The following is a 144,179-nucleotide window of genomic DNA, read 5'->3' as shown; positions in this document are numbered from 1 at the left end:
CTCTCTCTCTCTCTCTCAATAATAAAATGTAGAAAACCCCCTTTAAGCTCACCGCCAAACACAGGAATTCCAGTCAAGACTTACCAGGCTTTGTACTGAGCCGGACTATGGTTTCTCTCAGTCATAAAAACCGTGATTTCGTTCTTATAAAATGAGTATTAGCCTTGTCTGTGCCAGTAATAGCAGGAGATCACACTAACAGAAAGTTCCACCAAAGGGTTAACCTGCTCTTAGAGTGTTAGAGATGTAATAGCAGGGGCCACCCAGGGTGCAGAACTAATCAGCTTCCCTGAATACATGCAGAGAACATTGCCTACCTACTAGTAAGGTGGAGACAAAGAGCTTTCTGCTACTTTAACCAGGGCTTTTTCTTGTACAGAAAAAGTTCAGTTCTAGGGTGTCGGTGTGCTGGAGTGTGCTTTTCACAACTAAGTAAAGTTTGCTTTGTCAAGCCTTCACTTTGTGGACTCAGTTATTCAGCCACTCTTGCTAACACTGATCGCATGGCATCCTGTCCCTTTTGTCATCACAGGTGTCATTCTGGGGTTTCAGAGGCCAACACATGGCATGGTTGGGCAAATGATGGGGCCCATGCCACTTATGAGGCCTGTGGCAGGGGCACTGCTGTGTGCGCCCTTTGCTCTGCAGACACTATCATTATTTTCCAGAAAATGCAGTGTGCCAGAACTTCCTCTTCACTGGTATATTTTGAATGAAAAACATTGTCACCACCACCACAAAAAAATGGCTGCTAGGAACCGGAACTGATGCATTGCATTTGGGGAAAATAAAGATGGTGGCAGCAGCCATGACAACAAAGTTTTAATTTTTGTGAACCGCCCAGAGAGCTTCAGCTATTGGGCAGTATAGAAATAAACAAATAAATAAATAAATAAAATAAGTGAACTGCGCCTGCCCAGATGTCTGTTTAGGAGGTGTCCAGCATGACACCTTACTGAGCCCCCCCCCCCCCCAAGCCAGCCATGTTCGGAGCATTTTGGTTGTAAATATAATGTTAGGACTTGTGTGCACTGCAACCTGGAAAGACTGTGATATGTTAATCCAGCTGTTTTGTCACAACGGTTAGGGATTTCAGCATGTACCATGGTCAACAAGCAAAGTGCTCAACGACCTTTTTGCAGGTGTGCCCAGGCACAATATAAGAATATACTACTCACTCCATGTGAACAGAGATTGCAAAACTCTGAAGTGTTTTGCAACCTGAACCAAGAATTAGGTTCTTGGCACATAACTGAGAGCGTTTTCACGCAGTTTCATGCTATTCTCTTCCTTGAGCAGTAGGAAGTTCTGTGAACAGCAGGGTCAGTTCCTTTTTGAGCAAAGAGTTCCAGAGATTTTACATACATTTTGTAACTATTTATAACTGTACAGGTTGAACATTAGGGGGAGGAAGCATGCAAAGCCAGAGGTAGTGCTCAGTCCTAAAATAGCATCAGCCCCTAAAAGCAATAGCACACATCACCCTAGATTGCTTCTTGCCAACCAGCTGCAGAAACATCAGACTTCTTTCTCTAGCCAGATTTAAGCTGCCAACTTTTCCCCTTCAACTCCCACTGAGGTGTGATACAAACTCCTGTGGCTTGGAGTAGCCACTTGCCATAAAAGGTCATTAAATAAGCATCCTTGGCTACTGAGCTCTACAAAAAACCTAGAGAGCAATGTCCATTGTACATAACCAAAGAGCACTTATATCACTAGAGATATTGCAAAAGGTCATCATTCCTTGGCTCGGAATATGAATCTTGGTAATTTGTAGAGTCCACCCAAAGAAGAGGTGGGAATATGACCTCCTGAATGCTTTGCTGGCATGGATTGAAGTGGGCTTGCAGGAGAGTGGGAGATGGTTGGAGTTTCGTAGGGAAGACTTGGGAAAGCGATTTGACCCCAATTTGAGGTACAACTAAGTTTGATTTAATTCAGATTGGCTCAGAATACACCAGACTGTTTATGGATATTTTGGGGAGAGAGAATAAATAATTTTATACTGAGCCAATCTAAGGAGAAAGCAGACAGGTGTCTTCCTACTTACAACAATGTATTTCAGAAATTGGTCAAGGATTTTCCTAACTGATGCTAGCTCCATTTCAGTCATGGAGCTGCACATAACATGGATGATGAGTGTATTCAGGACAGAGAAATGGCAGGCTTTGGGTGGTGGGTGGGTGGGCATACAATAATAAATGTTGTACCAATGGAGAAAGCTCTTCCAATCAGGATCTGGGTTTCTTTGTGCTGGGACAAACGGGAAAAATCCTGCTATTGAAAGAATGGCATGATAAATAATCTTGTAGCACCACCAAGTGATGAAAATGACAGAAAACAAATGTGGTATCATTTAGAGGGGATGCTTGAGGATTTCTTTCAGTCTGCAAATTTCAATGTGGACTGACCTGATCTGGACCTCCTGGGCTCATCATCGTTAACATTTCTACCACCCCAAAGCTGAAGCTCTCTGGGCAGTTTACAGAAGTTAAAACATTAAAATACAATATACAAAGTTGAAAAGCCATTTACATAAAAGCACACAGACAATGCACAAACAACATATAAATAAAAACAACTTTGAACTGTCAGTCATAACTAAAGACACATCCAGGACTGATTAAAAACTCATTATGTGCTGCCAAATGTCTGGGAAAAGAGATAGGTCTTAACCTGGTGCCGAAAAGATAATAATGTTGGTGCCAGGCAGACCTCATTGGGGACCTTGTTCCACAGATGTGGGGGCACCACTGAGAAGGCCCTCTTCCTCGTTTCCACCTTCTGAGCTTCCCTTGGAGGAGGCACTCAGAGGAGGACCTTAGATGTTGAGTGTAGCGTACGGGTTTGTTCATTTAGGGAGAGGTGTGCCATCATGTATTGCGGTCCCAAGCCATGTAGGTTAAAACCAGCAAATTGAATTGAGCTTGGAAGCATATAGCCAGGCAGTGCAAGTGGACCAGAGTTAGTCTTATATGTGCGGACCTTCTGGTCCCTGTTTGAGTCTGGCTGCTGCATTTTGCACAAGCTGCAGCTTCTGAACTGTCTTCAAAGGCAGCCCTATGTAGAGGGCATTGCAGTAGAGCATAGACAACTGAAGCCAGGTTATCCTTGTCCAGATAAGGGCATAGCTGAGCCACTAACCAAAGTTGATCCTCAGCTGACAAAGATGGTTCCAGGAGGACCCCAAAGCTGTGGACCTGCTCCTTTGGGGGAACTGCAACCCCATCCAGAACAGGTGGAGCATCCTCCATCCAGTCAGAAGAACCACCCACCAACAGCATCTCAGTCTTCTCTGGATTGAGTTTCAGTTTATTAGCCCTCATCCAGTCCATTGTCACAGCCAGTCACTGATTCAGCACATCCACAGCCTCCTGAAGAAGATGAAAAGGAGAAATAGAGGTGTGTGTTATCAGCGTACTGATGACAACACACTCCAAAATGCCGGATGAGCACACTCATTGGTTTCATGTATATGTTGAACAGCATGAGGGATAAAACTGATCCCTGTGGAACCTCCTATTGGAGAATCCATGGGGCCGAGCAATGTTCCCCAAGCACCACCTCCTGAAGCCAACCCTCCAAGTAGGAGTGAAACCACTGCAATTCAGTGCCTCCCACACCCAACTCAAACAGTTGTCCCAGAAGGATACCATGGTCAATGGTAACAAAAGCTTGAGAGATCAAGGAGAATCAACAAGGTCACCCCCCCCCCCCCGTCTTTCTTCCAACATAGGTCATTGTACAGGGCGACCAAGGCTGCCTGTTTCAATGCCAAAACCAGGCCTGAACTCGGACTGAAATGGATCCAGATAATCAGTCTCATCCAAGAGTGTCTGGAGCTGGTTGGCAACCACCCACTCAAGGACCTTTCCCAGGAAAGGTACATTTGTAACCTGCCTATAGTTATTAAGGTTTTGCAGGTCTAGGGAGGATTTCTTCAGGAGTGGTCCCCTCAGGTCCCCCCAATTGGCCCAATATCATCCATACCAGGCACATACAGGCCACCAGAAAGCCAGGAAGGCTCCTGCAGGGCTCACAGCTAGATGGTCTCTGGCACCTCCAGCAGCAGAAGCAGCCTTTATAGCTGGAGTCAGGTTGGGGCCCTGCCCTCCCAGGCCAGGTGGAGAAGAGCCAGGCAGAGGAACAGGGTCCAGGTCCTGCAGGGTTCACAGCTTAGATGGAACACTGCTTTTTGAACTTCTGTGAATTTTGTGATGCACTTCTTGGCTTGAAACAATATACCAACATATGTATCAAAATGTGTATTTTTAGGATGAAATGCATTTAGAAATGCATCTTTCATGAGGAAATGCATTCAAAACACATACTTGAATACGATTTTTTGGTGCGGATCATTTAAAATAGACAAATTTCATGGATTGAAGCAGAAGCTCAGAGGGATTTAATGCCAGAGCTCAGTGGGATTTACCAAGTAAATAAACAGCAATTCATTTTAATTGCTCCTTTAACGCATTTTGTACACTGCACTGTGATTGGATGATGAAGGGCGGTATATAAATATTTTCAATAACTAAAATAAATAATAAATATGCAGGTTGGGTTGCTGGCTTTCTGGACGGCATATTCTGAAATAATGGGAGAAACTGTCATTACATAAGCAATACTTGGGGCTGCAAATAGACAAAGAGTTTCAGATTGCAGCTCTGTGACACAAGCAATAGATTCAGCAAACTGGTTATGGATTTTATAGCTCCTGACAGGTTTTTGTTGTTGTTGCGATTGTTAAGATTCCTTGCTTGGGGATGGTGCAGGTGCAGCTTGCTGGAGGGGCCACCCTTTTTGTGCGATGAGTCATCTTCCCTGATCTGTGTGCTTCCTTGAAGCAAAAGCCTGACAGCAGTGCTTGCTTGTAGGGACGTTTTTGCGAGGGGAAAATGGTTACATTGCGGCAATTGCCACATTACCTGAGAAGCCTCGTATGCAATCTGCTGCTGGGCAAAGAGTTGCCTTTCTCTCCTTCCGCTCTAGTAGTCGCTCTGGTATTCTGAGCAAGTTTATGACATGATCAAACAAAAGAGTATGATTCTGATCATTCAGGGTAGTTGAACACACCTGCTGATTTTCATCGAGCTCTTAATTAATTTGCAAGCTACCTGCAAACCCATTAACAACCATCAAGGTGTGCAGTCATCAACCCCGCCTCCACGATGCCTCTGTGATTCCTATTGATTTGATGACAGGCTACCATGTCTGGTCTGATTGCTCCCGTGTCCTTGTGCTTTTATCCCAACAGAGCTTTCTCATTTCTGTGATTGCGCTCTCTCTCTCTCTCTCTCTCTCTCTCTTCAACAGAGCAAATGCCATTTCCAACCCTTTTTGTAGCATTCCAGGCGAATGATAAGCTATTTTTTTTAAATTGTGCCTCCCCCACCCCCTGCCACTCTGAAATTGCTCCCTTCTGTAAAGTGGTTAAATCAAGCATGTTGCATGCAATTCCCATCCCCACTCCCACCACCTTAAAGCAAAGTGGTTTGCATGAGTGAGTCCAGAAAAGACAAGGAAACAAAAATAAATCAATGTTATTTTTCCACAAATGGATCTTTACTTCTGTTGACAACATGTTCCACATATCTCTGATCCTGTTGCTGTTTTGGACCCACTGTTTGTTCCTCCAGACATTTATGCATAGCATAGTTAGAGATGGCTATGTGGACTCTGCCTGGAATGTGTGTATCAAGGTAATGCACATTTTATGTTTGTACTTGGTATGCCCTTTATCCTGTTTCCTACATAGAAACATAGGAAGCTGCCTTATACTGAATAAAACCCTTGATCCATCTAGCCCAGTATTGTTGACACTGACTGGCAGCGGCTCTCCAGGGTTTCAGGCAAGATTTTTTCCAGCCCTACCTGGAGATACTGGGGACTGAAACTGGAACCCTCCACATGCAAAGCAGGTGCTCTTCCACTGAACCATGGCCATCTCCTCCCTCCTCCTCCTCCTCCTCTTCTTGTTTTTTAAACAGCAATTCAGATTTTGTGACCTATTTTAGTTACACATATATGTTTTGGGGTGCTTCCAGATGGATGGCCCCTAACTCTACCACTATGAAAGCCATTGTGCAGCTATTCTGTCTTTCCCCCCTTCACTGATTTTCACTGTTAAGAGAAAAGATGGAAGAAGCAGTGGGAAAACATGGGAGGATTATGAGTGGAAGATGATGTCATCTAGACCCCCCCCCAATAAAATTCTGTGAATGAGGCAGGGCAATGGTGAGACAACAGCCTTATCTGGAAGCACCCTTAGTCTGGGCTGGCCCAAGACATTTTGCTGCCTGATGTGAAGGACAAGCTCCCCCCCCCCTCGCCACCAACAGAATCCAACCAGACAGGCAGATGAAACTTATTTCAGCACTGCTGATGGGATAGCATCATCCACCTCACCTGAAGTGCCTTCTCCACATCACCTAGAATTTGCTGCCTGAGGCAACTCCCTCACTCTACCTCATGGTAGGGTTGGCCCTGTCATACAGACAAACAGACACACACACACACACACACACACATACACTCCCATTTCTGTGGTCAAGGCAAGAACAACAACCTCCCTACTCACTACTCTGCTGTTGCTGAAACTTCATTTGACTACTGGCAATCTTATTCAAAAACTCTTTTGAGCGCCACCCAGCATTGCCCTCATACTTGCAAATATATCTTGATGAGTATTAGAAACTTTTTTAAAAATAGAGTGAAATAGAAGTGGAAGTTTCAGGCAGATGAATAACGTGGCCACTTCTCTGGACTTCAGCAGCACTGCAGCGGACATACAGTCATAAGGACATAAGAACATAAGAAGAGCCCTGCTGGATCAGACCAAGGGTCCTTCTAGTCCAGCATTCTGTTCACACAGTGGCCAACCAGCTGTTGACCAGGAACCCACAAGCAGGGCATGAGTGCAACAGCACCCTCCCACCCATGTTGCCCAGCAAATGGTGTACATAGGTTCACTGACTCTGGTACCAGAAGTGGCACATAGCCATCAGGACTAGTAGCCATTGATAGGCTTTTCCTCCATGCATTTCTCCAATCTCCTTTTAAAGCCATCCAGATTGATGGGCGATCAGCGAGTTCCATAGTTTAACTATGTGCTGCGTGAAGAAGTACTTCCTTTTATCTGTCCCGAATCTCCCACCAATCAGCTTCATAGGATGACCCTGGGTTCTAGTATTTTGAGAGAAGGAGAAAAATGTATGATAGTGGCAGTTTTATTCTCAATTCCTTTTCTCATTATGCCTAACATGGAGTTTGCCTTTTTTACAGTGGCCACACACTGGGTTGACATCTTCATTGAACTGTCCACCACAACCTCAAGATCTCTTTCCTGGTTGGTCACTGCTAGCTCAGATCCCATCAGGTTAATCTTGAAGTTGGGATTTTTGCCCCAGCATGCATCACTTGACACTTATTTACACTGAGCTGCATTCGCCATTTGGATGCCCATTCTCCCAGTTTGGAGAGAACCTTTGGAGCTCCTCACAATCCCTTTTTATTTTAATCTCCCTAAATAATTCGGTGTCACCGGCAAACTTGGCCACTTCACTGCTCACTCCTAATTCAAGATCATTTATGAATAAATAGAAAAGCACTGGTCCTAATACAGATAGGGATGTATGGATTGTGTAATATCCACTCCATCTGAGTTCCACAGATTGTCAGGCACCTTTCATTCCATCATCCACCCATCTACGGAATCAGATATTTTTGTTTCTGAATTTGTGCAAATGTGCAGTTGTGCAAATTTGCATGTGAGAAAATGCGAAAATCCCCCCCCCCCGTGTATTTTCATGCTTTAGCCTATGGGAGAAATGCACATTTTTCACCTGGGGTTGTGTGTGTGTGTGTGTATTTTTCTACAATAAAAATTCAGGAAAGTTAGAAAAAACAAGTCTGCAGAATCTGCCTGACAGGGATGGGCAGATTACTCACCTGGTTCCGGTCTGGGGCATCCATGATGGGAGGGAGGCAATCTGTCCCTCCCACCGGAATCCTCCCCAGCCAGCTCCACTCCATGGCAAGGCTATGGAGCCGCCGGCCGGGGCTGGCCGCAGCTGGACTTCCGGCCACTGCCAGGCTGCTGCGGCCACAAATGGCAGCTGTCATAGTGGCCGCAATTTGCATCCTTTCATTAGGCCATGATAGGCTATGTAAGTATTTACGTAGCCTATCATGGCAAAGAGCAGGGGCGCAAATGGTGTAGCAGCCACCATTTGCACCCCTGCTCTTTGCCGTGATAGGCTACGTAAGTATTTATGTAGCCTATCATGGCCTAATGCAGGCATGCAAACGGCGGCCACTACGATGGCCGTCATTTGCGGCTTCAGCAGCCTGGTGGTGGCCAGAAGATGAGCCGGAGCCGCTGCCTCATCCGCCGCATCCACCACCGCATCCACCTCTGCCACCGCATCCGCCGCCGCTGCATCTGCCGGCAGGTAGGTCCATCCCGGGGGGATTTTGGGGGGTGGCAGTGGTGGGGAAGACCGTTCCGCCACGGACTCTGGGGGGGCTGGATTCCAAAGAATCCGGCCTCACTAGAGTCCATGGCGGATTTCTCCAACATCCCTACCTGACAGACGAAAAGCCAGTCCACTGAGGAATCCACCAGTCTGATTCACGAAAATCCAAACTCATTTCGTTCCATTGTGGATTTCTCCAACATCCCTATTCCCAATACAGATCCCTGTGAGACCCCATTATTTACTTCTCTCCATTGAGAGAATTTACCATTTATTCCTACTCCCTGGTGTCTGTTCTTTAACCAGTTACTGATCCATAAGAGGACCTGTCTTCTTATTCCATGACTGCTAAGTTTGCTCAGGAGCCTTCGGTGAGAGACTTTGTCAAAAGCCTTTTGGAAGTCCAAGTAAACGATGTCTACCGGATCACCCTGTCTACATGTTTATTGACACTCTCAAAGAATTCTAAAAGGTTAGTGAGACAGGACTTACCTTTGTGGAAGCCATGTTGATTATTTTTCAGCAGAGCTTGTCCTTCTATACGCTTACTAATTTTATCTATAATAATGCTTCCAACCAATCCCTTGGTACAACGTTATTGAATCAACTTATTCCAGTCAAAGACATACAACAACAAAGCCCAAAGTGAACAGAAACAAAGATGTGAATGGGTTGACTTGTTTTATTTCAGAGTTTTCAAACCAATTCTACAATTGTATCCAAGAACCTTAAATATGGGGTTCAAGGAGAAAAAAACGGACTGAATGCATGTTGGTCTTTATTGAAATGAGGTTCAAAATTCAGGATAGGTTTTTCAGAAGGATTAACCAATTTTAGATGTTTTTGCTTTAAATGTAGGACTTCAGATATGGGTCCTTGGCCTTATTTGGACATTGGTCATTAGAACAGGGGTCCCATCCCAGAATTATAACCAGCTGTCAGCACATACAGTAGGGAGGGATCTGTCACTGAATTGGGTTAGAATGCCCTGATTTCCATGAGAGACCTGGAAATAGTGTTCTGTCAATCCAGGCAGCCCTGTGTACCTTTATATTGTGAGACCATGTTTCCTTACAACAAGGATCTCCCTTCAAAAGGATATTTGAATGTTTTGTCTGTTTCTGGAATTTGGCTTGGCCTGGAGCAGATTCACACAGCCATCTTAGGTGGCAAGACCAAGATGTGAGCTGACCACCGTTCCTCTTTTGGAATGTTGAAATGATCATTATTATGATCAGTAGTTTAATTTTACACTACCCTTTCACCAAGGAGTCATTGATCCTCAGCCCATTTTATACTCACAACAAACCTGTGCAGTCAGTTAGGCTGAGGGACAGTGACTTGTGAGAAAACTGGGTGAGGATATGAACCCATGTCTCTGTAATAAGGATGCTGGAGGAATTCATCCGGGGGGTGGAACTCATTAGCTCGGCCCCCCAGACTTTGTCTTGTTTCCCTGCAAGCTGGCCCAATTCGATCCGCATCGAGTCAGGCCAGCGTGCGGATTTTCCATCCCCCCTTAGATAGAAATTTGAGCAAACTGCAGTTGCAGTTTGCATAATTTGTGCAAATTACACAAATCATGACCACAATTTGCACAAATTATGCAAATAACTCGCAAATGCAAGCTGAGCAGGGGGTGCTGCGGAAATCCAGCGAGCCCCCAAATGGCCAGATTTCCCGGCGACAGACATCCCTACTCTGCAATCCTAGGCTGACACTTAAAGCACTATGCCACACTGCCTCTCAGTGATGGTTACATTGTCCCTCCTTTTTCTTTTCCTCTTGTTCATGTATTTTTGTATTAGAAGCCTTTGAACAGGGACTTGTTTGCTTGCATGTTTTTGTACAACGCAGCTCATTGTAACTGCTGCCAAATATAAAATGATAATTTTTCACCAGGCAGCACCATTTCACTATACTCCCAAACAACCCACTTAAAATGCCACCACAAAACTTGGGAAAATTAGGCCCCAGGGGTTTAGTGCAGCAATCACATAACAGCTACATCACATCCCAAAGGAAGAAAAACTCAACTGCATTCACTCAACTCCAGTCTTGCCACCTAAAATGGTCATGTGAATTCACTTTTGCAGGCAACAGACCTTGTTCCCTTGGAAACGGTTCTGATAGATTGTGTTTACATAGTCTGAGTCAGAGAAGAGACTTATGTCCAGTAAACTGTTTACAAGCTGTAGCAGAGATAATATATCAAGAACACCTCGTTCTGCATACAGAAATGGAGCATTTTGCTGGCATATGATATGATATGCCAGCTCCATATACAAAGCTGCCTCTCACCCACTTTACAAATGCACTTAAAGGTTTGCTTCGCTGTCTTCAGAGGTTCTCCCTGCTGCATTCTTCTGTATTTTCCTTTCATGTAACGTACTGTATCTTTTGTTTCTCTTTAAATAGTCTAGCTTCTTCTTTGCACAAGGTGCTGCAGCTGCAGAATTTTAACTCCATAGCCTGCTTCTAGTCTTGAAGATGTGTATCCAGTGCTCGAGTAATGCGGGAATAACAAATTGAATAAATTCTATTTTTAATAAAAATCCACAAACCATGCCTCCTCATATTCTCAATTTTAGCCCATTCATACCCCCGTCCTTTGGAATATTCTAAAAATAGTAGCTAAGGGGAATGCCATGATGAAAGGTAAGAGGTAGGGTGGAGTGGGGTCTCCATGTAATTTGAGCACTGTTTTGAGTCAGACATTGAGGGACATGTCACCTAGGATAACAGTCCCAATTTGCTGTTACTTTTAAGAAGAGGCTTCCATCTATAATAATAAAATGTGTCCCTGTCTGTCCATCAGCACCATAGCACCAAGACTGTGAAACCTAGACGCTATAAACTTGGCATGCATATAAAAGGGACCTTAGGGGTGCCCACCTTGGGGTTATTTTGTTTTTTAAATGCATTAGTTTTAATTTATTTAAATGTGTCTGTGTGGTTGAAGCCTGCAGGAACACTTTCAGCCAGTAGGGGCAGACTTCGCTGGCCAGCATATAGTTTTGCAGTCTATACAGTTTGAAGCCAGGGGAGTTTATAGGTTGAGGTACACTGTTCTCTGTTGTGGGGCAGCCCCCTCTCAGGGGAATGGAGTGGACTGGCCCTTAGCTGTGCCATGGCAAAGGCCATGCCTGTGTGTACCAGCAGGCGTGCCTTCACTCAGAGGTGGCAGGCACAGTGTGTACGACTCTGACAGGTGCCTAAGTTTGCTTGAAGCCTTTGCTGTATTAAACGAAGTGCTCTTCCAGCTCGTGCAAATCTGGGTCCATTTGCTAGTTATCCATATAAGGAACTAAAAGGACTCCACATCCTTATTAATGGGCAAAAATTCAACACTGATAGGAATGGCACATGTAAGGATGGGCAAACATGATGCTAGCAAAGCTCCCTCAGTTCTGGGGATCCAGTCTTCACCCCCCCCACCCCCAATGCTGGCCCCAGAGGCAGCAGGAGACATAATAACTTGACTGGAGCACAAGCCTCAAAAGTACAATGCAGCCCCTTTAACTGAGGACTGATCTTCTGGAACATGCATCTCCAGTAGCAGGAGTCTTCAATTTTCACTAGTTCGCAGACAAACACTGGAGAAACAGTCCAGGTCAGCTTTCCCCAACCTGGTGCCCTCCAGATGTTTTGGACTTCAACTCCTATCAGCTCCAGCTGAAATGGGAGAGAATGCTGGGAGTTGTCATCCCAAACAACTGGAGGGCACCAAGTGGGGGGAAGGCTGCTCCATGGTATCTGCTCTTGGCCTAGTCCCTGCAGCTTAGGCCTTGTCTTGTCTCCAGCTCTCACTGTGTACTATCCCCTCATGTTCTGATGTTGGACTAAGAGCACATGCTCTTCTTCATCACTAGCCTGCCAAACTCTGGAACTAAGCTATGGCCGGGCCTCTGGGTTACAAGGTGGCCGCGTGTCCTCTTCTACAGAGGCCAGACCTGTTTTTGAAGGCATCCTCTATTTGAAGGGCTGTCTGGTCCACAACCAGTTTAAAGATAAAGAACCATCAGAAGGGAGAGCAGGGAGGGGCCGTGAAGTGGCCCATCAGCTGTTAGCACCTGGACAGCAGACTGAGCAAGCACACAGGTCAGCTGGTCACAGCCTTCCACACTATGGTGGGATATACTGCATTTCTATTTAAAGCAGAAAAATTATTTCTAAATTTGCATCTAGACTTATAAACTAGTATATGCAAATTTTAAGCAAAATGTTTTTTGGTGATACATTTCTTCTTTTTTGGCAATATGCAAGTGGCCACCATACAGGTTCTCCAGAATATCATGCAGATGCCACTGGGAAGAACCAATTATTACACCCTTGCCACAGAACAGAAATGTGGGGTAGTAAGGTCATGGCAAGGCTTGCCTTAAGCTGTTTCTTTGCCACAGACAATTGGATGTCTATGTGGTTGTAGCTGCTCCTAGGCAAGTCTTCGGTAGCGATAGTAACAGAATCCACCTCAACCAGATTTCACCCTGGATTTTGTAGTTCCGCACTTCTGGAATATTTACCAGATTGGAAATGGGTATGGTGGAATCCAATTGGATTCCAGACAAGTGTTCTGGCATTTTGTTTGGAGGTGTGGGCAGGGAAGCTGAACTATTAGAATTTTGAAAGAATCATTTAGTTTTTTCTTTTGTTTCTGTGCAAAACTGAGCAGTGGTGTAGTAATAAAATAGTGCGATACAATCATTTCATCGCTATTTTCTTTACAAATAGGAAATACAAGTGACCTGGGAGAAAGGGGGCAAAAAAAGAGAGAATGGACAGAACAAAGCAAAGCAGGTAGAGTTGGAGGGTCAATATGCCTGCTGTTGGCATAAGCTCTAAAATTAGCCAAATCATTAGATGGACGAGTACAGGTCCACCCATAATTATCTTACCGCACAATCCTATGTAGATTTACTCAAAAGTAAACCTCACCAAGTTCACTGAGGCTTACTCCCAAGTACATATGCATAGTATTGCAGTCTTAATGGTTAAAGCTGATTTTAAGAAGATCCTTGTATTTTAAAAACCCACCAAAAAACCCTGTGGTACCTCCTGACATAAGAACTTAGCTGTGCCTTAAATTGACACTGGTATAATATAACACCTATATATTCAAGTATTGGATTGGCATTTTTCTTTATTATGAAGTAAATCACACTACTGTTATTACATAAAGAATCATTCATTTTTCATATTTAAGGAATAATGTTTCATCAGCAACCTCCCTGATCTACATTATTCTTGAATCTTTAGGGATTTTGTAGTAAAATCTTCCCTGTGAATGAGAAAATTATTTCAGTTTTCCCGGGGTGGGGGTGGGGAGATGTGTGGTATAGTGGTTAGAATGTTGCACTGGGACTCAGGAGACCTGGATTCTAGTCCCCATTCGGTCATGAAGCTCACTGGGTGACTTTGGGCCAGTCACTGACTCTCAGCCTAACCTACCTCACAGGGCTGCTGTGGGAATAATATGGAGAGAAGGATGATCATGTAAGCTGCCTTGGGCTCCTTGCGAGAGGAAAAGAGATAGGATATAAATGTAATAATATATAATTCATAAATGTAGGAGAGGCAGGAAATACTTTTAAATTAAAGATGTTCAATATATATAAGCATCTGAAGAAATTCGTGCTATCATATATGCATTCCCCCCACCCCCGTTGTGCACTTCCTGCCAGCGCTGTAACAAGCCTCCCCAGCTAACAGACAAAATTTCTTTTGTTGCGGTAAAACCTTTGTGCATGATTCCATTTTCATAGAAAAAGCTTTCTGCCAAAACTGTGTTCCTAAGACCATTCCCTATATTCTCCACCACAATCCAAATTCCCTTTCCCTGAGGGCCATCCTTGTCCCTGGATCCAAAGAAAGGAATGCAATCTCAAAGACTTTTGTTGAAAAGTAATTGATGGTGGAATCATTCTTGTGTAACGCTTACCAGGTCCTTTGGATTCACCTAATGCAGTTTCACACTGTTAAAGTCCTTGGAATTAAACATCGATTGAAGCAACATATATATGTATATACATACAGGAGAGGGAGAGGGAGAGACAGATGGGATTTTCAAGCAACCTTCAAGCTACTTGACAACCATTCTGGCATGTTTTCCAGGGATTTGTGTAAGTGCCACTTTATTGTTGCACAGCAGCCTCTGCTGTATTCTGCCTGCATTTCTATTTGCCTTCCAGTTTGCTACACTCTTCTCCTTTTTGTACAAGGTATGTCCCGAGAAGAATTTAATAAGGTTACTGGTGTGGGTTCTGTTTGTTTTTAATGAAAAACTTCTAAAAATGATCAGTTTGAATAGACAGCTGCCTGAGGTCAAAGGCTGAGTGGCCAAACTAAGCTGTTGCTTGGATCCTGAAATGCATATAAAAATACTTCTCACCCTTTAGCAACCCCCTTGAAAATGCTGATCTGCTTTTCTGGCAGTTATCTATGTCAGTATGTCTAGACACATAAGCCCTATTAGGGTGCCCAGTTCCCCAACATGATCAGGGGATGTGGTAGCAGGCCTCGCCCACTGTCACCATGCAGAGTTCTAAATCATGTGGGGAGCCTACGCAGGTATTCAACCTCCAACACATGGAGGGCAGTGTGGCTGGACACAGGGATGCAGTGCAGGAATTGGGCTAGCAGGTGCATGCTATTGTGGCCATGTGTCCTATTTTACAGAGGACAGTCCTCTATTCGAAGCGTTGCCAGAGGACTGTCCTCTGTTTTGAAGGTATCTTCTATATGAAGGGTTCTCCAGCCCAAGTCTGGTTTAAAGAGGAAGAACCCTCAGAAGGAAGAGGTGGGCCTTCGAGCTGCCCATCAACAGCACCTGGACAGCAGACTGAGCAAGGCACACAGGCCACCTGGCCACAGCCTTAAAGAACTATGGTGAGGTGTACTGTACTTAGCATTTAAATTATAATAATTATTTCCAAATTTGCATCTATACATATAAATTAACATATGCACATTTTATGCAGATTGGTGTCCTCTCTCTTGTCCCTTTTTTTGGGTGATGCATGTCCTTTTTGGGGGTGATTCATAAGTGGCCACCCCAAGCACAGCTCCACTCTTTCTCATGGTATTTTAATTCTGAGGGAGAACTGAATGCCCGCATAGGGCTATGGCACTTGTGCCAACAATTCTGTGTTTAATATCCCAATGAATAATTGAGGGCCAAAAACAGACATTACCAGGGGAGGCTGGTGGCTCTGATTGTGGTGGGGCTGTGATCCATTCCAGGTTTCAATCAGAACTAGCCAGAACTCTAAAGGAGCTATCCAAGATGCTGAACCTGTCAGGGTGGACACTGAGCCCATAGAATCCCAGAGTAGTTCTGATTCGGAGGAAGAGCAGTCGCTCCTGGGAGAGGAGCGTGCCCCTTTTTCCCAGGGCCCGCAGCTGACAGAGATTCCTCCCACCCACATTCCTAGATTAGAAAGCAGTCCAGGGAGTGACCCAGCACTGATAGCAGACTGGGTGGATGCGCAGCGCAGACACAGAGAGCGGCGCCAAATGGAGAGCGTGGAAAGGAGGCGTAGCGGCCGGTTGGCGCTCAAAGAACAGTTGCGCCCAGAGGATCCAAGGGAAAAAGGGAGGGATTCTCCCTAGTCCTTATATTCAGGGGTCTGCCAGTAATTGCCTTTCAAACGGGGACCAACTGTTCCAACTTAGGGCTAGGGATGCTGCTGCTCAGATCTAGTTGCTACCTGTAGAGTTGTAAGTTGTAAAAGAAGAATAAAGCTTTGAAAAGAATCCCTTTGTCTGCGTCTGGACTTGGCTACTGGATTAGACTGAGAGAGCCCTCCAAGGAGCCCTTGACAGCTTGGTCCCTGTTCCTCTTTTTTTTCCCTCTCCTCTCTCCCTCTTTTCTCCTACTGCCTTATGGAGGGTGCCGGGAACCCAACGGTGCAAGCTCTGGAGCAAGAGAACCAGATGCTCCGTGATCAGATGGCTCAACTGATGGCTGCCATGCAGAATCTACAGGCAACGTTTCAACCCCCCCCACCTCCGATTCCCCCACACCGCAAGTGCCCGGTGGCATTGCCAGAGATGTTTTCTGGTGAGAGAGGACTTTTTCAGATTTTCAGGGCCCAGTCAGAGCTGTACATGCGTCTTAGACCTGAGGATTTCCAGATGGAACAGGTTCGTGTGGGTTTTGTTATTAACCTGCTGTCGGGCATGGCTGCTAAATGGGCTCCGGGACTTCTTCTCACTAATGACCCCCTGCTCGGGGACTATCAAGGTTTCATGACAGCCATGGCACGTTTTTTCGGTGACCGACTGAGCACGCAGATGGCTTCTCGGGAGATTCGCCGCCTCCGGCAGGGCAAGGACTCAGTTTCCAGCTACGCGACAACCTTTCGCTTGCTGATGCAGGATTTACAATGGAATGATGCCGCGCTAGTGGCTCAGTTTTTGGATGGTTTGAACGACGAGATCTTAGATGAGTTGGCGCCCACGCTCTGCCCGCCTACTTTGGAGGAGCTTATCCAGACCTGCCTTCAGATAGATAGTCGGCTGGAGGGGCGCCGCCAGACCAGGCGGGGCGCCGGGAACCGTGATCTCCCTCCTCCCATTCCCCCACGTTTCCTGCCTCCTTCCCCACCCCCCGCTCCGGTGCTGGGGGTGGAGGAGACCCCGATGCAGCTGGGGGCTACTCGAGCCTCACTGCCGCCAGAGGAGCTTCAGCGCCGGCGAGTTGAGCGCCGATGTTTTCGATGTGGAAGTCTGGGACATTTCGCCAAGACCTGCCCAGTTAAATCCACGGCTCTGCTGCCTCCTCCTCCTCTCCTTCCCCCTCCCCCTCCTCCTCTTCCTCGTCCCCAGGCTTGACTAGACTGCCCCCAAGCTTGTTGGGGGCCTCCAGTGTGGGTGTCAGCTCCCCACCGGCTGGGTGCCTTCCCCAACCCCCCCCACCCTCCCATCTGCGGTTGCATGTTCACCTCCTCTCCCCTCAGCGGGGTGGGGTGGAGGCCCTGGCTTTAGTGGACTCGGGGGCTACGACCAGTTTCATGGATGAGACCTTCACCCTCTTACATGGGATTCCTACCCTGCCCCTTCCTGCCCCCTTCGCAGTGCAGACCACTGATGGGCGTCCTCTCTCTTCGGGCGAGGTGACCCGTATTACAGTTCCGCTCACTCTGCGCACCCAGTCCCACGTTGAGCAGATTCAATTTCACTTAGCCAAGGTTCCCTTATACCCAGTCGTGCTGGGTTTTTCCTGGCTCTCTAAGCACAACCCTCAGATTCCTTGGGGGTTTCGGCATATGGAGTTTGCATCTCCCTACTGCCGGGAGCATTGCCTCAAGGAGGAGGCGCCAGTCCCTGCCCAGGATTTCACCCTTTCCCCGTCCCCTTCTCTGCTTCTGGCAGTCCTTCAGCTACCGTCATCCTCCCAGAGAAGTATGCAGCTTTTTGGCATGTGTTTGACAAGAAGGAGACCGACCAGCTTCCTGCCCAAGGCCTGGCGGCAGCTGTGGTGCCTCACTCTTGGGAAGAGCTCCTTCACTCTGCACAGGCTCAGGATGATTTTGTTCGCACAAAGGTGCAGGAATTGGGGCTAGCCTCTGCCCCCCCACTCTACCCCCTTTTCTTTGCGAGGTGGCCTGCTTTACCATTCCGGCCGGGTCTATGTGCCTTCTAGACCCCTCCGTGAGAGGCTCCTCCATCAGTGCCACGACTCCCCCACAGCGGGGCATTTTGGCGTTGCCAAGACCCTGCATGGAGTGACGAGGGATTTTTGGTGGCCTCGTGTGTGTCAGGATGTCAAGTCCTATGTCGCCTCCTGCCCAACCTGCCAGCGAGTGAAGGCCCCCTCAGGCAAGCCCACAGGCTTGCTTCACCCCCTGCCTACCCCCTCAGGACCTTGGAAACTGCTCTCCCTTGACTTCATCACTGACTTGCCTCGCTCACACGGTAAGACCACTATTCTGGTGGTGGTGGATTTGTTTTCTAAGATGGCCCATTTCATCCCCTGCTCGGGGTTGCCCACAGCCAGGGAGATGGCAGAGCTGTTCGTGACGCATGTTTTCCGCCTCCATGGATGGCCCGAGGGCCTCATTTCCAATAGGGGGCCCCAATTCACTGCCCATTTCTGGAGGGAGCTACTGGCGTTGCTCCATGTGACGCTCCGTCTTTCCTCCGCCCACCATCCACAGACAGACGGTCAGACCGAGCGCACCAATGCTACTCTGGAACAATATCTGTGCTGTTATGTCAATAACCAGCAAGATGACTGGGTTTCCTTGCTGCCTCTCGCAGAATTTGCTTATAACAATGCCTGCCATGCTTCCACCCACCAAACTCCATTTTTTGCCAATTTTGGTTACCACCCCAAGGCCTTCCCGTCCACCCTAGCTCCCTCTTCGGTGCCAGCGGCCCAGGACTTTTTAGAGGAGTTGCGAGCGGTACACCACCTCTTACGGGACTCCCTCGAGCAAGCCAAGACAGCCTACAAGGCCTCGGCAGACCTGCAGCGCCAGCTGGGTCTGTCTCTGCAACCGGGGGACTGGGTTTGGTTGTCCACCCAATACCTCCCCTCTCACTCGCCCACACAGAAGCTTGCGCCTCGCCGCACGGGGCCTTTCCAGGTTACGGCCCAGATTAACCCTGTTGCTTTTCGCCTGGCTCTCTCTCCCTCCATGAAAATCCATCCTGTTTTTCACTGGTCCTTGCTGTACCCCCTGGTTTCTGGCGATCCTCATCGCTCAGTCAGCTCCCCCCCATGGCCAGTGCTGGTGGAGGGGGAGGAGGAGTTTGAGATCGCAGAGATTCTGGACTCCCACCTTTCTCGTGGCCGCTTGCAATATCTGGTTGACTGGAAGGGGTACGGGCCTGATGAGCAATCCTGCGAACCCGCAGAAAATGTGCATGCTCCGTTGCTGCTGAGGCACTTCCACCAGCTGTACCTCCACAAGCCTGGGGCCCCAGGGGAGGAGCAGGAGGGGGGGCCTCATGGGAGTGGGGATGATGTCAGGGTGGACACTGAGCCCATAGAATCCCAGAGTAGTTCTGATTCGGAGGAAGAGCAGTCGCTCCTGGGAGAGGAGTGCGCCCCTTTTTCCCAGGGCCCGCAGCTGACAGAGGTTCCTCCCACCCACATTCCTAGATTAGAAAGCAGTCCAGGGAGTGACCCAGCACCGATAGCAGACTGGGTGGATGCGCGGCGCAGACGCAGAGAGCGGCGCCAAATGGAGAGCGCGGAAAGGAGGCGTAGCGCCCGGTTGGCGCTCAAAGAACGGTTGCGCCCAGAGGATCCAAGGGAAAAAGGGAGGGATTCTCCCTAGTCCTTATATTCAGGGGTCTGCCAGTAAATGCCCTTCAAATGGGGACCAACTGTTCCAACTTAGGGCATAGGGATGCTGCTGCTCAGATCTAGTTGCTACCTGTAGAGTTGTAAGTTGTAAAAGAAGAATAAAGCTTTGAAAAGAATCCCTTTGTCTGCGTCTGGACTTGGCTACTGGATTAGACTGAGAGTGCCCTCCAAGGAGCCCTTGACAGAACCCTATCCCCCAAATAGGCTCAGCACCTTGGACAGCTCCTTTAGAGTTCTACCTGGTTCTACCTGAAACCTGGAATGGTTTCAGCCCCACTGAAATGGGATCCACCAGCCTCCACTGGATATTACTTTAAATCTGTATGTAGCAGCTATGTCTTAAAAAAAAATACTCTAGAGTAGGCACATTGGGACCCTAGTGTGGTGGGTAGATGGTCCTTAAAGATCTGGATTGGGGGCCCTGTACCTACTCTAGAATATAAATAATTTAAAAAAGACATAGCTGCTAGATATGGAATTAAAGTAACGTCTGCTTTGGCCTTCGCTGTTCATGTGGTACAGTTCAGAGTTTAGTTCTCCCCCCAGTGAGATTTTGATATGGGGTTTCCATCCCTTTGGTGGGCCACTGTAGCTAGACCTTTAACAGCAGCTTGATAGGCAAACATTAGCTTGTGGTCATTTTTCCTTTTATTCTTTGAGAAAGCTCCACTTGTCAATGTTTGCAAGTCGAAGTGCTGCAAATGGTCCAAGAACAAGTGGGGCTAGTTTTGTTTCTGCTCCCTCGGCAGCCTTGTTAAGACATCACACTGGAGGAAAGAGCTCCTTCCTTTATTAAGGAAACAGATTTCCTTAATTGAGTGTCGTCAGCCACTTGTCTGCCGATTCGTGGTTTCCGTGGACACCAGTGGCATGTGCATGGTTTCTCTTCCTGTGCAAATGTATTTTTCAACAGTGTCTGCATTTGTTTCAAAAGAAAAGTCTATTGCCTACAAATAAATAAATAAATAAATACCTGGATTACAGCCTCCATCATCCCTGATGATTCAACATGCTGAATGGGAAAGTTGGAAATTGTAGTCCAAAATAAGTGAAGGACATCAGTTTGGGAAAGGCTGCTCTAAGCTTATGGCAACAATGGTTTTCCTTCAGTGCATGGCAAGGTCTGAGATGCCAAATTCTGAAGCTGGCTCTCAGGTGGTATTGGGAAGAACCAAAAGTGCCCTTCACTTTGCAGCATGTCATCCCCACATTTTTTTTTAATTAAAAAAAATAAAGAAATATATTAAAAACCAGAAGAGGCAGTGCCATGGTGCCTATGCTGGAGACCCCATCTTAAGCTATTCCATATGCTAGATAAAAAATAAATAGCAAAAAGCATTTGAGACTGGATTTTACTTCTGTTTTTCTTCAGTTATTTTTACTCTGTATTAGCTTTTTGCTTTTCCTTATGGTTTCATAAACTCTTGCTTTACCTTGTGAAAGGGAGTTAATGAAAAGTTGTGGGAGAAAATCATGGTCCTGCTCCCTTCTGGTAGCTATGGTCATCTCAAAATGTTGATTTTGAATTACTTACATTGACAGATTCATGTTACTGTGCATATACTGTGGTGTATGCAAGAACCAGTATGAAACAGCAAACTAGGCTTCGATATTTGGAATACCCTTCTACAATGGATTCATGGATGGCCTTGGGGAAATCATTGCCTTTTAGCTCCAATGCTTTTTTTTATTTTTAGCAGAAAAGGATTATAAAGCATTTTGTGAATAAAAACTGCTACATAAACAACAACAAAAGGAGTAGCATAACTGATACCCTGCTGATATGTCTTCAGATCCAAGTGCAAAACTCAGATTCCTTTGTAATAAGTCAAATGAATGGGACTGAGTCTCTAGTTTATCCTATTTACAGCTTGGTTAAAACATTATAAAAAACCCACCGCTATTTGCTATGAATCTGGAACCTGACACCACAAGATTCACTAATTTGTGTTTTATTAAATCATGTCAAAATACAATTTATAGCTAACGCCTATGACAGTCCCAGGGATCTAAATTGGGAAACTTTCGTGGGTGGCATCTGACATGCTACTCTTGGTTTGATGGCAACAATGTTGAATCTGCATAAGAATAAGGACTTTGATTTCAACTAATTGATATGTGACTGTAACAGGCATGGCAGTCTTTTTCTGTGGCAGAGCAGATGTACTAGGTATACAGGGTGGATGTTAGCATCCCCCCCCCCCTACAAATAAAGGATTTGTCATGTGTATTAAGTGCTTTAAATTCAAGAGTTTCCCATCCCCTGTTTAAAGCCCATATATTCATATTATTCCCTAGCAATGGATGCTGGTGCTACTCTTTCCAGGCTGTACAATTTACAGTAAAGACCCCCCCCCCCTAAATAAAATTGAGAAAGTTGCATTACTTGGGAGGAGTACAAAGGATTCATAAGCAGATCACCTATACAGAATTCACCAAATGGTGGTCTGATTTTCATTGTCCTGAGCACTGGTTTTCTTATCAACTATAACACTTAGAAGTTTTCCACATGTAATTTCATAGCAACTAGTTTTTGAAAAGGATGATCTTGCTAAGCACTGTAAGAAGCCAATTAAAAGCAATCTCTTCGTTTCAGAATCTTTTTGATCACTCTTCAGTCACGACCTGTTTCTAAAACCCCCAGCTGTTTTCTGCTACAGACGGAATACCGCGTTGGGTGTGTTCCCAGCTTTGATATCGCCTCAATGCAAATGCTAGTATTACACTTTATCTTGTCATGGCAGAATTCCCCTACTTCCCACTGCAAATCATCAGAAACATGGGAGAAGTAGAATCTCTTAGTTCTTTCTGTGATTATTATGGGTTGGGGTGGGGGGTTAGATCATAGGTTCAGCTGTTGGATCTTGATTGCAGGAAACCATGCCATTTTCCCATTCAGACTGATACAATGATCGAGGTCTCTTTTTGTTTGCTTTATTTGATAGTATAGACTCAGTTGGCACATCATGGCAGTAATTGCCAGGGACAAGCAGAGCACACAAGTCATGCGCAAGCCATTTCTGATTAACAACCCAGGAAAGCCCCCATTTCTGGGTTGTTTTGTGACCTGCAGTGCCAGAAACTCTGGGCTGTTTATGGGTTAAACAACCCAGGGTTAACCCAACAATTCCCCCCTGTAGAATCTTGCCCTCCAACACAAACAGATGAGGTTGTTGAGCGATAGGAATGCAGTGGAGGCGGCAGGGACAATAAGCACAGTCCTGCTGTCCTCCTCACATAATTCTAACTATGTGTGGGGTGGGGTGGGGTGGGGTGGGGGAATGCCTGAACAAGGCTATAGAATCAAGGACTTCTTAAAACACAGCAGTGGATTAATGATGTTTAAAAATTAAGTGTGCAGTCTTAGACATGAAGATATACAATGATGTCATTTCAGCAGTTTAATGTAAAAAGAAACTCACAACTATGGCTTACACGTCCCTTTTAAATAGTGTTTTATTCCCTCTGGTGGTCAATCTTCCTATATTAGTTTACACTTCCAGACCAGCTGTGTAAAAATTTGGACAAGCCAAGCTGTGGAGACATGGGGGCACCAAATCTGGCACAGCTGCTGACAGGTTTTGTAGCTAGAATGCTTCTTGCTTTCTCCTAAAGCCATTATTGAAGCAAACGATACACGAGCGGCACCTGGTGATATTTTATCCTTATACCCCTCCTTTGAAACAGGTCACACACAGAAATAGTAGCTCCCCAAGGGTGCTCACAGTGAAATTCATTTCTGAGGAGATTCTTGAATACAGTTCCCCACCCAGGTGTTGTCAGAGTGCGTTCTCCCATTTCCTTAGTTATCGCTGATACAAACAGCTCTGTAGCGGCACCTAGTGACTGAAAACAAGCATTGCAAAGCAGCACATTTAGAACACCAGTACCAACTAAAAAATGTAACTGGAGAATGCATGCTTAAACAGAACAGGCAGTATTATCCAAAACTGCTGCTGAGCCTCCATTCTTTCTCTTGCACCTGCAGGACCCACAGTGGGTACAACAGGGAGCTAGTGCTTTCTAAAATAATTATGGAAATGAGCTGAAAAGATCAGGTTAGCAGAGCTCCCTTCTCCGACCTCACTTCATTCGGGAAATGAGCATTTCGGCTTGTTTCTACTGGTTTTTGAACCACTAGTTTCCCATTGAACTAGTGGGGAATCCTGCTCATGCATGGGCAGTGTTGGATACAACCCAAGGTAACTAATTACTGGTCATAATCACAGGTATTGAAATAAAACTTGCCCTCAAAGTCCAGAAGATCCTAGCTTTCATAGGACTTGGAAACAGGATATCCATTCACTTGTCAGAGGCCTTCATTTATTTGTTGAGTTTCTCTTTCCATTTACCTCATTTACCAGTATAAATCATGGACGGAGGCAAATAGAGAGCATCCAAAATAGTGCAGCAGATAACTGACTCAACAGAGTTTGGTCAGTCGCAGATTTTAGTTGATAAAGTTGAGGGGCTTAAGTCAAAGTTGTTCTGCATTTTGTAAGTAGGTGCAGCATTTTAAAGGTCATCCCTTTCTCCCTGTGTGAGTACAGCAAATAAATTGAAGTTAATGGATATGGATACTGAGGAATAGGACACTAGCATGTATAAGAATAATGGATGTTGCTCTTTCCAAAGTTCGCCCATGCGCCCCCCCCCCACAATTTTATTGACTTATTCCTGATGTTATAAAGTGTCAACCAGTGCTTTTATACTAAACACTCATTTTATTCTCTCTAAGGCTGACATATGTACTTTGATGCCTCTTCTCCCTTCCTTCTCCCTTTGGAACATTTCCTCAAGGCCTTCAACAATCTGGAAGTGGGCTTTTGCCTACCCAGAAGTGAAAATTTCTGGTCCATGTCAGTTTTGCATTCTGTCTCATTTCCACATCAGTCTGCTTTATTTTCTTTTTTTAAAGAACACCACATGAGCATTCACATTCGCTTTTGTATGGAATTTTCACCAACATATGGATTTTGTATGCAACTTTCCCTAATACACACATTTTTGTCCACAATTTTTGAACTGAGAACTGCATTGCAACATTTGGAGAAGTGTGTAATCCAAAGGATAACCGTGTTCCAATCTGAATAGTGTCTGGGAAGTGCAGAATAAGTTGGTTCACTTAAAAATGTGGACCAAACAAAATTCTCCTCCATCCCTACACTGGAGAAGAAGTGGGCACTTCTGTGACCCAAATGTGGGGTATGTTTTGCTTTAACACATTATTTATTATATGCTCTTTCTCCAAGGAGTCCAGAATAGCATGCAAGAGATTGCACATTTCATTTTCACAACAAGCCCACAAGTTACATTAGGCTGAGAGAAGGTGGTTTGTCCAAAACCACCCACAGGGAAAGTCATTGCTGAGTAGTGACTTAAAACACATGGGCAGTATCCTACACTGCCACTGCATCTCCACTAGTTCTCTTGCATCAGTGGAATGAACTGCTAGTGCAACAGTGGTTCCTGAAATACGCATGGTAATGAGCAGAAGTACTCATTTCCAGAACAGGGAGGTCAGGAGAGCTTCCCTATGTGAGCTCTGCTAACCTGCAGAATTCCAGAAAAGAGTGTTGCCACTTGTTTCCAGTTGTTTCAGGAATTGCTAATTCCTGTTATGCTAGCAGTCCTACTTTCTCTTCAGCCTAGCTCTCCATCCCCTATACTATATTGCCCCCCTGCCCCCAGTATCCCAAGGATTTCAGTAAAGCCCCTATTTAAAGCCATAAAGGAAAACTTGACAGGATTCTACCCTTAAAGGAAGCCTATAAATAATTTTAAATAAATAAATAAATAAATAAATAGTAAACATATCACTCATTTCAGCAACACGAATGCCTTGGGTGTTGAGAATAATCTTTAATGGATACGGTCTCATGTATATAAAGTTAAAAGTACATCACTGAAAGCCTGAGGTATGAACTTGTCCTGCTCTTTGAAACTCTGCGGGTTTTTTTTCCACCCCGGTATTTACTCTCAAGACTGTTTTTCCTGAGAGAAAGAAAGGAAGAAAATAAATACATCAATTGCAGACTAATCCTCCTACAGCAACACTATATTTGGGCAATACTAGATGATTCATCTTTCCTAGAACTACTACAGTGAGCTCTCCCAGTGAGCTCCCCTTCCTTCTACAAGGAGATTTCATCTCCTTTGCTATATGGAGGGTTTGTTCCAAAAAGTCCCTCTTATGTGTCACCAATTACTGGACAGGCAGTAATGTAAGTGTATAAGATGCTTCCTTCCTTGAAACAATTTGGTTGGGATGTATATGATGGAACCTTGTGGCATTCAACACCTAATTCCACTTTCTTTTCCTCCCTCCCACTGGTGACTACCATTTTCCCCTCCCAGAAACCTCCATCAGAATGATGCTCCATCATCATGTAGAGTTACTCCAGAGTGCTTTGGGGGAAAGAAAAATGGTGGCCATCAGCTGGAGGCTGCTGGGAGGAACATTTGGCTCAGCCTTTGTTTGTATAGGTGGTCATGAATTTTGCCTTGCTTTGATGGGCAACCAGAATATTGTGGTCACTACTATTCTGCCCCTCTCCCAAGGGTAGTGGTCTTTAGGGATGTGTGAATCAGCAAAATATGAGCTTGTTGAAGTTCTCCAAATGCCACCTCAAAGCTAGCATTTTCAAATTCCACCTGCAGTGGGGAAGATTCGTGGCTCAGAGGTAGAGCACCTGCTTTGCATGCAGAAGGTCCCAAGTTCAATTCCTGGCATGTCCAGGTAGAACTAGAAAAATTCCTGCCTAAGACCCTTGAGGGCTGCTGCCAGTCAGTGTCAGCAATACTGGGCTAGATGGACCATGGTCTGACTCAGTATAAGGCAGCTTCCTGTGTTCCTTGTTCCATCTCATATATGGATAAGATTGTGAGCATTGTTATTTTTCTTTTCACATGAAAATTTGGGCATATTTTTGTGTGTATTTTCCAAAATGTATGCATCAGTTGGTACATCTTTTAAATGTATACGTATCTCCCTATTTGATTAAAGCATGTTTATGTCATTTTCTAAAAGTATGCATTTCTTCATCACTTTTTCCAAAAATATACACATTTTATGCATATTTTTCAAATGTACACATGCTGTTGAACACATTTTGGGGGTTTGTGAATCACATTGCCAAACACATTGTCTGTGCTTGATCTCGGAGGAGCAAACTGGGTAAATCCTAATAAAAAAAAAAATTGAAACTAATTTGTCATACAACCCCTGTATGAGAAATTACCCTGTAAATGGTCTTGTCCCTGGCTTCACAGTGTCACTGATTCCCATCTAGGGATGCTGGAGAAATTTGTGACAGACTAAAATAAGCTCAGATTTCTAAGAGTCCAACCTGCAGAATCCTCTGTGGCCCAGCCCCCTCAAGCCATGCGAAGCCCATGTACTTTTGGACTTTTTTTTTTTTAACTTTCCCAAAATTTATGCGCATTTATTTGTAGGCAAATATACAAGTTTCTACTGAGACTGGCAAATATAATTGGGGAACAGTTGAATGGAATGGGGGACAGTAAGCTAAATGTTAAGTACTAATGTATTTAATGTAATGTACTCTCTTCTCCCAGGCATTCAGCAGTATATGATAATTGTTTAACCAATCCTGGAATGTCTTATGGTTATAGTTGTTTGTTTTTGAGGTAGTTTGTTTGAAGTTGTTTTAGATATATATTTCTTTTGTGTATATTGTATGTTCATGTGTTTTTACATAAATTGTTTTTAATCTCTGTATATTGTATTTTTAATGTTTTTAATCTCTGTAAACTGCCCAGAGATCTCCAGCTTTTGGGCAGTATAGAAATGTAAATAACAACAACAACAACAACAACATTGTAAATTATATAAATTGTTGCAAAGCTTTTTTAAAAAAATACTTTTTATTTATTTTTGTCTTTATAAATGAAATAAACAATACCAACAACCTCATCAATAACTACAATTTCCCAACAATACAATATTCTTAAGAGGACACAACAATAACGGAAAGGAGAAGAGAGGAAAAGAAAAAAGAAAGAAAAGGATTTTTTTTCTTTTTCTTTTTTAAAGGGTTAAATTTAAACTCCAATACACATGGGCTTCAGATCCCATTCTATTTTAAAAACTATACCTATAACATTAGCAATATTACAATTTAATAATCAACTGTATATTTCAATATCATATTATCAGTCTTATAGCAAGGAAGCAGGCCTACAATTCATTCCCAGTAACCATATGTTGCCCTTAAGTAAAAACATAATAGTAATAATAAAGCTTAACAGTTTAACCAACCAAAAATCTTACTAAGTAGTCTTATAGTAATGATGATGAAATTATAATGTTATATAATAATAAAGCTTGGAAGCAACCTTTCAACAATCAGTGATATATTTTATACTAGATATATAAATGAGTGTGCACAATACACCCTCAAACAATATATTTGAATACAGCATATCGTATCCATTTTAGAGAATGAGAATTTAAAGAAAAATAAAAAAGAGAAGAAAAATGAAAGAAAACAAATGAATATATGTATAATCAGTTATCTTCTGGCTTAGCCTGAATCATGCAGACTAAACATAGACAGTTAACAAACCTTGTTTAACGATTCCAGTTCATGGGGCTGGAACAGAAATCTCATGCATTTTTACATTCAGCCATGCCGCCGCCATTTCATGATTCAGAAACTTCTTCATCTGACCTTCAGAAACAATGCAAAATGTAGCATGATATTTTAAGTGATATTGTAAGTTCATTTGTTTTGCCATATTTTTCGTCTTGATGAATTGCCTTCTTTTATCAGCCACCTCTTTGATGTAATCTGGAAATAACATAACTTTATCTTGTTTCCAAAAAAGACTTCCACCCTCTCTTGCCAAACGCAGGATATAATTCTTTGTGGAGATTCTTTCAAATTGTACTATAATCATATAGTCAATCCCTTTAACATTTTGCACACAAAATGCCTGCTCAGTATCAAGTAAATAATCAGATGGCACAGGGAGTATCTCATGCAAAAGCTTGTCTACAAAGGTAGGCAAATTTACATCACTAGGCAAATTTTTAATACTAATAATATGTACACTGGATCTGCGCATGAAGGCCTCCAGCTGGGAAATTCTGACAGAGACATTTTGAAAAAAGCTTGTGTTGTGTAGTTTCATTTGTTGTCAGCCTATCTTGTAGCTTGTTAACCTTTGCCTCCATTTTTTGCCAAGAAGTGTTAATTAAATCCACAGTCCCTTGCAGGGTGGTGATGGAATTTTGAATTGAATCCAAGCTCTTGGCTTGCTCTGCAAATTGCGAAGATAAAGTTTTTATCAGAGTAAATAATTCCCCTATATCTTCTGTTTGTTCTGTTTGTTTCCCGCCTCCCAGTCTGTTTCCCGCCTCCCAGCTGAGCAGAGCAGAGCAGAGCAGAGCAAGCTGCTCCAGCTGGTCCAGGGACTACAGAAGCAGGCAAGCTCCCAGAGAGCGAGCGAACAGAGCGAGCGAACAGGGGGAGCAAACAGGAGTTGGCCAGGGGAGTTGCAGTGGTTGAAGAGACAAAGGAGACAAAGGAGACAGAGGCTAAGAGGTAAGTGGGTTGCAGGAAGCCCAGGGCGCTGCCCTTTATCCTTCTGACTGGCTGTGAGCTCACCAGGAGCTTCTGAGAGCTCCAACTGAATTGGAGGGGTGTGGCCTGAGTACTCCCAGCAGCTGACTGGGCGGGAAGCTTCAGTCTGTTTCCCGCCTCCCAGCTGAGCAGAGCAGAGCAGAGTAGAGCAAGCTGCTCCAGCTGGTCCAGGGACTACAGAAGCAGGCAAGCTCCCAGAGAGCGAGCGAACAGAGCGAGCGAACAGGGGGAGCAATCAGGAGTTGGCCAGGGGAGTTGCAGTGGTTGAAGAGACAAAGGAGACAAAGGAGACAGAGGCTAAGAGGTAAGTGGGTTGCAGGAAGCCCAGGGCGCTGCCCTTTATCCTTCTGACTGGCTGTGAGCTCACCAGGAGCTTCTGAGAGCTCCAACTGAATTGGAGGGGTGTGGCCTGAGTACTCCCAGCAGCTGACTGGGCGGGAAGCTTCAGTCTGTTTCCCGCCTCCCAGCTGAGCAGAGCAGAGCAGAGCAGAGCAAGCTGCTCCAGCTGGTCCAGGGACTACAGAAGCAGGCAAGCTCCCAGAGAGCGAGCGAACAGAGCGAGCGAACAGGGGGAGCAAACAGGAGTTGGCCAGGGGAGTTGCAGTGGTTGAAGAGACAAAGGAGACAAAGGAGACAGAGGCTAAGAGGTAAGTGGGTTGCAGGAAGCCCAGGGCGCTGCCCTTTATCCTTCTGACTGGCTGTGAGCTCACCAGGAGCTTCTGAGAGCTCCAACTGAATTGGAGGGGTGTGGCCTGAGTACTCCCAGCAGCTGACTGGGCGGGAAGCTTCAGTCTGTTTCCCGCCTCCCAGCTGAGCAGAGCAGAGCAGAGCAAGCTGCTCCAGCTGGTCCAGGGACTACAGAAGCAGGCAAGCTCCCAGAGAGCGAGCGAACAGAGCGAGCGAACAGGGGGAGCAAACAGGAGTTGGCCAGGGGAGTTGCAGTGGTTGAAGAGACAAAGGAGACAAAGGAGACAGAGGCTAAGAGGTAAGTGGGTTGCAGGAAGCCCAGGGCGCTGCCCTTTATCCTTCTGACTGGCTGTGAGCTCACCAGGAGCTTCTGAGAGCTCCAACTGAATTGGAGGGGTGTGGCCTGAGTACTCCCAGCAGCTGACTGGGCGGGAAGCTTCAGTCTGTTTCCCGCCTCCCAGCTGAGCAGAGCAGAGCAGAGCAGAGCAAGCTGCTCCAGCTGGTCCAGGGACTACAGAAGCAGGCAAGCTCCCAGAGAGCGAGCGAACAGAGCGAGCGAACAGGGGGAGCAAACAGGAGTTGGCCAGGGGAGTTGCAGTGGTTGAAGAGACAAAGGAGACAAAGGAGACAGAGGCTAAGAGGTAAGTGGGTTGCAGGAAGCCCAGGGCGCTGCCCTTTATCCTTCTGACTGGCTGTGAGCTCACCAGGAGCTTCTGAGAGCTCCAACTGAATTGGAGGGGTGTGGCCTGAGTACTCCCAGCAGCTGACTGGGCGGGAAGCTTCAGTCTGTTTCCCGCCTCCCAGCTGAGCAGAGCAGAGCAGAGCAGAGCAAGCTGCTCCAGCTGGTCCAGGGACTACAGAAGCAGGCAAGCTCCCAGAGAGCGAGCGAACAGAGCGAGCGAACAGGGGGAGCAAACAGGAGTTGGCCAGGGGAGTTGCAGTGGTTGAAGAGACAAAGGAGACAAAGGAGACAGAGGCTAAGAGGTAAGTGGGTTGCAGGAAGCCCAGGGCGCTGCCCTTTATCCTTCTGACTGGCTGTGAGCTCACCAGGAGCTTCTGAGAGCTCCAACTGAATTGGAGGGGTGTGGCCTGAGTACTCCCAGCAGCTGACTGGGCGGGAAGCTTCAGTCTGTTTCCCGCCTCCCAGCTGAGCAGAGCAGAGCAGAGTAGAGCAAGCTGCTCCAGCTGGTCCAGGGACTACAGAAGCAGGCAAGCTCCCAGAGAGCGAGCGAACAGAGCGAGCGAACAGGGGGAGCAATCAGGAGTTGGCCAGGGGAGTTGCAGTGGTTGAAGAGACAAAGGAGACAAAGGAGACAGAGGCTAAGAGGTAAGTGGGTTGCAGGAAGCCCAGGGCGCTGCCCTTTATCCTTCTGACTGGCTGTGAGCTCACCAGGAGCTTCTGAGAGCTCCAACTGAATTGGAGGGGTGTGGCCTGAGTACTCCCAGCAGCTGACTGGGCGGGAAGCTTCAGTCTGTTTCCCGCCTCCCAGCTGAGCAGAGCAGAGCAGAGCAGAGCAAGCTGCTCCAGCTGGTCCAGGGACTACAGAAGCAGGCAAGCTCCCAGAGAGCGAGCGAACAGAGCGAGCGAACAGGGGGAGCAAACAGGAGTTGGCCAGGGGAGTTGCAGTGGTTGAAGAGACAAAGGAGACAAAGGAGACAGAGGCTAAGAGGTAAGTGGGTTGCAGGAAGCCCAGGGCGCTGCCCTTTATCCTTCTGACTGGCTGTGAGCTCACCAGGAGCTTCTGAGAGCTCCAACTGAATTGGAGGGGTGTGGCCTGAGTACTCCCAGCAGCTGACTGGGCGGGAAGCTTCAGTCTGTTTCCCGCCTCCCAGCTGAGCAGAGCAGAGCAGAGCAGAGCAAGCTGCTCCAGCTGGTCCAGGGACTACAGAAGCAGGCAAGCTCCCAGAGAGCGAGCGAACAGAGCGAGCGAACAGGGGGAGCAAACAGGAGTTGGCCAGGGGAGTTGCAGTGGTTGAAGAGACAAAGGAGACAAAGGAGACAGAGGCTAAGAGGTAAGTGGGTTGCAGGAAGCCCAGGGCGCTGCCCTTTATCCTTCTGACTGGCTGTGAGCTCACCAGGAGCTTCTGAGAGCTCCAACTGAATTGGAGGGGTGTGGCCTGAGTACTCCCAGCAGCTGACTGGGCGGGAAGCTTCAGTCTGTTTCCCGCCTCCCAGCTGAGCAGAGCAGAGCAGAGCAGAGCAAGCTGCTCCAGCTGGTCCAGGGACTACAGAAGCAGGCAAGCTCCCAGAGAGCGAGCGAACAGAGCGAGCGAACAGGGGGAGCAAACAGGAGTTGGCCAGGGGAGTTGCAGTGGTTGAAGAGACAAAGGAGACAAAGGAGACAGAGGCTAAGAGGTAAGTGGGTTGCAGGAAGCCCAGGGCGCTGCCCTTTATCCTTCTGACTGGCTGTGAGCTCACCAGGAGCTTCTGAGAGCTCCAACTGAATTGGAGGGGTGTGGCCTGAGTACTCCCAGCAGCTGACTGGGCGGGAAGCTTCAGTCTGTTTCCCGCCTCCCAGCTGAGCAGAGCAGAGCAGAGCAGAGCAAGCTGCTCCAGCTGGTCCAGGGACTACAGAAGCAGGCAAGCTCCCAGAGAGCGAGCGAACAGAGCGAGCGGTCAGGGGGAGCAAACAGGAGTTGGCCAGGGGAGTTCGGCAGGGGAGGTCAAGGGGGAGGCCCCTAACATTTTTTTTTTTATTTTTCTTTACTAACTTTTTTCCATTTATTTGTCTTGTAACACACACTTCCACACCAGTGGGACTCTGCTTTTAACCTCTACTGAGTAGAGGAGCAGGCACAGGCTAGTCTAGAACAATCACAAAGCTAGACACAAAAAGGGAAAAGAGGCAATGGAAGGACAAGACTCTCCAGTGGTGGTGACCTGCAAGGTGTGTGCAATGTTTGTTTTCTTGCCTGAGAACAACATGGCCTACACCTGCAACAAGTGCAAGTTGATCACGCTGCTGGAGGAAAAAGTAAGTGGACTGGAGCGGCGACTGTCAACCCTCCGGGGAATAAGAGAACACGAAGAGTTCTTGAACAGAATGGGGGAACTACAGCAGCAAAGGGCAGACCAGAAGCTTGAAGAGCAACAGCAAGATGAGGCAGTGGGAAATGCTGAGGTGAAGAAAAATGGAGTAGAGGATACTCCTTGGAAAACGGTGACAGTTAGGAGAAGAAGAACTAGACGCCACTCTGCACCAGTGGAAGCGGTGGAGCTGTGGAACCGATTCCAGGTACTTGCAGATGAGACTGGAGGACAGCCTGCAGAGGAAGAATCACAGGGGAACCTGCATGAGAGTGAGCAAGAGGCTAAAGGTCAGTCAAACAGAGGCGATGAAACCCAGGCCTACAAGAAGAAGAAGAGAAGAGTGGTAGTAGTGGGAGACTCCTTGCTGCGTGGGATCGAGACCCAAGTATGTCGCGAAGACCCATGGACTCGCCAGGTATGTTGTCTCCCGGGAGGACAGATTAGAGACGTGACTGAAAGGTTGCCTGCACTCATAAAGCCCACTGACAGGTATCCCTTTCTTCTCATCCATGTGGGAACAAATGATACCGCCAAGCGGAGCTACGAAGAGATCACGTCAGACTTTGAAGCTTTGGGAAGGAAACTCAAGAACTTTGGGGCCCAGATAGTTTTCTCATCCATCCTTCCAGTAGTTAGAAGAGGGATAGAAAGGGAACGAAAAATACTCCGGGTGAATGACTGGCTACGAAGGTGGTGCCGACAAGAGAGATTTGGATTCTGGGACCACGGGCTATACTTCCTGGAAGATGGGCTGTTGGCTAGGGATGGGTTGCACCTCACAAAGGCTGGGAAGAACGTGTTTGGCCACAGCATGAAGAACTTCATCAGGAGGGCTTTAAACTGAATCCTACGGGGAAGGGAGATGTAATGTTGGGGGTAACAATGGACGTAGGCGCATGCACTGCAATGGAGAGAACAGCGCTGATAGCGCCCAATAATAGTCTTCAGACACATGTAGGAAGAAAGCCAGACTATGAAGCACATAGTCTTCGATGTCTATATACTAATGCCCAGAGTATGGGAAACAAACAGAACGAACTTGAACTCTTAATACAGGAGGGAAATTATGACTTGATAGGTATAACTGAGACTTGGTGGGATGACTCTCATGACTGGAATACAGCAGTTGAAGGATATAACTTGTTCAAAAAGAACAGGAGGAACAGAAAGGGAGGCGGGGTTGCACTGTATGTGAAAAATACATATCTCTGCACAGAAATACAGGAGGAGGAGCTTGGTAGCCCCATCGAGAGCATCTGGGTTGAAATAAATGGAGCAAAGAATAAAAGGAACCTGGTGGTCGGAGTCTACTACCGGCCACCCAATCAAGGAGAAGCCAAGGATGAAACTTTTGAAAAGCAAATAGCCAATGTTTTAAGGAAGCATGATGTAGTAGTAATGGGGGACTTCAATTTCCCCGATATTTGTTGGGAGACAAATTCTGCAAAACATGGCCCCTCCAGGAAATTCCTGACTTGTGTGGCGGATAACTTCCTCCTACAGAAAGTAGAGGAAGGAACTAGAGGATCGGCTATCCTTGACTTGATCCTAACCAACAGAGATGACTTAGTGGATAAAGTAGCAGTTACAGGAACTCTGGGGGAAAGCGACCATGTTGTACTTGAGTTCTTGGTTCTAAGGGAAGCAAAAGCCGAGTGTACTCAAACGCGTACCCTGGATTTTAGGAAAGCTGATTTTAATAAACTCAGAACAATGATCAGTAAGGTCCCATGGCAAGCAATGCTAGCGAGAAAAGGAGTCCAAGATGGGTGGGAACTTTTAAAAAAGGAAATTCTCAAGGCACAATCACAAACAATTCCAACAAGAAGAAAAGGTGGAAGACAACAGAAGAAGCCAATGTGGCTTCACAAAAAGCTTAGGGATGACCTGAAAACAAAAAAGGACACATATAGGAAGTGGAAAGAAGGCCAAGTAACAAAGGAAGAGTACAGGCAGGTAGCACAGAATTGCAGGGATGGCGTCAGGAAGGCTAAAGCGGAGAACGAGGTGAGGTTAGCGAGGGATGCTAAAAACAACAAAAAGGCTTTCTTCAGCTACGTGCATAGTAAAAGGCAGAGGAAAGAAATGGTTGTTCAGCTATTAAATAAGGATGGCAAAATGATAACAGAGGACATAGAAAAGGCAGAGGTGCTCAATTCCTACTTTGGCTCAGTCTTCTCCCAAAAGAGGGTCTATGACCCCCCTGGCAAAGGCGAAGTACAGGCTGAAGGGGCAGGATTGCAGCTTGAGATCGACAGGCATATGGTCAAGGAACACCTCATTACTTTGAATGAGTTCAAATCTCCAGGGCCAGATGAACTGCATCCTAGAGTCATAAAGGAACTGGCAGAAGAGCTCTCAGAACCGCTGTCTATTCTCTTTGAGAAATCATGGAGGACCGGGGAAGTGCCAGATGACTGGAGGAGGGCTAACGTTGTCCCTATCTTCAAAAAGGGTAAAAAGGAGGAACCTGGGAACTACAGACCAGTCAGTCTGACATCAATCCCTGGGAAAATTCTGGAGCAGATCATAAAGCAATCCATCTGGAAGCACCTTGACAACAATGCAGTGATTACTCGAAGCCAACATGGATTTGTCAAAAACAAGTCCTGCCAGACAAATCTGATCTCATTTTTTGATCAAGTCACCTCCCTTGTAGACCGTGGGAATGCTGTAGACATCATATACCTCGACTTCAGCAAAGCTTTCGACAAAGTGCCCCATGATATCCTGATGAGCAAACTAGCTCGAAGTGGGCTAGATGAAACAACGATCCAGTGGATCCACAGTTGGCTACAGAATCGGACTCAAAGAGTGCTTATCAATGGGACCTTCTCAAGCTGGGGAGAGGTAACGAGTGGGGTACCGCAGGGCTCAGTCCTGGGCCCAGTGCTCTTCAATATTTTTATTAATGACTTGGAGGAGGAGGTGCAGGGAATGCTGATCAAATTTGCAGATGACACAAAATTGGGAGGGATAGCTAATACTTTGGAAGACAGAAACAAAATTCAAAGTGATCTGGATAGACTGGAGTGCTGGGCAGAAAACAACAGAATGGCATTTAATAGGGACAAATGCCAAGTTCTGCACCTAGGAAAAAGAAACCAAATGCACAGTTACAAGATGGGGGATACGTGGCTCAACCACACTACGAGCGAGAAGGATCTTGGAATTGTCGTCGATCACAAGCTGAATATGAGCCAACAATGTGATGTGGCTGCAAAAAAGGCAAATGCTATTTTGGGCTGCATTCATAGAAGCATCGCTTCCAAATCCCGGGAAGTACTAGTTCCCCTCTACTCAGCACTGGTTAGGCCTCATCTGGAGTACTGTGTCCAGTTCTGGGCACCACACTTTAAGAAGGATGCAGACAAGCTGGAGAGGGTTCAAAGGAGGGCAACAAAGATGATCAGGGGACTGGAAACAAAGCCCTATGAAGAGAGACTGAAAGAACTGGGCATGTTTAGCCTTGAGAAGAGAAGACTGAGGGGAGATATGATAGCGCTCTTCAAGTACTTGAAAGGTTGTCACAGAGAAGAAGGCCAGGATCTCTTCTTGATCATCCCAGAGTGCAGGACACGGAATAATGGGCTCAAGTTACAGGAAGCCAGATTCCGACTGAACATCAGGAAAAACTTCCTGAGTGTCAGAGCAATACGGCAATGGAACCAATTACCTGGGGAGGTGGTGGGCTCTCCCACACTGGAGGCCTTCAAGACGAGGCTGGACAGCCATTTGTCAGGGATGCTCTGACTTGGATTCCTGCATTGAGCAGGGGGTTGGACTCGATGGCCTTGTAGGCCCCTTCCAACCCTACTATTCTATTCTATGATTCTATGATTCTGTTCTCGGAGCTTTTGCCAAGGGATATACAGGGGGAGTGTGCGGTGATGCAATTCCTTTCTTTCTCCTCACTGTAGCCATGGTTCTCTTCAAACAAATCTTGCAGGTCCTCAAATATTCTCAAATATTGTTGATATTTCTTAATCCATATATTACAATGGAACACATCAGCCCTGTTTTCTCCTATTAGATAGGAGTTTCAAAACAGCTTTTTGCGATGTTTAAGCTCTGGGAGCTTAAACATCTTGGAATCCAGCCCCCCTGCTGCCTCGTGGAGAGTACTTTTCTCCAAGATCTTATCCAGATGCTGCCTTGCCCCCCTTTTAATTCCAGGGAGGAGATGAAAAGGTTTTCGAACCTTTTAAAAAGCTGTTTGAGCTAGTGTCCCGTGGAGGCTCTGTGGAATGCTACAAGGGCGACATTGGTTCCAGCCGGAAGTCCAAATTGTTGCAAAGCTTCTTAAGGAATTATTTGCGTATTTTTCCACATAACTAAAAAAAGAAAAGAAATGAATCCATCTGTGAATGGACGCCAGAACAAATGACACCATAGAATCCATGATGGGATGGATAGAGAGCCAGTGTGGTGTAGTGGCAAGAGTGTTGGACTAGGAGCTGGGAGATCCAGGTTCTAGTCCCCACTCGGCCATGGAAGCTCACTGGGTGACTTTGGGCCAGTCACACACTCTCAGCCCAACCCACCTCACAGGGTTGTTGTTGTGAGGATAAAATGAAGAGGAGGAGGATAATGTAAGCCGCCTTGGGTTCCTTGCAAGAGGAAAAAAGGCGGGGTATAAATGCAATAAATAAATAAATAAATAAATAAATAAATTTCACAAAATCCAGACATCCCTATTCCCACCCCAGGTTCAACCTCCCCTTCCCAGCACCTCAGATGTCAGTGTAAAAACAAACCCCAGCCTACCTCTCCAACACAGAGCTGGAGAGGGAGGGAAGGAATTAGGGATGGACGAAAGTCCCTTACCTGATCCCGAAGCTTGCTTCGCGGTGGGGGGGAGGCACTCCATCCCTCCCCCTGAAATTCTGGCCGGGGGGGAGGCGCCCCGTCCCTCCCCGCCGAAATTCTGGCCGGGGGGGAGGCGCCCCGTTCCTCCGGCCGCGAAACCTTGTCTCCTGCCGAGACGCAAATGGCGGCGGTCGTAGCCGCCGCCATTTGCGTCCCTGCAGTCAGCCGTGATAGGCTATGTAAATGTTTACGTAGCCTATCACGGCTGACTTAAAAAAAAAAAAGTGTACGCAAATGACGGCGCCTATGGGCGCCGCCATTTGCGTTCCTTATTTTGGCACGTGTAGTCTACGTAAACATTTACGTAGACTACGGCGAAAATAAGGGCAATGCTCTTTGCGTTCTCCTTATTTTCACCATAGTCTATGTAAATGTTTACGTAGACTACACGTGCCAAAATAAGGAATGCAAATGGCAGCGCCCATGGATGCCACCATTTGCGTACACGCTTCCCCCCCCCCCATAGTCAGCCATGATAGGCTATGTAAACATTTACGTAGCCTATCACAGTGTTTTTTAAAAATCTAGCTGTGATAGGCTACGTAAATCTTTACGTAGCCTATCACGTTTGTTTGTTTGTTCGTTTTGTTTTACTTCATGTCGGAACACCAGCCGCCGCCGCTGAACTGCCACCAGAGCCAGCGCCGCCAGGGACATTCGAGCAAGGTAAGTCCCGTCCCGGAGGGTGGCGGGGGGGTGGCAGACCGTTTCTCCACCAATTTCAGGGGGCTGAATGCGTTGGCATTCGGCCTCCCCGAGATTCGTGGAGAAATTCTCTGACATCCCTAGCAGGAATCATCCTAGCTGTTTTGCTTCCATTGGGAGGTGACTGTAAAGCCTCAGGTTGCAGGTGCAATCCCTGCCCTCCTCTCCAGGTCCAAAGTAGGAGGGAGGCTGAGGCATAATTTTTGTTGTTGCTATAGCAATGGCTATGTATTGCTGTAGATGACAGAGATTTCCCCCTTCTGCCCCCATGTACATAGCTTTATTAGGGAAAAAATAACTTTAAAAATGGGGCTTGGGAAACAGGCCATATTATGACATCATTTATTTATTTATTTACTTATTTCATTTTTATACCATGCAATATCCGAAGTTGTCTGTGTGGTTCACAACAATTACAACCATAAAATACAAGACAATAAAATGCGGACTCTGAAATACAATTTAAAAGTTTAAAACTACAACATAAAAATAAAAATAACCAACCAGAATCTAGGAGCAGTGCAAAACTTTAAAATACAATATCAGATAAAAAAACAATCTGAAAAACTAAAATGCCTGACAGAATAAAAGGGTCTTCACTTGGCACCAGAATGAGCACAATGTAGGTGTTAGGCGAACCTCTCTGGGAAGCTCATTCCACAATCCGGCTGCCGTAGCAGAAAATACCTTCTTCTTAGTAACCACTTACCTCACTTCCTTTGACAGGGGCTCCCAGAGAAGGGCTGCTGAAGCTGATCTTCATGTCCTGACAGGTGTATATGGGAGGAGACAATCCAGCATGAAGCATTTGGATAGAAAAATGACGTTGATTTGCAGTTTTAACATCTGGCCTGAATATTGTGCACATCAGTTAAAAGCAAAGTAAATGGTCCAGCTGAAGTAAGTGAAATGGTTCATGGGCACTTTGGGAAGAAAAAATCTTTCAAGACTTTTGGAAAGAAAAAGAAAATAAGAATTTCTCCAGAGCGTCTTGCGCAGCTCCCAATTCATTTCAGTTTAGAGCACAGCTGTCCGTTTGTGCAATTTGCATTCATGAGACTGAAACTTGTGCAAGAAGAGTTGTAAGGAATGCTCCGTGGATCAGGAAAGAAATGGAGAACAACAAGGAGAGGGAAGCCTGGCCAATTGTTATTGAGTTTGTTATTATGTAACAACTGGTTGGTGATCTGGGCTGCTGGTGGCTTCCATTCAATAATGAGAACAATGCCTCTCCTGGTGTCTTAATGGAATTTTAAAGGACTGGAAATGTGGAGCTTGGGACTCTGTGAAGCATATTCTTCACCCATTGGTGGGTGACTTAAGATCCACCAAAAGTGTATTCTCCAGGTCCATGACACGTCTAGATCAGAAAGTTATATTCTGCCTTTAGCATAGCCTCTTTAACAAAGGCTGCAACCATATATACATACATTTACTTGGGAATAAATCCGTGGATCTCCTGCATCCCATCCCGGCTGAGCCTTGTGCACCTTACTGGAATGGAAACAGAAGGTATCTCCCACAAACCCATTTGCTGGTGATTAAGCCAGCATATTCGCTTTCCTGATCTGGTACAGAAAAACATAAAATGAAGTATCATAAATGCCAGGTCCACTCAATTTGGATTCTCTGACATTTACGGAACCTGCACAAACTGTGTTCCCTAGGTTATTGCTTATTCTGCAATGTCTCTGATCTAAAGCCTATAATATACTTTTTACATGAGGTTGGCTAAATTTATGGGTGTTACATAGACAATCCCTGTTGTAAGGGCCAAACTAAAGGTTCAGCTAATCACAAATAGTGTAGATATGCGTGATAGTTTATTTACCTTTGTGTAAGTGTGCATGGCCCTGATTTGGATCAGGACCACAGTGCTCTGGGTGGGGGGTTGTTAAGCATTTCCCCCATTTCCATCCTGAAATTCCACCCTCCTTTGAAGGAGTTAAAAAAAGGGGGAAAAAAGAGTCTCCACTGGAGTCAATGGAGGCTTCCCTGCTTTTTAACTCTCCTGTGGTGTGGGTGTGAAAATTTGGGGGAGAAAGGGTGGGGGAAAGGTTGGCTGCCCCCCCTGCACCATGGTTCCAATCCAGATCAGGTCCATGTGCACTTAAATGAAGAGAAATAAAACTATCATGCATAGCTATGCTATGAGTGATTAGCCAAATATTTAGCACGGGCCTTCCGTGGGAGGTAATTTGCCTCCCTTACCCTGAGATTTGGCTCCCAAAGGACCTTTTCCGCACCATCATAGGAAATAAAGGACCCTTTTGTTTCTAAGGAGGCAGGAAAAAGGCTCCCAAGATTTTGGACTAGCCCAGAAAATTATCTGAGTTCTTTTGATTCCTCCACCATCCGAAGAACCTGGGTAAGTTCTAAGTGAATCTGAGGGGTTCTAAATGTACATGCATAGACAGGAGCAGAGCTTGCACCCCCCCCCCACCCCCTAGGTTCACTCTACATGCATAACATCTGAAAAGGTCTCTTATCTTTATTCACCTTGTTTGTAATCTAGTAACTTGACTTCTTAATTGTATGTTGCATTACCTTTTACTCCTCCTTCCTGGGATTGTTTTCAAAGCCCTAGTTTTTTGGAAATGTAGAAAGATCTAAAACGCAATATATGAAGGATCAAGATGTCACTGAATTACATTTCCGCTTAAGATTCTTAAGATTGTTTATGCACAGTAGATAAAGTAATTTCCAAGCCTAGGCTTGTATTGCATGAAAGACGGAAATTAGATAATAACAGAAGTAATTTCCAGGCATAAGAATGGATCTCAATTTCTCATGGTTGACAGAAAAGAGCTGACTGTAGGAGTCTGTGTAATTGTTTGTAGTACAGGACCTAATAAAAGACTCCAAATGTGCCAGACACATACATAGATTAAACAAGCCTAGAAATATTTTGTTGGTGATAGACATGCTGATGTAATGTATTTCCAATGTATTTTTTAAAGTATGGCTTAGGGTTAGGAATGGGGGAGAAATTTGTTCAATTCATATTTTAATGTGAATGGGGAGAGCAGTCCTATGCCACCCCAGACAACATCTAGGGACGGGGAGGATAGGATAGTTCAGTTTCCTGGCTTCAAGCTCGGAGCCCGGAAACCACAGTTCCTGCCTCCTCCCCCTCCCCCTTCCCCTCGTAGCTGGCATGTACAGAACCGTGCTGGCTACCTTTCCATGCTTGGAAAACAGAGCATAGAGATAGGGAAAGGGGGCATTCCCAGGGACGAGGAAGGGAGGAGGCGGGGGTGGCTGCCTTACACCATTTCCTATGGCCACCCCAGCCTCCTCCTTTCCCCCTCCGAGGTGCTGCTGCTAGATGGGCGAAATCGCCCATGTAGCAGAAATGCAGGGTGGCTGGAGATGTTCTGGGGTGAACAGAACTTAAGATTGGAAAAATCTCCAAGTTCAAGGCAAATGGAATTTAAGACTGGAAAAAGGACAGAGAGAAACCAAAATAGATTCATCCATCCCTACTTATGTTCTGATATGATTTAGAAATACTTGAAATATTATCCCTGGGAAAACATACATTTGGCTCCCTTTCCCTCCTATCAACAACATTTCACAGCATTGATAGATTTACTAGAGCAGGGGTGGGGAATCTGTTGCCCCCAGATGGTGTTGGACTACAACTCCCATCATCCTCAACCATTGACCATTCTGGCTTAGGCTGATGGGAGTTGGCCTTCAACAATATCTGGAGGGCCACAGGTTCCCCACTCCTGTGTTGGTGGGATAGGTGGAATAAAATATATCAAGCCACTGATAAAGCAGCTTTTCTACTAGCCCATGGTGCTTGGCATATTAAGGGCTAACAGAGCCATGCTAGTGATGGAAGTGTCTTATTGCAGTAATTCCATTCATAATTTTGTTTCTTGGTCCAGAACAGAAAATTCACTCAACCTTCAGGTTTTTCTAATAATTCTGCTTATTAGTCATTTTTGTCACATGAAACAGGTTCTTCATTTTTCCACATATGCATACTTTGCTCAGTCCCGCTGACTGCATTCATTAGTTCTGTGGTTGGAGAGTGCATAAAAAGTTGCTCTTTCACATGTGTATTTCATTCTGTCACAATGCATCATGGTTTTTGTTACCTTTGGCTTCTATGAGCAATAGAGCATTTCCTAAAATAGAGCAAAATGGTACCTCCTCTCCTGGGATGCATTTCTTCTTTAATGGGCCTCCAAATTTCACCCTAAATTCTAGAGTCGTTGTTGTTGTTGTTGTTGTTGTTGTTGTTCTTGTTGTTGTTGTTGTTCTTCTTCTTCTTCTTCTTCTTCTAATTTCATTTACTTATTATATATTTATTTATTTAACTACTTGTGAACCTCCCTCCAGCCTTGTGGATACCAGGGTGGTGTACAATAAGTATGACAAAAAGAAGTCATTCAGAAATAAAATATACAATAAACAAGTTAATTGGTGTTGCCCATCAAACCACTCCCATTTCTATTTCCTTTTTCATAGGGCGGGTTGTCAATGTTGGATGCAGAGGTGTTCTTTTCTTATGAGATGGCACTAGCCACTCCTACTCTTTTTGTTTTTTTACTTGAATCTTTATCTAAGCTGAAATACTCTTGATCTGCAGCAGTCATCTTAATACTCTCTCACTTAGGCGATTTCATCAAGTCCTTCATATTATGCACAGTAGTGGTGTGCGTTAACCTGATGCACCATTTGTTTCTGTTGTTAAAAGATGGTAGAATCAAACCAAGGGATAAATACATAGTGTGTTTTTGTGTCCATAGCAAACTACAAGATACTAGATTGGGTTGCCTGCGGGTGTTGACAGTGTATCAAGAAGCCAGAGGCTGGACACAAGCAATCTAGGCCTCAGTCTGTGAAGAGTATCTATGTAGGATTATATGCAGGGCTGGCCCAGGACATTTTGCTGCCTGAGGCGAAGAACAAAATGGCACCCACTCCAATTCCATGGAGAAAACCCTTTCTTCAAGAATGAACATCTTTCTTCAACACTAATGATGGGACAGCATTTCAGCATCCTCTGCCACACCTAAAGGCAGCAGGCTAGCTTAGGGGATGTAGGGAAAACACACAATTCTTGCCTCCAACACCTTGCTGCTGCTTCTCAGCATTTGCAGCATGAGGCAACCGCCTCACTTCGCCTAATGGTAGGGCCAGCCCTGATCATTTGTATTAAAAGGTTTCAAGCTTCCTTTTATGAATGTTTAGTGGAACAGTTACTCAGCTATCCCTTTCCACAGAAGATGCTTACAAACCTGAAAGCACAATTAGGAACTGAGGATCAGGAAAATGATTATTCCCAACCTCCATCCCCAGCAAAACACACACTAGATAACAATTATTTTAATCTCCTGTTTGTCAATAGCACCTTTGCCATGCACTCCTTGAAACAATGTCAAACCTTTAAGTCAAAGGTGCACAACTTGTGGCCCTCCAGATGTTTAAAAGCATTTAAAAGCACAGATTAGTCAGTAGAGAGTTCTAGCGTGTGGAATCAGGGTTACCGTGCTCCTCAAACTAATTGAGGTAGTAACATGTAAGTTGTCACATAATAACAGAGAAGGAACATGGCTTCTGGTCTGTTGCTCTCTCTCAGCTAAATCTAATGTGGTTTCTTGCTGCCACCTAGCGAGAACCTACTAAATTTATTGAATACTCCAAAATAATGAATTTGATATCATAGAATCATAGAAAAATAGGGTTGGAAGGGGCCTACAAGACCATCAAGTGCAACACCCTGCTCAATGCAGGAAGCCTGATTCATAGGTGGTCTCCCATCCAAGTGCTAACCAGGGTTGACCCTGCTTAGCTTCCAAGATCAGACGAGATCAGGCATTTTTATAAGGAAGTATTTATGAATTAAATATTACACCATTGTCGACCCATATTATTTTATATTGTGAATTTATAGGGATAGCAGACCCTGTGTTATCTCCCTAACGCATTGTTTATATTTATGAAATGCAGATGATTTTTATATGTCCATCTTATTAGCAGGTATTAATAGTAGAGCTGCAGAGAACAAAACTAAGTTTCTTGCTGTAACCATTAAAAGATCAGAGATATTAAATGGGTCGTTCTGAGTATGAATTTATTAAATCTCAATGGAATATTTTGTTTATTAATGTTAATTATTTTCTTTATTGATGTTATGTCATGTTGTGTCTATATATACTGTTTCTTTTTCACTTTGGCTGTTTCTGATTAGCAAATCTGTATTTATGTTTTGTATGTATTTGTATGTATTTATTTATTTTACAGTATGTAGACCAAAATAAATAATTTAATATTGATGGCTCCCCAGGGTACTTTCCAGTGACTTACTACCAAGTTGTCCCAATTCTGCCATGATTTTCAGAGCCCTGTCCCAGGGACGACTCCACAACAAAGTTGTCAGCCTGGCCACCATTTTTCATTCTCCACAATGGTCCATACTTAGCATTGTTATGGAGCATTGGGTGTGCACATGTGTGTGGAAGGGGGTGGGAATGTGGCCGCCACAAAAAACAGATGGTGAAGAAAATCTGGAGAAAATTCTGCTAAGTGGACTTTTATTTCTAGGGAGGTAAGAAAAGAAAAATCTCAGGGCGTTTCTGAGAAAAAATGTTTTCTCAGAAAATTTGGCTCAGCTCTAATTGTCATTCTTCAGGATTCAGCATCTTCCCCAGGATTTTCCAAATTAGGGCTGTGCAGCACTTCAGCCCGAGGCCCGGAGCCCGAAGCCTGAGTTGAAGTGCCCCTTCCGAGGTGAAGCAGAGGGGGCATGAAGTGACCTGAAGTGGGTCAGAGGCTCTCCGAAGCACTTAGGTGCACTTCGGAGCTTTGGCACCTTGGCCCAGCCATGCTGGCACCTTCAGCTCCTTACTTGATCCATCTCGAGGAGGAGTCACCATAGTCGTTGCTGCCACCGCCATCCTGGCTGCCAACTTCACCGCCTCTGCTGTCGCCCCTGCCACTGTTGCTGCCAAAATTGCTGCCCCTGTCATTGCCGCTGCCACCCGCTAACACTGGCTCCTGAGCCCTGGACATGCACTGGCTCTTGTGGCCGGGAGTCACCATTTTAAAAATGGCAGCTTCCAGGAAGTTGCCATTTTAAAAATGGTGACTCCCTGCCACAAGAGCCGGTGTTCAACCAGGGCTCAGGAGCTGGCAGTGGTGATGGTAGTGGCGGCAGTGATAGCAGTGGTGGCGACAGTGGCAGGGGCAACAGCGGAGGTGGTGGGGGCTGTGGCAGTGGCAGTGGCAAGATGGTGACAGCAGCGGTGGAGGTGGCGATGGTGATGGTGGCAGCAGCGACGGTGACGGTGACTCCTCCTCGTATGGCTGCTGGCATATGTCCCAAGGACCCAGGTAAGGCGCTGGGGGCTTGGGCAGCATGATAGGGGCATCAGAGGGCCCCCTGAAGCAAGATTCAGCCATCCCAAACCCACCTCAGGTTCAGGGCCAAGGTGGATCAGGGCCCCCCTGAATCAGCCCGAAGCAAATCGGGCTGGCCTTGGAAGCCCTGAAGCAGCTTCTGAGTTGGTTCAGGGGGGCCATGCACATCCCTATTCCAAATGTTAAATTTCTGAGGGGTGATTCTGGGCACATCTTGTCTCCAATAAAGGTGCTGATAATATTACTCCTTCCCCACAAGTGCTGTAGTGAGTGTGTGTGTGTGAGTGTATGTGTGTGGGGTTGGCAGTGTAGCATCTAGCTCCAGGGAAGAGGTGGAGGCAATGGTGTGCCAAAATCTGACCTCCAATTTCTTGAAATTTTTCTTTCCTCATGAAAGATGCTTCCATTTTTCTGCCTCATTCTCATGGCATTTTATACTGTGTTTTGAATTTCTTTTGGTGGTGTTTTGACAAAGATTAAACACTTAAAAATACAATATTGCACATAATATAAAAATAGTTTAGCTACAAACATATAAACAGACAACAGACGCACAGTCAGACATATATCCAAACAGTATCCCATGACCTGATTAAAAACCTATCACATGTTGCCAAATGCCTGCAGGTAGTCCAAATGGGATAACTAAGGCATATGTGACTGTGGCCAGATCAGACCTCTCTAGAAACAGGTGCAGTTGGCACACTAAACTCAGCTGTATCTCAAACATACTCCTGTCCACTGCCAAAACCTGTCCATCCAGGTTCAGAGCCAAGTCCAGAAGTGCACCCAAACTGGAAGTCTGAGTCTTTGGGGGAGTGTAACCTTAACCAGCACAGGTTGAATCCCTATTCCCTGATCAGCCTTTCAGCTGACAAGGAGCACCTCTGTCTTGTCTGGATTAAGCTTCAATTTGTTTGCCCTCATCTAGGCCATTACTGACATCAGACACTGATTTAGAACTAGAACAGGTTCCTTGCATTTAGATGGATATAGAGTTGGGTGTCATCAGCATACTGGTGTCACTGAACCCCCAAACTCTGGACAATCTCTCCCAGTGGTTTAATGTATATGTTAAATAGCATGGGGGATAAGTTGGAACCCTAAGGGACACCACAAGCCAGCAGCCACAGCACTGAATGGGGATTCCATAGCACCATCTTCTGAAATAGTCCCTCCAAGAAGGACCAGAGCCACTGCACAACGGTGCGTCACAGTCACCGTCTCAGAGAGACAGCCCAGAAGGGTACTGTGGTCAATGGTACTGAAAGACATGAAGAGGTCCAGCAGAACCAACATGGACACATTTACCCTGTCCAGTTCCCAGTGGACATTGACCAACACTGTCTCTGTCCCACAACCAGACTGAAATGGATATAGATAATTCGTATCATCCAGACATCCCTGTAGCGGAGAAGCCACCAGCACCTTGCCCAAGAATGGAATATTGGAGACTAGGGATGTCGCGGACACCTGACCGGGGCTGGGAATCCGTCAGTCCCTTTCCCATGCCTGCAACCCCTGGACCATGCCCACTAAGCCCCTGCCCTTGCTCACGCTTGCTTGTGCCCTCACAACCCTGCCATTTTGCCACCACTTTTTTTTTTTAACAGAAAAAAGGGAGTTTTAAAAAAGCACATATTTAAATATGCGCAGTTTGGGGCTCCACTGGGTGACTCTGTGCAGATGCAGTGGTGGCAGAGAAGTACAATGTCTTTGCTGCCCTCATTGCCATGGAGTAGGCTTTACAGTGACCATGTGCCATATTTTCTGCCAACATTGCTCTAGTTGATGTCCCACTCATGTGACAGGGATGGGGGCAGTGGTAAACAGGCCCAACATCAGCTCCTGGCCTGGCCTGGCCTGGACATACAGGGACCCACCAGGGCTGATGCTGCTTGCCACAGCTTCTTTTCTTTCTTCTTATCTTTACAAATATTTCACAGTTGGGTTCAGGCTGACATGTACATGATAACAGTTGTGCATGTTATTTTTACTTAAAATATATATTATCCTTTTCTACAACAGTATGGTATTTATTATTTACTTTAAATATTTATATATCACTCTTTATCAGCAAATCACAATGTGGTATACAACATTTATTAAAAGAACAATAAAATGAAATAGAAAGATTAAAAAGATCTGCCAAGTTAGGTATTAAAATCATCAAATGCCTGGGTAAACAGATGGATTTTTAACAGGTGCTGAAACTGGGGCTGTGCACTGCTTTGGAGCTGAATCTGAATCCTGAAGCAAATCGGGGCGCTCTGGGGGTGCTTCCTTGAGCTCTGAAGCAGGTCACAATAGCCCCGAGGCAGTCCAGAGCAAAGCGGGTCATCCCTGAAGGGCTTCAGTGCAACTCGGAGATTTGGAGCTATTCTGAAGCCATTCTGAAGCCCAGACATCCTGTCTCTAAAATGTATCAACTTGCAAAAGATCAGGGAGGGGGCGAGGAGGAGGAGGAGGGAGGGGGGAAGTGGAGAGGAAGAGGAGGGTGGGGGCAAATGGTGGGCCTTGGTGAATGGTAACTCTAGTTGCCAGATTAGGGCTGAACTTAACCCAGCAGTCTCCAATCAGTGACAGTGGTGCGGCGGGGGATGGGGGAATGCTGTACATAACAAGAGATCTGTCTGCTTTCATTTCACTGTGAGAGAGAGATGATCAGAGAGTGAGTTGGCTAGCTAGACCTGTGTAGTGTGTGTGTTCTACTGTAGCTTCACATGTCGTTCTTTCTTCCCACCCAGCTCTTCTCAATTCCTATTCCTATTAGTCTTCCCATGCTTTTCTAGATGCTCTTTTTTAAAAAATCAAATTGAAAGGTACTTTCCTTGCTTTCTCCTTGGCTCCCCACCCGCCTTTCTCAGTTCCTGTGTTCCTTCCCTTCCCATTTCAACTCTTATCTTTCTAAAAAGACATATCCAAAAAATACCCCCCCACACATTTCTCTTCTGTTAGGCTTTAAAGTGTACTCCCTGCCCACCCGCCCCTAGCTTCTAGGTAGCTTTTCTTTCTGTATCTCCTTTTCTTTTGCTCTTGTGTGTGTGCATGTGTGTGTGCTGTGTGTGTGTGTGCGTGCGCACATGCAAAGTATTACACATGAGTCCATACAATATAGAGGGCAAAGCATTACACGTTTATTATACATTTTATACAATGTTGAATATATAGTGGGCAAAGCCCTACACAATTTGTTTGTATACTGTGGTGCAAGCCCAATATGAAGTATCTAAGGGGTCTTGGCAGGGGCAGAGGTGGGCGAGGTGCTGGTGGGACCATTACCACCAGTAGCCAGGCTGGCTTGCCCCCAGTCAGGATGATGCATCCTGGTCTAGGGCAGATCAGGTAATGTGTATTCCATTCAGCCAAAGAGAGCTTGAGGTCATCCAGTGTGAAGCTGAATAGGAAAATACTAGGGGAGAAGGATTATTTTGCACTTCATAAAAACCTACACCAGAGATTAGGGATAGTGACCTCCTCCTAATTGCCTCTTAAACACCTAACCTCTCTGATTATCCCTTTATTATCTTTGGTCTGAATTTCTGAGAACACCACATTTTATCTGTGCCTAGAACAACAACTACTGGGACAAACTGTCTGAAATCTGACAGGTGAAATTACCTCCACGGGGGCTGCTGGGTCCCCAAATTTCCTGTATTTTCCATAAAAATGGAAAAAGTTATGGTTGTTTCTGTTTACTAATGCAAGTCAATGGGAAAACGTAACATCCGAACAATTTGGATATCTGAATCTCACTTTGGATCTGAATCTGAAGCGAATTGGATCTGGTCCCATGCAAAGCAGAGCTGATTCGGAAGGTCCGAATGGGCATCTGAAGCGAATCAGGGATCTGTGCACAGCCCTAGCTGAAACAGCATCAAAGATGGTGCCTGTTGCAATGCAGGGGTCAGAGAATTCCAAAGATGTGGTGCCACAACAGAAAAGGCTCCCCCGCCTGGTTGCTCATCTGTAGGCAACAAAGCAACTGGGAGGCCCTGATCTCCTCCCATTTCCTGAGAAGAATGCCTATCCATATCTGAGCTCACTAGGGAGGAAACCTCCCCCGGTTCTGGCCGCTCCCATTCTGAGTCTGAGCTGCTAACTATCTCCACATGCTCTGAATCATTCCTGACATCAAGGCTAGTTCCTCAATTCTAAGTGTGTGGGGAGGAGGATGAGGCACTTGCTCAGCAGTGAGGAAAAACCACCCCGCATGTGCTCTGGGACACTCTGTTGCTACTTAAAAGTTACTTCTGCTTCAGAATGTGCTGCCATGGATTCAACACTCTTGCACTTGTCCCTTACTGCTGTGCCTGAGAGTTTTCTAGCTGTGAAATGGGCCCCATGTTTTCTAAGTGATACAAAATGCAATACGGTGCATAGATGCATCTTATATGTATTTGACATGCTGTGTAGCAGGTGTCATTTGTCATCTGGAAGAGTCTGCTAGGATGAATGTCTATTTCTCATTGTCTGCTTGTGGCACATTTGGGTCTGGATTGTGTTGGCCCTGCCATTGTTTGCCAGGCCATGCTGCTGAGTTGTCAGAGTCCACCCCTTGCCCCATCCACACATGCACAGGACTGTCCCTTTTTTCTCTGACATGTTGGAAGGTATGCAGAATTTAGGTTAGGCTAGCCCTATTCAGCGCTGAAATGCACTAAGAGTTTTTCATGATGAGGCTTTTATTGTGCCCTTGTCATTCTTCACCCACTATTCTTTACGGGTGCTTTCGATGAGATCGTGATCCTCTGGTTTCACTTTTGGGAGTGTGTGTGTGTGTGTGTGTGTGTGTGGTTGAAGCAGGAAAAAACTGACATTTTTTAGCATCACGAAACGAAGTGCAAGTCTCCACCAGCGTAGTTGCGTTATTCTGCAATACCACAGCACCACATTGAGTTTATGTAATGGAAAGTACAGACAGGAAGGAAAGGAAAATAACTTCATGTAGAACTTTGATCTTAATCCTGCAATGAAACTGGAAGTAGAAACAACACCTGGAAAAGCTCCTGTGGCCTTGGGCAAGTCACTATAGCTCTTTTCAGGCATTTCTCCACCTAACTAACACTTGTGGAGAGATAGCAAAGCCCCACATTCTAGCTCTACTCTGCCATCATGTTCCCTGCCAGCAGGAGATGCAGCAGCAGGGTTACTGTGCATAGCCCTGCTATGTTACTTGCTTGCATGGAGAGAAAAATGGCTGAATAGGGCTTATCTTTCCAGACTAATCTATTACCGAGGGCTGTTGTGAAGCCCAAATGCCTTTCTGAGCCACTTTGATGGAAAAGTAACAGGAAAAAAAGCCCTGAAGATAATCTACTCTTCATAGTTCATTGTAATGCTGCTTTCTCTTAGGAAAAACAAAATCTAATTAGATGTGATGCAGCAAAAACCTGACTGCTGTGTAGTCTAATGTCTCCACATGAATTATACAAGTAATTCCATATCTTGGTTCTGTTAAAACAAATATTTAAGCCAGTCTCATGCCTTGTAAAGCACTCAGCTAATGTTAAGAACAGCCATCCCCAACCTGTCACCTTCCAGACTACAACTTCCAGCAGTCCTGCCCACTGGCCACACTGGCTCAGGCTGATGGGAGGTAAAGTCCAAAACACTGGGAAGGTACCTGGCTGGGAAAGGCTGGTTTAAGGGGCAACAATAAGAATTATGCTTGTCAACACTGAAGGTTTGAGGGCTGATTTGGTCATTTTATAGGGATTTGTTGGGATTTCCGAACTTGCAATGTGATTCGTGAACCCCCCCAAATGTGTTTGACAGCATGCGTATGTTTGGAAAATGTGCATGTAAAAATGCATGCTTTTGAAAAATGTGCACAAATATAATGTAATCATGGAAGAAGAATGTGTACATTTCAAAGATGTGCCTAATTGAGTATGTTTGGAAAAATATGCACAGATTTTTGTGCAAAAAGAAAAAAACCCCAAAGCTTGCAATCTGATATAGACTCCAGTCAGAACGAACTTTAAGATGGAATTTGGAGAACTTTGCTGAGCTTCCATTTTGCTGATTTGCACATCCCTGGGGTGAAGCAACCTGCTTCGCGGGGGACCATGAGGGGAAGCATAGATGAAGGCAGGAATTGGGTGTCTGAATGGGGTAGCAAGACTTTAAAAAAGTATTGGCCATAGCAAATGGGTGGGAATGGGGCTCCACTCCAGGCAGTGAAATGCCTCCCCCTTCCCCTCATGGTTCCCGCTGAAGTAGGTTGCTTCACCCTATGGCCAGGTCAGATGTATGCAGCCCACTCAAGGTGGGTGGTGCTGCCATCTCAATTCTACTCTCAAAAATGGAGACGGGGCATTATCCTTTATAAGTACCCCCACTCCACTTCTCTTGACACCCCTAGAAACAATATCTTGAGGTATCCAGAGCCTAGTGATGTAAAGCTCTAGGAAAGCAACTAGATTTCCTAGAAGGGCTATTTTGCAAATGGAGCCAAGGGTGGAGAACAAAAAGGCCCCAAATCCCACCTCCCTCATATTTGCTTGGTGGAAAGGTGGCCTATTGCTTGGGATGTGCAAATCAGCAAAACCCAAACTCTCTGAAGTTCTCCGAATTCCATCTTGAAGAAGCTCATTCCATCTCGAGTCTGTATCAGATGGCAAGCTTAGTTTTTTTTTTTTTTCTCTTTGCACAAAAATCTGGGCATGGTTCCATGCACATTTTCCCAAATGTATGCATCACTTCTGCCTATCTTTGAAATGTATGCATTCTTCTCCCATTGATTAAAGCGTATTTGTATGCATTTTTCAAAAGTGCGCATTTTTTTCATGTGCATTTCGAAATGTATGTATGCTGTCGAACACATGGCAAGCTCGGAAATGTATGGACCTTGACCGGAGATTGTGTCTGACTCTGTGTTTGGTCTGGAAGGTGAAAACTGGGCAAAATCCTGATCAAAACGGAACTGAAACGAATTTCTCATACATCCTTACCTATTTCACTCCTTCAGTGGTAGTTTGGTGTCCCGGCACTCCCTCCCCATGGGCTGTGTTTGGTGGAGGAGCCTCCAGTTGCTGATCTCTAGAATAAAGCGTTTGCTCCTCCAGGCATAAATTAAAAGAAGGAAAGAAATGGTGTCAAAAGTAAAGTGAGAGTGAAGCTTTGCCCACCCCCAGCTATAGGATTAGTGGCTTTGACAGTGGCTATTTCTGGAGGAGAAAGATAGTTGTGATTAATGATTTGCTCTTTCTCCTGCCAGCGTTAGTCTTGGCAGGTGAGTTACAGCACAATAAAGTCTTTGGTGACCTTTCCTTCTTCCGCCCTGGCTACAAGTGGATAAAGTTACCCACCACTTTCAATCCTCATAAATTGTGTAGTGCACCTAGATGTTGTAAAGTGTGCTGGCTTCCCACCCAGAGGGAGCTATATTTCATCTGTGAGTGCAGTGATCCCTATACCGCTATTATTGCACTGCACACTACAACGTCTGTAAAGTACCTTAGGGGGTCTGGTTCTGCTAGAGGAATGGCTTCATACAATTGAAGGACAGGTTTTTAATGGGTTGCAGCAGAATGCTATATTAGCCTCACTGGATTATATTCAGGGTTTAATTTGAGAAAGACAGAGAACATGAAGAGGGCTACTAATGCATTTGAATAGATATCACCAATTTCCCTTCAGTAAAATGCTGGAGAGTGGGCTGGATTCCTTAAGGGATACAACTGATGCTTAATTCACGCTGAGGTCATAAGTAAAAAAAATGTCACCTACATCCACAGTAAGATGTACACATTGATCCACTTGCAAGAGAAATGCACAACACTTGAATGTGTACATACCTATATAGTTTATATTCTTCCTTGGCTGCCTCTGGAAAGCTCTCTTGCCCAATCTGAAGATTGCCAAAGCATATTATGGGAGAGATCTCACTCTTTTAAATATAGTCATATATGTAGTTTGTTCTGTTATCAGATGTCTAGTCCTGATGCCACTGCATGTCACTCCTCCCTCAGTCTTAGGCAGGTTTGAAACTTCCACAGCCCCAGGTCGGAGAGGGTTTAGGGATTCAGTGAGTATACAGCTAGTGAGTGGGGATTGGGGGTGAGGGGTTTAGAAAGGGTAGGTAGGTTAGGACTATGTATAGAATTATCTATCTACCTATCATCTATCTACCTACCTACCATCCATCCATCCATCCATCCATCTAATCTTCTTTTGTTTAATAAACCTTTACTTGTTTTATTACACACACACACACACACACACACACACACGTCAGTTTAAGTTATTAATGCTATCAAATATAAAAATCTATTTACCTGTTACTACTCCTGTATTGGTTAAAGGAAACCAGTTAACCTATTGGGTGTATCCTTGACACAAAGTAAAAGGGCTGAAGCTTTGGGATTCAGTGAGGACAACAGGCCAAAGCTGAGACAGATGCCCTGGTTATCCCCCCTGCCCCCAGTTTCAGGTGGAAACTGGAGGGAGAATAACCTGGAGCAGGAATGTCACAGCAACCTTAAGACAGAAATCTTTTTCCTCAGTAGGTGGCACTGTTAGTTAAACAGAGCGGCTCTGAAGAGTAAATGTTTTATGGAAGAAATATTTCTGTCAGGTTCTGTGGAAGAAAGAGCCTGAAGCTCCTCTAGTCCAAACTTTTCCTAGTTGGTCATGCTACAGTAGCAATAAGTTTCTCAGTTTAAAAAGTAATTTATCTAGGAAGCCAAAACCATCATTTAACTATCATGGCAGAGACAGAAGCTGCGCATTAACTAACTTGTGCTTAAAATTTAGTACATTTCTATCTATTTATAACTATATTCATTTGGTTTGGAAGAGTTTTCCTTCCCTCACAGGATTTGTCAAATGCCAAACAATTTAGTAAATGGAAGCAATATGTTGATGATCCTTGGATTTACAACTCCTATCAACCACAGACAGCACTAGGGATGATGGGAGTTGTGTCAACACATCAGGAGTGTACTAGGCTGGGGAATGCTGGTTTATGAAATAATTAGGAATGTTTACTATATTGAGTCCTTTGGGTACAATCTTGTAACTGATGAGGATGGATATGTTTAACCACCAAGTCAGGAGCTGAGAATTTTCATAGCAAAAGGGAAGATACTAGAGCTTTAAGGTGGCCATGCTCCCTCTTTTGCTAAAGACAAATATCTATATGGAGGGCTGACAGAGGACTGTCCTCTATTTGGAAGGTGTCCTCTACTTGAAGGTCTGTCCAGTCCAAGTCTAGTTTCAAGATAAAGAACCTCCAGGAGAGAGAGCTGGGCCTTGAAGCTGCCCATCAACAGCACCTGGACAGCAGACTGAGCAAGGCACACAGGTCACCTGGCCACAGTCTTCCACACTATCATGAGATGTACTGTATCTCCATTTAAAGTATAATCATTCTTTCTAACTTTGCAGCTATACATATAAATTAGCAGATGAAAATTTATACAAATTGGTGTCCTCTTTTTCGGTAATGCATTTCTTTTTTGGTGATTCATAAGTGGCCACCTGACCTTGGGTGCTTCTGTAGATAGCTTTACGATCTGAAAGGTTTCCCTTTTTAATATATTCCTTTTGTCTCCTCACCAAATGCATTTTCCTATGGCCTTCCCCATGTGGCATGGCTTGGCACTTTTTTTGTCATGGGCCAGTCTCTTCATGGGGCAAGCACTGGCCAATGTGTCTTTTGCAGGCTCTGCCCCCAGTGACCTGTGATTGGGATTGCAATGGTCAGGCTTGAATTCTGCATGCAGGGTAGTTGCTCCCCCACTGGATGGTGCGGGGGTGGTGGTAGGCTTTCCTTTACCGGGCTTCTGTTTCTCACTCAGCCACACTCCATTCCCTTCAGTGGACCATCCCTCTTTTAAGCTGTGTCATCCATGCTTTCTTGTGGAATGAGTGCTGGGAGGAGCAACTACCCTGCATTACTGAGGCTGGATGTCATGGAAGGAGGCCATGAACAAGTGAGGTTTGATCATACAAGTGGGGGGAGGGGAGACTCATGGGTGACATTGGGTGGATTTGTCTCCTGTGCCCAGTTGTGGACCTTTGTGGGTTGGGAGGAGGAAACTCCTAGGCTCCTCCATTAGTGACTGGCATAGGAATAGGAACTCCTAAGTGAAAAAGATGATTTTGCTAGACTTCATGTGATGTTGGGTTATACAATGGATTAGGGACATGTGATGTTGTTCTTGGTGAACTTTCATGCTTTGAGGTCCTCTAATGTCAAGGACTGCTTGACAGTCAGATGTGTGTCAGGTGCAGCTTTTCCAATTGCTGATGTGCCTACTGGTTCAGGCTATACCAGTGACATCCCTGACTCTCGCAAAATAAACCTAGGACATGGGGTTGCATGGACTGATGGGGGCACCCCCAGCTTAGACTTGAGTGGTGTCTGATGCTGTTGCAGGCCTACCTGATTTACTTGCTGGCACTATGGACAGGCCCCCTCTCAAAACATGGGAACCAAGTTGCTGGCCTGTTACCTGTGGAGATATAAATTATACCTTCTGAAAGTACAGCATTGTCACTGACTGTCACCTAGGACCAACAGAGGGCAGACAGTTAGGGCTCAAAAGTGTTGGGTTATTGTCAAATGTTCATTTATGCAGGGTCCCCTATCAGGGAAGGATAGGAGTACACTGTAGGTCCATGAAGAGCTGGCTCTGCCATTAGGCAGAATGAAGTGGATGCCTCAGGCAACTGAGTTTGGGTGTCATGGAAGGACAGCACATTTGTAGGGACTTAATTTGTTATTATTGGCTTTTTTACTGCCAGGGAGGTGGAGAAGTGCTTGTGGATTTTTCTACCTTGATCTGGTGGCACTCTGATATTGTAACAGCCTTCTTAAGGATGACTGGTGCTGACATTACAGTCTTTGGTGCCAGGTCAATATTTTCTTATCTGCCCAGGCATTTTAAATTGGTTTTATTGCCTCTGTCTGTGGTTTTAAGGTTTGGTTCCTTCCCAGTTTATGTTATATGGTGTTGTTTTATTATATTTTACCTTTTTAATGTATACTGCCCTGGAATCTGTTAGGATGAAGTGGCACTGGCTCGAGATGTTTTGATGCCTGACACAAAAAATGAGATGGAGACTCCTCCCATTCCATGTGCAAAAGCCAACTAGGCTGATAATTGATTCTTTCTTCAACTCTGGCAAAATGAGGCAGCATCCTTCACTGCACTTAGCATAGGGGGCACACAGCTCTCTCCTCCAACATCTTGCTACCATCTCCCAGCATCTGCCTAATGGCAGGGCCAACCCTCGGATGAAGAGTGGTCAGGAAAAAAATTTTAATTCCTCGGGCTGGCCCAAATATGGGCTGTATTCTGTCCTTTAACTCTAGTCTTCACATACATAAAAACACAGTGGGAGCTTGTGTGTCCTTTATTGCTAACCTAGATGCCTCCAGGAGCTACACTTGTTGTCAGTTTATGCTTAGGGACATCTGGCGAGATTAGAGTACAACTTTCCACAGAGAAGAGATTCTTGATAACAGGGAGAGCTGGTTTTTTTTGTTCCCATTGAGTTTTGCAAAGTAGAACTGAGTATCTTTGTCTCCACGTATGCTTAAATATTTTTTTCCATAATCCCACTCCTGTGATAAGAGGAAAACAACAACCCCAGCAGCTTTGCAACTGAACAGGCAAAAAGGTCGAAAGGTCTAAGATGATATAATCCACCCATAATCCACCCCTGCACTTTGCCATCGTTCATTTTGCTTTAAATGAGACAAGAAACACAATGAAATAGAATAAAAGACTGCGATGACATTTCAACTGGGTAATAATGTGTAATCTTGTATCTTAAAGGAACAAAAGAGTAGGAGGGAATTAATACCCCACCTCGTCCCTCAAACAAATACCTTTTACTTATATAAATAGTTCCATGGATTTTTGTTCAGCAATATATGTATTTTTACATTGCTGGATTGATCCATATTATCAGTATAGTATAGTTTCAGATGTGATGATGATAATCAAACCTCCCATATTGCTTATTCCTTTGGTTTTGTATCATTTGTTTTGAACCTATATTAGATGGAAAAAATATTATTAAACTGTACTTCTACTTAGGAAAGATGCCCTGGAAAAAATGACCTTCGATTTTCTTATACATAATCCTCTAAAAAGAAAAGAAAAGAAAAATTATTGTATAGCAAACATGCCCAGTTTGCCTGTCAAAAGAAGATTTTCCTAAGCGCCAGCCCTGCAGACAAGATAAAACCTTGGATCTGAAGTATTAAAGCTCTTATTTTTCTGGTTCCTGCTGCTTCACCAGCCACACAGACTGTGGATTTGAACGTTAGCGGGCAATTTTGCTTATGGAACAGAAGGTGTGATCAAAGCAGGGCCAGCATCAGTGCCTGACATTGTCCTGCTGACACCTGACTTAGGCCTGCCTTTCAGTCTCTCGCCACAAACTCTGAGCTCAAGCAGTGCTAGAGGTGCTTCAGCTCTCACGGTTCTTCAAGTTTAAACTGGTCTTGGGCAGGCAGCTAGACCTGGCTGCCACTGAAAGGCAACACTTTAAGAAAGAGAAAGCTTGGAAGATATTAAATAGGAAGCCAGTGTCAACAGTATTCTCTTTTATCAGATAATATTTTATTTTATTTTTATTTATTAAATTTATTCATTGCCCATCTGGCTGGTCACCCAGCTGCTCAGGGCGATATACAACAATAAAAACAGTTCATACAATAAAATTCAACATTAAAAACATCACATTTCTAAAATTACCTTTTGTTGTTGTTGTTGTTCAGCCATTAAGTCGTGTCCGACTCTTCGTGACCCCATGGACCATAGCACGCCAGGCCTTCGTGTCCTCCACTCTCTCCCGGAGTGGGCTCAAGTTCATATTCATTGCATCGGTGATGCAATCTAGCCTTCTCATCCTCTGCCGTCCCCTTCTCCTTTTGCCTTCAATCTTTCCCAGCATCAGGGTCTTTTCCAGGGAGTTTTCTCTTTGCATTAGGTGGCCAAAATATTTGAGCTTCAGCTTCAGTATCTCTCCTTGAACAACCATATTTTTAATGCATGGCAGAAGCTCATTAAAGAGGGGGCATGGCAGAGTTCCCTATAATAAAAGACTAATCCGTTCCTCCACTCTAGGTGTATAAGCCATCCTGTTGTATAAGCTACAGGAGTATTTTTTGGTCAGTTGCCTGAGGTGCCTGGACTCAGCATGGAGAAACAGTTTTTGTTGTTTATTGTTAGGGTCCATTTAAGAGTTCTGTACATTAAAGGCAATGTGGTGCTCATGCAACAAAAATGTGCTGAACATCAGTCTACCATGGAACCATAATTATGTGTCTCTAAGACTTCTGAGATCTTGATACAGTCTTAGGGCGCAATCCTATTGGGATAGGCGGGCGCCTATCCAATGCAGGGCAGGAGCAGCATGGAGGGGATCTTCTCCTCCGCATTTCAGCTGCTCGGCATTTGGGGCTAGACAGCCGATTTCGTCTGTCTAGCCATGGGAAGGCGGCATGTGTGTGTGGGGTGGGTTGGTGGGCAGAGGCTGGATGATGCACAGGAAGCATCAGAAAGGCACTTCCTCCCTCCCTGCCCTAGCCTGCCCCCTGGAACACCCCATTTTTGCGGCTTTGTGCTGCTCTTATGAGTGCAGAGCATGGGGCTGATCTGCGCTGCCAATGAGGCAGTGTGGGATGGGGTGGAGGTCGGTTCCTGGGAACTGACTTATCCTATGGCTGTCTAGCCGCTGACTAGCGGCCATAAGATTGCACCTTAATGTAACTTAAGGTTTGCGTAAAGTTTGCATGTGTTAATTTATATGCATAGATGCAAATTTAGAAATAATTATTACAATTCATGTAGAAATACAATGCATCTCACCATAGTGTGGAAGACTGTGGCCAGGGACCTGTGTGTCTTGCTCAGTCTGATGTCCAGGTGCTGTGGATGGGGAACTTCAAGGCCCAGCTCTTCCTCTGGATGGTTCTTTAACTTTAAACCGGACTTGGACCGGCAGCCCTTCAAATAAAAGAAACCTCAGATAGTCATCTTTCTTCTGTAAAAGCAGACACATGGCCACCCTACCACCAGAGAAGTGCACTAGGACCCACTGATGGACAAGGAGGCCCCCACAGAGGGCACTTTGCCCAGGGCCCTTTGAATCCTGAAACCAGCCCTGGATCAAATAGAGTTGTGAATATCTACTGAGAATGGACAGTCTTGGCCTGTGGTTTTCCAGCTGTGCTCCAGAGAACCCTGGGATTCCTTGGAAGATGTATCAGGGTTTCCACAATGAGTGGATCAGTAATGGTGGAGAAGCTTCCTTGAAAGACAGCTTGCCCATCACTCCTGATCTTCCCATGTGGGTGGCTGCAGAAGAGTGTTGGTTATTTTCTAAGGTGCAATGTCAGAACAATGTTTTCTGGACTGGCCCCATGAATGATCCTACTCTTTCAGGGATCATGTATTAAACATGATTGTATCACTGAGTGAAACAAAGACTATTTACGGCAGTACTTCCTGAACACCTTTCAACACAGATAAATATGCTAGTGAAAATCCTTTCTTTGAGCTCAGCCCTATGCCCAGTTTGTGTGGAGCAGTGGCAAGACCCAAGACACAACCACCACTCCCCATGAAGCGAGATTGGGACATGCTCTAGGGTGCAGCAGCATCTATGGTTTCTCAGGAATATGTGGCAGATGCATGGGGGCTTCTCAGCAGGCAGATCAACATGGGAAGGGTTTCCTGAAGGTACAGTGCTTTGGAAGCTATAAGCCTAGACCAGCCTTTCCCAACCTGGCACCCGCCACATGTCTTGCACTACAAATCTTATCATCCCTGGCCAGCATCTGGAGGGCACCAGGTTGGGAAAGGCTGGTTGAGACAATGGCACATCTGATTTATTATTATTCGTTTATATCCTGCCCCATAACATAACGTTCTCTGGATGGCTTACATTAAATAAACATAAAAACAATTTAAAAACAAAACAGGCATAAAATCAAAGACAGTGTTGATTAGAGCTGTGCACGAATGGCCTCTCAACATTCTTCAGCCTATTTGTGGACAGAGAAACTGAGGGGACAATTTCACTGAATTTCTCCTAGGGGAGGAGAAATTCTCCAACAGTTTCTCACAGATAGGGCTCACTGTTGGTAGGGGTTGTAACAAAGCTTCTTTCTTTTTTTTCCTAAGGGTTTCTGGTTTATTGCACTGCTTCTGTAGGTGGCAACAGCTTCAATTCTGTTGAGGCTTCCACTTTTTGAGACAGAATTTTGAATTTCTTTTGGTGGTCTTTTTGAGCTTACCTAATCACTGCGAGGTGGCCAAGGGTGCTGTGTGTGTTTTCTCTCTCTATTACACATCTTTCAATTGCTCTGAAGCCTCCCAGGCCACCTGCTGTTCCTGAACTGAAAAAGCCCCATGCCTCATGAGGTCTTCCTCATGATGGCTTTAACTGACGTGCGGGAAGCCGAGGAGGCTATAGGCTGCCACAGAGATTACGCTACAATGACAGACGGGACACTCATGCATGCTCCTCAGCCACCCACCTCACAAGTAATGTAAGCACAAAACCCTCAAACCCAACCCACGAGAATTTCTCCAAAATTTCTCCTCCTTTGAATTTCGTTTCGAAAGCAATTTCTTTTCTATCAAAATGAATGAGAATGGTTGGGAAAAAAAAAAATGAGGGGCAAATTTTCAGCACAGCGCTGATGTTGATACAACAAGGAAACTATAGTCACAGCAACCCCAGAATTAAACCACAAACTTTAAAACTGAGAGGCCCAGGCTGCACAAGTTATTTAAAAGGGCTAGATGAATAGCATGGCCTTTGCCTGGCACTGAAAAGACCACAAGGATCACACCAGCTGCGTCTCTCTGGGGATGCTGTTCTATAACCAAGGTACCACTACTGAGAAGGCCTTCTCCCTGTTAGTTACTTAGGGTGGCCAGGTGCCCTTTTTTTTTAAAGAAGACAGTTCTCCATTGGAAGGGCTGCCAGAGGACTGTCCTCTGTTCAAAAGTGACCTCTATTTGAAGGCCTGTCCCGTCCTGTCCAATTACAGTTTAAGAACAAAGAACCGTAAGAAGTGTTGGCCATCAACAACTAGCTCCTGAACAGCAGACTGAGCAGAGTCAGGCACACAGGGTAACCTGGTTGCAGTCTTCCACACTATGGTGAGATGTATTGTTGTTGTTGTTGTTGTTCAGTCGTTCAGTCGTGTCCGACTCTTCGTGACCCCATGGGCCATAGCACGCCAGGCCTTCCTGTCCTGCGCTCTCTCCCGGAGTGTGCTCAAGTCCATGTTCATTGCATCGGGAGATGTATTGTATTTCTATTTAAATTATAGTAATTGTTCATGAATTTGCATATATACAGATAAATTAGCATATGCATATCCTGTCCTCTTATCCTCTCTTTTGGCGAAACCTTCCCTCTTTTTTGGCATTTCACAACACAGTCGCTATCATCTCACTTCATGTGGCAGGGGTACTCTAAGCAGAGCCTTTGAAGAAGATCTTAAGGTTTGGGGAGGTGCATATGGAAGAAAGCAGTGCTTCAGGTAAGTTGGCTCAAAGCCATTTGGAGCTTAAAAGGGCTTTTAAATTGTGCTCGGAAATTGACTGGGAGCCACCGCCATTTCTAACTTTTTGCATGTCTCTTTATTCTTTAACCATATTGCCTGGGTTTCTAGCTGTTCTGAAGTCATCTGATCCCATCACTGCCTCAGTTTTCTAATCATGTTTGGATAAAAAAGCACTGTTGAAGAAAATCTTAAACAATGCTTCAGGTCTCATATGAATAGTGATACCAAGCTAGTCATTTATTTAAACTCTTTCAAACAGATGTTTGTGGGCTTCTGATTTGCATTTTATTAAGGTTTCAGGTCCATTCCTATGTCACCAAATCCAGTATATCTGCTTATAAAGACAACAATGATTATAGCATTGAGTAAGGCTTTAGTAGAAAGTTTGTGTTGTTTTCTAAAGTAAGATGTTGTTTGTTAAATTGTTATAGGGTACTAATTGCCTATGTTCTGAATTGGTAGGAACTTCTGTATCTCTGCTGACATCAGTGATACACAGTAGTTAAGCCACTGGCTGGCATTTATGAATCTTGCAATGCAATCCTATAATGTCTACTCAGAAGTAAGCTCTACTGCATTCAGAGGGACATAATCCCAGGTAAGTCTGTAGAGGATTGCTGCTTTAGAGAAAGCATGAAAATATCACGCATTGGAGTTCCTTGCTCTGTGGAAGCAAGGGGACTCACTTTCACTTGTTAGGTAGTTCTTTTGTCTTTACCTAAGCAGCAGCTAGTACTTTTTTTCCCATTGGTCGTATATGGACATGTCCAGAGGAGTAAAAAAATAATCAGAGGAACTGCCTCTTAGTAGTTAGAATGATCACTGCTAGTGAAATGCCACAGCTGGTGGTAGGAGTGTAGTAGAAACAACAACAACTTTGTGGCAAACAGAGTACAATTTCCTTAGCAGGGGTGCCATCTCCATTTATTAATTAAATTATTCATATCCTGCCTTTTGATTAGAAGTCCTCCAAGACAGCTAACAAATGTCTTAAATTCTCAAATACAAGGGTGTTGTTGTGGTTGATTGGTTAGTTTTCAAAGCAGAAAGCTGGGAAAACTGTAGCAGAAAAGCCCATGGCAGAAACACAGACTGCCAGTGGATGTCAGTATGAGCACCACCATGGAGGAAGAGCCTCAGCTGTGGCTGAATCCTTGCATAGGAAACCTGAGGAAGAAGATCAGTCTTGCCAGCTTCGTATTGGGCCTCTTCTTGTTCTATCGAGGACAGGGTGCATCGATGACTTTGCCCCGAGAGGTTCTTAAAATGTAACAATCTTGCCAGGTATTTCCAGGGCAATGCCTTAGCCCAGCGTAAGCTTTGCAGAAAGGAGGCTTATAAATAAAATAAAATGCAATAAAGCCAAAGCCTGTGATAAGGATTGCCATGTCTATAAAATTGTTTGCTGCATTGTTACAGATGGCAGAGCAGATACATTGGGAACTCCCCAAAGCATCATTAAAACAGCCAGCATTTTATTCACTCTTCCTATATGTGCTAAATCTTGCTAGGTGTAACTCTGGGGTGTTATTTTAAAGGGTATACATGTTGGCCTTTCTAAGGTATAAATAGAGCATCAATTTCACCTGATTTACTACTAGTTATCTTTCAACGTGGATACACACACACACACTCTAATTCATGGCTGCACCGGCAGAATAAAGGCTGTACTTTCTGTCTGAAAATTAGGTCAAATGTTATTAGTGATGCCTTACAAAGGAGCAAGTAATCTCCTGCACAATAAATGAGTGCAGAATAGTTCCAACAAGTGGCACCTGCTGCAACTAAATGTTGTTGTGTATCCTCCATCCTGAAAGGAGTGCTCCTGTTTGGGTTACAACCACGCTTTACTTCCAAACCGATCAATCTACTCTCCAGCCCCAAATGTTCCATCCCCCCACCTCCCCAGTCACTTACATTCCATGGTCACTGAGCATAGTTAGTCCTTGTTGGGCTGGTTTGTGGTTTTGTTTTGTTCTGTTTTGTCCCTTTAAATTTTTGGGGTTTTTTAAAAACATTTTTATGTTCTGCAATGCTCGAGATTTCCCCAAACATGCTGATACTTCCCTCTTGTTTCTCAGTGGCCCCATTTTGGCTACTTGCCACCTGAATTTGGTATTGGAAGGAGTGATACAAAGGACTATACTACACAGCCTCTCTGCCAACTCTCCCAAGGAAACGTTACTTCAGCTAAGAACTCCTCACACTCAAGGGCATTTCATGAGTATGTTTGCTGCTGCAGCAGCACTGATTTTTACAAGCCTTGTTGTTTTTCTAAATGTATATAGTAGATGTGTGTTCTGGAGACTGGCAGTTGGCCATTCACCTGCCTTTTCTGCCTTGGATGCTTGCAATGCCATGAGCTCAGTATACACAATTCTGCATGCCAGTCTTGATAGCGGAACACATGAGCAATTGGTCTGACTGGTGTGTTGGAAAATTAGAATCAGATCAAACCATTTGGTTCTGTTCTGGAGATAGTCAGACTGAAACAGATTTTTCATACTGTTTTGTACTAAACTTGTGATCTGGAATCCATTCTGATTCCAAATACCTGATTTCACTGAAAACTTAAAATCTGGTGTGTGAAAGCAATAGAGGCTTCCCTGATGTCGTAGGCCTTTGTACATACGTTGCGCAGATAGGAATGTATGGATTTTGAAATCTGTTCTGTCTGTGTTTCATGGATTTTCACGCATGTGTCTTTCATTCTGTTGACAGATTTGGATTTTTCTCAAATTCCAGAACTTGCATTTATGTTGGCAAGTGTGCAAATGTGCAGTTGCTCCCAAAATGTGCAAATCTCCCCCCAAATGCACATTTTAACACTTTAGCTTATGGGGGGAAAATGCACATTTTGGTCTTTTTAAAAGTTTTTTGTTCATATTTTTGTGTGATGAAATTTGTCTACAATTCTGGAAAGTAAAAACAACAACAAAAAACTGGCCTGTAAGTTCATAAAATCTGTGTGACTTTGAAAATGCTCATCAGGTGTGGAATCCATGGGTCAGATTCATGGTAATCCAAACTCATTTGAATCTGTTGGATTTCTCCAACTTCTCTAGGCACAGACCATGATAGAACCCAATCGGATCATACTGATTTCCTGGTCTGGATCTATTTAGCTTCACCACAGGTGGACCTTCAAATCCACCACCAGGTTCTTTATAAAAATTGAATTTGGCAGCATCCCTAGGACAAAGTAAAACTGCACATCATTTTCAGTCAGAATCCCAAGGGTGGTATTTTCACATATTATGTGGGCGTGCAGAAACAGGAAGTGCAATTGAGTGGCACTTCCTTTTTCTACCTTTCCATGATAACAAGTGAATAGGGCTGTTGTGAATATTCCCTGTCAGAAGCTTTTTGAACACCCGAGACCAGGACATTTTGTGCATGTCCCCAAAGAGATGCATGATGCTGTATTTGGTACATTATACTGGAAGTGTGAAAGAAGAAAGCACTGCTGTTTCCACTCTTCCAGCTAATGTACAACCTTTTTACCCCAAGATAATGAGCTCTGTAGTGCTATTGATGTATTGGCTGTCATCCTACTGGCAGAAACTGGGCCGAATCTCCTAGTCTTATGGAGATGCAAAAGGGAAAAATAAACAAGACATCCACTGCAATCTTTTCTCCAACTTGAAATTCTTAACTTACATTAAGGCTGTATCAAGTTCTCAGAAGTCTTAGAGATGCATAACTATGGTTCCAGGGTAGACTGATGTTTAACACATTTTGTTACATGAGCACCACATTGCCTTTTATGTTCAGAACTCTTAAATGGGCCCTAACAATAAACAACAAAAACTGTTTCTCCATGCTGAGTCCAGGTACCTCAGGCAATTGACCAAAAAATACTCCTGTAGCTTGTACATCAGGTTGGTTTGTACACCTAGAGCTGAGGAACAGATTAGTCTTTTATTATCTGATAAAACAGAGTATTGCCAACTATATTGACTCTCTTCTAGCTGAGCAGAGCAGAGGAAGCTGCGCCAGCTGGTCTAGGGGCTATACAAGCAAGTAAGCTCCCAGAGAACAAGTGATCAGAGTGAGCAAACAGGGAGAGCAAACAGGAGTTTGGAAGGGGAGTTGCAGTAGAAGAGGAGACAAAGGCAAAGTGGTGAGCAAGCTGGAATAAGCCCAGGGGACTTTCCATTCTGAGTTGCCATGTGCTCACCACATGGGTGTGACCTGAGTACTCCCAGCAGCTGTGTGGGCAGGGAGTTTCAGTCTGTTTCCTGTCTCCTAGCTGAGCAGAGAAAGCTGCTCCAGATGGTCTAGGAGCTATACAAGCAAGCAAGCTCCCAGAGAGTGAGCGAACAGGGAGAGCAAACAGGAGTTTGGCAGGGGAGGTCAAAGGGGAGGTCCCTAACAATTTTTTAAAATTTCTTTTTCTTGTAACACAGACTTCCATACGAGTGGGACTCTGTTGTTAACCTCCAGTGAACAGAGGACAAAGCACAGGCTATCCCAGTACAATCAGAAAGCTAGAAACATAAAGCAAATAGAGACTATGGAAGGAAAAGACTCTCCAGTGGTGGTGACCTGTAAGGTCTATGCAGTGTTGGTTTTCTTGCCTGAGATCAACATGGCCTACATGCACAACAAGTGCAAATTGATTACACTGTTGGAAGAAAAAGTAAGAGGACTGTAGCAGTGAGTGTTGACCTTCCGGGGAATAAGAGAAGACGAAGAGTTCTTAGACAGAACAATGGAACTACAGCAGCAAAGCAAAGTTCAGAAGCTAGAAGAGCAACAGTAAGCTGAGGCAGAAAAGGAAAATGCTGAGGCAATGAAAAATGAAGTAGAGAATATTCCGTGGAAAAGAGTGACAGGTAGGAGCACAAGAACTAGAAGCCACTTTGCACCAGTGGAGGCAGTGGAACTATGGAACCATTTTCAGGTACTTGAGGATGAGACTGGAGGACAGGCTGCAGAGAGAGAATTAAAGGGGACCCCGCATGAGAGCAAGCAAGAGGCTGAAGGTCAGTCAAGCAGAGGCAATGAAACTAGGGGTGCACGAAAGCCACTTACCTGGTCTCGCAGCTTGCTTCGCAGTGGGGGGGAGGCGCTTCACTGCTCCCCCGAAGTTCAGGCCAGGGGGGGAGGCTTCCCGCCTCGCCCGGCCGAAATTCAGGCTGGGGGGGAGGCTTCCCGCCTTGCCCGGCCGAAATTCAGGCCGGGGAGGAGGCGCCTCGCCTCGCCCGGCCGTGAAATAAAAAGTTTTTTAAAAAACCAACGCCCCCGTGATAGGCTACGTGACGATTAACGTAGCCTATCACGGCTAGATCTGCAAAGTCAGCCGTGATAGGCTACGTTAATCGTCACGTAGCCTATCACGGGTGACTTAAAAAAAAAAGAAAAAAAAAGCACGTACGCAAATGGCGGCCCCCATAGGGAGCCGCCATTCGCGTTACTTATTTGGTCTCTGTAGTCTACATAAATCTTTACGTAGACTACGGCGAAAATAAGGGCAACGCAAATAGCGTTGCCCTTATTTTCGCCGTAGTCTACGTAATCTTTATGTAGACTACAGTGACCAAATAAGGAACGCGAATGGCGGCTCCCTATGGGGACCGCCATTATCCCTACGCGCTTTTTTTTTTCTAAAGTCACCCGTGATAGGCTACGTGACGATTAACGTAGCCTATCACGGCTGACTTTGCAAATCTAGCCGTGATAGGCTACGTTAATCGTCACGTAGCCTATCACGGGGGCGTTTTTTTTTTTTACTTTTATTGGAATGGCGGCGGCGGCAGCCGGTCTTTCGACCGGCTGCCGCCTCTGCCCCTGTCGAAGACCTGACGAACCGCCACCGGGACCCGCCGCCGGGAGGGACATTCGGGAAAGGTAAGTCCTGTCCCGGGGGGGGGTGCGGGGGGCTGGGGGGGTGCAGAGAATTTCTCCCCGAAACTACTTCGGGGGGCTGAACACATTGGCACTCGGCCTCCCGAAGTTTCGGGGAGAAATTCTCCCCCATCCCTAAATGAAACCAAGGCTTACAACAACAAGAAGAGAAGGGTAGTAGTTGTGGGAGAATCCTTGCTGCGTTGGATTGGAACCCAGGTATGTCACAAAGACCCATGGACTTGCCAGGTATGCTGTCTCCCAGGAGGATGGATTAGAGACATGACTGAAGGGTTACCTACACTCATAAAGCCCACTGACAGGCATCCCTTTCTTCTCATTCATGTGGGAACAAATGATACTGCCAAGCAGAACTACAAAGAAGTCACACATCAGACTTTGAAGCTTTGGGCAGGAAACTCAAGAACTTTGGGGCCCAGATAGTTTTCACATCCATCCTTCCAGGAGTTGGAAGAGACATAGAAAGGGAAATAAAAATACTCTGGATGAATGATTGGCTATGAAGGTGGTGCCAAAGTGAGAGATTTGGATTCTTGGACCATGGGCTACATTGCCTGGAAGATGGACTGTTGGCAAGGGATGGGTTGCACCTCACAAGGGCTGGGAAGAATGTGTTTGGCCACAGCATGAATAACTTCATCAGGAGGGCTTTAAACTGAATCCTATGGAGAAGGGAGATGCAAAGTTGGGGGTAACAATGGACCAAAACTGGCTCATGCATCAAAACTGAGAGAACAGCTGTAATAGTGCCCAATAATAGTCTTCAAAAACATGTAGGAAGAAAACCAGACTATAAAGGATATGGTCTTTGATGTCTATATACTAATACCCAGAGTATGGGAAACAAACAGAACGAACTTGAACTCTTAATATGGGAGGGAAATTATGACTTGATAGGTGTAACTGAAACTTGGTGGGATGACTCCCATAACTGGAATGCAGCAACTGAAGGATATAACTTGTTCAAAAAAAAAACAAAAGGAACAGAAAGGGAGGTGGAGTTGCACTATATGTTAAAAATACACATCTTTGCACAGAAATGCAGGAGGATGAGATTGGTAATTCTAAAGCCACAATTACAAACAATTCCAACAAGAAGAAAAGGTGGAAGACATCAAGATCATCTGGGGTAAAATAAATGGAGCAAAGAATAAAAGGAACATGGTGGGCGGAGTCTACTACCAGCCATCCAATCAAGAAGAAGACGAGGATGAAACTTTAAAAAAGCAAATAGTCAATGTTTCAAGGAAGCATGATGTAGTAGTAATGGGGGACTTCAATTTCCCTCATATCTGTTGGGAGACAAATTCTGCAAAACATGGCCCCTCCAAGAAATTCCTGACTTGTGTTGCTGATAATTTCCTCCTACAGAAAGTGGAGGAAGGAACTAGAGGATTGGCTATCCTTGACTTGATCCTAACCAACAGAGATGACTTAGTGGATGAAGTAGCAGTTACAGGAACTCTGGGGGAAAGTGACCATGTTATACTTGAGTTCTTAGTTCTAAAGGAAGCAAAAGCCTACTGTAGCCAAACATGTACCCTAGATCTTAGGAAAGCCAATTTTAATAAACTCAGAACAATGATAAGTAAGGTCCCATGGCAAGTGACTCTAATGAGAAAAGGAGTCCAAGATGGGTGGGAGTTTTTTAAAAATGGAATTCTAAAGCCACAATTACAAACAATTCCAACAAGAAGAAAAGGTGGAAGACAACAGAAGAAGCCAATGTGGCTTCACAAAAAGCTTAGAGATGACCTGAAAAGAAAAAAAGGGACACAAATAGGAAGTGGAAGGAAGGGCAAGCTACAAAGGAAGAGTACAGGCAGGTAGCACAGAACTGCAGGGATGGTGTCAGGAAGGCTAAAGCTGAGAATGAGCTGAGGTTAGCGGGGGATGCTAAAAGCAACAAGAAGGCTTTCTTCAGATATGTGCATAGTAAAAGACAGAGGAAATAAATGGTGGCTCAGCTATTAAATAAGGATGGCAAAATGATAACAGATGACAAAGAAAAGGCAGAGGTGCTCAATTCCTACTTTGGCTCAGTTTTCTCCCAAAATAAGGTTTATGACCCCCCCCCCCCCGGCAAAGGCAAAGTACAGGCTGAAGGGGCAGGATTACAGCTTGAGAATGATAGGCATATGATCAAGGAACACCTACTTTGAGTGAGTTCAAATCTCTAGGGCCAGATGACTGGAGGAGGGCTAATGTTGTCACTATCTTCAAAAAGGGTAAAAAGGCGGAACCTGGGAACTACAGACCAGTCAGTCTGGCATCAATCCCTGGGAAAATTCCGGAGCAGATTATAAAGCACTCAGTCTGTAAGCACCTTGAAAACAATGAAGTGATTACTTGAAGCCAACATGGATTTGTCAATAACAAATCCTGCCAGACAAATCTGATCTCATTTTTTTATCAGGTCACCTCCCTTGTGCACTGTGGGAATGCTGTGGACATAATATACCTCGACTTCAGCAAAGCTTTGGACAAAGTGCCCCATGACATCCTGATCAGCAAACTAGCTCAAAGTGGGCTAGATGAAACAACGACCTGGTGGATCCACAGTTGGCTACAGAATCGGACTCAGAGAGTGCTTATCAACAGGATCTTCTCAAACTGGGGAGAGGTAACGAGCAGGGTACCACAGGGCTCAGTCCTGGGCCCAGTGCTCTTCACCTTTTTTATTAATGACTTGGAGGAGGAGGTGCAGGGAATGCTGATCAAATTTGCAGATGACACAAAATTGGGTGGGATAGCTAATACCTTGGAAGACAGAAACAAAATTCAAAGTGATCTTGATAGGCTGGAGAGCTGGGCAGATTCAAAACAACAGAATGAAATTTAATAGGGATAAATGCCAAGTTCTGCACTTAGGAAAAAGAAACCAAATGCACAGTTACAAGATGGGGGATACTTGGCTCAACAATACTACAACCGAGAAGGATCTTGGAATTGTTGTAAATGACAAGCTAAATATGAGCCAACAATGTGATGTGGCTGCAAAAAAGTCAAATGCTCTTTTGGGCTGCATTAATAGAAGTATAGCTTCCAAATCACGTGAAGTACTAGTTCCTCTCTATTCAGTACTGGTTAGGCCTCATCGGGAGTACTATGTCCAGTTCTGGGCACCACACTTTAAGAAGGATGCAGATGCAGACAAACTGGAGAGGGTTCAGAGGAGGGTAACAAAGATGATCAGGGGACTGGAAACAAAGCCCTATGAAGAGAGACTGAAAGAACTGGGCATGTTTAGCCTTAAGAAGAGAAGACTGAGGGGAGATAACGATAGTGCCCTTCAAGTACCTGAAAGGTTGTCACAGAGAGGAAGGCCAGGCTCTCTTCTCGATCATCCCAGAGTGCAGGACATGGAATAATGGGCTCTAGTTACAGGAAGCCAGATTCCGGCTGAACATCAGGAAAAACTTCCTGACTGTTAGAGCAATACGACAATGGAACCAATTACCTAGGGAGGTGGTGGGCTCTCCACATTGGAGGCATTCAAGACGAGGCTGGACAGCCATCTGTCAGGGATGCTCTGACTTGGATTCCTGCATTGAGCAGGGGGTTGGACTTGATGGCCTTGTAGGCCCCTTCCAACCCTACTATTCTATGATTCTATGATTGCTGTTGCTGGCTTATCTTCCAAATTCTCTCGTTCTGAGTGGGACACTATAGATTTGAAGATCATGCCATCCCTCTCTTCTATTGCTTCTGGTATCATTTGCTGTTCCTTTGCTTATTCATAACTTTGGTCATTATGAAATCTGTGTGGGCCCAGGAATGTTACAATGGAGCCAGAGCAGGAGGGAAAGAGTAGTGGCAAGGCTGTGTAGTGACAGCCTTGGGGTGTGGTGTACACATGTGTGGCCCAAGTTCCTTATTTTCTGTCTGTGCTAGCAGTCATGCCTGTCTGTGATCCCAGCTGCTTATTCTCTTTAGTTGGATTTCATGACTTCCCCATCCAATGTCCCATCTCTGTGCACAACACTTCCATCATTCTTTCATGGTGAGTATCAGCAGCATAAAAATGTGGCCTTTCACGTCTTTTCATGTTACCTTCATTTCCCCGGTCAGTTTTGCTTCCTTTACTCCAATGAGGAGATGTTTTTAATTCAACTCTAGTACCATTTCTCACCTCCTGTATTTCTTCCACTCACTCTGTTGTTTTCTTGTTGGACTCTCATTCTGTCTGCAAATTAGTGGGTACCATTGAGGGGGAAAAGATTATTGCTAGAAGTGCAATATTCCCTGTCTTTTTAAATTAAAGGTTTTATCAAAGGTTTTACTCTTTTTTTCCAACAGAAAAAAGGAAACCAACTTCTCCCCATCTGTTCCCTCCTCCACCACTCCCCTTCTTCCAACCAAAAGTTATATCTGGGACAAGAATATGTTCCAAGGCAGACTTACTCCTAACTGTATTTCCACTATCTTCTGTAGATAGAATAAACTTGCCCACCCAACTACATCCCACCCCCAAATGAGTAAGAAGGACCAAGTAGTTGACCTCTCAGTAGAACCATAACTCCTGGTAGGCTAATACTTTGCTTTGATTAGTTCCCAGATTTCTTGGGGTGCTGTATAAAAAAGGTTTTCTCATCCTTTTCTTTTCTTCAGTATATCACTTTCAGCTCTTCAAGCTACTTGGATTTATTTATTTAAAGCATTTTTATGGCACTCTTTTGTGGAAAAAGACTCCCAGAGCAGCTTACAAAGATCAGTAATGAGACTGTCCCTGCCCTCAGCCTTATAATTCAAAGACACGACACAAAAGGAAAAGGAAGACTGAAGGAGCAGGAGAAAAGCAAATGTGGACATTTGTTCCTTTGTTATAAAGCTCCTATAAGTGTCCTTTCTGGCGGAGAAGGGCAAAGGAAGCCCCCCCGCCCCGCAGCTTCTCTCTCTCTGGCCACTGTATGGGGCCAGCATGGTCTCTCCCTTTCCATACTGTTCTTGGTGGCAGGCAGGGGGTGCAGCCTACCAGTGGCCTTCAGACCCCATCTATGATCCAGACCATCTCAAATTTGCCTTCTGCAATCTCTATTCTCCTAATGACTCTTCAGTTGTAGTCGGCTCAAGGGTTGCTTACACAACTAGCTATATTGCAATAATAATGGATTAACCTTCTTCATTCTCTCATTTGTTTATGGAATCTAGGTGTAATTTGAAGTTGAAATAAATCAACAGCCTTAGCTCTCTTTCATCTCATCCTCATTAACCCAGGTATTTAGAAGTGGCTGGACTTCAGAATTCCTTGCATGTCCTCAGTACCTGAGAATGACCCAAGAGGGTGAATAGTCGGGGGCAGCTAAAATGCAGTTAAGATTCCCGGTCTGCTGAACAAACAACCCCTGGGCACTTCTCATCATGCAAATTTGACCTCAGCTGGGACTTCTGGCTTATAGCTGAGGGTCACATCTGCAAACAATATAGGCAATAACTGCAAAATGTTCAAAACAGAGATCTGATATTTTGGCAACATTCTGCATACATTCTGAAGCAAACAGATAGGGGAACAAATGTTTTATTATTACAGCTCATCAATGGAATTGGATTTTTTTTTAGTTTTTGGATTTGTGCAAATTCGAACTTGCGAAAATGCGCAAACCCCTCCAAAATGGGCATTTTCACACTTTAGCCTATGGGAGAAATTCAGATTTTTGGCCGTTTTTTAAAATTTGGTATATTTTTCTACTACTAAATTTGTGCAAAATTCCAGAAAGTTAGAAAAACAGTCTGCAAGTCCGTGGAATCCACCCGACTGGGGAAAAGACAATCCATTGCAGAATCCACAGGTTGGATTCATGAAAATCTGAACTCTTTTGATTCTGTTGTGGATTTCTCTGACATCCCTAGCCATAGCTCAGTGATAGAACACCTGCTTTGTATGCAGAAGGTGAAGTCAATCCCTGCCATCTCCAGTTAAAAGACTCAGTAGCGGTGTGAAGTACCATAGAACGGCTGTCAGGCAGAGCAGACAATACTGAATTAGATAGACAAACAGTCTGACCTGGTATAGTGCAGCTTCTTGTGATCCTGCTTTGATCTTTTGTTTACAGGGGCGGGGGGGGGTAGTTGTGAGTATCTGACATGCATGGTATGTCTCTGCATAACCTTCACTTACCCAGAACACCAAAAACTCCAGGGCTTTGTATTATTGATCTCTAACTTCTTGTTCTTTGGGCTTGTTTTGCTGATAGTTTTCTGATGAGTTCCCCCAGAGTTCCAGTTCGTTCTATCTATCTTCTATCTATCTATCTATCTATCTATCTATCTATCTATCTATCTTCTATCATCTATCAATCTATTCTTTGAGCAAAGGGAGTGGCATATATAAAAATCTAAGCAAATAAGGAAACAAATGTCATGGCTTATTACTTCAGCACTGGACTCTATTAGGATGATGGTATAGGCTGACTGAGCACAGCTCGAGTACTTTTTCTGTGTTCTTGATCGGATCGATGTTAAATTCATGTCAGACCTTCTAACTCATTTATGGAAGAACTTATAAAATGATGCTTTGTTTTGATGGGGGAAAGTATCTGTAAAAAGTAACAGGGAGGTGAAAATGGCTGCCAACCTCTTTTTGTCAGGCTTTCATTTGCATCTATAGCTATGTTTCCCACTTGCACAATGGGATCAGTGCTGCCAGGGGCTGTGTGATGATTACCTTAGGCTGTCATTCTAACTGGGGTGGGCAACACAAGGCCTATGGCCATTTTTGAGGTCCCCACTGCCACTGCTGAATTTTCCACTATGGGGGGGAGCAAGCACCTTGTTGGGAAGCAGAATCGTGCTCCCAGAAGGCTCCCAGAAGTGCAATGTTGCTTCCAAACAAGGCATGTGTACTGGGGGTATACACAGGGCCAAAACAGACATGACTTTAAATGTGTGTTTAGCAGCTATGTCTTCTTTTTATTCTTGCTCTGGAGTAGGCACAAGACCCCCAATTTGAATCCCAAAATTTGAATCTCCTCCATCCCCCCTCCTGGGTTCCCAATCCAGATCAGGGGCCTTGCATCTACTCTAGAGTAAAAATGAAAAAGGCATAGCTGCTAGACATACATTTAAAGTCATGTCTGTTTTGGCCCACACTTACCTGGGGGTAAGTTGCATTGAATTCAGTGGGGCTTACTTCTTAGTAGATGTGTATAAAATTGTACTGATAGAGAGGCAATTTTCTGTAATGAGACAATATCTCATTGTCTCTGCAAACAAGCATTCCTCATTATTATTGATGCAGTAACAGGAAATAGTAGTTGAGAGAAGAGAGGAGCAAGGGCTTGAAGAACCTGAACATCATGCCATTTAATTTGTTTGATGACATCGTTTTCACCAAATCCTAACAACTATGGTATATCCTTCCAAATAATAAAGTACTGGTTTTGAAACTTTCTACCTTCATGGGTGAACCCTTTCCACCTTGACTGCCAATGGTCACTGTGCTTTGTAGAAAATTCAGTGGCATGTTCTAGGCTGCAAAGTCATTTCCCAGGAAGTGCTTGCTAGGGCCAGTCAACTGACATGATACATAAGATATAATTTTAAAAAATGGTTCAGGGTCTTGTTCATGCAAATTTTACTTTTCACCATAAACTCAAATGCATATTAGGATGGAAAAACCGGCACCCCGGCTGTGGAATGAGCTCCCTAGTGAGGTTCGCCTGGCACCTACACTGTATTCTTTCCGGCACCAGCTGAAGACCTTTTTATTTTCCCAGGCATTTTAGCATTTTAGCTTTCTAGACTTTTAGCTTTGCTGTTTTAAATCTGTATTTTAAATCCCAGCAGTGCTGTTAGGTTTTATTCTGGTTGTATTGTTATACTGTGTTTTTTTATATTGTTTTATTGTGTGCTCTTTGGCTTTAATTTTTGTGAAGCGCCCAATGAGCTTCGGCTATTGGGCAGGATAGAAATGAAATGAATGAATGAATGAATGAATAAATAAATAAAACCACTGAGTCATTCCACTCTGAGAGCTGCCATAGTGGATTACTGTATGTAGGAGGAGCTGATGGTGGATTTCCAGTGATGGGAAAGTCTGATTAAATTTGATGTAAAAACATATAACAAGCTGTGAGTTGACCTGAATATAAGCATCCTGGACAAAAGTTCCTCTCCAGGGTTTGAAAGCCTCGGAATGGTTAGGCAATCATTCCGCTTCGCCCATCCCCTAATGCAGTCACTAAGTGGTGAGATTCAAGTGGAGACAAGTTACCTGAAGGAAATTTTGAGAAATTTTTTGGTTCCTGAAGCAGGAAATCCAAATTGGCACCCGATCATCATAATTAAAGTACAATAAATAATTGGCCATTTGCCGCCCTTTAGTGGCACCCCTAAATCTACTTCTAAGACAGGAAGGCTCACTTACTCTTTGTAATAGCAGAATTGGCCCTATGGATGACCCAGTAGCCAGCATCATTCTGCATTATAATGTGCTCTTTGGACCCCCTTCCGGATAATGAAATGTAAGAAGATAATAAATGGAAAAAGATACACTTGATTAAATATAAATATAAAATGCAAAGATAAGTTGCACCAACATTTGTTGTTCTAGGGGTGTGCTGGATTTTGAGTTTCACATGAGACATCATCTGGCAGAATGGGGTGGTAAGTGCCTCTCTGGTACCAAACAAATCACATTGGTTACCAGGAATGCTGCAACATTAATCAATTAACAGTGAAATCCTGTACATGTCTACTTAGAAGTAAGTCCCACTGCAGGCAATAGGGTTTATTTCTCGGTAAGTGGGTATAGGACTGCAGCCTAAAAGATCTTAAAATCTGCATTAAAATTGGCCTAATTAACCAGACACCCTCTCCCCCTACTTGTGTTAACTTGTAAATCCTCACATTTCTCTCTCACACATACTGGGGGGTACACACACACACACACACACACACACACAGTGGGGGTTAGGAAGTCAGACACACAACCCAGGGGCGGGGTGAAGTGATCTGGGCTGTTATGGGGTGGGTGGGTAAATCCGGGCTATCTAGGGAAAGGGCGATGTATGCTGTCATGGAGGGGCAGTGATCTGGAGAAGGTAACAGGTTGGGGTGATCAGGGAAAGGCCTGCTCCCTCCCCCAGGTCCCCCTTCCCCAGGTCCCCCCCACCAGGGCAGTTTGGTGATGTGGAAGGTAGGAGGCCTTGTGCAGATGGGAAGGTAGAAGGCCTCCTCCCTTCCCCATCACCCTGGTCACCACTGCTGCACCACCATGAATGATGGGATTGCCTGTGGGGGGAGTGGTCCAGTCACCCTGGGGGTGGTCAGGCACACACACAACTCCCACAACCTCATCAGCTGCTGCAGCTGCTTTCCTCAGTGCTTCAGCTCCCACAGACTCACCACCATCTCCTGCTGCTGCTGCCTAGGGATGGCGGAGAATCCTGCCACGGATTTCAGTGAGAGGAGACCGAATGCACTGGCATTTGGCCCCCCGAAACCCGTGGTGGAACAGCCTCCCCCCCCACAGAATCCCCCCTGGGACGAAGCTTACCTGGGGTGGATGTTCTGGTGGCGGCGGCTGCGGCAGCTGGTCTCTCGGCCGGCTGCTGCGGACTCAAATGGCAGCCACCACACCATATGTATAGCTGCCTTTGCCATGATAGGCTACGTAAATACTTACGTAGCCTATCACGGCAAGCAACCCCCCCTCCAAAAAAAAAAAGCATATGCAAATGGCAGTAGTTACGGCGGCTGCCATTTGCGTTCCCTTTTTTCTGCTGTTTTAGCCTACGTAAATATTTACGTAAGCTATTACAGCGAAAAAAAGGAGAATGCAAATAGTGTAGTGGGCGCTATTTGCATTCCTTTTTTTGTGTGTGTGTGGCCATAATAGCTTACGTAAATATTTATGTAGGCTAAAATGGCGGGAAAAAAAGGAACGCAAATGGCGCCCCCTATGCTATTTGCATTCCCCTTTTTTTCGCTGTAATAGCTTACGTAAATATTTACGTAGGCTAAAACAGCGAAAAAAAGGGAACGCAAATGGTGGCTGCCGTAGCCGCCGCCATTTGCATACGCGTTTTTTTTTTCTGGAAGTCTGCCAGTGGCCGGATGTCCGGCTGTGGGTGGCTCTGGCCAGCGGCTCCGCAGAATCTTGGCGGAGCGAAGCCGGCTGGATTAGGAGTTCGGGGGGAGGTGCAGAGCGCCTCCCCCCTCCGCGAATCACCCCGTCGAAAAGGTAAGTGACTTTCGTACATCCCTACTGCTGCCTTTCCTCAACTCAGCAGTTATTCTACTTCCCGCTCAGCTGTGAGGCAGGAGGGAGAAATAGAGGATTCTGCAGCTGCGCATCATTATGAGAGTCCCATAGACTCTCATTACATGTTAAAAACCTCATTTAAACAAAAAATGAAATTGAATTTTTTTAGCATTCCACCAACTACAATAGAAAAGGAATAGGAAATGATAAATGTTAAAGTGAGTAGCTTATAATTTATTCAGAAATAGCATGCAAACAAAGTCACCAATCAGTTTTTCAGTGTTCATTTTGAGTGAGAGAGGGTTTTTTCTTTTACTTTATAAACTGTTCTTTCTCCCTCAAACTTTTACCAATTTTCCTGAAATGTTCAGGTTATGTAATACCAGCACTTCTTTATGGCACTTGTAAATATCAGAAAAATTGGTGAAACTATTCCTATTTTATGAAGGTTATAACACCCTATACCCTGATTACCGTTTTATATGCAGAATATGTAGTCCTCATAGGACATACTATTGTGTGTCCTTTAATAATCCATAAAATATCACACTGAAAAAATCTTTGTACAATCATAGGTACAATCACATCAAAATTATCTTTTGGCAGTGCTTTATCAGTCTGTCCATGCATATCTGTAAACTGTGTTTCTGTGTGTGTGTGTGTGTGTGTGTGTGTGCGGGGGGAGAGATGCAAATGAACTGAAGGAACAGAAAGCTGTGACAAATAATGCATTCACAGTGTTCTGTACAAACCCTTTTGGAATCAAAAACTGGGAAAACTGCAGGATTCCCAATGTATCAGTTCCACTTCAGAAACAAGTCCAGGTAATTCAGAACTCCAAAATTCCAGGAGAAATTTGGATGAGTAAGCACCATCTATTTTGAGAAATAAGAGGAGGTGCTCCTCAGCGCCTCCCAAAACATCACCTTTTTATTTTGAAGTTACAACGTGATTCACCCTGGGAGCTGGAGACATGAACGGTCAGAAAACATCTTTATGTAGAACACACACATTTGCAAGCCAAGCCAAAAGGGAGACACACATAGCTGACAGACCATTGCTTTGGTTTGCAGCTTTGTAGAAAAGGTTAAGTGGAGAATTGAAGGTTAGGCAATAATCATGCCAATACACAGAGATAGCAGCAGCAGCAGCAGCAATAATAATAATAATAATAATAATAATAATAATAATAATAATATCACAGTAATCTGAGAACAAGGCTGTGATCCCCAACTCCAACAGCCCGAAATATTGTGAAACCAGAGGGATCCTTTATTAGTTTTGAAGAGGATCACAAGTAGCCAGCATTTGCTCTCAAAAAGAGAAATACGATGTGCATCATGAAGAGAAGGCCGCACAGAGGATGCAAAGCCAATGGCAACTTCAGTGTATAACGCTTACTGAGAACAGACTATGCAATCACCTTTCTGGACAATTTTGGAACTTGAGGAGACCTCATGGGAGGAGATGGTGGTGGAGGAGGATCCTGCTGTTGGTGTAAGTGGTTGCGAGCATCTGGGGAAGTCAGAGGATGTCAACAGCCCATCTGAGAACACCGCCAGGAGTGAAGCCCCACTGGAGGAAACTGTGCTATTAGAAGAACCAAAGCAGCTGGACTGATCCCATCCCTCTGCTCCAGGACCACTGGGATCTCCCCAGGACCCCAGGAACAAAGGCAGCAGCATGTCAGATAGAAACCCGGAGCCGGAGGCTCAGTGCCTGTCTGGCAGCATATCAAATATCCCTGAGTCCTATTGTGAGGACAAAGCATGCTCTGGATTGGGGCCCTAATGACAAGCCAAGAAGAGGTGGGACATCAGCATCCCCTATAGAGCTGCGCAGTTGGAGCCCAGATCTTGCTGAGGCAACACCTTTCATACTGTCCTCTCTGCTGGACAGCTCCCCTGCTAGCCTGACCTTCCTGCTCCTTGAACCACAGGACCGGTCCTGATAAGGCAGGAATTGACCTTCATGACAGGGTAGGCAGGAACAGGACAGCAGCTGAACAGGGAACTGAAGTAATCCCAGAGAAATAGATTGTCTCTCTCATATTGCATTCTTTGCAGAATGGACTGGTGCACTCTAGTTCCAAAAGCCACTTTGAGAGATCTTGTATTCAAACCTCTCTTTCCTTCCTTTCCCATCCTACATGGCACCTGAGCCCACTTGTGACAAGCGAAGCAGCTGCAGCGTACATTACAATGATTTAAATTACATTTCCATTTGACAAATTCACAGAGATGAGGGAGTGCAAACAACTCTATGTACCTGAACTAGGGATGGATTAAACCTCCCCTGCCTGCCCCCACACTGCTTGCTGAATCCCTGCTACTTACCCAACCTGGTGAGCAGCGCAAGGCAAACAGCCATGCCATTAGAGGGGGGGGGGGCTTTCATTTTTTGGTGCAAGATGGGGCCCTGTATTTTCATAGATCTACTGTTTGCACTTTAGATCTACACAACAGTGGCCGTAAAGGTTCATTTCTTTGGCTGAAATGAACCTTTACAGCCACCATTGTGTAGATGTACAGTGCAAACAGTAGATCTACGAAAATTCAGAGCTCCATCTTGTGCATCTTGTGCAAAAGTGGCCACTTGCATGGACACCAAGTGGCTGTGATGAGTCATGGCCACAGCCAGGGGGTGGGGGTGGATGTTTGCCGAGCTGGGCTCAGGGTGCCCACACCATCCCTAACTTGAACCAACTGTGGCTGTCAGGAAATATTCCTTTTCAAGCCTGCCAAACAAGTTGCAGTAATTAGCCAAAGCCCATCATGCAGTGCTGGCTCCAGGTTTTTGAGGGCCATTGGGCAAGACACCTTCAGTAGGCCCCCTCCCTCAAGAAGTCTATCTTCTCATTGCCATTCTCACCATCTGCTATTGTTTCTCATCCTCTCTTTCTCATTATTACTACCACTTATTTGCTTGAGAGGCAGAAAGCCAGTGAGCAAGTAGGCAGTGGCATCTCCTGCTCCCCCTCCTCACCACCACCGTTGTTTGGACCAGACTGAGAGGCAGGTGAAGAAAGAGGTTGCAATGGTGAAGAAGAGGAGCAATTCCAGGGGACTCTTGTCAGTGGGCCCCTAGGCAGGTGCCCAACCATGCCTGCCCTTGTCACTGGCCCTTCCATCATGCTATGTTCAAGGGTGGGAGTGGTGGGAGGTTCTGCAGATAAGTCCTCAGTTGTGCTAAGGAGGCAGGAAGAAGGGATATAAAGGGAACAAAGTTCCGCCTCCCAGGCCAAAGCATTGACTAGCAGGGAATTATGGTAGCATACATATTTTGACTGGTATAAGATGTGGTATAAATGGAAGTCTCCATAATGTCAATATCACTATGGCAAATGGTTACAACTTTTCTTTCCAATAAAAGCTGCCCTCCACCATTAAGTATGTATAGTACGTGACAAGTACTTGCATGCCTTCAAGTTTTGAGATGAAATGAGATTAACGTTCTGGGCAACTCTAATCGAAATAGCAGTTTGGGAAAGAAATACTTTGAGTTATGTAATAGATAGGCATACAATAAAACAGTATTTTTGTTCTTTCTTTCTTATGACATAGGGTCCCTTATGTAAACTATATTCCAGAATGATTTAGAAATAAATTTTACAGTCACAAAATAAAATGAAAAAATGAAATAAGAAACAAAAGCCATGCATGTGACAAAGGAGAGTCAAGAGGAATAGAGATGTTTTCAAATTAGATTTCAAGACAGACAAAAAAATGAAAATCCACTGAAAAGCTAAAGTACAGATTCAAGTGTGTGTATAGGTTCTGGTTTAAATGAATATCCCTGACTGAAATCCCTTCCTCCTAGCCTTCCTGAAAACAATCTTTTCTGCTTGCCATTTTCTCCGGTTTCTGCAAAATGGCATGATGTTCAGTTAAACCTTTTGTGCATTCAGTTCCATCTTTATGAGCCAATCCCTGCACAGGCTGTGATGCACTGCACAGCTTTCTGCTGATGAAACAAAATGAGTAAATAATAAAAAGGCAAAATTATATAGAAAGTTTGGACCATTCAAGGGCTGGGGTCATCAATTGGGAAAGGTTTTTTTTCTCTCTCTCTGGCCTGAACCCCAGAAAACTGGGAAACAATTTTGACTGAGTGACTTGCTAAACCACTCACACACCAGAAGTGTATAAAAGTAACCCCTAGGTTGTATCCAGTGTGACTTAGTGCTAGTGGAACATGCTTTCTGTCATGTAAGGCAGGACACCCAATTTTCCCACCCCCTGCCCCACTGTGGCCCTCTGTGCTATATTCCATACTATTCTGGAGGATGAGGGGGAGCTTTGGGGGCAATGTGGAGCCTATAGTGCATAGAGTGGAATCAATGAACACAAAGCCACCACTGGACACCCCCCTATATTTACTGAAAGACATTAATTAAAATTGGACATGATTAGAATAGAAAAAAAGAATTGCTCTTCTTCCCAGTCTCAGGTGTCCTAGAGTCTGCTATGGTTTTATTTCATAGAATCATAGAATCATAGAATCATAGAATAGTAGGGTTGGAAGGGGCCTACAAGGCCATCGAGTCCAACCCCCTGCTCAATGCAGGAATCCAAGTCAGAGCATCCCTGACAGATGGCTGTCCAGCCTCATCTTGAATGCCTCCAGTGTGGGAGAGCCCACCACCCCCCTAGGTAATTGGTTCCATTGCCGTATTGTTCTCACAGTCAGGAAGTTTTTCAGCCGGAATCTGGCTTCCTGTAACTTGAGCCCATTATTCCATGTCCTGCACTCTGGGATGATCGAGAAGAGAGCCTGGCCTTCTTCTCTGTGACAACCTTTCAAGCCTCCAGCAACACCAGACAGGCCACTTAACAAGATCAGCCTCAGATGGCCTTCTCTCTGTCCCATCAGCCAGGACAGCTAGACTGGTGGGGACGAGGGAGAGGGCCTTTTCTGTGGTGGCCCCCACTCTGTGGAACTCCCTCCCTAGGGAACTCCGTCATGCCCCCTCTTTAATGAGCTTCCGTCGTGCATTAAAAACGTGGTTGTTCAGGCAGGCATTTGGGGTGGGTTAGGGTATTTTAGAAAATGTTTTTATTGTAGAATTGTATTGTTTTAAACTGTTTTTATTGTGTGTTGTACATCGCCCAGAGTGGCTGGGTGACCAGCCAGATGGGCGATTAATAAATAATAATAATAATAATAATAATAATAATAATAAGTACTTGAAGAGTGCTATCGTATCTCCCCTCAGTCTTCTCTTCTCAAGGCTAAACATGCCCAGTTCTTTCAGTCTCTCTTCATAGGGCTTTGTTTCCAGTCCTCTGATCATCTTTGTTGCCCTCCTCTGAACCTCTTCCAGTCTGCATCCTTCTTAAAGTGTGGTGCCCAGAACTGGACACAGTACTCCAGATGAGGCCTAACCAGTGCTGAGTAGAGGGGAGCTAGTACTTCCCGGGATTTGGAAGCTATATTTCTATTAATGCAGCCCAAAATAGCATTTGCCTTTTTTGCAGCCACATCACATTGTTGGCTCATATTCAGCTTGTGATCGACAACAATTCCAAGATCTTTCTTGCTTGTAGTGTTGTTGAGCCACGTATCCCCCATCTTGTAACTATGCATTTGGTTTCTTTTTCCTAGGTGCAGAACTTGGCATTTATCCCTATTAAATGTCATTCTGTTGTTTTCTGGCCAGCGCTCCAGTCTATCCAGATCACTTTGAATTTTGTTTCTGTCTTCCAAAGTATTAACTATCCTGCCCAATTTTGTGTCATCTGCAGGTTTGATCAGCATTCCCTGCACCTCCTCCTCCAAGTCATTAATAAGAATGTTGAAGAGCACTGGGCCCAGGACTGAGCCCTGCAGTACCCCACTCGTTACCTCTCCCCAGTTTGAGAAGATCCCATTGATAAGCACTCTTTGAGTCCGATTCTGTAGCCAACTGTGGATCCACATGATCGTTGTTTCATCTAGCCCACTTGGAGCTAGTTTGCTGATCAGGATATCATGGGGCACTTTGTCGAAAGCTTTGCTGAAATCGAGGTATATGATGTCTACAGCATTCCCACGGTCTACAAGGGAGGTTACTTGATCAAAAAATGAGATCAGATTTGTCTGGCAGGACTTGTTTTTGACAAATCCATGTTGGCTTCGAGTAATCACGGCATTGTTTTCAAGGTGCTTACAAATGGATTGCTTTATCATCTGCTCCAGAATTTTCCCAGGGATTAATGTCAGACTGACTGGTCTGTAGTTTCCAGGTTCCTCTTTTTTACCCTTTTTGAAGATAGGGACAACATTAGCCCTCCTACAGTCATCTGGCACTTCCCCTGTCCTCCATGATTTCTCAAAGAGAATAGACAGTGGTTCTAAGAGTTCTTCTGCTAGTTCCTTTATTACTCTAGGATGCAGTTCATCCGGCCCTGGAGATTTGAACTCATTCAAAGTAATTAGGTGTTCCTTCTGTATGCCTATCGATCTCAAGCTGCAATCCTGCCCCTTCAGCCTGCACTTCGCCTTTGCCAGGGGGGTCATAGACCCTCTTTTGGGAGAAGACTGAGCCAAAGTAGGAATTGAGCAACTCTGCCTTTTCTTTGTCATCTGTTATCATTTTGCCATCCTTATTTAATAGCTGAACCACCATTTCTTTCCTCTGCCTTTTACTATGCACGTAGCTGAAGAAAGCCTTTTTGTTGTTTTTAGCATCCCTAGCTAGCCTCAGCTCGTTCTCAGCTTTAGCCTTCCTGACACCATCCCTGCAATTCTGTGCTACCTGCCTGTACTCTTCCTTTGTTACTTAGCCTTCTTTCCACTTCCTATATGTGTCCTTTTTTGTTTTCAGGTAATCCCTAAGCTTTTTGTGAAGCCACACTGGCTTCTTCTGTTGTCTTCCACCTTTTCTTCTTGTTGGAATTGTTTGTAATTGTGCCTTGATAATTTCCTTTTTTAAAAGCTCCCACCCATCTTGGACTCCTTTTCTCATTAGCGTCGCTTGCCATGGGACCTTACTTATCATTGTTCTGAGTTTATGAAAATCAGCTTTCCTAAAATCCAGGGTACGCGTTTGACTACACTCGGCTTTTGCTTCCCTTAGAACCAAGAACTCAAGTGCAACATGGTCGCTTTCCCGCAGAGTTCCTGTAACTGCTACTTTATCCACTAAGTCATCTCTGTTGGTTAGGATCAAATCAAGGATAGCCGATCCTCTAGTTCCTTCCTCTACTTTCTGTAGGAGGAAGTTATCTGCCACACAAGTCAGGAATTTCCTGGAGGGGCCATGTTTTGTAGAATTTGTCTCCCAACAAATATCGGGGAAATTGAAGTCCCCCATTACTACTACATCATGCTTCCTTAAAACATTGGCAATTTGCTTTTCAAAAGTTTCATCCTCAGCTTCTCCTTGGTTGGGTGGCCGGTAGTAGACTCCACCCACCAGGTTCCTTTTATTCTTTGCTCCATATATTTTGATCCAGATGCTCTTGATGGGGCTACGAAGCTCATCCTCCTGTATTTCTGTGCAGAGATATGTATTTTTCACATACAGTGCAACCTCACCTCCCTTTCTGTTCCTCCTGTTCTTTTTGAACAAGTTACATCCTTCAATTGCAGTATTCCAGTCATGAGAGTCATTCCACCAAGTCTCAGTTATACCTATCAAGTCATAATTTCCCTCCTGTATTAAGAGTTCAAGTTCGTTCTGTTTGTTTCCCATACTCTGGGCATTAGTATATAGACATCGAAGACCATGTGCTTCATAGTCTGGCTTTCTTCCTACATGTGTCTGAAGACTATTATTGGGCACTATCAGAGCTGTTCTCTCCGTTGCAGTGCATGCGCCTATGTCCATTGTTACCCCAACATTACATCTCCCTTCCCCGTAGGATTCAGTTTAAAGCCCTCTTGATGAAGTTCTTCATGCTGTGGCCAAACACATTCTTCCCAGCCTTTGTGAGGTGCAACCCGTCCCTTGCCAACAGCCCATCTTCCAGGAAGTATAGCCCGTGGTCCCAGAATCCAAACCTCTCTCATCGGCACCACCTTCGTAGCCAGTCATTCACCTGGAGTATTTTTCGTTCCCCTTCTATCCCTCTTCTAACTACTGGAAGGATGGATGAGAAAACTATCTGGGCTCCAAAGTTCTTGAGTTTCCTTCCCAGAGCTTCAAAGTCTGACATGATTTCTTCGTAGCTCTGCTTGGCGGTATCATTTGTTCCCACATGGATGAGAAGAAAGGGATACCTGTCAGTGGGCTTTATGAGTGCAGGCAACCTTTCAGTCACGTCTCTAATTCGTCCTCCCGGGAGACAACTTACCTGGCAAGTCCACGGGTCTTCACGACATACTTGGGTCTCAATCCCACGCAGCAAGGAGTCTCCCACTACTCCCACTTTTCTCTTCTTGTTGTTGTAGGCCTGGGTTTCATCGCCTCTGTTTGACTGACCTTCAGCCTCTTGCTCACTCTCATGCAGGTTCCCCTGTGATTCTTCCTCTGCAGGCTGTCCTCCAGTCTTATCCGCAAGTACCTGGAATCGGTTCCACAGCTCCACCGCTTCCACTGGTGCAGAGTGGCGTCTAGTTCTTCTTCTCCTAACTGTCACCGTTTTCCAAGGAGTATCCTCTACTCCATTTTTCTTCTCCGCAGCATTTCCCACTTCTGCCTCATCTTGCTGTTGCTCTTCAAGCTTCTGGTCTGCCCTTTGCTGCTGTAGTTCCCCCATTCTGTCCAAGAACTCTTCGTGTTCTCTTATTCCCCGGAGGGTCGACAGTCGCCGCTCCAGTCCACTTACTTTTTCCTCCAGCAGCGTGATCAACTTGCACTTGTTGCAGGTGTAGGCCATGTTGTTCTCAGGAAAGAAAACAAACATGGCACACACCTTGCAGGTCACCACCACTGGAGAGTCTTGTCCTTCCATAGCCTCTTTTCCCTTTTTGTGTCTAGCTTTGTGATTGTTCTAGACTAGCCTGTGCCTGCTCCTCTACTCAGTAGAGGTTAAAAGCAGAGACCCACTGGTGTGAAAGTGTGTGTTACAAGACAAATAAATGGAAAAAGTTAGTTAAAAATAAAATAAAATACAATAAAAATGAAAAAAAATGTTAGGGGCTTCCCCCTTGACCTCCCCTGGCCAACTCCTGTTTGCTCCCCCTGTTGGTCACTCGCTCTCTGGGGGCTTGCCTGCTTCTGTAGTCCCTGGACCAGCTGGAGCAGCTTGCTCTGCTCTGCTCTGCTCAGCTGGGAGGCGGGAAACAGACTGAAGCTTCCTGCCCAGTCAGCTGCTGGGAGTACTCAGGCCACCCCCCCCAATTCAGTTGGAGCTCTCAGAAGCACCTGGTGAGCTCACAGCCAATCAGAAGGATAAAGGGCAGCCCCCTGGGCTTCCTGCAGCCCACTTACCTCTTAGTCTCTGTCTCCTTTGTCTCCTTTGTCTCTTCAACCACTGCAACTCCCCTGGCCAACTCCTGTTTGCTCCCCCTGTTCGCTGTTCAGCTGCTCTCTTGTAGCAAAGGGACAGTTCCCCACTGGCATTATTATGTGTCTCTTCCCTCTGAAGGTAGTTTTTTTCTTGCGTCTGTTGCTGACTCTTTAAAAATGGATTGTCAACTCAGTGAGTCTTCTGGGGAGAGTGATCCCCTTCTCTGCCTCTTGATTCTTCTAGTCTTCTTCAGTCAGTTGCTCTGTGATTTCAGCCAGACACCAGAAAGTGATTTTTAGAAATATGATGTGTTTAATGTATAATTTTATTGTTTTAAATTGTTTTTATTATTGTACATTGGCCAGAGTGGCTGGGTGACCAGCCAGATGGGTGATTAATAAATTTAATAAATAAATAAATAAATAATTTCAGCCAATCCCCAGCCCCCTCTAAAGCTCCCAAGACTCATCTTTGCTCTCCAGGCATAGTATATTTATATGAAGAGGTGGTTCAGTCTTTCTTCAGGCTGATCCCTCGCTAGAAAACCATGTCACGTTCTAAACTAGTGCTGTGCCAAAAATGTCTCCCACATTTTTTTCAACCATTATCATTCAGTTTGATGGAAAAGAAACTGCTTTTGAAAAGAAATTCAAGGGAGAAGAACGTTTTGGAGAAATTCTCATGGTTTGGGTCTGGGTTTCTTGTGCTTACTTTACTTATGAGGTGGCCAAGGAGTGTGTGTGATTGTCCTGTCTTTCAATGTACAATCATTGCTCCAGCAACTTGTAATTTTATTGGCTCCCTGTATTTCAATTAAAGCCCAGGAAAAGACACCATGAGATAATTCCTCCCATGGGGCTTTTGCAGTTCAGAAAGTACAGGTGGCCTGGGAGGCTGCAGAACAATGGAGAGTTGTGTAATAGAAAGAAAACACACACACACATGCACAGCACCCACAGCTACCTCAGAGTGATTAGGTAAGCTCAAAAACACCACCAAAATAAATTCAAAATAAATTATAAAATGCCCTGAGAATGAGGCAGAAAAATGGAAGCCTCTTGCGTGGGGAAATAAAACTTTCAGAGAACTAGAGAACAGATTTTGGCACAGCACTAGCTCCACCTCTTCCCTGGATCTGGATACAATACTGCCCCCTCAGACCTGCTACAGGGCTTTCAGAGAAGTATTGGTATTATAAGCATTAGAGACAAGGTTTATCCACAATCACCCCTCAGAAACTTAATGCTGGAAGATTCTGGGGAAGGTGCTGAGCCCTGAAGAATTGCTACCAGAGCTCAGACAAAATTTTTCAGAAGACATTTTTCTCAGAAAAGTTCTGAGATTATCCTTTTCTTACTCCCCCCATCCCCATAAAAGGCCACTTTTCAAAACTCTCTAAATTTTCTTCATCTTTTTTGGCCTGTGGTGGCTCCCTTCCCTCTCTCAACCCACAATGCCCTGGAATGATGCTAGATATGGGGCATTGTGGAGGATGCGAAATGGGGGCCAGGCTGCCAACACAGTTGATGCTGTTGCCACTTGCAGTGGCAGACAGTGCAAAAAAGCAAAAACCCTAGGAAAAAAGAAGTTGTGCTACTACAACCTCTGCCAATCGTGAACCCAACCTGCAAGAAATGGTCAGATAATTTCTCCTCCCCATCTTCTACCCACAAATAGGGTGGAGAATTTTGAGGGGCCATTTGCAGACAGCTCTGTTCTAAATATCCTAAATACAGCTTTCTAAGAGTCAAACTACATGTTACATCAATAGTACATTGATGTCAACAGACACATTTTTTAACACCCCTCCCACTTGGGAGAGGGGAAATTTGAGAACCCCCCCCCCCAGGGTGGAGGTTTAATCCTCCTCCCCCAGAGCACAGGGGATCTGATCCAAATTGGGGCTGTGTGTTCTTACACTACAGTAAAAAGAAAAGACAAGACAAGCTACATGCTATGGGATTACTGTAACATGTAGTTTCGCTCTAAAACAAATATTATGACTAATTTTTAAATGGGCAGTTTACTGCACCCTAACCCAGCTTCCATGGTTCTTCTTTCTTATTCCTTCCCAGCATGCAAACAGAACGCTCTAGAACACTGGTTTGTATGCCATAAGAGTGCTTCTTCCGGTAAGTGGTTACCTCTCAGACTGTTCCTTCCCTCAGATGTTCTCACACACACTCTTGCTCAAACATTTTGACCACAATTCATAGCAGAGTTACGTGTGCTTCACTCTGTGTTGGAAAGTTGCCTTCGGGGATGTAATTAGTCCCATTGTTAAGAGGTGAATGAATAACAGAGGTTATTGTAAGACCATTAATGCTTACCTGCCATGGTTGAATAGAAGCCAGCAGACTTCAGTTGGTTGTCTGCAGGCTTTAAGAGTGATCGTTATGGGGCAGAACTAAGAAACTTTTGGGAGGGCATTCTAAGAAGACCTTGGCTTTTAGGCACCTGATGGACTTTTTTGTGAAAACAATGAATGGTGAGCATAAAATAAAGGAAGAATTTTTGTTATTCCATCGTAGTATCTGATAAAGTTCAGCAAAATAGTATATTATCTGATGCCCATACTCTGCTTCCTTTGTCAATGAGTCGCTTAACTATTTTTTTTAACACTTACTTACCTATTTAAGAACTCAGAACTTGGATCTGCTTTCTGTGACAATTATTTCCTTAAAAATATATACTTACCAATTTAGGGATGTAGAAGTGTGAGCCTTTATTCTAACATCATTTGTGTGTATTTCAGTTGTTGGATCTCTTGTTGGGGTTGACAGTTTAGTAGCCTTTGGGTATTGAATATATGGATTTTATTCCATGTATGATTTTTTTTTAAATTTACAATATTTGTATACCACTCCACATCTAAACAGATTCCAGAGCGGTGAACAATAAGAGATAAAATGAACAAAAGATAAAAAGAAGAAACATGATATTAAGATAATTCTTTAAAAATCAGAGTGCCAATAAAACCGAGGCTGGTTAACCAAGGAAAGCTTCCTGGAAAAGAGCTGTTTTCAGGAGGCGCCAAAAGCAACCCAGTGTTGGTGCCTGCCTGACCTCCAGAGGCAGGAAGTTCCATAGGACAGGAGCCACCACACTGAAGGCTCTTCTCTGGGTGGACTTCAGTCAGGCCATTGTAATCAAATTTATATATGACTTGTGCATAAACTTTGAGGTCTAGTGGATTAACTATATTAGTTGTGTACTCTTTAGCACTTTTTGGTTGTCTTTACTTGCTGCAACTGTACCTTCATTTTCTTTTTGTTTGGAGTCTTTTCTATGTTCACTAGAAATAGGCACAAACAAATCTGAATAGATGCCAGCAGGTTTCTGAGTCCCAGGAACTTATAAAAGATAAGAAGTCTTCCTTTAAAGAGTGGATGTGCCTGATAGGAGAAAATGAAAAAGGCATACATTTTAAAATTTATTTTTATACCCACTTTCCACAAAAGTCACCAAGGTGGTGCACAGCAAACCAAAATAAAACAAGAATACCATAAAACAACAGAAATCAGGAACGAAACCTTTCCAAACATTAAGGGCATAATCCTATGCATATTTAGACAGAAAAATGTCCTACAACTCCCAGTTGTAAAAATACACCAGTATATCTGTCTAGCCAACTGTTGGCAAACATATTCTTCATAAGTAACTAATATGATAGTGTGTTGTTTTCCCCTCCCCTTTTCTCTTTATAACCAATAACATTGCTCCATAAAATAAACATAAACTACTGGTGGATGTAGATTTGAAGACCCATGTTCACATAGGAAATAAAAGGAAATTAAGTTTCTATAAATTAATCATTTTGTGTTACCCCTCTGTCTGCATTGGTGTGTCAGTGTTTCTGACAATGATATTTTCCAAACTTTGTATTAACCACCCATTTATGGTGCATCCTGCAGTTGCTTTCCAGTGCCTGACAATCTCCTGTCTAGACGCTACTAATAAAAATTGCATGAAGTCTTCATGAAGAAGATGTTAAGGGTGTCATCAAAAGTAGAAAGAAATTAAATGGCTGGGTTGAAGAGTCTGATGGGTTATATTTGAGAGAATTTCAAATATGGCCTTCCAAAAAGTTTGAACATGCAAACAGTTCATTTTTGCCACATAAGGATTAGCAACTCTCTGACTCTGCACCCACTCCAGCACACTGGAGAAAGATTTTTGTGTATATACTGTAGTTTGAGTGGGGTTAAGGGCCATTTATATATACACTGCAGTTTTGTTTCCCTTATTATTGCTGGTGTGGTTGCTTGTACCACATGGCATTCAACTGAGTCTCTTGTAATAGCCAAGGTTGTCCTGACCTTTATACGACCTCATTTCCCTTACTGAGTGCTTGGCACAAGATGACCTTAGAAGCTGAGGATCAGTTGTATGAATTGAACACATGCAGACATCCTCCTTGTTTTGCCTTCTAGTGCCGAATATAACTTGAATTGTAGGGGTTGTGAATGTTCAGCGTGGAAATGTTCATGCATTAATGTACAATGCAGCCTCTGAGATATCAAATGAAGACATGAGATCCAGCTGCGTTACAGAGATTGCTCCCTTCTCCTTGACTGCTTCAGAGTCTTGCTTGAAAAGCTACTTTGGACTTTTACAAATTATGTTGGCTTCATATTTTGAATTGAAGTTTCTGGTTTTGGAGGAAAACAAATTTTCAGTGGAATCTATGTTTAATCCCCCACCCACCACCCCAATCTTTGTGCATCCACTGAAACTGATTTGGTGCCCGCCTTCTCATGTAAAATTGTGTACACACTTAAAAACAGGAATACTACTAATCTCCCTTCTTAGTCCTTCTTGACTTAAGAACATATGTAAAGAAAAACTAAGAAGTTCTGGATCAGAAATGCTGGATCAGACTGAGGGTCTATCTAGTCCAGTGTTCTGTTCACACAGTAGCCAACCAGCTGCCCTCAGGAAATCCGCAAGCAGGACATGAGTGCAAGGGTACCCTCCCACCCATGTTCCTCAGCAACTGCTGTACATAAGCATATTGCCTCTGATACAGGAGTTAGCATATAGCCATTAGGACTAGTAGCCATTGATAGTCTCCTCCTCCAGGAATTTGTCTAACCCCCTTTTAAAGCCTTCCAAACTGGTGGCCATCACTATGTCCTGTGGTAGCAAATTCCAAATGGACATCTTGGAAGTCCATTTCCTCATATGGTTGCACTCTTAGGTGGTACCTAGACTTCTATTTACTTAGCATTCCCATAAATATCCTTGTGATGCACCAAGTAGAATGTTGCTCGTTAATCATATATGGCAGGCTAACAGAAGTTTGATAAACATCCTATTTTTTTGTTTGCCTGGGAATGTAAAAAAAAGGAAAAAAGTAGGGGATTCTTAAGCACTTCACAGGCTGAAATATGTAGCTTCTGGGCTGCATTTGGTTTGGTGGGTCAAATTAAGAAGGCTGAAGAGAAGATGCTCTTCAACTGTGAATCCTAAAATGTGAGAGAACATTGGCAGGGAAATCCCACCTAGAACATAGAAAGCTACTGAGTCAGATGCTTGGTCCATCTAGCTCAGTATTGTCTCCACCTGCCATCCCCAACTTGGTGCCCTTCAAATGTTTTGGACACCAACTCCCATCAGCCCTAGCCAGCATGGACATTGGTCAAAAAAGCTGGGAGCTGTAGTCCAAAACATTTTGAGGGCACCAGGTTGGGGAAGGCTGGTCTTCACTGACTGTCAGTGGTTCTCCAGGGTTTCAGACAGGAGTCTGAATTGAATCTCAGCCTTACCTGAAGATGCCAGGGATCGAACACTGGACCTATGTAAAATGTGTGCCCTACCCACTGGGCCACAGCCATTCCCCATAGGAATACATAGAAAATTCTTTTAAACATGTGGGTAGAATTCAGGGGCTTTGGGATCTACCTAGTGGAGTCGGGAGGAGTTCTGTTTAAAGGGAAAGAAAACTTTCTTAATTATGCCAAAGTCCCTCTGGAATTTGTAACTTTCAGTTCCTGCTTATTACTTCACAATTTGAACCAGCTATGAGATTTTCTCATTGTGGTCTATGTGCGTAGTGACGTACATTGTGTATAATCTAAGCCAGAAGGCAGCTCTGCGAGCCGGAAGCCAGGAAGAGCGTGGAAACAGAATAATCAAAAGGCCTGGAATTAATTTTCAGTGCTGTACTTCTTCATAGCTGTCCATCATATCCTGTCACAGGGTAGCCAATGTTTAATGAGTTCTTTCAATCCTTCTGTGTTGCCTTCATAGGATCTGGAACAGCTTTTCATTTATCTTTGTAAATTGAACTCTTCTATGAAAGCTTGTGCAGTTAAATATTATGAAGAGGGATCATTCATAGCATTGATTGAGTATGCCTGCACTGCATGTGAGTGCATCTATGTAAAGAAATAAGAAGGATTAAAACCCCTTTTAGCAATAGCTGTTGAGAGTGAAACATGGTCCTGAAGTCCTAAAAATATAGGCACCTGTACTAATGAGCCAATTCTCCAAAGCGATGATGACTCCTGGACCGAGTTAGAATTTCATTCCATTGTCATTATGACAAACCACAGTAATTTCTTTCTTTAAAAGAGTCATGGGAAAGTACATGATATCAATGTTATTACCAGAGAAGTGGGGTATTTCAAAGAAAATATTCCATGGAACACATTTGGTTAATATGAATCTCTCTCTGCAATGTTCCTCCTTCTTTGAGGGAAGCTACAATTAGTATTTTGGCTTCATGTCATGGGTACAGGGCAGAAAAAGGGGAAGGATTGTGGATCTGGATGCCATTTTCATGGCTGTTGTCATAACATTGGGTTGGCCATTCATGGGAAAACCTGCCCATTTCTAGTGAAATATCCAGGGTTGGGTGAACACTACAGCAGGCTGAATTTAATGTTACTATGGTGAATACCCAACATAGTTTGGTGGGAAGCGTGTGCACTGCACATTATCCTCTCTTAGTTTAAGGCAGGGGTATGCAACCTAGTGGCCTCCAGATGTTTTGGATTACAACTCCCATAATCCCTAACCATTAGCCATGTTGGCTGGTGCTTATGGGAGTTTCAGTCCAAAACATCTGGAGGGCACCTGATTGCCTAGCCCTGGTATAAAGTAGGGATGTGTGAGAAATTTGCTTCAATTAGTTTTTGACCAGAATTTACCCAGTTCTCACCTCCCAGAGCTGAACATGGCATTGAATGCAGTCTGCTGTTGAAGTTCATACATTTCTGAGCTTGCTGAGCTTCTGAGCTTAATTCATGAAAAATAACAACAATGCATTTGAAAAAATGCACACATTTGAAAAATATACACAACGGAATGCATATTTTTGAAAAATGTGCACAAACACACCTTAATCAATGGGAGAAAAATGGTGTACATGTGCACAACTGATGCATACATGTGGGAAAATGTGCACAATAAAACACATAGCTGTGTGGGGGGAAAAGTTTGCAATCCGATACAGACATAAGTCAGCTTTTGGAGAAGCTTGATGAGCTCAGGGTTTGCTGACTCGTATATCCCTAGTATAAGGTTTAGTTATGCTTGTGGGTTTGTTTGATTTTTAGCAAACGAAAAGAGAATCTGCTATGAAAAGCCAGATCTCTTTAGATTTCTACCTGAAAACTATAGCCACACTTTGACTCTAGTGGTATCACTCTTTGCCACATTATTTTTATAACAGTCTGCAGTCAGTGTCTGTCTGATGGATGTGATTTCTTTTCTCTGCAGCCCCCAACTTGTTATTTCTCAGGGCAACTTTTAATATAATATATATAACCACCATGCAAACGCTGATAGAAAGCATTGAGTGGGTGTGATGCTTGGAAGACTTTTCACCAGCATGGCAGCCCATACATAATGTATGCAGCATCACTCACAAGCCAGCATGATCTCCTAGCCGATGGGACGCTGGTGGTATGTGTTTGTGCCAAAGTAACACATGTATACCTTTTGTATATGGAGTAGACCGTCCTCTTGTGATTTTTAACCCTTTGGCCCAAATGCCTTCACTTCAAATCTCATTAAATCTTGTGTGAAGAGAGGTTCCATTTATTTGCTGTGGAATGAGTTAGATCCTCCAGTAACAAGCCATTTGCCCAGAGGACAACTAGAAACTGAATGCAATAAGTCCAGAGTCAGATCAAATTGGAGCCTGGAATTGCTCTTCCCCATTTATACTTAACAACAGGAGTATAATACATTATTCTGGCCATTGAGAAACTGCCCCAAACTACAACTCTGTGATTAGTTCTTCACCTCCCTGCATGGCAAATCATTTTGAAATGGTTTGCCACGCAGATGGTGTTGCCATCTTGTGATGGGTCTACACATCTCTGTACATGGACACCAGGAATGTGGAACAAAAAAAGCAAAGATTCTCCAGACTACAATGGACATTCCTGTAATGGTAAGCCAGAATGGGGAACCTGTGGCCCTCTGGATGTTGTTGGACCCCAACTTCCATCAGTTTCAGTCAGCATGGCCAATCATCAGGGAGGATGGAAGCTGTAGACCAGGGGTGCAGAACCCCAGTCCTGCAGACCAAATCTGGACCTCTCTGGTTCCCCAGATGGCCACACCCCCTTCTTCTGGCCCCACACCTTCCCCCCAACCACCAATCGTTCGGTGGTTTTCTGGCTTTTGTGCAGTTTTCCCCATTCTAAAATGCTGAAATGCCGCTCCTGAGGTTTAGTCACTGGCAGGAAGAGCTGGAAAGTAAAATATGCTGGTATTTTTTTCTATTGTTGGCCCTGCCCCTTTTGCCTTTGGCCCTGCCCACCACTGGAATGCCCTCTCCTAAGAGCTTCTCCAAAATGGAATTTGGCCCTCGGGCTGAAAGTGGTACCCCACCCCAGCTGTAGTCCAACAACATTGGGGTGGGGGCACAGTTTCCCCAGCCCGGTATGAAGCTCTTCTAAATATTATAAAGAGCGTAGGAGTTGTGGACTTTTTGGTATGGTGGCCCTGTAGCAGAGGTCTTAGAAAGAGGACAATGAATGTATGGAGAGAGAACTCAGGAAGAATCCTAGAGTTTGGCAGAATGCTAAACAAGATGAGAAGCTAACGACAAAGCCTTAGCCCAGAAAGGGCAGAAACTGAGTGAAAAAGAGTATACAGCATGTGGAGTACATAAAGGCACCAGATAAGAGTTTAATTAAAAAAAGGGGTTATTTAAAGAAAGGAAGAGAAACATTTTTGTGGATAAGTCTTGACTTGTTACCTGATAAAGTAGAGTCAGGGTTGCAAATGGGTAAGTCCTCTTAATTGCATGTAATTGGTGAGAGAGATTAGTCCTGAAGCTGGTTAGTACCAAACAGTACACCAAGCCAACCGTGCTGTGTCTGGCAGCTGGATGAGGGAGGGAGCAATCCTATGGAGAGAGGCGGCCACCTCCAAACTCAGAGGCAGCCACCTATCCAATGCAGGGTGGGAGGAACACACAGGGGATCTTCTCCTCCATGCTCCAGCTGCCCTGCATTTGCAGCTAGACAGCCAATTTCGGTTGTCTAGCCTCAGTGCTCTGGAGCGCGGGGGGGGGGGAGCGGCCGGGCAACACATAGGAAGTGTCATACTAGCCCTTCCAAGGTTCCCCCCCCCAGGAATGCCCTCTTTCCTCCTGCTTTCCTCCTTGGAGCGTGGAGCTCGGGATGATCCACGCTGCCTATGAGACAGCGGGGGGAGGCAGCAGGGAGGCGGTTTTCCGGGAACCACCTTCGGAGTGTGGGCTCCGAGGTTGGTTCCCAAAAACCAAATAATCCTATGGCTGTCCAGCCACTGCCCAGTGGCCGTAGGATTGCATCCTAAATGTTCACTTTTGTGTGTGTGTCCTTTTAAGGGAAGCAATCTAGGGGGCACTGTATTGAAAAAAGACTGAACTATGTCAGATAGGTAGTGAGAGAATTCACTGGACATTTCTCCTTTCCAATCAGTGAAGACATTGAAATAAAGAGCTGCCAAAATAAAGTGTGTGTATGGACATTTGCTGAGATGGAGACACAAGCATTAGGCACAGGACATCCTATACTGGGTAGGGCAGGGGTGAGGAACTTGTGGTCCTCCAGATGTTGTTGGACTCCGACTCCCATCAGCTTCAGCCAGCATGGCCAGTGGTCTGATATTATGGGAATTGTAGTCCAACAACATCGGGAGGGGACAGATTCCCCACTACCGGGGTAGAGGATTGTTCTACATGACTCTTGATCCTTTCCACCTATAGATTTTTTTTTTTTTTAAGATCAGCATTGTAGTTTCTATTACAGTTTTGAATAGCAATGTACTAATTTTTACATGCTTCATTCAACAAACACTGGCAGTGGCAAAAACAGATATGCACTCCTTTCTTCCAGAACAAGCTTCCTGGATAGAAACTTTGGTGTCACAATACATTCAAGATAGTTAGCTTTACTGACTTAATTCTTTTCACTTGCATTTTGGCTTGTTTTCTTCTTAAAATTCATACCCTCTTCAGAAAGAAGCCCAAGACAGCTTACAACAGCCTTCCCCAGCCTTCAGCTCCCTTCAGCCCCAGATAACATGGCCAGTGGTCAGGGATGTCACCGTCCAAAATATCTAGAGGGCACCAGGTTGAGGAATCCTGGTTTACAAAATATCCATAAATATACAATTAAATTCCATAAAATGAAATAAGTTTTTAAATGCCTGCTGGAATGAAACAGGTTTTTCCTGCTTTCTAAAATAAAGGGAGGCTTTTGTAGGCCTTTCTTGAGAGGAAGGTCCACAGCTGTACTACCACAACTGAGGCAGCAGCCCCACTCCTCACCCTCAGAATTTACCTCATGGCTGAGTTGCACCTGAGGCTGGCGTCTTTGTAGATAACTTCCTCACTTAGGTAGTGTCCAGCACTGCTTGCATGCCAGCGAGACGTACTGCTAGGGCAGTGGGAATCTAGTGCCTCCTAAACCCACCTCAGATATGCTTGTTTCTGGAACAGGGCAGGTCAGCAGAGCTGTCCCATTCTCGACATGAGCACTTTAGCTTGTTTCTGAGGTTAGTCAAGGAAGCACTAGCTCCCTGTCACACCGGCGGCACTCAATCCCGCAGGTGCAACAGAAGGAGCTGAGGCTCATGGGCAGCACTGGATACTGCCTTTAGGTTGCAATCCTAAACACACTGACTAGAGAGTAAGTCCCACTGAATACAGTCAGTATTCAACGTGAGTCCCATTGAATACAGTGGGACTTACTTCTGATATTTTAAACAGGCATAGGATTGCACTGTAAAAGATATTCTAATTGGCAGGCATATCTAGTGTCAGTTTGTACTGCAGATGGAATTGGCATAACGAGTGTGTAAAAGTTGGAAAAACAGGGAAACACTCCTTCTAATAGTGAGCTCAGATGATGAGTGATGCTAGGACTGTTGCCAAAACAGGGCCACTGAGATACAAGTGGGAAATATCAGCCTGCTGAGGGCAACACCGATGTTTGCAGAAGTACACAAATCTTATTAAAAGCACAACCAAGTCCCCCGCCCCGCCAATGAGTACTGAACATGCTTAGTAGTCATAGAATGTAGAGTGGAAGTTGTAAGAGAAAAACAGAAAATGGGAGGGGAAAGAGGGGAATGTCATTTTTGGAGGGAATGGCTGGCTAGAACCCAGAGTGCTTCAAGACAGAGGGTTCCTAGCATTAACAATCAGAGTATCTCTACACCAGCTTAAAATCCCACATTTAAACCGGGGCTTTCTGCTTCCTTTTTAAATGCAGGATCATGACGGGCTCCCTTTATATGTGCTTCCTTCCCCCCACCCCAATTCCCCCTCCTTTCCCCCGAGTCTTCCATTTGTTTCATTACACGGCCGCTAGATGGCACTATGGTCTAGCTCTTCTTATTGTAGATTTTCCTCTTTTCATGAGGGGGCTTGAGCAGAACTCAAGCGTGGTATAGCTTGTTATCACCGATCTTTTAAAAAATGGAATAAAGGTCATTTAGTGCAGGAGACACCTTGGAGGTTCATGACATCATCTAAAGGGCCCACAAACTTCTGTGAGTAACCAATCTCAATAGCAGGATAAAAGCTCTGTGTGAAGAAGCCCCCCAAAGCATTGTGCAGCTCCTCTGTCTTTTTCTTCCTAATGGATTTTCTGCTGTAAGACAAAAGACAGGAAGCAGTGGGAAAACATGGGAGGATTATGGGCCGCCTAGATACCCCATAGAATTCTGCAAATGAGACAGAGCAGTGGCATGACAAAAGCCTTGTCTGAAAGCACCCCCTGCCCCCGGAGTGGGTGTGCTCCTTTTTGAGAGGAGGATATATATATTGCAACATTTTGTTGAGTGTTCTGCTTGTTCTAATGGAATCACTAAGCCAAAATAGCCAAGGTTCATGGAAGAAGGACAATTCTCAGGAGAGATAAAAGGACAGTTAAAAAAATTATGACGCCATCTTCTAACTAAGTTCCATTTTAAATTCTTTAACCGGGCATAAGTAATGGCAGGACTATACTCTCAAAGTAGAACAGTGAAACTGTTAGGCATGGAAATGTAGCAGGGAAAGTCACGCTATCAAAACTGATTTGTTATAATATTGATGAAAGGCATAATCTTTCTGGTATGTTATGCAGCATTTAATCCTCCCCCTCCCCCCTTTTTTTCAAATTATGCTGCCATTTGCTTTGATGTTTTCAAAGCCAAGCATTGTGACAAATGCCAAAGTATGTGGAAATAGCCTTACCTGAGATGGTTCTTTCTATCTGCCTAGAGTTAATGCTGTTACAAGCAACGCCGGGCCCTTGGTGCCATAAAGAGCTTGTGTAAAATGCAGACACAGTGGAAAACCAGATTGGTTCTTGTAACTTCTGAAGAACTAGGTTGCTACACAATTACAGACATAGCATCCTTTTTTAAAACTGAACCAGACCTTCAGGGACTAAGGATGAGTGTTCTTTCCTTTCTTTCCTTGTGGCTACTTCAAGACTAATCTGCCTCCTTGTTTTGGTGTTTGTCATTATGCACTTTAATTATTGCTATCTTGCCCGCAAGGCTCAGCATTCCATTATAATAAAATATTAAGGTTTCAAACACGCACACGGACACACAGACAGGCTGCTGTGACAAGTTTTGTTTTTTTGAATGCAGTCTTTTGACTTCGGAACTTCTGACATGCTAACATGTTTGTCGTTAAGAATCCTTGGTGCTTGTGCCTCGTGAGCTTACAGACAGTGCATTCAAACTGTTATGAGCAATACTTCCCTGACCCTTATGGGATGTCATTCCACCCCGACCTCCTTATACCTAGTATAGTTATGGTGAATCTCGGGTGCTTTAGATGCTTAATAACTTTCCTAAGGTCACACAGAAAAATATGTTGCATAGTTGGTCAACGATTTTCATTTCCTGGCTCCATTCTTCCACAAAAGGGGTGGAAAACTTGTGGCCCTCCAGATGCAGATGGCCCATAACTCCCAACATGCCTCACTATTGGCTATGCTGGCTAGGGCTGATGGGAGCTGTAGGCCACAACATCTGGAGAGCCACGAGTTGTCCACCCCTGTTCTACAATGTTTGCCTGCTGTTCTCTGGTGCATTGTAATAATTAATAGCATAGGAGTAATTTTGCAGCTCAGAGACTTCCTGCTCCTGTGTACTGAGGTGGGAAGAAGGGTGAAGGGCTTTGCTTTGGCTGCTGGGAGGAACATAGGGAACTGGCTTATATCACATCAGACCATTGGTCCATCTAGTTCAGTATTATCTACACCAGGGATGGGCAACTTCAAGAGGTCAGGGCCATTTTTGCTCCCTGGATCCCCCCTGTGGGCCACCCCCACTGAGGATGCTGAAAGGGGAAAAAGGAAAACAAAAATGGCATATGGAGCTGCTACAGAGTGCCCAAAGAGTCAAAAGTAGCTTCAGCTGCCATTTTGTTTACCAAAAAAGAATTAGCATTTTTAGGGGGAAGAGGGGGAGGTCTTCCTGAATTTAGAAGTGGTGGTGGTAGCCCATGGGGGACATGTTGCTCACCGCTAGGCTACACTGACTGGTAGTAGCCCTACCTGGAAATGCCAGGCATTGAACTTGGGACCTTCCGCATGCAAAGCTTGTGCTGTATCCTTGAATTATTTCCCCACCCCTTAGGGGAAGAGAAGGAGCAATGAGCAAGAGGCCCTTCAATGCCAGCATCAGAATGTACAGGTCACATGGTAGAGCTCGGCCAATCAGAAATGATACTGTCAGGTCTCTGCTTTTGAGCTATCTGGTGTAATCCATCCTTAGGCTATCTGGTTGCTACTGCAGGGTTGAACAGAATTTGTTTTCCTCCTGGATTCTCATTCCTTCCCACTACTGGATTGGCTGGTTGCCCACGTGGGGCTGAGTAGTATTTTTGCATGTGTGCTCCCGCATTCTGATTGGCTGTAGTGAAAAAGATCTCCTCTGGTTCCACACTATGCTGCCTTGGGAGGCTATAACTTTTTAGGATACAGAACTGTTTTGATGTCTGTGTCATTGGCTGCTGCTTCTCCTGTCTGCCCTTAGGTGAGTTTCCATACACCAGGGCTAGATCTACACTAGTGCTTTTTATGGGCATTAAACTGCGCTGATAACTCTTGGGGTATTTTACATATTCCGTATAATGCTTTTCTAGCATAATTTCCTGCTTTTTATTCCTTATTATCCCAAATACTGCAACAGAGGTCATTGTGTGTGCTGTGAGGTATAGACAAGCAAAAGGGATATTGCATCACCATGATGGGATCATATCAATATGACATGAGGTGTGGATCTGGCCCAGCTCTGCTTTGGAAGCTGGAAATCGTTGACTTTCATGGGTTCAGTTATCCAGCCTTACCTGCTGGCTCAGAGGCTCTTTTGGGTTGAACTGTAAATCAGTTTTCCCATTTTGACAAGCATTGATTTAAGAAGAGACCCTGCTTATGAAGAAGCTACTGCTAGGGGAAGGTATATTGGTATATAGCAGGAATACAAATGCACTGATACAGAATTTTGAGCACGATCCTTCAGCTCAAGTGTAGTTCTTTAGTTTCCTGTTTTCTCTTCATGAAGTCTAACAAGCAGATCAATACCACAAATTTCAAGCTTCCACACTTTTGTATCCTCCACCACACATGGGTGTGTGTAAGCACTGTGGTGCAACAAACGAGTATTTGTAAGCATTGTCGTGTACTGATATGGTGGGGAAGTTAATAGCCTTTGATGCAATAGAACTAACTCTAACAGCCGAAGAGTGAGCTCATGAAGGTGTGGTCACCCAGTTAATGGTAGAAATGCCACTAATTCAGTGTAGTAATGAATACTTCAGCTATGTCATAGCCTGTCAGTTTTGCGGCTTATGGGCTGGCCACTTACACATTGCCCAAAAGGAGGAACTGCATCACTGAAAAAAGAGATCAAAAGAGGACACCAGTTTGCATAAAATTTGCATACACTAACTTATATGTATAGATGAAAAATCAGAAATAATTACTATAATTTAAATAGTGACGAGTTAAAAACTAGCACATTTATTATGGAAGAAACTTACAGCTGAGGATTATTTTTTCTGCAACAGGCGAACATGGCTACCCCTTTGGATATACAATTTCAATATAATACATCTCACCATAGTGGTGAAGACCAGATGACCTTTGTGCCTGCTCAGCGTGATGTGGAGGTGGTAGCTGCTGATGGGTAGCTTCAAGGCCCTGCTCTCCAGTCCTTATCTTTAAAACCAATGTGGACTGGGCAGCCCTTCAAACAGAGGCCATATATCCTACCTCTGTAAAGCAGGACATAGGACCACTCTAGCACTGGCTTAGAACAAGGGTAGGCAACACAGTGTTGGACTACAACTCCCACAAGCCCCAGCCACCACAGCCAATGGCCAAGGATTCTGGGAGCTATGGTCTAAAACATCTGGTGGACACCAGGGGTGAAATCCAACATAAGTCCTACTTAGAATAGACCTGTTGAAATGAATAGGACTTAAGTTAGTCATGACTAACTGAAGTCCTATTCATTTAAGTGGGCCTACTCTACATAGGACTAACATGGGATACTACCCTATAACACTAAAAGTTATGTATTAGGCTATAATCATAACCAAACTTACTTTGAAATAAGTCTAATGTACTTTTGAAGTGCTTAGCTCTATTTGGTCCACGTTGGTAAAGAAACAGCAGAATGTAGGGAGCTCTAATTTCTGTGAGTCACAAATATATATTTCCTTCCATTCTACGGAGATAACAACACCTATTAGCAGAAAAAGAGCCATACCTGAGATCTGACATTACATGGTTTAAAGGTTTGGTTGTTTAGGCTTTCCTGAGTGTCTTAATATTTCTTCAGATAGACTAGATAAGAGAACATTTATTCCACTTCTTGTCTGACAGCCCGTAAGTCTACGAATGGAGATGTTAAAGGGGTGACAGTTCATTCATGACCACATTTACAAAGAATCCTGAGAGCATGGTTAAGCTTAGTCATGTGAAAAGCACATCAATATTTTATATTATTTTTAGCAGTGCTTTGGCCGCACTCCACATCCATATTTCTTAAATATGTTAAACCTTGAAAACACTGCAATAAAATAGATATAAAGCAATCCGTAGAAGAGCTAGCTCAAGTATGGAGAGCAGCCTTGGAATATGAATGAAAACAGAAAAAAATGCTAGAGCAGCTATTCTTTGCAAGCCACAAATGACAGTGATGTGATGTTTTTGACCATTTAAAACTAACATATGGCAATAATAATGTCCTGAAACTTCAGGATGATTTTATTTTATTCCCTATTATGCAAAATACAAAGTGTACAAAGGCTAGGCACACTTTTGCCACAATTAAAGACTCTTAACCATGGATAATTTCAGATTTCAATGGGAAAGTTAAAAACATGCAGAAATCTCTCCCATTCACATCCATGGGACTTAAAAGTGCCCATATTTGTACGATCCTACCTAGAGAAGGATGCATTTCCAGTTCATGTCAATTCCAGTTTCAATTTTCAGTCTGTATTTTTTTTAAAGTTACAAAAATATGCATTTATTTTTGTACACAATTTCCCCCTAACATATTTACCTAATTTTATCCTTATACACATATTCGTACAGAATTTCCTCTAATATACACATTTCTCTGTGCAATGTTTGAGATGACTAAGAACTGCATCACAAAATTCAGAGAAGTGCACAATCCAAAGGATAACTGTGTTTAGGACTGGGCATGGAGCCCCCGCTTTGCTTTGGATGCCGCTTTGGACCCTCCAAATCTGCCCTGCTTTGACTCGGGCTGATTTGGACCCCCTCCACTTCGACTTGGTTCTGGATCCAAAGTGTGATTCGGATATCCGGATCACTCAGTTTGGGTGTTTTCCCATTGACTGGCATGGGAAAACACAAATGGCTATATTTTTTTCAGTTTTCATGATAAATACATGAAACTTGGGGGCCTCTCTGCCAACATGAAGGAGATCCCATCTGCCAAATTTCAGACAGTTTTGCCCAGTACCTTTTGTGCTAGGTGCAGCTGGAATTTGATTTTTCCCACTGAAACTCTCAAAGCGAAGAGCTATACCTCTCCGCCCTGTGCTGCCACCGCCTCCTGCCTGCTCGGCTGTCTATGGCTGTGTTTCCATGACAACAGAAGGAGAAGCTAATGGAGGAGTACTGGATTTTTAAAAAGGAATCAGCTTTGCTGCAATGTGGTCCATGCAGGGCTCCACGAGCAGGTTCTCCAGAGCAAATGACTTAACAGAACATACTTCCTGGTAGTGTTGGCGGTTGGAATGAGCGCCATCTGACTAGCAGGGGCTGCTCAGCCAATAAGAGAGGCTTCCCCCCTCTCCCCCCTTCTCCTTTGTGAGAGTGGCGGTGTATGCGCTGCGCTGCTGGCCGGCTGTCCTTGACAGCTGACCAGGGAGGAGGAGGAGGAGATGCAGCACATGCACCCTGCTGCTAGCCATCTCCTGTTCATAATGAAGAGACAGCTAGCTGGGGGGGGGGGTGCACCGTGCCTCCTCCTCCTCAGTCTGGGTGATTCACAGCACTTCTTACATAGAAGTCTATGTGCACACATAGACATCTACACAAAAAGTGCTGTGAATTGTCCATATAGAGGCGGAGGGACTGGTGAGCAGATCAGGTGCTGGGTGCAGGGGTGTCTGGAGAACCCAGATGAAGGTGGGTTCTCACATCCCTAAATAACCCCACCAGAATGATCTGTTTCTGAAATGCAGCCATTTTTCTCCAGTTATTCAGTCTTCCCCCCTCCTTCACCACTGTCACTGATTGGAGATTGCTGGGTTATGTTCAGCCCTAATTTGGCAAATAGAGTTTCCATTCACCAAAGCTCCCTCCCTCCCTCCTCCTCCTCCTCCTCTCTTCCCCCTCTCTCCTTCTCAACCCCTCGCTGAACTTTCTCAAGTTGATACTTTTGGTGCCAGGCTGTCAGGGTTGTTCAGAACAAATCACCGAATCAGATGACGCACTCGTATACAAGCCCCTTTGCTTTGGGGTGCCTTGTTGCTATTCTGCTCTGCCTTGTATCACACAGAGGCACCTCCAAAGCAGTCTGCTTTGACTTGTTATTCAGGCTTCGGACCAAAGCAGTGCACAGCCCTAACTGTGTTCTTGAACTACAGATCAGTCCAGGAAGTGCAAATTAGGTTACTTTGCTTAAAAAATGTGGACCCCACACAAAGAAAAAGACAAGAACAAATATTGCACCTCCCAATAAAATGGACATCACATTCACAGAGCATGAAGAATTAAGATATAAAGTGACATTTAAAGGGTGAGGTGGATGGTCACTGCATACTGGAGGATCAATTAAGGTCAATGCAAAGTTGACAAGCAAATTATTTCAGAACAATCCGCAGTGTCTGGCAATATAGTTAAAGAAGTAACTTATCTGATTTGGAGTAAAGATAGGTACTAGATTTTTTTTTAAAAGAAAAAGGTCTATAAAATAGTAATGGGGAGGGGGTGAATTATAAAAATGCAACAATAACATAAGACTCCTGCTTACATCTAATACAAGACAAACAATCAAGCAGAATACAGTAACAAATGTGACATATATAAACACAACAGATTTCAGAAGTGCAACTATGTCCATATCCTATATGTTACTGACTTTAAGGAGCAGCTGATAGGATCTAGAGTCAGGATGTCCACCATTAGTCTGTGGGGCAAGTTCCCTGCTTGTGCCACTGCAGACCCAGCCTCCACCTTAGCACTGTTGCTATGGAATTCAGCTGTGCTGTACCAAGGGGGTTTATGAGGCCAGAAGCCAATGGGAGAACAGGGGCAGCCTCTTGTGTAAGATCCACAAAGATTTAGAGCAGCAGGGAAGCACCCAGAGTTCCTATTAATATGGGAGAAAAAAATGGAACAGTACCTGTGCATTCTTTAGCAGCTGAGCTGAGCAAGTGTTGGATCTGGATTTATGCTGGATTGACTTCCCTGATGGAAGTGGACTTCCCCGCCCTCTCCTTCCCAGGGCAGCCTCTCCAGCCTCCTGAAAATACTACACTAAGAGTCAGGAGACGCTGCTGAATGGGGTGAGTTGTGATGTGTGTGGGGGATTCCCCAAAATCAGGCAGAGGGACCTTTCATGAGCAGAGCCCTTCTTCTCAGGGAAGGTCACATCTTCCTTGGAAGGCAGAAGCTGGATCCAACCCAAATGGGGGAAGCACATGGGTGACGTGTGCTACAGTTTGCTGGAGGCCAACCACCTACTGTTGGTGAGCACCACTGTGTCTGGGAGAGGGACTTGAAGCCCAGTTCTGAGGACATGTTGAAGTGGCTGCTGAGGCACCAGGACTGATGCCTCAGCACTGTGCAGGCAGGCAGTTACTGAATGAGCTATGATGTCAGGTGCTCGTGCTGGGCATTCTACCTGTTGGGTGCTTCTACCTAGGGATGTATGAACCCCCACTGTCCAGTCTGGGGTGTGTGTGTCCATGGAGGGGCAATTCAGGCCACTCAAGGCCCTGCAGAATCCTCCAGAGCCGAGTCATGTCCACCGGGGTTGGCGGAGCGGCTCTCTGGCTCTGTATAAGATGTTATACACTAATGGCAGCTGCCATTAGCCTATACAGCTGTAAATGGTGTACAGTATTGTACACCATTTGCGGCAATAAAACACTGACTTTGACCTAAATTACAGCCATAAGCAGCTGCAATTTAGGTCAAAGTCAGTGCTTCATGGCTGCAAATGGCATTCAATTTCAATACATCATTTACAGCTGTAACTTTCCTGCGATAAGCTAATGGCAGCTGCCATCAGCATATTGCATCTTATAGGGAGCCAGAGAGCCCTGCTGGAACTTCTTTGGATCCGGAGGTATGTGCAGCCACTCTGCCGCAGACTCTGGAGGTTGGATTCTTTGGAAACTGGCCAATTTGACTCTGTGGTGGAATTCTCCAGCATCCCTACTTCTATCTACTCAGTAGTCATGTGGATGAACAGTGGTGAATTAGTGGCCCCTGTGTTTCTGCTGCTGCCTTGTGATGCTCTCTGGTAAGACTATTAAGTCCCACTCCCCCATGCACAAGCCACTGCTACATGAGACAAATGTATATGTGAAAATGGTCACATGACCTGAGACTTATCAAGATTTTAACAAATATTCATGCTTCCATTTTTTTTAAAAAAATCACAAATCAAAAGTAATGATTATATCCAACATGAATTGCACAGCCTAATAGACACCCCCTCAACCCACAGTATCACAAATATTGTAATTCTAAATGTCTTTATAAGAGTGTGCAGAGGAAGAAAAACTTTCACTACACCATTCATTTTCCTTTTTATTAAAACTTGATTTGTTTTGTTTTCCATTCATGAGAATGACCTTGGTGTTATAAAATGTTGCCTGTCTTTGTCATTCCCATTTGTTTGCATTTCTCGGATTTCAGTAGAGATCCAGTTGTTTGTCTCCTGCCTGTAACTTCTATGTTTTCCATCCAGTTGTTTTCCATCCAATTTCCATCCAATTTTTCAGGCATTCTGCTACCTCATGAGGAACTGCACCTGCCAAATTCCAAAAGGCACCCCTTTTAATAAGCAGCTAAAAAAGGGCATACAGCAACAGCCTAATTTCGCTCTAAACTATGAAGGGGAAACCATCTGGTGTACTAGAGGACAGGCAGACCTGCAGGGGTGATAGATCTGGATCTGCTGGTAGAATGTTGGGAGATCATCTGCAAGGGCTTCTGATGCACAGTTGTTTAACAAGAGCAGCACGCACCTGAAGTTTGGTGGTGGTGGTGGGGCGGGAATAGAAAAGAAGGGATGGATATTTGTGTGAAAGATCTGTAAGCTCACACCTGGTACTGATATGAATGTGTTACTCCTGTTACAATGTCCTCTTGCAACTGCGTGATGATCCAAGGACTGGGAGAGAACAAAAATAGAGCTTAAATCCTTATTGCAAGAGGAGAAGCTTCTATGTGGCAAAGGACCATCTTCTGAGAAGAGAGCAAAATATATGTACACCTCCAACAGCTAAAACAATTGGACTTGGAGGACAGTAAATTGATACCTATGGGACTATAAATGGAAGTGGTAACCAGAAGAATGGGTCATCATTTTTTAAATGCGTTCTGGATTGGGCTGGATGGTTTTATTCATAATATAGAATCAAGTCTGTAGAAGCCAGCTGAAGAAGAAAATACCAAGTTATCATCATATGTCAACCTAATTACAAAACACACTTGAGTGTTTTCCCCTTCTTCTTCCATGGGACCTTATTTAACATATGAAAGATGTTTAGAGATATTCAGTGGCAATAAGAAAATAATTTCTCATGGCTCAGATGAACACCATTTCTCCAACAATGCACCATATCACTCCCCATCATCATAACGGCCAGCTCCTAGTTCATTAAAGGCTTTTTTCAATGTAACACACCACTTTTAAGTTAATTGTTCAGTGCTACAGCGTATACAGTTCAGCGTGGATCTGAATGCTGTCTCTTGAGTCTCATTACCTGTGATATAAGGAAATCACTTCTTACTTGATGGGAAAGACAAAGTTCAACTGTAGTTGTCTAAATTGTAAGAAGCTTGACAGATTTTTTTTTTTAAAAATACACATAATGAAAACTGTAAGTCACTTTAGGAGCAAGGCATTCTGTTCCATCTCCAAATGTAATTTTAATATGGCAAATAACACTGATGCATATACTCATAGTGAGGATGAATTGCTTTGTTTTGTTGTCAGTAACGAGTAATTACTCTGGCAGGCTCACAGTTGCTTGACAGGAGCAGTATCAGAATTAAGGCAAATAATGAATGCAACACTAAGAATCTCTTGGAAAGCGAACCCAGAATGATCCACTGAGTTAAGGTTTGAGCATAGGAAGAAGCAAGCCATGAAATGGGTAGGAATGTCAGCAAGGGAAAGGGTGCCAGTCAGGGTGCTTAGAGAAATTTGGTGAAATTGTCCCCCCCCCACAAATTTCCTTGCTCACAAATAGTCTGGAGAACTTTGAGAAGCCATTTGCGCACAGCTCTAGTATTGATACATTCTGCAGTTATACATAATAGGAAGGTTCCACCATTGAAGGTGGCCTAAAATATTTTTAAACAAACATTAATATATATGTATAGATAAAAATTGGACTGTTTTATAATTTTTTAACATTTTTTGTGAGCTGCCTTGGGAGTAGGGATGGGTGAACATGCAATGTTTGAGCTGGTTGAGGTTTTCTGAAATCTTCCAAGGATCTTGTTTCACCTTGTTTGCATTCCTGAACCTGAGTGCCTTTCTTTTTTCTATTGGGAAAAATGTACCTTTTTAAATGTGTGAAATTTTTCCCAGTTGAAAAATATTCATTTTGAAAAATGCATATTATTCCTGTCCAGAAATGTGCATCCCCATAGGCTAAATCATGAAAGTGCAGATTTGGGGGGGGGGGGGATTTGCACAAATGCACATTTGCAGAAGTGCACATTTGCACAATTTCATGAAAATTCCACCCCAGCTTGCGTTTCTGTTCGGGGTCATCTTTGCATGATTTGTGAACAGGAATGAAATTCTTGTACATCCTTAGTAGGGAGAGCTGTGTCCTGTAGGATAAAAACCACAAATAAACAATTACTTACACATTCTTGACCATTAGTCACTATTTTGCCCTGATCCCCCCCCCACATTTATTTAAATTTATTAGCTTGAACAATCAGTATAATATTGATAAATTTACATAAGTGAGTTGGTGGTGTTCGACTGGTTTCAACCTGCGACCATGCTTTTTGGCTTTTACATTATTTTCAGGATGCTTTTCCTATTTATTTGTTTTTTCACTTCTCCTAGCATGTCAAGTTATTTTGGAACTGTTACATCTAAATAGATCTGACAGGATATTGATTGCAGTGCCTTACTAGTCATTTTATAACTGAGATGTGTAGCATTTATGTGGAATGAAAGTTGTCAAGCTGGTGAAATGCCAAACACCAGTTAATGCCTTTGGTGGTGTTGAGCAATCCAATTAACATTCTCTTCCATGGGCACAATTTATGTTACAGCTCTAATAGAATTGCAAACTGGAGACACTTTCAACACATAAAAGTGACTCTGTTGCCTTTTACTCATTAATAGAAACTCTCTTATTAAGAGGGTAAAAAGACATCCATAATTAAAAGTTGAGGTCTTTGGGGAGGAGAGTGGGCCTAAGTCACAATATTCTCCCTCCCTCCTTCCCTCTCTTTCCACTGGTAGTTTACTCTCAAGAACACTTCCACGGTTCAAATTGCAATGTGAATGCTGGTGTCAAAAGAGGAAAAGGTTGTGGTTTTCTTTTGCACCAAAATGCACTCACTGTGATAAAAAGCAGACTGACATTGCCATATAATTTCTATTCTTTAGCTGTTTACGGTTTATACTTATCCAATATAGTATGTTTATAATGCAAGTCATAATAATTTTGACAATCCACCGCAATTTCCACAAAGCATATGCTTGTACATGATCTTGTATTTCAAACATTATCTTTTCTTCTTTTGGAAAACGTTGTACTAAAGGAGTTTAAAGGAGGTCAAATTCTTTACACCACTAATGTTGTGGTGATGGCCCTGTACGGCCACTATTTTGCAGAACATTGACAATACAGAAATTACGGAGCCACCATCTTGCGTAAAAAGGTGGCTTGCACCAAGTGCAGGCACGGGTGAGTCCGTTCATCTCTAATTCTGACATGAGTGACCCATGCTTGACCATCCATACTTCAGAAATTCCCTCCTTCCTTATGTTCCATGGTGATTTCAGGGGGTGGTTGACAACTAGTTCATACATTATGGCCACTGCCGGCCTGGCTCCAGGTTTTGGAGGATCCTTGGGCAAGACACCCTCAATGCCCCCGCCCACTGAGTCTATGTTCCCTCTGCCATTGTCACCAACTGCTATTGCTCCTCATCCTAACATAAGAACACGAGAAGAGCCCTGCTGGATCAGGCCAAGGCTCCATCTAGTCCAGCATTCTGTTCATACAGTGACCAACCAGCTGTCAACAGGAGACCCAAAGTAGGACACAAGTGCAGCAGCACCCTCCCACTCATCCTCTTCCTTATCATCGCTACCAGCTGCTTGCTTGCCATACAGAGAGCCAATGAGCAAGCAGGCAGTGGCATCTGCTGCTCCCTTTTACCACCACAGTTGTCTGAATCAGAGCAGGAGGTCATACAGGTTGAAATGGTGAAGAGGATGAATAACTCCAAGAGGCTGTTATCAATGGCGTTTTTTGGGGTGTGGGTCCTCAGCAGGTCCTCAGCAGGTGCCCAACCATTCCAAACCTTGATGCCAGCCCTGATTATAGTCTCCTTGTCAAGGGTGGGGGACCTGTGGCCCTCCAGAAGTTGCTGTACCTCAAATCCCATAATCACTGACCATCAACCATCCTGGCTAGGGCTGGTGGGAGATGGGGTCCAACAAATCTGAAGGGCCATAGGTTCCCTGTCCCTGCTTCATGTGGAGACCAGTGAAAATTGTACCAAATATGGATGTCCTGCCATGTTGTTGCTCCATGTTTTGGAGGTTGCTTTCCATGTGATCCAACCTGAAGACGATGATGATGAATATTAGTAGGATTTGTATTAACATAGTGACATCAGTGTACATGGTGGTTTACAAAGAATGAGAGGACATGTCAATATACTGAAGGGCTGACAAACAGGTGTATGTATGGGAGGCAACAGAGGAAGGGGAGGCAAAGGCAGGCAGAGGAAGAATATGTGATTACTGAATGCAGACACTCAACACCAGTGATGTACAGCACTGGCAGCCCCTTGTACTGGATTGGAGATCCTTCAGTATATTGGGAAGCCACACGTGCACAGGTGCTGCCATGTACAGGATCACAATTTTAGTATGCAACTGCTAATCCCCATGCAGGCTAGTGATAGCATAGAAAAAGCCAGATGTTAATGATGGCACCTAAACATGACCAGTCCATTCACCACACTCCTAATGACCATGTGAATTGACATGGCTGTTCTTTCTCTCCCACACACGCACGCACATACACACCTCCAGGTATCTTCATCTTTCTATCAGAGGGAGCACTGTGAGCAGAGCCACCAATGAAAGAAAACTTAGGATCCAACCCCATGGAATTATTTTTAACTTTAGAAACACTTATACATCTCTGAGAGAGCTGATCCAAATGAATGAAATAATAGGTCCCCTCTCTGATCAACCAAATCAAGATACAAGGTGTGTGTGTGTGTGGAGAGATATTAATCCTGAATGAAAAGGTTAGTGAGGAATGGTCTGCCATAAACCCATACTGTTTAGCAGTGGACTCCTATACATGTAGGGATGTACGAAAGTCACTTACCTTTTTGCGGATGTGATTTGCGGTGGTGGTGGGGAGGCACTCCGTCCCTCCTCCCGGAATCCTCGATGGGGGGGAGGCGATCCGGTCCTCCCCCCCAGAATCCTGCCCAGCCAGCTCTGCTCTGCTGTGGCTCCGTGGAACAGCCAGCCAGGGTCATCCGCAGCTGGAATTCCGGCCATGGACGGGCCGCTCTGGACGCAAATGGTGGCTGCCGCAGCGGCCGCCATTGGCATCCAGCCAGGCTGCTGTGATAGGCTATGTAAGTATTTATGTAGCCTATAATGGCAGGCACCCCCCCAAAACAGCGTACGTAAATGGCGGCGGCTACGGCAGCCGTCATTTGCGTTCCCTATTTTTTGCCGTTTTATCTTACGTAAATATTTATGTAGGCTATTACGGTGAAAAAAAAAAGGGGAACGCAAACAGCGCCCACTACACTATTTGCGTTCCCCTTTTTTTTTGCCATAATAGCCTACATAAATATTTATATAGGATAAAACGGAGAAAAATAGGGAACGCAAATGGCAGCCGCCGTAGCTGCAGCCATTTGCATACACGTTGTTTTTTTTTGCTTGCCATGATAGGCTCACCAAGATCCATGGCGTAATTCTCCGCCATCCCTATATACATGTCTACTTAGATGTAAGTTCAACTGAATCCAATGAGACTTACCCCCAAGTAAGTGTGGATGGGATGACAGCCTTAGGCGTATATGGACTTTAGAAATACGAAGGCCCAGAAAGAAACTAGAAAAAAAAAGAAGCTCCAGCCTCATTTCCCCCCAAATCTTTAGGGATTTTTGGAAAATTTGGAAAACAATAATTTTTGTCCTGAATTGTTCTCGTCCCCCCCACCCCATTTTTTCTAGGCCTTCATATCTCTAATGATATTTTCTGGAGTTAGTGGAATCATTTTGCAGTAGGTTGAATCATACTTAGTCATAATTAGAGTAGAACCATTTAAATCAATGGGGCTTTCATTTAGTCATGACTAATTTAAATCCCATTAATTTCAGTGGGTCTACTCTAAGTATGTTTAAGTAGAAATCTATCCTTGTAGGTTTTCTGTAGGTTTGGCCTATGGGGATGATCCAGAATCAGGTACAATAGCAGGCCAGTTTTCATATAGAAAGAAATATTATTAGCAATAGATCATAATCCTGAGCAGTAGCAAACCAGTCAGTGCTTTAAATTAGGGCTGTGCACAGGCCCCCTGATCCACTTTGGATGCCACTTCGGATCATTCAAAGTGACCTATTTGGACCCCCTCCGATCTGACTCAGATCTGAATCCAAAGCAAAATTCGGATATCCGGATCGCATGATTTTGGTGTTTTCCCATTGACTTGTATGGGGAAACACTGTTTTAGTTGTAGGATAAGGGCATGAAATTTGGAGACCTCTCCACTTTAATTTATTGTTTTATATTTCATGTTCATGTAAAGTGGAGGCCACCTGCAAAATTTCAGACACTTTGGCCCAGTGGGTTTTGTGCTAGGTGGAGTTAAAATCTGATGTTTTCCACAGAAACTCTCAAAGTAAAGAGCTGTAACTTCTCCCTGTTTCCACACATGCATGTGATAACTTGGAGTCCCCCAGCCCCCCTTGAGGGCATCGCACCCCCCAAGCCCAGCACTTTGGCCAACCAGCTTGTGTGCTAGGCGCTGGTGAAATTTGACTTTTTCCAGGAAAACACCCAAGCAAAGAGCTGTAACTTCTCCCTGTTTTGATGGATGGGTGTGAAACCTGGGCCCCTTCCAGCACCCCATGAGGGCATCCCACCCACCAAAGTCCAGGGACTTTGGCCCACTGGCTTGTGTGCAAGGCACTGGTGAAATTTGATTTTCTCCACTAAAACTCCCAAAGCAAGGAGCTGTAACTTCTCCCCACCTCTGCCCCTGTCAACACCTCAAAGATGCCTCATATTGCACTTGATTGCTTTGCCACACAGTGGAGTGTTATTTGAATAAGAAGGTGATTAATACAAAATACTATGTGTCTCATGATTTTTCAACACTGCCTTGAAATTTGGATGTATAGAGTTGGTGGAAAAACACCCTAGCATGCACATACACATACACACACAGACACAAACACACAAGAGCTAAAGAAAAGCAGAACTACCTAAGCAAATGATAGGTGTCTTTAATTTATTGTTTTATATTTCATGTTCTTTTATGGAAGGCAGGGTAACTTCAAGAAATACAGTACAGCATAGGCAGTAAGATAAGAGCCTAGGTAAATCAAACAAAAATTTTAAAATCCCTTCTTTTATTTCTGTTTTGGGAGGATCAACACAGAGAGAAGACACAGACAGTTCACTTCAGCATGGTGGTGTGGGGGAACAAACACTATAGGCTGCTGTAATATGTCTTCCTTTAAGAATTTAGAAAAATAAAAGTAAATGCTTGAATATGACTTAGAAAGGGGGGGGGGGGAGGAACATGCCCAGCTAGAAGTTTGCTTTTAAAAATTGAAACAGTTTTTAAAAATCTAAAAGAGACAGAGTTGATGGAGAAAAGTGACAAGGAAATAGAATGGAGAAAGCAGAAGTGACGGTCGAGGTTAAACAACAAACTCAGCCTTTTCCGGAGTCCAAAACCAAGATAAACAAACACAGGATTGGTGGGGGAGGGGAGACCATAGCAGCCTCAGCTGAGAAAAAGCTATGTTAGTAAGGATGGACGAAAGTCCCTTACCTGGTCCCACAGCTTGCTTCGCAGTGGGAGGGAGGCGCTTCGGTTCTCCCCCCGAAATTCTTGGTGGGGGGAGGCGCCCCGCCCCTCCTGGCCGAAATTCAGGCCGAGGGGGCGCCCCATCCCTCGCCGCCGAAATTCTGGCTGGGGGGAAGCGCCCCGTCTCCCCGGCCGTGAAATTAAAAAATTATGGGGGGGGAAAAAACACGTGATAGGCTACGTAACGATTTACGTAGCCTATCACAGCTAGATTTTCAAAGTCAGCTGTGATAGGCTACGTAAATCATTATGTAGCCTATCACGGCTGACTTTGAAAAAAAAAAGCGTGTATGCAAATGGCGGCGCCCATGGGCATTCCTTATTTAGGCATGGGTAGTCTACGTAAAGATTTACGTAGACTACGGTGAAAATAAGGGCAACGCTATTTGCGTTGCCCTTATTTTCGCTGTAGTCTACGTAAATCTTTACGTAGACTACCCGTGCCCAAATAAGGAACACAAATGGCGGCGCCCATGGGCGCCGCCATTTGCGTATGTGCTTTTTTCTCCCCAAAGTCAGTCGTGGTAGGCTACGTAATGATTTACGTAGCCTATCATGGCTGACTTTGAAAATCTAGCCGTGATAGGCTACATAAATCATTACGTAGCCTATCACGTGTTTTTTTTTTTTTTTTACTGGGAAATGGCAGCGGTGGCAGCCGGTCGGAAGACTGGCCGCCGCCCCTGCCACCACCAAAACGCTGCCGAAATGCCACCGGGACCCACCACCGAGAGGGACATTTGACAGAGGTGAGTCCCATCCCGGGGGGTGGGGGGGTGGGGGGGTGGCGGAGAATTTCACCACCGATTTCGGGGGGCCGAATGCATTGGCATTTGGCCTCCCGGTGATTCGTGGAGAAATTCTCTGCCATCCCTATATGTTAGTTTGAAAAATTATGGAAAGGAGAGATGAATGTAATCAAATACAAAAATAACAAATGAGTCGGAGGTAGAAGAAAACAGGAGAGGGCGGCTGGAAGAGGTGCTGCAAAAGACACTGTCCCAATGGGGACAGAGTATCAAGGAGTGAGGAAATGCTCCCAGTACAACCAAGCTGTTTCCTTTTAATTTAAATTTAAAATTTAATGCTCCCAGTACAACCAAGCTGTTTCCTTTTAATTTAAATTTTGAGGAAAGCCCAATGGCAATCAAAATCAAATGAATTGAAGGAGTAACTCCTAGGAATGCACACGCATGCACACGCACACACACACGATCATCTACCCACACCAGCCCTCTCCCAAAGACACAGCTAGTGCAATAACCAAATGCAGCCTTTCACCAATATATATATATATATATATATATATATAGCCTTCCTCCACCTCTCTCTGATTGGGGACTGCTGGTGTCAGTTCTGGCTGAGAGGTCCTATTTCCCAAAGCAGACTCCCTCCTCCTTCTGCACTCGCCTTCCTGTCTCCCCCCGCCTTCCCGCATCTACTCGCCTTCCCCCTCCCTCCTCGTCCTTGTCACGCCCCTCCACATGAGTGTTCAGAAGCTGATACATTTTGGAGACAGCCTGTCTGCACTGCTCAAGCATTAAGTAAGTAGAGCTCTGAATTTACAAGGCAGAGGAGGTGCTTCGGGGGGAAGGGCGTCTCGCCCCGGGGTGCCTTGGTACTGCTCTGACCTGCCTCGTGTCATGAGGATTTTGCTCTGAATAAGCCCGCTTCGCCTCGTTATTTGGACTTCATAACGAGGCGGTGTACAGCCCTACTTTAAATAAGGAACAGTGATGATCTGTAGGCTTGGCTGCATATACACTTGCAAAGCATTCCATCAGCATTTTGAATTAGGAACAACAGATATAGTATCAATACCCAGGTCTCTGTGTCTTAGAGAACAATGCACAACGATGTTAGGATCTGAACTAACATGCAAAATAACAGTTCAGATAATCCTGCTCTTGTAAAAGTTTGAATCTGAAGCCCTGAATTTGGGATGCCAGCAGTTTTTAGCAAGCCCAAAATAATAGAAAATGTTTCCCAGATCCCTATGTAGGATTAAATCATATCTGTTTCTATATCATTGCGGTCAAACTGAGTTAGCTGTGTAAAGCATGATTTTCCTGCACTTCCTATGATGGCGGCTTCAATGTGTGTATACAGTATCGTGAGACATTTTGGGGTTCCTTTGTTGGCTTCCTCACTAAAATCCAAAGAGTCATCTTAGTCTTTCAGCCAATAGGCTGAAGCAGAGATGCGCGAGTTTTAAGCATGTTCTAGTTCTGGGCGATGGGTTCTCAGATGGCATAGAAACTTCAGACCATGACCAGGGCTAGCTGAAAAGATTTTGCTCCCTGAGGCAAAGGACAATATGGCATTTCCTACCCCTTCCATGTACAGGAGCTGACTGGACAGGTGATTAAATTTTACTTCAACACTGGCAATTAGGGATGGACTGACTCACCCCAGTCTGCCTCCCATGCTGCTCACTGGAACCCCACCTGCCACCCAGCCCTGTTCCCCATGTTGCATAAGCCACTGGACAGTCTGTGAGCACCCAGTGTGTGATGCAGGGCTACCTGTTCCCTCAGCAAGCTGCCATTTTGCATAAAAATGACAGCTCATTCTTTTACATAAAGGGTCTTTTACACAAATGGCAGCCATCAAGCAGCCATTTATGCAAGATTACAGGTGTAAACGGCCCATGGGAGTAAACGGAGTCTGGGAGGGCGAGCAGGGGTGGGGAGTCCGCTGGACTCCACCCGCCTCTTGGACTCCTGCGACATCCCTACTGGCAATGGCATAGTGGCACTATACCTGAGATGGCAGTTAGGGGGCCCAAGTCAGGCCATGAGACATACATAGCTCTATCTTCCAACAGAGAAGAATGGCTGGGAGGCTCAGGAGGTACAACCAGGGGTGTGGCCACCATTGACCCCCATCATCTGTCATCTGAGGCAGTCATCTCCTTCTGCCCAATGGCAGGACTGTCTCTAACTGTGACAGCGATTTCCCACCCTCCACCTTTCACAGTGTCCAGGCTCGAAAAAAGAAAGAGAGAAAAGAAAAAGAAAAAAAGAAAGAGAGCCTGATGTAGGGGTGCACGAAAGTCACTTACCTGGTCTCGCAGCTTGCTTCGCGGTGGGGGGGAGGCGCTTCGCTGCTCCCCCCGAAGTTCAGGCTGGGGGGGAGGCTTCCCTCCTCGCCCGGCCGAAATTCAGGCAGGGGAGGAGGCGCCTCACCTCGCCTGGCCGCGAAATAAAAAGTTAAAAACAAAACAAAATGCCCCCGTGATAGGCTATGTGACGATTTACGTAGCCTATCACGGCTAGATCTGCAAAGTCAGCCGTGATAGGCTACGTAAATCGTCACGTAGCCTATCACGGGTGACTTAAAAAAAAAAAAAGCGCGTACGGCTGATGGCGGCCCCCATAGGGAGCCGCCATTCGCGTTCCTTATTTGGTCGCTGTAGTCTACGTAAATCTTTATGTAGACTACGGCGAAAATAAGGGCAACGCAAATAGCGTTGCCCTTATTTTCGCCGTAGTCTACGTAATCTTTACGTAGAGTACAGCGACCAAATAAGGAACGCGAATGGCGGCTCCCTATGGGGGCCGCCATCAGCCGTACGCGCTTTTTTTTTTTTTTTAAGTCACCCGTGATAGGCTACGTGACGATTTACGTAGCCTATCACGGCTGACTTTGCAAATCTAGCTCTGATAGGCTACGTTAATCGTCACGTAGCCTATCACGGGGCGTTTTTTTTTTTTTTTTACTTTTCTTGGAATGGCGGCGGCAGCAGCCGGTCGAAAGACCGGCTGCCGTCCCCGCCCCTGACGAAGACCTGCTGAACCGCCGCCGGGACCCGCCGCCGGGAGGGACATTCGGGAAAGGTAAGTCCCATCCTGGGAGGGGTGCGGGGTGCGGGGGGGTGCGGAGAATTTCTCCCCGAAACTACTTCGGGGGGCCGAATACGTTGGCACTCGCCCCCCCGAAGTTTCGGCGAGAAATTCTCCCCCATCCCTAGCCTGATGCAATTGTCTCATGAGAATCATGAGACAATGCAAGTCTCAAAGGCTCAGGAAATGAAGTAAATGTATGAACCAAAGACGAGGCCTCGTCCCAGGACTACAAGGCCTAACTCATGGCATTACAAGATCACATCACAACACAATCAAACTGAGAATACTAGTGTACTCCAGCTGCAGTATAGGAAACATCATCAAAGTGGTGAGATGATGATTGAATGGATAATTGAAGGATGCTTCTCTTTGAATAATGCCCATTATCTGACAAGGAATAATCAAATTGCCAATCAGTTCCTACATGCCCAACTGGGAATTCAATGCAGAACTCTTGTCTGAAAGGGCTATTCTCTCATTTCTTTAACACTTTGTTTAAAGATTTGAAAAAAAGGTGTATTTTTTTAAAAAAACACACACATTAGACTTTGATAAATAACATAGATTTGAAGACTTTTTATAAACATTTCAGGGAGGAACTGCACATCTTGGGCAATATAATGCAAATGACATTTTAAATTCTATTCCTGATATTTAAAAAGCTTATAATTTCAGAAGAAATTAGCATCGCTTGAAACGCCAATGAGGCTGAGACCTGCTACAGCGATCTTCAGAGACAAATGCTATTGAGGGAAATGCTGAGTCTTTGGGCCTGTATACCTTAAAGGGCTATACCAGTTTTATAGCAGTCTTAATTAGAATGATCCCCCCCCCCAAAAAAAAAAAAAAAGAATCCTGGGACTTGTGAGCAATTATTTGGTGAGCTGAAATTCTTTGTTAGAAATCCAGAGTCATCATCTAGGGAATGCAGAGAACAGAAGTTATATACCACCCTCCCCCACCACAATACTTTAGACCACATGTGGTTATCCCTCAGAAACATATGTTTCTGGTTATTTTGAAGAAGAAGAAGAAGAAGAAGAAGAAGAAGAAGAAGAAGAAGAAGAAGAAGAAGAAGAAGAAGAAGTGACCCCATGGACCACAGCATGCCAGGCCTTCCTGTCCTGCGCTCTCCCCGGAGCATGCTCAAGTCCATATTCATTGCATCGGTGATGCTATCTAGCCATCTCATCCTCTGCCATCCCCTTCTCCTTTTGCCTTCAGTCTTTCCCAGCATCAGGGTCTTTTTCAGAGAGTTTTCTCTTCGCATTAGGTGGCCAAAATATTTGAATTTCAGTTTCAGTATCTGTCCTTCCAATGAGCAGTCAGGGTTGATTTCCTTTAGGATTGACTGATTAGACCTCCTTGCAGTCCAGGGGACTCGTAAAAGTCTTCTCCAGCACCACAGTTTGAAAGCATCCATTCTTCGGCGCTCAGCCTTCCTTATAGTCCAGCTCTCACAGCCATACGTTGCTACTGGGAAAACCATAGCTTTGATTATACGAACCTTGTCGGCAAGGTGATGTCTCTGCTTCTTATTATGCTGTCTAGATTTGCCATAGCTTTCCTCCCAAGGAGCAAGCGTCTTTTAATTTCATGGCTACAGTCACTGTCTGTAGTGAACTTGGAGCCCAAGAAAATGAAATCTGTCACTGCTTCCATTTCTTCCCCTTCTATATGCCAGGAAGTGATGGGGCCAGATGCCATGATCTTCATTTTTTTAATGTTGAGTTTCAAACCAGCTTTTGCACTCTCCTCTTTCACCCTCAACAAGAGGCTCTTTAGATCCTCTTCGCTTTCTGCCATTAGGGTGGTATCGTCTGCATATCTGAGGTTGTTGACAATTCTCCCGGCAATCTTAATTCCGACCTGTGATTCATCCAACCCGGCGTTTCTCATGATGTACTCTGCATATAAGTTAAATAAGCAGGGTGACAATATGCAGCCTTGTCATACTCCTTTCCCAATTTTGAACCACTCGGTTGTTCCATGTCTGGTTCTTACTGTTGCTTCTTGACCCTCAAACAGGTTTCTCAGGAGACAGGTAAGGTGGTCTGGTACTCCCATCTCTTTAAGAATTTGCCACAGTTTGTTGTGATCCACACAATCAAAGGCTTTAGTGTAGTCAATGAAGCAGAAATAGATGTTTTTCTGGAATTCTCTTGCTTTCTCCATGATCCAGCGAATGTTGGCGATTTCATCTCTAGTTCCTCTGCCTCTTTGAAACCCAGCTTGTACTTCCGGTAGTTCTCAGTACACATACTGCTGAAGCCTAGCTTGTAGGATTTTGAGCATAACCTTGCTGGCATGTGAAATGAGCACAATTGTACGGTAGTTTGAACATTCTTTGGCATTGCCCTTCTTTGGAATTGGAATGTAAACTGACCTTTTCCAGTCTTGTGGCCATTGTTGAGTGTTCCAAATTTGTTGGCATATTGAGTGCAGCACTTTAACAGCATCATCTTTTAGGATTTTAAATAGCTCAGCTGGAATACTGTCATCTCCGCTAACTTTGTTGTTAGTAATGCTTCCTAAGGCCCACTTGACTTCACTCTCTAGGATGTCTGGCTCAAGTTCAGTGACCACACTATCATGGCTATCAGGAACATTCAGATCTTTCCTGTAGAGTTCTTCTGTGTATTCTTTCCACTTCTTCTTAATCTCATCTGCTTCTGTTAGGTCCCTGTCTTCTTTGTCCTTTATCAAGTCCGTCTTTGCACAAAACGTTCCCTTGAGATCTCCGATTTTCTTGAAGAGATCTCTAGTCTTTCCCATTCTATTGTTTTCTTCAATTCCTTTGCATTGTCCATTTAACAATGAACAATGCCTTCTTGTCTCTCCTTGCTATTCTCTGGAAATCTGTATTCAGTTGGGTATACCTTCCCCTTTCTCCCTTGCTTTTCGCTTCCCTTCTTTCCTCAGCTACTTGTAAAGCCTCATCAGACAGCCACTTGGCTTTCTTGCATTTCTTTTTCTTTGGGATGGATTGAGTTGCTGCCTCCTGAACAATGTTACGGACCTCCATCCATACTTCCTCAGGCGCTCTGTCTATCAGGTCTAATCCCTGAAATCTATTCCTCACCTCCACTGTATATTCATAAGGGATATGATTGAGGTCATACCTGAATGGTTTAGTGGTTTTCCCTACGTTCTTCAATTTAAGCCGAAATTTTGCAACAAGAAGCTCATGATCTGAGCCACAGTCAGCTCCAGGTCTTGTTTTTACTGACTGTGTAGAGCTTCTCCTTCTTTGGCTGCAAAGTACATAATCAATGTGATTTCGATATTGACCATTTGGTGATGTCCATGTGTAGAGTCGCCTCTTGTGCTGTTGGAAAAGAGTGTTTGCTATGATCAGCGTGTTCTCTTGGCAAAACTCTATTAGCCTTTGTCCTGCTTCATTTTGTACACCAAGGCCATGGTTGCCTGTTATCTTGGTGATTTCTTGACTTCCTACTTTAGCATTCCAATCCCCTATGATGAAGAGGACATCTTTTTTTTTGGTGTTAGTTCTAGAAGGTGTTGTAGGTCTTCATAGAACCGATCAACCTCAGCTTCTTTGGCCTCAGTGGTTGGGGCATAGACTTGAATTACTGTGATGTTGAATGGTTTGCCTTGGATTCATACTGAGATCATTCTGTCGTTTTTGAGATTGTACCCCAGTACTGCTTTTCCCACCCTTTTGTTGACTATGAGTGCTACTCCATTTCTTTTAAGGGATTTTTGCCCACAGTAGTAGATATGATGGTCACCTGAATTAAATTCACCCATGCCTGTCCATTTTAGTTCACTGATTCCCAAGATGTCGATGTTCAATCTTGCCATCTCATGTTTGACCACCTCCAGCTTACCTTGGTTCATTGATCTTACATTCCAGGTTCCTAAACAATATTGTTCTTTACAGCATCGGATTTTCTTTTCACCACCAGACACATCCACAGCTGAGCGTCCTTTCGGCTTTGGCCCAGCCACTTCACTCTTTCTGGTGCTACTTGGAATTTCTGTCTGCTCTTCCCCAATAGTATATTGGACACCTTCTGACCTGAGGGGCTCATCTTCCAGCGTCATATCTTTTAGCCTTGTGATATGTTCCATGGGGTTTTCTTGGCAAGAATACTGGAGTGGGTTGCCATTTCCTTCTCCAGTGGACCACATTTTGTCAGAACTCTCCACCATGACCTGTCCGTCTTGGGTGGCCTTGCATGGCAAAGCTTATGGCTTCACTGAGTTACGCAAGCCCCTTCGCCACAACAAGGCAGTGATCCATGAAGGACAGCAAGTCACTACAGGAACCTAAAGGGACAGAAAAGAAACATGCAAAGCAGAACTTCTGTAGTGGCTGCTTCTGCACAGTGCAACAAAGATTCAATCAAATGCATCCTAACCTTGGAGTAAGCCCCATTGAACACAGGAGACTGACTTCTGAGAAAAGACACATAGGTTTGCACTATACACGATTTCTAATCTGTGATGTAGATAGGCTCTTTATGTGGTTGTTCAAAATTTCTGCTTTTTGCCATATTGCACAACAAAGCCAAAGCTAGTTTTCATTGCTAGTACCCATGGTCTATCATGTCAGAAGAAATTAGATGCTACATATGAGAGATCATTAGTTTCCTTCAACTATGATGCTGAGGTGTGTGTGTGTCCAACTACATGTGATATTAAATGTGTCTTTAATCTAACATGGAGGTTATTAAAAATGCCAATTGCATCAGCTTGGGTGGGTGGGCGGAGGTCAGTGGCTGATAATTAATGGGATCAGAACAGGCATGGAGGAAGAGTGTAGCCCTTTTCTCCCCTACTGCAGTCCTAAGAAAGCCCCTTCTGTCCGAGGAAAACCCCTCTGAGGGGTTTTGGAGGAAAATTGCCCATTAGAACATTAAGGGTGCAATCCTATGCATGCTTAGATAGAGAAAAGGCCTACAACTCCCAGAAAAGGAGTTGTAGGCCTTTTCTCTGTCTAAACATGCATAGGATTGCACCCTTAATGTTGTATGTAGCTTGGCCCTGGATCTGTTTATTTTGCTCTTTTAAAGCAAAGCATGAAAACACCATTTCAGGATTCATTGTGCTCCTATCAATGAGAACTCTTTCTGAATCTATAGCAGTTGACTTAGCAAAAAACAAACTCTAGCTTTATTACTTCACAAAAAACATTTCACATGTTATAACCTCATTGTAACTGATTAACTTTGGATAGCCACAAGAATACACTGGTAAATACCTGGCTTCACTGGAGTGGCCATGGATGTCAGCAGAGCCTGGATTGTGACTTGTAGCTCCCTAAGATATCTTCCTGGCCTGCCTAACTCAATGATCTGTATCTTGATAGTTTCTTTGAAAATGTTGCAGAGGCAATTTATCTAGCCCTAATGAAACGTTTGATCACATCCTAAACTGTAATAGATGTCTGGCATGAACCTATATTAATCTCCCCCAATTTCACAATCATATTAAAACAAAACCCTCAAATGTTCCACTCTAAGAATAGGACCATTCAATCTTTATCTAGTTAGCAATTGCTCTTTCTCTCACTCCACCCCAAAATTACCTGGTGGCACTTGGAAAATGGCCTATAAAAGTCTCTTTTCCAATTAATGCCCTCCCTTCTGTCTTGCACTTAGATTGATGGTTTTTTTTTTAAAAAAAATCTCAGGTTACATGTTCACCAAGTAAAATGTATAATCCCTACCTACGATAGGGAAGGGAATGCAGTTCTGGAGGGGAGAACTAAGCATCCATTACCCGCATTGTTTCCCACCAAACCTTAATAATGCCTGTCACCTTTAAGTGTTTTGTGGAGGTTTTAGAATGGTTATCGAGCTCCTCATCTAAGATCAAATTAAAGTCAGAGGCAATTATGATACAGTCATTTGCTTTCTCCACAGACTTTGGAAGGCAACATCATCTATTTTGTTCATTGCAGAAGTCCAAAAAGTGATGGCATAAAGAAACTTTCCCCTATTAATGTTCAGCAAAAGGTACTGGGAAATAAAACTGCTGCTTAGCAGAAGCCAAGTGGGGATTTCCAGCTCCTGTCCCATTATCGCCAATCTACCAGGGAGTCATCAACTTACTGAGGCAATGGTACTTTTGATGTATTAGTGATGGACAGTTGCATAGTTCATAGTGCCACAGCAGTGTGAGCTTTATTACTGAAACTCTCTTGCTTCAGAGCAATGCTGGAAATGTAGCCCTTCTACATGTAAGTCTAGCACTGTGTGCTGCTGTGATGTTCCACAGAATTTGTTTCAGAACTCCTACCAACTCTAGGCAAATGAGGAGAAATATAAAATAGCTCATTCCTTTATTTAACCAATTTATAGACCACTTGACTATATTTAGAAAGATACCTCAAAGTGGTTTATGACATCAAAGTTTAAAATATACAACATTCATAGTTAAAACATTTAAAAACAGAAGGCAAAATGTCTCAGTTAAAGACATTTAAAACAAATTAAATAAAAACATTCTCTATTATAACATTTAAAATCAGAGAATGTTTTTCTTCCATTATACCTACTTCATCATGTGTGTGTGTGTGTGTATAGTAAGTGCCATCTTTTTTTGGCCAACAGCTGTGCATAATAAGGACCTTGAATTTATCAATGGAATTCTTCCAAAGAAACATACACAATGCCATGTAAACATTCAGGACTTGTAGATAATACTGAAATCGTTTAACTATCCAGTCCTATGCATACTTGTGAGTGAGCCCTATTGAAATTATCGGGACCTACTTCTGAGTAAACATATATTTATTTATTATTGCATTTATATCCCACCTTTTTTCCTCTTGCAAGGAACCCAAGGCGGCTTACATTATCCTCCTCCTCTCCATTTTATCCTCACAACAACCCTGTGAGGAAGGTTGGGCTGAGAGTGTGTGACTGGCCCAAAGTCACCCAGTGAGCTTCCATGGCCGAGTGGGGGCTAGAACCCGGATCTCCCAGCTCCCAGTCCAACACTCTTGCCACTACACCACACTGGCATAGAGTTGTGCTGTAACTTAATTCAACTCAGTTAAATTTCAAATCTATGTTATTCCTGTTGAGTTGGATCCAGCTTCTTTTCTGTTGGCAGGAGCATTCCCTGTGTGGAATCCCACTCACAATGCTCCTACCAGTAGAAAGTGGGGAAGGTGATCTTTGCTGATTTCCCCCTCCTTCTGCAGCCCCCAGTGTAACCTCCCCCACTGTTCTGGATGGTCCCACAATCCTCCAGAGCACATTTTTGTGGGACATAGGGGATGTCAGTGGGAGGGGGGAATTGGCGAATATTGCTTTCTCCCCTGTTCAGCCAGCAGAAGAGTTCTGCCAGATCAAAAGCCTCCCATTGACAGAAGGAGTCCTTCCATCCACAGGAGGATTTTGCTGGATTTTAGACTTAGGGGTTTCTAGGGGTTTCAGCTTGGGTGTGACATCAGAGCAGCCAGGTCAATGGGAACAAGAGGGTCCCTGATACCCCTGCATTCTTAGTTCCACTGCTACGTAGAAGCTAGTCAGCCAGTTATAGTTACTTCAGAAAAGCTTTCAGTTCTCAATAGACGTGTGTGGGAGTTCTCCTGTTCTGAAGAGGCATTTTCGTGATTTCCCACTTCACCATCTGGGATTCTGAGGCGAATAATATTAGGCAGAGAATTCAAAAGTACCATCTGTATGACAGTGAGAGAGTAATGTAAATGGAGTTGATGTATTTGCCTAGGAATAAATTAAAATATAGAAGAGCCCTCTAGAGTTTTTTTTCCCCCTGTGCTCAAGATGGCAGCAGAGTCTTCACACTGCCTGAAGGGAAGATTATTTATTAGTATTGTCATTGTCATTATTATTATTGGACAGTGGAGGAAAGGAGAGTAACCTCTACCAAAGTGACAAAAGCTTAATATAAAGTACAAGAGCCATATATCATGGGGATGATGAAAAAGAGAACCACACAGGAGAAAGAGAATACAATCTGAGGTCCAGGAGAGAGGTCAGGCAAAGATATCAGAAGTGATGGAATCTGAAGAATACACTCTGACACTTCTCAGTCCCCTAAAACAAGAAGTATATTAAAAGACTCAAGCCCCTCAGCAAGGCCTAAATGGAGCCAGATGGGGAGATGGTAGATGAAACACCTGTGGCTCCTGACAAGAGAACGAGTAGTTTGAAAAACAGAGATTGAAAAAAACGAGGCAACTATGAAGAGAGAAATGAGAGAGGTGTGTGGAGGGGGTGAAAAAAAACCCTGCTCTTGTGGAAGAAAGGAAGACACTGGGGAGAGTGTAAGCTGCAAACAAAATATTACCAACGCCCATCAGAATGGGTTTTTAAAGGGTTGTGGCTGTCGGTGATTAGGATCTTTCTTTAGATTGCAAGCCTGCAGAGAGGCCTCTATCATTTTTTTTTAAAAAATGTGTACAGTACCTGCTTGATGTATAGGTGCCTCAGAAACCATTATATTTCAGAAGGAAAACACACACACACACACACACACACACACACACACACTATCTATAAAATGTACAGAGTGCTTACAGTCTGGAGACTTAATTCTCTAAGGGTGCAATCCTATAGGTTGTGCCCTGGGTACTCATAAGCTCCTGAACTGAGAGGCCTATGAGTATCCTATGCAGAGAGGGAGGTGCCTTGTGCCTCCAGCTACTGGAGGCTTCGGGGAGGGGGAGAGAAGGAGGCTGGGGCAGCCAAATCCTATGAAATAGGATTTCATGTGTGGTTGCTGACCCAGTCCCCTCCCTGCCCCCAGGAACAGCCCCTTTTCCCCATCTCTGCGCTCTGTTTTCCAAGTGTGGAGATGTAGCTGGTGCAGTTCCCTCTGCACTGGCTATGAGGGGGACGGGGTGGGGAGTGCGGTTTCCTTGCTATGTGGTCAGAGCCCTGTTTCTGACTTCATAGCCAGGAAACCAAAAATTCCTGTGTCTCCCAGACAATGTCTAGGGGACATAGGATTGCTCCTCCATCAATGTAAATATTGGATCATCCATATAATACTCCCTTTGGAGAGGGATTTTTAATACACAAAAAGTGCATCTTTCTTTAGATGTTTTAAGGATGCTCCAAAGGAATGTCTTCTTTTTTTTAGAATAACAAAGTCTAAAATGGGAGGTTTTTCATTCTCAAGAAACCAAAGGGTAGTTTAAAAAAATATCTCAGAAAAATTTAGAAAACCAAAATTATAGAGACCCGATCAGCCATCATGGTTCATGTAATCCTCCCATATGCATATATTAGCAAATACACTTTAATCAATGTCTAAAACTTGGACATTGTAGCTGACATTTTTCAAAAATTCAGATCTTCTCCCAGATTTGGAATTCCTCAGTTTGTTTTCCCATATGGAGTTTGGTGAAATCACACACACACACACACACACACACACACACCATTAATTTTTCCAACTGTACCCCTAGAAAGGCAGTGCCTAGTGTTACCAATGCAAAAGCATTGTGCACATCTTTCCCTCCTTAATAGATGAAGTATAATTCTACAATTAAAGATTTGTCTCCCTAGCTTGCCTGGTAGATGGTTTGAATTTAGCTCTATTCAGTCTCTGCCTATCTAGCATCCTTCACCTGTGTGTAGATTGTAGATTTATACATATATGAAGATGTAGAGATATATATGAAGGTAGAGTGCCAGAATACAAACCAATATTTATCTACTGTACGCACGTGACAGTTTCAAAGGATTATTAAAATATTAACTTAATAATTATTTCTAAAGAAAGCAAATATTTCCATTCACTTTCTAGAAACGTGGCAGCTATTGGAGAATGTTAAGTGAATTTCTGAATGTCACACATGAGTCAGGTTGAATTCCAAGAGGAGAGTGTCAGGTTTTGTGCCTCCCTGCTTAAACTCAGGCTCTTAGAAGGCAAAGCAGAGATGTCGCTGGCAAACTAAATGACAACGCCTCTTCACACATTACATTTTTTTTTTTTAGGTGAAGACCTATGATTTTAAAGTATACACCTAAAAATGTAAAGTGTCAATATAGCAGACACATGTTTGAAAACACATGTATCATACAGGAGTGCTCATAAAAAAACCCTGTGATTGGCTGTGGCTCTTTTTTGAGCGTGCACTCAGTAGTAAACCAAAGTTTCTTGCTCTACAACATGTTAAATAGCCCTTAATGATCTTGTACCTTCTACCTGATGAATGGCGCTACTCATAGGTTTCTGCTTTCTCCTCAGGTGTTTTAGAAAGCTCTTTTTTAGAGTGATGGCGGAGATACTGATTATGTTCACTCCTGATGAGGTAGGTTTCCTGTTTTGACATTTCTAGAATTATGGGGCGGGGAGAGGGTCTGCCCCCTTTGCTTACTGTTTTTAGAAGGTCACAGGGTACCATGAGTGTTTCAAAATGGGTGGGTGGGTCAGAGGCTGGGGCTTGTAGTCCCCCCCCCCAATATTTCAAGCATGGACACCTGGGCTGAAAATCCCAACTTATGAAGGTCTGAACATTGTTACTGACTACAACAAAAATCCTCCAGAGTAAGCAGTGTGGCTTATTGCTGCCTTGGGATGAGAAGCAGCTCTGACCCAGTGACCAGATCAGTCTGTACCATTGGGCGTGGGAGGAGAAATGGAAAGTCTTTTATTTTTGTATACAGAATTGTATACAATGGACCCTTTTGCCAATGGCCTTGGTTTCCTACCGGCAATGCTATAGGAGGTATAGGAAAAATCCGTAATACATATTGCAAAGTCAGCAGCACCCACTCATTGTAGCCTATCCATATAAAACATACACACCTCCTTTATTCAGATTCAGTTGGCCTGGAAGGTGAGCCGGTGAGCTCTTTAACTTTTCGTGCAGGCAGCATTGCTATTCATATCCACCTAGAGACATGGTGAAATTCCCAGGAGGCCTCTGATAAGTGTAAGGTAGCTGTAATGTTTGACACAAGGAGGCTTTAATACTTTAGTGTCTGCTAGGAATTTTGATGGGTCCACTAGCCCCCCTTTAATTAAACACTCTCTGTATCTGTTGATTTCTGCCATCTGTGTATTACAGCCAGGTTCTTGGCTCCCTCTTTCCTGCCAGGTTCCATCTGACTGGTAATGCATAAACCCTTCCTGAAGCATTCATCCTGGAAGTAGATTGGGGCAACAGGCAAAATCACCCTGTCCTATATTCTGGGTGGGTGGAGCGGAGGGAAGACACAGCACAGGGTGTTAACATACACATTTAAACTTACAGATGTCAGAGCCGACAGTCACTGGATAATGAATAAAATAAGCTCCCAGTTTCACCCAATAAGCAATCTATATTTTTACACTTGCAGAACATTCCTTATTGGTTCACAGAATTATTTATAGAAGATTGTGTGCTGCTCAATTTCTTGGTGGAATGATTGCTTTTAGCCTCTATCTTTCACAGGAAGGGAATAATTTAAACTAACTCAATGCAGAAGTGTAAACCATCTCACCCCTTTTTTCAGTGTCACATAACTTTTCAAGATGCACATTAAAAAAAAGAGAAGTGTTTCTACATCTTGCACATTTGGAGATGGACTTTCAAGCCTTCACTACCCTTTATGTTGTGGAAAGCAAGGAGGATTGTGAAGGATTGCCTTGACATGTGAAAGTCAGGAGAAGAATCATGGGATTGCAATGGCACCCTCAGCAATAATTAATACAGAGCTCAGAGCATTGTCCCCCAGTGGTTTTTTTTTTTTTTTTGCTACAAGCCCTAATAGATAACTGTTCTTCAGGTAGTCATTCTGGATTTTTCATTTTCAAGAAGAGTGTCTAGTCCTCAGCATCTGCCCCCCCTTCACATAAAGAAATTCATCTTCTTCAAAGCATAGCTCTGCTTTCCAGTATCATCTATTTGAGGGCCAAACTGCATATTGCACTAATTGCATAGTGTGTAGCTTTGGAACCACTGCTCTCCAGGAGGGGAGGATTAAACCTTCTCCCCATTTCCCCCTATAATTCCCCCCTGCCACACAGGAGGGTTCCAGGGGGAGGAAACCTCAGTTGACTCCAAACTGGGGCCATGCATGCTTACACGAGAGTATGAAATATGATAAGCAAATAGTTGCACAAATAGTGCAACATGTAGTTTGGCTGTGAAAGCTATCCTTTATGGGGGCTTTGAGTAGGGCTGTCTTGGCTTTTGCACCTCAGTTTTGAAACCCTTATTAAAGATGCCTACCTTGGTCTGACTATTTCAGGAACACATTGCACCATGATTTGCAAGAGGAGAGTCCCAGGTTCAATCCCCGGCACTTCCACTAAAAAGGTTCCAGTAGTGGGTGATGAAAAAGACCGCTGAAGGAGAGCCATAGCCACTCAGAGTAGACAATATTGATCTAAATGGACAAATAGTCTGGCCTAGTGAAGGCAGCTTCTTAAGAAGCTGCTTTAGACAGGCATCTAGATATGGTTTGGTTATTATTGTTGTTTTAAATTGTTATTCTGGAGTATACAGCTGATGGTTTAGATTTGATATTGGGTTTCAGATTTTAAAAGGTTGTCTTAATTTGTCTTTTAACTCTGAATGTTATGGGACTGATTTGTTAACTGTATTGAATGTTTTGGAAATGGAGTGGATAAGCATAGTAAATTAAGAGATGATCACACTGAAAATAAATACATCTGCAAAATTTTGTACTATGTTCGAAAGTGGCTCTGCGACATATCTTCTCCCAAGTAGAGTGGTAAATTGATGAGAAGAACTGATTAAGATGCTGAGCTGGCTCTTCTATGAAAATTAAAATATTTTTTTTTCTTTGAATAACATTTATTGAAGTCAGGAATTGGGGGAGCCATTCCTAAGCTGCATAATGATTTCACCTTCCTAGAACGACTTTAGAGTTGAAGTATAGATTGCTCTAGCATTAAAAATTCTTGTGCTTTTCCCATAACCTTTATAAAATGTTAGCTACTGGACAGAAGCTATATTTTAATGCAGGGGATTCTATGACAGCACTAGCCTCTGACAATGATTGGCTGAGCTGTACTAATGTCACGGGCGAGTGGAACATGTGGGAGGATCACTGGATGTCATTGGCTGAGCTGGTCCCATCCTACTGAGGCAGATCGAAGTACATACAAAAGAAGGCCAGGGCCTCAGAATGTAGGAGGGACAAGCCTCTGAAGTCAGCAGGATTGAGCAGTCCATCAAGGAAAGGAGTATTTGAAAGGAAAGGAGTACAGAGGAAAGAGAGGAAGAAGATTCCATGTCTATCGGACACACAACGTCTCTTTAATAAGGGTTTGTCAACGTCAGCTAATTGCTGGAGGTGCAATACTGCTAATGCTTCTATTAACCATATGTTTTGGCAATGCCCAATATTTGCCTCTTTTTGGAAGGAGGTTATTATATGGATAAACCTTGTATTGGAATACTCTTTAATGTTTATTCAGGTACTTGTCCTCTTAAATTACCTACCTGCTTCCTGGAAGTTAAAGCATGGTTAGTGCAGATGAAATGGATTATTTGTGCCCTTCTGACATCTAAAAGACTGATATTACAACAATGGAAGGATAAATGCTCACGTCCTATAATGCAATGGATTGAGGACCCAAGACCTAGCAATGCTTTCAACATTTGAGTGGGTGGTATATAGACACCACTTGCAAATGGACATTTATATGGATATTTGGTTTGCTTTTGTTGAAGTTTATGTAAAATTCTTAAAAAAATGTATTTTCTGTATTCATATATATGAAACACACACACATCCAAATCTATGGAGCTACATTCCCCCCCCCCCTTCCTCTTTTTTGTTTTGTCTTGCTTGGTTGAAATTTTTCAATGAAAAACTATTATAAAAAAAGAGGGAAAGAAGAGAAGGCAAGACAATTTGAAAAAGAGAATGAGCAGAGAGGAGAGGTATACATACGTATCTCTCACCTGCATAGGGTGGCCATTTACGCATTATCCAAAAAGAGGACAAAAATGGACACCCACTTTGATATGCTGATCTATAGATGCAAATGTAGAAATAATTAGTATAATTTCAACAGAAACACAATACACCTCACCATAATTGAGAAGACTGCAACCAGGTGACCAGGTGACCAGTGCCTGCTCTGTCTGCAGTCTAGGTGCCAACTTCAAGTCCTGGCTCTCCCTTCTTATGGTCCTTTCTCTTTAACCTGGTCTCAGACTGGACAGCCCTTCAAATAGAGGACACCTTCCAATAGAGGACTGTCATCTGACTCCCCTTCAAATAGAAGACTGCCTTTTATAAGGAAGGACACATGGCCACCCTAACTGCAGATTTGAAATAACCAGCCAAATATTGGGCTACAGGCCTCTAGTCTGAATATATTTGGTTGGGAAACTGAAAAAGGCAAGGATGCATTTAGCTTTGTTTAGAAAATATATCAGTAGGCAACATAAACCACAAAAATCTGTTTTATGCTGCCTACCGCTAGGTCAATAAGGCGTAAGGGAGAGATTTTATCTTATTTTCAGTAAGGATACATAGTTGCTCTTTCCTAATGTCTCAGTTGACATTTAGGTGTTCACAATTCATGCATTTCTAATAATCTTGAGAAAATGTCAGTGTGTTCTCTAATGGGGTGCTTCTGGAAAGTAACCTCTGGCTGCCTTACATGTGGGCTCTCCATGCCATCTCTTATTACCAGGCCACTGCGCCTGATGAAGGGTCTAACGCATGTCATTGAATAAGCAAGATAATGCTCCATGCACCTCCCAAGTAGGCCTCACTTAAAATCTTCTGCTTTGTTATTACCGACATAGGAGTTTTCAAAAGATGCAGGGCAGCTTTTCTTTTGAATTCTGTGTTTGAAGAAAATAAGCTTACATTTTAGGAATATCGCATCCACTGAAGTGTAGGAATGTTCCAACTTACAGAGCAATCCCATGGCCCCTAGACAGTGTCTAGGGAGCCATAGGATGCTGCAGTTCTCCTCCTCCATGTGCATAGACAGAGCTATGGTGAGGGGGCATAGCTCAGTGGCAGAGCACCTGCTCTGCATGCAGAGGGTCCCAGGTTCGATCCCTGGAATCTCCAGGTAGGGCTTGAAAAATTGTGTGAAACTCTCTGGAGAGCTGCTGCCAATCATGTCAACACTCAACAATACTGGGCTAGATGGACTCATAATCTTGCTCAGTATAAGGCAGCTTCTTATATTCCTATGGTAGAGGAGATCTGATTGTGGATCTTCCCCCATTCCACCCCACCCCTCCCCCTTCCAGCAGCTGTGGAAAGTTCTGTGGTGGCTCTTCTTTCCAAGATTGCAACAGTGACCTTGGAAAAGGATGGGGAGGGTGGAAAGGGGATGGGCTGGTGGAAGGGGGGGAAAGAGGTCTGGATCCACTCAACCCAAGAGCCTCTTCATCAGCCATCCCACCCACCAAGAGGCCAGTCAGCTAGATAGGCTGAGACGCCCATCTAGCTGTAGATATTCTTTAAGGTGGAGCAAGAGCTTTGATTGCCTCCTGTGTTCCACCCACTCTGCCTTGTTGTTGCTGGCATGGTTTTGAATGGGCAGAGGGCTCGGAGCCCTCCGACTAAAGAGCAGCAGTCATATAGGATTGCACTCTCAATGACTATTTATTTGAGGAAAGTGTAGCAAGATTCCATATCTGTCTATAGAACTGGAGTAAGTGGATGGGAAAGACTGTCCAGCCCACAGTGGAGAATCCGTTTAGCCTCAGAAGGCTGTGCTATGAGTTCCTGCAACTCTAATGCTTTCAGATGCAGAATGCTCTTCTGTTCTGTAATGCTTGTACTGGCTGAAAAGATTGTATAGATTTCAGCCAAAGAGACCCTGAGATTATTGTCTGAATAAGTAGTACTTACTAGGGGAAAGAGGTTATTGTACTGGCTGAAAAAATTGTATAGATCGGGGCAAGGAACTTGTGGCCTTGCTGCAGATGTTGTTGGCCCCAACCAGTGTGGCCATTGGCCAGCAGTGAAAGGAGTTGTAATCCAACAACATCTTCAGGGCCACAAGTTTCCCACCGTTGATAGAAATACTTGGACATTTTTGGGTGCACTGTATGTACTTGATCAGTTATACTGTATGATGAACTTGGCGTTCTGGAGTCTAATGATCTTTGAGATGAGATGTCTCCAGTGAAAATCAGATATAAACTGACTAGGTGGCTACTTTCTCTCAGCCTCAACTCCCACCTGCAATATGGTAATAATGGTGCTTACTTTGCTGTATTGTTGTAAGATGATTGAGAGAATACATGTAAAGGCCTTAGGGCCCTTGAAAGTGCTATATAAATGTGATGTTTCATTTTACCACCTTCCATTTTTTAAAAATGCCAATCTGAGGTTCAACGTGGATGTTACAATATTAGTGAGGATTGCAGATGTATAAATTACTCGCTGAATAATAGGGCTGTGCACAGACTCCTCGCTTCACTTCAGATGCTGCTTTGGACCTTCTGAAGCAGCCCTGCTTTGCTTTGGACTGATTTGGCCCTCATCCATTTTGACTCGGATCCAGTTCGAAGCGAGATTCTGACATCTGAATCACTCATTTTTGGTGTTTTCCCATTGTCTTGCATGGGAAAACACAAACGGACATAACTTTTTCAGTTTTCATGAAACATACATAAACTTTGGGGAACTTTCAGCCCCCCTGGAGGGGTATCAACCTACCAAATCTCAGACAGTTTGGCATTCTAGTTTTTGTGCAAGCACAGGTGATATTTGAAGGAAAGCTCTCAAAGCAAAGAACTATAACTTTTCACTGCTTGAACAGAAATATATGAAATTAGGGAATTGCACAGCCCCCCTGGAGGTTATCCCACCTGCCACATTCCAGACAGTTTGGTCTAGGGGTTTTTGTGCTAGGTGCAGGTAAAATGTGCTGTTCTCAGAAACTCAAACCAAACTTCATAAAGGGATAATCCAGTTTGGTGTTGAAGCGGGTGAGGAGGTCACTATCCCTAAACTCTGGGGTAGGTTTCTTTGAAGTGCAAATAACCTTTTTCCCCTAGTAAGTACTACTTATTCAGACAATAACCTCAGGGTCTCTTTGGCTGAATTGCCTGGGAAAGCACTGGCTGGCGGGCAGGAAGCAAACAAAGACAGCAGCCCTGCCAGGAGGGCACAGCGGCACCTCGCCCACCTCCGCCTCTGCCAAGGCCCCGAGGATGCCTCATGTTGGGCTTGCTTGCTTTGCAACACACAGTGTAGTATTATATTATTCAAATAATAGCTGTTAAAGTGTGTAGTGCTTTGCCCACTGTGTTTGGAAATGTGGACTGTGTGGAGTTGTTTGACACACACTGTTTGATTGTCCAAACTACACAAGCACACAAGCTCACACACACACACACACACACACACACACACGAGCAAAAGAAAAGCAAACACTAAACTACAAGCAAAGGGTGGGGTGGGGGCTAACTATAATCCTAACAGAAGAGAGAGGTGTATGTATGTGTGTGTGTGTGTGTGTGCGTATGTATGTGTGTGTGTGTGTGTGTGTATGTATATATATATATATATATATATATATATATATATGGAAAAGAGATCAAAAATGGAAAGGGAAGGAATACAGGAATTGAGAAGGGGAGGTGGAGGGGAGCCAAGAACAAGGAAAGTACTATATATATGTGCAGAATCAAAGTTAGGGCAAACTAATGGTTGAGAGATAATTGAAAAGGGGTGTGTGGGGGAAGATAATCAACTATAGTTAAATTTTCTGGATTTTTAAAAGAACAAACAACAAAAATGAATAGTAAATCTACTACAGAAGGGTGGGGTGGGGAGACACTAACATAGCTGTCATAGCATGTGCTTTCTTCTTGGCTTCATTATGCCAAAGGAGAGCGGGAAGGGTTAAGACTTCCTCTGCCATGCCTGGCAGTAAGTGGTGCAGTTGCTCCCAGTGGCTGCAGCAGAGGCAGGATAGGACTGGAGTAGAGAGAGAAATGCGGTGGAGCTTCCCTCTAGGCTCCCATCCCATCCTGCTGCCTCCGCCATCATTGCACACAGTGGCACCTCAATGGGGCAGTGGGAGACTGCTCAATTATCAGGCAGCTTGCACACCCCAATGGATCATCTTGCGCCCCTCCCAGGGGGGGGGAGACCACTACTCTAGCTTCTAGTCCTCTCCTCTCCAGTAACACCACTTTTCTCACAATGAGAAAATGGAGGCTGACTCACAGCAAAGTTCCCTCCCTCCCTCCTCCTCATCTTCTGCCCCCCGCAGTGGCCGGATCTCTCTCAAATTTATACATTTGGGCCCTCTGCGTCCTCTTCCCTTTCCCCTCCCTCCTCCTCTTCCTCCCCCTCTTCCTCCTCCTCCCCTCCTCCCTCTCAGTGTGATCTATCAGAAGTTGATACATTTTGGAGACACTCTGTCCGGGCTGTTCAGAAGGTATAAGACAAGCTCCAAATATACAAGGCGGACCGAGGCATCTCGTAGGTGACTCGCTTCAGTTCGGGGCACCTTGGTGCTGTTTTGATCTGGTTCATAGCAAGACAGGACACCTCCAAATCACCCCGCTTTGCCTTGTTATTTGAGCTTTGGACCAAAGCAGTGCACAGCCCTACTGAATAATACCACCGTGACATTGCTGAAATATAACTTTCAACTGCCAAATCTGTGTGCTGCAAGTTATATTTGATGACATATCTCAAACCATGAGAGAGAGAGAGAGAGAGAGAGAGAGAGAGTGTTTTGTGTGCTGGTGCTTGCTGGGTATTCAGAAACATGCATGATATTTGTACCTGCAATAGTGGCTAAATGTAACAAGAAAATTTGAGCCAAATGATTCTTCATTCTGAATTCAGTACCCCTATTTATTACCTGTACAGTACTGCTAAATTTAATGGTATCATATTCTGTCACAAATAGCAGCAAAACAGAATGCTGGAACTACTCATCCTTGGATGAATAATTTTGTTTTATAAAAGACAAAATCACAGTGACAGTAACCATTATATCCAACATTAACTGGAATACATGGCAGGCAGAAACAGATCTGTATAATACAAACCAAACTGTATTATACAATAAATAAATAAATAAATAAATAAATAAATAAATCAGTACATTAAAATATTGGACTTTTAAAAAATGTTCTTTATTACATTTTAAAATTAAAACGTAGCCTCTAATGTGGGACACAGTTTAGAATAGCAGTAAATAAATATATTTAAATGAACAAATATGCATCACAGAAAGAAATCAGAAGAAATAGGAATAGTAAAAGATTTAACAAAGTTTTACTTGGATACACGTACAGAAGGATTCACTAAGAGTATATATCTTGTAATCAGTAAAGTACTACTGAAGTGAATTTGAGTGGTCTTTTTTACTTCTAGTTGGCTGAGTTGATTTTAGAATGGGACACTATTTTTTCCATAAAATCATCATTACATTTGGGATTAGTGTTACCTTTTAATTGATGTGAGATCTTATCCACAGTTAATATTTCCTTTGAGAGTAGGAGGATCTGTATTTTTCCATTTTGCTGCAATTTGGAACTTTGCTGATACTAAAAGGAGGGCAATTAGCTCCCTTCTAATTCAAAGTATGCTTCCTTGGGTCATATCCACTGCTGGCCATCTGCAATTGTGTAGGAAATCACTGGCAGAATAGATTTCCCTCCCCACTGCAGCTCTCCCCCCCAAAAAATCTCCTAAACCTGCTCTAGAGAGTTGGGGGACACCCCAGGCAGTGGAGGCAGGTGACTCTGATTTTGGTGGGGCTGTAATTTCATTCTGGGTTTCAAACAGAATCAGCCAGAACTCTGAAAGAGCAATATAAGGTGCTGAACCCATTTTGGGGATAGGCTTCAGCACCTTGGATAGCCCCTTTAGAGTTCTGGCGGGTTCTGACTAAAACCCAGAATGGAATCACAGCCCCACTGAAATCGGAGCCACCAGCCCCCCTTGCATCCAGGTCAGATTTGAAGGACACACGGGGCATGTGTGCAGGGGAAGGACATCAAGGGAAGTCTCATTGCATGAGAAAAACTTCACTTCCAAAAGGCTGGATTTAACCCTTTGCCCAGATCACACAAAAAGACTGTCATAGGTCAAAGGGCAAGAAGTGCTCTGTAGGTTTCTTAATATGTGCAAGTATCCTTTCTGAATGACTTGGTATCTTCCGGTATGCTCCACTAACAGTGAATATAAGAGCATATTCTGCCACATATTTTCCCACAATGCTCATTGAATTGTGTGTTCATAAATGAAATTCTTTGAGGTGTTAGATACCATCTTTATATCAACCCATTTAAAAACAAGCTTTCTAGTATTCAAGGATGTGGATTTGAGGGGTTTAGAAGTCCATATTTTCCTGTTCTACTTCATTCTGTAGATCTCTATTCCATACTTAGATATAAGATGAATAATTCCATTAAGAGTAAGAACCCGCCATTTTCTATAGTGGGGAGATAACAAGCCTAAGGTGCCCAGCTCTATTTGGTAGAAGTGCTTCATAGTTAGCGCGTGCGCATGTGCATGCGCACGCGCACACACACACACACACACACACACACACTACCATCCAATGCCAAAGCTGTCTAACTGGGGAAGAACCTTGATCCTTTCATCTGGAATCAGGCTGGGGTGCTTGATCTTGATAGGAGCTAAGAACATTCATGGCATACCATCAGCTTTACGGCTACCATGCAAAAGTGTGAGATGCATTTATGCAATCAAATATGAGGAGGCATTGTTTTGCAGAGCCACTTATCCCTTGTGTTTCTGGGCCCAATTTAAAGTGCTGCTATTGGCCTTGGAAGCCCTAAATGGTTTGGGTCCAGCTTACCTGAAGGACTACCTTAACCTGTAACAACCTGTCCGCACCCAGAGATGAGCATTGGAAGCTCTGCTTGTATGCCCGCCTGAAAGAGCAATTAAGCTGGTAGGCATGAGGTATCACCTTCCTGGTAGTGGGCCCCCACTTGTGGAACTCTGTTCCCATTGATGTCCACCAGGTCCCATCCCTACAAGCCTTTAATTGGGCCCTAAAGACTTCGATTTTCATCTTGGCCTATAACTGAGCTGGTTTATTGGGTTCTGTTGTCTAGATTGTACTAGCTGGTTTTAATTATTAAAATGTTGTTGTTGTTGTTGATGATGATTGTGCTGTCATTGCTTTATTGTGTTTTATGGTTTTAATTTTATCCACTGCTTTGGGAGGGTTTCCCCTAAAAGGCATCCTATAATTATTTAAATACATAACTATTACAGTATGAGACTATCAGCAAAGAATTTTTGTTCACTGGTGAATTTGAGAAAGGGAGAGACATCAGAAACCTCATGAGAAACCTCATGGGAGAGGGACAGGGGGAGTACGACCCTGTTGATTCTCCTGGACCTCTCAGTGGCTTTCGATACCATCGACCATGGTATCCTTCTGGATAGGTTGTCTGGGTTGGGAGTTGGAGGCACTGCACTGCAGTGGTTCCACTCCTACTTGGATGGCCGATTCCAGAAGGTGGTGCTGGGGGATTATTGCTCTGCAGCATGGCAATTATGCCATGGGGTTCCACAGGCCTCTATTTTATCTCCCATGCTGTTTAATATCTACATGAAACCACTGGGGGAGGTTATCCAGAGGTGTGGGCTGAGGTGCCAACAATATGCAGATGACACCCAGCTCTACCTCTCTTTCTCATCAAACTCACTCAGGTGAGGCAGTGGCTGTTCTGAATCAGTGCCTGAACATGGTAATGAACTGGATGAGGGTCAATAAACTGAAACTCAATCCAGAAAAGACAGAGATGCTGTTAATGGGTGGTTCATCTTCCTGGCTAGGTGATATTCAACCTCTTCTGGAACCTCCCCCTAAAGGATCAGGTTTGTAGTTTGGGGGTGCTCTTGGATCCAGAAATGTCACTTGAGGTACAGGTGAACTCAGTGGCATGGAGCACTTTTTATCAGCTATGCCCTTATCTGGACAGAGATAGCCTAGCTACAGTTATCCATGCTCTGATAACTTCTCCTCTGGATTACTGCAATGTGTTATATGTAGGGATGTACGAAAGGCACTTACCTGGTCCCACAGCTTGCTTTGCGGTGGGGGGGAGGTGCTTCGGTTCTCCCCCCGAAGTTCAGGCCGGCGGGGGAGGCGCCCTGCCTCGCCCGGCCGAAATTCAGGCTGGGGAGAAGCGCCCCATCTCCAAATACAATCTCCAAATACAAAAGTGAAAACAAAAACAAAAACACAAACCCATGATAGGCTACGTAACGATTTACGTAGCCTATCACAGCTAGATTTCCAAAGTCAGCCATGATAGGCTACGTAAATCGTTATGTAGCCTATCACGGGTGACTTTGGGGGAAAAAAAAAGCGTGTATGCAAATGGCGGCGCCCATGGGCGCTGCCATTTGCGTCCCTTATTTGGGCCCTGGTAGTCTACGTAAAGATTTACGTAGACTATGGCGAAAATAAGGGAAACGCTGCCACCACCATTACAAAATAAAGTAAAAAAAACACAACACACATGTGATAGGCTACGTAACGATTTACGTAGCCTATCACGGCTAGATTTCCAAAGTCAGCCGTGATAGGCTATGTAAATCGTTACGTAGCCTATCACGGGTGACTTTGGGAAAAAAAAAAGCGTGTACGCAAATGGCGGCGCCCATGGGCACCGCCATTTGCATTCCTTATTTGGGCCCGGGTAGTCTACGTAAAGATTTACGTAGACTATGGCGAAAATAAGGGCAACGCTATTTGCGTTGCCCTTATTTTTGTCCTAGTCTACGTAAATCTTTACGTAGACTACCCGGGCCCAAATAAGGAATGCAAATGGCGGCGCGCATGGGTGCCGCCATTTGCGTACGTGTTTTTTTTTTCTTTTTCAAAGTCACCCGTGATAGGCTACGTAACGATTTATGTAGCCTATCACGGCTGACTTTGGAAATCTAGCCGTGATAGGCTACGTAAATCGTTACGTAGCCTATCACATTTTTTTTTTTTACTTTATTTTGTAATTGCGGTGGCGGCAGCTGGTCGGAAGACCGGCCGCTGCCCCCGCCAAACCGCCACCAGGACCCGCCGCCGGGACCCGCCACCGAGAGGGACATTCGCAGGAGGTAAGTCCCATCCCGGAGGGGTGGCGGGGGGTGGCAGAGAATTTCACTGCCAATTTCGGGGGGATGAATGCGTTGGCATTTGGCCTCCCCGAGATTCGTGGAGATATTCTCCACCATCCCTAGTTATACGTGCGGCTGCCTTTGAAAACAGTCTGGAAACTTCACCTAGTCCAAAATAGGGCAGCAAGATCGTTAACAGGGACTGACCAATGAACTCATATTGCGCCAGTACTTTTCCAGCTGTACTGGCTGCCAGTCCATTTCCAGGCAATTCAAAGTGCTGGTATTAACCTTCAGAAAGCCCTTAACGGTTTGGGGCCAGGTTATCTGAAGGATCTCCTCCACCCATATGTGTCTGCCTGGACCTTAAGATCATCCTCAGTGGCCTTTCTCCATGAGCTCCTGCCAAAGGAAGTGAGGCGGGTGGCTACTAGGAGGAAGGCCTTTTCTGCTGTGGTACCCCGACTGATGAATGACTTCCCTAGTGAGGTTCGCCTGGCACCTATGTTGTATTCCTTCTGGCACCAGATGAAGACCCTTTTATTTTCCCAGGCATTTTAGCATTTTAGCTTTCTGGTCTTTTAGCTTTGGTGTTTTAAATCTGTATTTTAAATCTCTGCATTGCTGCTAGGTTTTATTCTGGTTGTATTGTTATATTGTGGTTTTAATGCTTTTATATTTTATATTGTTTTTCCCTGCACTTTTTGGTTTTAATTTTTGTGAACCGC

This window comes from Heloderma suspectum, chromosome 1 (assembly GCF_057233095.1).
Source record: "Heloderma suspectum isolate Gila_16-S chromosome 1, 16-S_ref, whole genome shotgun sequence".
NCBI classification, from domain to species: domain Eukaryota; kingdom Metazoa; phylum Chordata; class Lepidosauria; order Squamata; family Helodermatidae; genus Heloderma; species Heloderma suspectum.
The sequence above is the reverse complement of the archived record's forward strand: the minus strand, read 5'-3'. Positions refer to the sequence as shown.